A 144,179-nucleotide genomic window follows, 5' to 3' on the forward strand; every position below is an offset into this window, starting at 1 on the left:
TGGTTTGTATTACAGTGAGATTAAGAGGCTTTCTACACCTCCTCTAACAGTTATTGAAAATGGTACATTAACATTCTCTTGTATGCTATTCATTTTGCTGCCATGAGTGCATTCTAGTATTTTATTCAAGCTAAATCTAAACCATCTTATTCAGCTGAAGGAATTTCTGGCAGTTCAAAGGTTAAGCATGTTAGTTTTCAACTCTTTGATTACTAGGAACTTCCATTAGCTAAAAATCATGTGGCAGCCTATGTAAAATACTAACTTGTTCACAGATGGTGAAAGGGTTACTTCCCCCCCCACCACCACCAAATTAAGACTGCTTAAATAACATACAAAAAATATTAACCTGTGACATCCAAAAATAACTGATGAGATGCTAAGGGAGCCTTCTAACCCACAAGAATACTGCCCTTTATCTGGCATCAGCAGTCATGATATGTGGATAGTATTCAACTAAATTATACCACAACTATGAAGGCAATGTATATGTGATTGCCAATAATTTTTCATACCCATAACATGAACACACAATTATGGCCATGGAAGGTACTGGCAATTACAATGTTTTATGTATGCTAACTACTAAACTGAAATTCGTATTAATTCTCTCCTTTTGGAAGTTAAAGTATTCATTATCTATGTAGTGAATTTGTTCCAGGGCTGTTGAAGTGTATTTGTATTAAGATTTTATATGAACTTGCTCATTTCACTGATCATTTGTACATAATTGCATAACTGCACAAGGAAATTAATATTGCTTTAATGCTCATCCCATTAAGCATGCACTTTAATACTGTAATGTATCTTAATAATGCACCTGATTCAAATACTCCATTACACTCATTGTATTGTCATATAGGTTTAACTCTCTCAGGGTCAGAATAACTAGTATTCTATTTCAGCTAAAAGCAGACTACTTTAATCATCTGAGAGTGAGCCAGAAGCCTGAGAGTGTTAACAGCCATTAATACATTTTACACAATTATTACTTTTTGCCCTCACCCTTGTCACCATCATCCTTCTCTTTGCCATTTTCCTTTTCCTTTTCACTGCCATCCTTGTCTTTACTTTCCTTTTCTTTCCCTTCTTCCTTGGATTCTTTGTCTTCCTTTTTGTTCCTGGCTGGGGTGGTAGGACGAGGTCTGGGCTCCATAGACAAGTCAAGCAGCAGTTTACCAACATTCTTCCTTTCGTGCATCTTTGTCATGGCATCAGTCACCTGCAGGTAGAAGCTAGTTTATAAGCTCTATACAATAGTGTTCTAATTGCATTCACCTTAAAAATAAATGGACAATAACTAATCCCGAGAAAGTACACTTACGATATACAGACATAACCAGAGAGTCATTCAACTTCTGTATTGATAGATCAAGAAAAGGGAGTTTACCATTAACTTCGCATTCCATGGTAAATTTTATGTTCTGATGTTGTTTATTAAGGTAGGTTAAAAAAAGTGGAGCATGGCTTTCATCTTGAAATAAAAGGAAGGTGTCATCCACATATCTACGCTAAAGGATGGGTTTAAAGTATGCAGGACAATTATCCAGCCATTTCTTCTCCCAAAAGCAAAGAAAAACATTAGCCATAGTCAGACCCAGAGGCGAGCCCATAGCCACACCGTCTATCTGTTAATACATGATACAGATGAATATGTCGAAACGTCTGGACATAATAAATATGCTGCTCGTTGCAGCACTGGTAATGTTTTTCCTCTATAAACTTTCTTTTACTCTTTCCTTCTGTGACAACCAAACTATTTTACACTGCTGTCTCATACTGTAGGGAATCAAAATTAATAAACCATGTAAGCAATGAGCAGAAGCTTGTGTAGTACTCACATCCTCTAATGCATAGGTCGAGTCGATATGAGGTTTGGCCACACCATTCTGCCACAGTCGGTATACTTCTTCCACCACGCTCCGTACCTTCTCATCTCCACCAGGCTGCCATAAGCACAATGTATACCCGGTAATACATTCAGTCATCATTATTCCATTATAAGCTGTATATTCAAACATCTCTTTGTTACTAAGTACACAGTAAATTACAGAATACTGCCTCTTAACCCATACAATACGACAACTTTTCCATATCCTTTATACCTCCAGATAATTCCTGCCTGACTAGCAAGGCGAAAATGTAATATCCTGCCTGGCGAGGCGATAATGTAATCGCCTGCATTTGTATGTGTCTGTTCCCAAAATCTCTCATAACCAGGTGGGCAAGTTGTATCCAAACTTGTAGGCGGTATCCCGGGATATGTGGCTGATTGGTTAATAATTTTGGTGAAGCTGAAATGATATGCCTTCAACTGCCACAGGACTCATTCAAGAAAAAAAGTACCCTCTAACTTTTTTTTAGTTGCCATTAGTCACTATTTTCTATCATACCCTCAAAAAAGTGAATAGCTAAATAGTAACTAATAAAAATTTTTCAAAGGTCTGCTATACTCAATGACCTTCACCAACACAATACCCTTGATTTAGGGCTTCTAAATATTACTGTGATACTAAAATTAGCAGGAGTAAACAGCAAAATCCGAAGACTTTTTTTTAACCCCTATGTGCCAGGCAACGTGATATGCTGATGCAATTTAGGCTGACGGAGGCTGCACATCCAATCCCTACCGTGCACCTCCTTTACCACCCCATCCATGTATATACTAAACAGCCATGGAGACATCACACATCCCCATTTCAGTCCCACATTTAGATCAATGAACTCACTCAGGTCACCATCCACTCACACAATAGCTCTAGCTCCCTCGTACATAATCTTCACAGCATTCAACAATTTCCCACCCACTCCATATATTCTAAACACCTTCCACATAACTTGCCTATCTACTCTGTCATATGATTTCTCCAAGTTAGTTTGCTGATATTAAGGTAGCTGTTGCATTGACAATACCAGCGTATTAATCTTCATTTTGTGAAAGACACATTCATGAAAACTTCTTGAATTCCAATGACCAAACATACTACTGTACTAATGTTGGCCTTAAGATATCACATAGTACACCTCTGAATGAGAAGTACCAAATCTGTTATGATTTCTTTCTAATAAAATTCTATTTCTAGTAAACCTAGAAATCATTTAAATGCCGGGTGGTAACCTTACACCAACCAACCCATGTTCCCTACGTGACAACAAGTGGGTTGGCAAAGGGTTGGTGCCCCTCCCTGGAAAACAACCAATTGAAAATACAAACAAGTAGCTTCAGACCAGGGATGACCATCAAATGAAAACTAAGGAACAAACAAAGGACATGCTATGGATTGCAACATGGAATTTAAGGGGCACAAATGATGAAGTGAAAGAGAGAGATTGTCCAGGTGCTTGAAGGTGCAAAAGTGGATATAATTATGTAGAATAACAGACTAAATGGGGAGGCGAGAGTGTAAGAGAATGCGAGTATGGATGGGGTATATGCACAGGAATAGGTGAAAACGAGAGGGCAAATGAAGGAGTATGTATTGTTGTGTGCAAGAGATGGAATGAGAATATAAGCGACTATGGATCAGTTGGTTCAAAGATGGTGTGGATAAGACTGAAAGTAGGACTACAAATGTGGGCAACAGTGTGAGTGTGTGTGCGTATGCACCAATGCAAGATCTTGCAAGCATAGTGAAAGAAGAATTTTGGACAAATGTGGATGCGTGCATGGAAAAGTCTGAAAGGAATGAGACTGTTTTTGACTGGAGATATGAACGGAAAACTAGGGAATGCGAAGGTGGATGGAGTAGTTGGTGAGCAGGGTGTGCCTGCAGAAGTGGGTGAGAATGGCAGTGCTCTAGAGGACATTTTTTTTTTTTTTTTTTTTTTTTTTTTTAATGCTAGGAAGAAGGAACCAAAGGACATGAGCCTGCAAAAACTGTTCCTTTCAAAAGAAGAACAAAATACATGCGAGAGCCAATACCCTCTTTAGACACGAAGTGATCCGCAGGTAAACATGGTGAGTGATGAGAAGGGTAAGTGGTAAACTGAACAAACAGAGGGCAATGACATAATGTGTGTGTGGATGAAAGAATGAGGTGTGTAATGGCTGCAAGAGCATATACAGGTTGTGAGAGTCGATCTTCTGACCACTAAGTGGTGGTGGTGCAAGTCAGGGTTCAACTGCAATGGAGGAATAAAAGAAGATATGGACAGGAAGTAGTAGTCCATACGAAAAAGTTTGCAAGAGGAAGGCAACGAGATCATCCAGTCTAAAAACTTAAGCAAGTTTAAAGGTAAATTTGACTTACTGAGAAACAGAGATGGGACGCCAAGAGCGTAGCTCATTTCCTGTATATCACAATTAGGCAAATACAATTAGGTAAATACAAAGCGCTCCAGTCATGATCATGCTCTGTTAGGTAGTTGATACATCCCCCCCCCCCCCAGACTTCATATGCACATCAGCCTGTCAAATAATAAGTGAAAAGTTCAATCTAACACACTTCAAATTTCTGGACTGACCTGGTGGTGAAGAAGACGACGTAGACTAAATCCAATGATCCCTTTGTTGTCCTCATATAGGCGCAATGGTGATACCTTGTCCACTTGCCACCACTGCAATAATTCAAATGTATAGTAAACTACCAACAGACTGATGCTATATTCTATCCACTAACACTCATCATCATCCACACACACAGGATATATTTATCAAATTAGTACTGAAGTTGCTGATTTTTCTTGCAAATATATAAATTTCCATTACTTAGATGTTCAATGGAAGTAACCTCATCATAGAAATACAGTACTTATATTACATCCTCAGTAACTTCTTCAGCAATGACTACTTGTCTTCTGAAAAACTGGACTGGATTTACTACACTTCCACAGCAAAGATGCGAACAGAATCTTTTCGTATTTCACCCACATACAGAAGTTTTTGCTGTAGTGGGATTTATCAAACACCAGGGCCTAGCCAAGGTTGAGAAAAGCTTCCACTAGCACAGATTTGAATCCAGGTCCTCTGAATTAGTACAGCAACCTTAGCCACCACCTTGCTATTCTCCTATGTTATGTCTGAAATACTGACAGACTGCATAGTTAACATATAGGAGTACATTAATTTCCCACACACGAACTGGTAGAGAGATGGTATCAGATCCTCTTAAATCAACAAGAATACAGGCCTCTGACAGGACCTTTCAGTGGAGTAAAATAATCTGGTATTAGCCTACATAAAATTCTGAAATGCAATAAGGTTAAGAGATCATGTTTAATCATCCAACTTCAAGGATTTTCTGTGATGAACAAAGCTGTGATATTAACTTGAATAAAATACACAGTATATCACCTGCAACAAAAGGAAGATTTATCATACACATTGCACCCCACTGTCAGAACAATGCAAGAAAGGCACAATAGATCACAAGTGACTAACAGCAGAGACATGGAAAAGATGACAAAAAAATACAAATTTCCAGCAATAGCAAAATGAAATGAATGCTGAAGTGTACTCCACAATGAAGACAACCGCAAGGAAAGGTCATGGAAAATCAACAGACTATGGTGCAGCCCTAAATACTCACTTTGTCATGAGAAGAAAATGGCTAACTAATTATAAAAGAAAAAGGTAAAGAAAGAAAATGTTATATTCATACCACCCAGCCCAGTAGCTACATTATATAATTTGTAGCTTACAAGAAGTAATTTTGTTTGTCACTCAGTGTAGTCACCTGAAGTTAATATATAAATGGCCTACCATGTACTCCCTGAGCTACCAATGAAGGCATACTGCATCTACTTAGTATTAAAAAAATAATAATAATAATTCTCTGCTTCTTACTTGTCATAAGAAGAAGAAAAGCTCTGTATACTGTAGTAATGTACAGATATATTTTACTTACAGACTTCACTACATTCAAGATGCTCTTTGTCTCTCCAGTCACAATACTTGATGACCCTGTAAAAAAATAAAAAAAAAAAAGTTATGATAATTTTCAAATCATATATTTCCACTTGAAATATTTATCCTAAGAGCAGTTTATAACTCGCCTGAACCCAAAAATAAAATTCAAAAATCGTCATACGTAAGTCTGGAAAAAATCAGAGTTAGAAAACTGTACTCCAAAATGACAACGTTCACCCAATCATTGACTAAAATACATTAACAGTCTAAAAACAGTTTATAAATCAACATAAACACAAAATTTTAGTCTAAAATATCATCCACATCAGTAGAAAAAAATCTAAACCTTTCATTAAACTGGGGTTTGGCCATCATTAGGTGGGGTATGGTAGTATTTCTACCCCCACTGCTAAGCTGGGGTATCACATCTACGGGTATCGTATCTTGGCATATACCAGTACTGCCTGAGGGCCTCCCAATCAGCAGCCAAAGTGCCACAACCAACGTTTCTTCGGAGGGTCCACAGGCCATACCGGAGCAGTAAGACAGGTTAAGGTGACAAGGTTGTGATCAGAGAAGCCCAAAAGAGAGGGAAGATCTACAGTGCAAGCAGAATGACTAGTTGTAAGGAAGAGGTCGAGTATGTCAGAGCTCTCTCTAAGGTGGTCAGGGTTACGGGTAGGGTGCTATGCAAGCTGCTCTAGGTCATTATGGATAGAAAACATGTAAGTTTGTTCACCAGGTGGATCTGTAGAAGGAGAGGATTGCCAAAGATGATGGTGAACACTGAAATCTCCTGGAATGGAGATTACAGAAATAGTGCTCTTTTAATTTACAATGATAACTATAAAATAGATCAGACAGTTTCTCTAAATTTAAAATACCACCTGTGTGGAAAAAGCAGACAGTATTAGGAAAGTTGTCTACGGGTTTTGCCTCAGCTATGACAATAGGGCCACTTTCACTTGACATATAAAAAAAAAAAAGCCCCAAATGGTCAACTTCACTGGGAAGATACAGAGCTTGCTAAGAATTTCATGGTAACCATTCTAATAATATTCAAGCTAATGATTCATGTACTCGCAATCACCACCATAAAAGGTGACTGACGTGGGAATTAGAGTGAAGGTTTCATCAAACGTATCCAAGAAAAAAAGCAATATCTATGGAAGTGGCATTAACCTCTACAATCTGATGATTTTTTCCATTTTATTTGTGCTACTTCTAGAATATATGATTCTGCTTAAGAGATACATTTCAAAATGAAGAGATGAGATACAGAGTTTATCAAATCCTTACTACCAAGAGGCTCTCCCAAGTTAATAAAATCACCCTGAGGAAGCATGGCTAAACTAAATTAACATGTTATTTTGGTGAAGGGGTTGAAACAGACTGCTAAAATGAAGGGTGCAACATACCAAAGAGGATGTAGCGTCCTAGAGGCTTGAGGAGGGAGTACCCACGATTACATTCCTCGCCTCCCTGACAATCAAAAACCACATCCACTCCATCCGGACATGCCCTGATAATGAAATCACCTTTTAGAACAAGCTAACTGTTGTATATCATTACTACCATGAGCAATCACATCTCGAGTTATGGAGAGACAAAGTTAGTAATGAATGGTAGAGTGCTGGATATCTCAAGTATTATGTATGCAGATGTTGTGTTACTTGCTAATTCAGTAGTGAACAACAGTGTTTTGCTGATGGCTGAAAGCATCATGCTCTGAAAGAATATTTAGACAGGAGTAAGCTCATGGTTGCTAAGAGAGGTAAGTCTCAATACTGTATGATGTGCTGGTACATGGAAAAACTTCAAACTAGTGAGGGACATTAAGCATCTGTGTGTAGTTATACATAAGAGGTAAATATGCCATGTGGAAAACAGTATAGCAAAGGGAAGAAAGCTGGCACTATGAAGCCCTTAACAAGAAACAGAGATCTGAGTATGGCAACTGCATGAGGACTGCATGAAGGAGGTTTAGTGCCCACTTCAACATATGGGTACGAGACCTTGGTATGGCACAAAAAAGTAAACAGTGGTGATGATGATGTTAATGAAGAAAGAGTGTGATATACAAAGAGTGGATACAGTAAGAAATGTATTTTGTGAAAGATGAGTATGAAGTCTGTAGACAAAACCAGATGAAGAGTGTGTGTATACAATATGGTCATACAGCAATATGAGGTATAAATGGAGTGCTGCAGAGGGTACCTGTGCGAGTCTGAAGGTGGGAGGAGGCATGGTAGGCCAAGGTCATCATAGATGGTAAATTAAATAAATGAGCAAATGAATGAATGAACAGTGAGAAAATACTAGCACCAAGCCTAGAAAGACTATGTGGCACTATGGCAGCAAAGAATATCCATCCATCCATCATCCAACCCTACACTGCCCCACGAGAAGCGCAGGAGCCCAGGGCCAGGCAGCTGGTCCCGACATTTAAGATGAGAGTGAGCAAAGAATACAGGACAATTAAATTAGATGCAGAAAATGCTGAGCAGAAAGAAAGGCAACAATATTCAAGACAGAAAAAGCACGAAAATCACCAAGGAAATCAGCAAGCACTGTGGGACAGGGTGAGAAGGAGAGGAAGGGGAAAGCAGAGAGATGGGCATGAAGAGTCAATGGGCAGTTGAGAAAAAGGTGGTGGATGGTCAAGGGGCAGTTACAGCATGAACAAAGTGACGGAGGTCACCACTCATTAACTGACCAGGAGTGATGCAGGTATAACCCAGGCGAATATGAGCAAGAACAGTCTTCCACTGACAATTGGGGTGTGGAAACAGACCAAGGAAGAACAGATGGTCTAATGATACGAAGCTTGTTGGTGACCTGGGAATCCCAGAAAGTTTGCCAGAGATCACAGAAGAGGCAAGTTAGAATAGGAAAACAATCAAGAGCATGAATGGACCAAGGAGTAGACGTGAGAAAAATAGTAGCTGAACAAGCCAGTGAGTCTGCACGTTCATTACCGGTGACCCCAACATAACTAGGGATCCAGCAAATTTAATCGACTTCTAATGCACAGAAAAACAGAGAAGCCACTCTTGAATTTGGGTGACAAGGGGATGAGAGGTTTGTAGAGAAGAAAGTGCACTGTGAGAGTCAGAGAAGATAACAAAAGAGGAGGAAGAGGAACGAAACAGACTTCAGAACAAAAGGAACAGCATAAAGTTCTGACATGAGAACAACCTCAACTGAAGGAAGGGGACCAGAAAAAGAAGACTCAGGGGAGATGACAGCAAACCCAACACCACAAAGAGATTTGGAACCATCGGTAAAGGTGGAAGTAGCAGCAGTGTGAGAAGACATATGACCAAGAGAGAGGGAGCAGAGAGCGACAGGAGAAAGAAGAGAGTGAGAAGAGAGAAAGGAAGGGCAGACCACTGGGGAAGGAAGATGCCGAGGAGGGAAAGAAAGGGAATAAATGGGAAGAATGGATGGAAAGGTGAAACTGATAGACTAAGGAAGGTCGGGTGTGTGGAGGAAGAATGGAAGGAGAAGATGAAAGGAAGGAGAAGATGAGAGGCAAACTGAAAAGGGCAGCAGAGAGAGGGAGGAGGGTGGAGCAATTTATTACAAGGAAACTGAAGCGGGCGTGAATAAGACTTAACTGTAAGGAAAGAACAGCAAGAGGGAAAAGGGGGGGGAAGCGATACAACGCAAAGGCTTGTGGTTGGGGTTAACCGGAAGGCATCTAACTTTATACATTAAGATTTGAGAAGGTTGACTGTACTGTTTGTTGTCCATACTACCATCATAAAAATACTTTCCATTACCACAGCCATCAAGGACAGACTAATTTATTAAAATATATAATCATGGTAGTGTAACATCAAAGGTTATTGTAACATTCAGCAGGGAGTTATCAAACTTTTGATCGTGACAATACAGTACAGGTCTAGAACCATACTTACTTTCTGACCTCGCCATGGACATCACTGGTCCTGTCAATAAGGTGGGTGACAGAAGACTTAATTGCTTCATGTTTATTTTTGGATGCTACCCCTACAATAGTCACTCCTCCAATTTGCTGCAGCAATGCACATATCGCCTGGCCCTGTGGCAAAGTGGAAAGACAGATGAACAGGTTTGACTGCTGTAATACAAGGAAAAGTTTAACTCCTTCAGCATGAGGATATACTTTCTATTCTATTCTTGCTTTCACCAAACTACTTTATTCAAGTTACCTTATTCAGTGAAATTTAGTAACCTCTCACTCAAAAACAAGTCTAACTGAATGACAGTACATAGTTAGCAAGAATAATACAAAGAAGATCAACTAAAGAGGATAATAAAATAAAATTAAATGCCATGCTATTGCCTTTAAACAAATGCTCAGCTACAGATAACATTTACAGAGTTTCTTTAAAAGTAATCAATCCACAGAATCTTACAGTCATTTTATTAACTTATACAGGGAACAGGTATGGAAGGCTGGCAAATAAAAAGTGGATGACTCACAAACGACTAAGGTCTATATTGTCACCGAGCTTAGCAGCCATTCTACCACTTCTTTCTTAGCTGTACATTTGCATATTACACTATGTGGTAGGTGGGGGCACCCATCATCCATGCACTTGATTAAGTGCTGCCTACATCTTCCTTCATGTCTTTCATTCTCTTTCTGCATCTGTACTCCTCTCTCCCTATTTCTCCCATCCTTCCTGTCACTGTTTACTACTATTCTTTCAACTTTAGGTGGCTCTACACTTACTGGCATGCCAAATGGTTTCTTATAACTCAGGAAACCTTTTACAATGCTGGGTGGTAACCATATGAGGTGAAATGGAGCCTAATATAGTGCCCTGTGTTAACTGGGTGGAGATGAAAATGTGGCATCCACCCAGGGACCAAACCTCCACACTCATCAACAAGCCCTGCTGTGGCACTTTCAGCCACATGGGGGCATCAGTTCACTGCATGGAGTGGCCCTGTCGAGGCAGCTGCTTCCCTGCAATTGATGGGTCTGCTCAATCAGACAGACTGGGGTAGTACAACACCTAAATATATAGAACCATGCTCATGACTGCAAGAGTAGTGTATTGTTTTGACTTCAGTAGTAGGATCTCGCCAATAACATCTAACTGGTGCCAGAAAAATGCCATTATTAGTGAAATTGTCATTTGCGTGACATTAAGATACATGTATAAAGGGCCTATTGGTGTCGCCACCCCAGGACTTTTACCCATTTTTCCCATCTGAAGCCCTCGTATCACTACTTATATTAGCTGAAATAATAAGATTAGTTATTAAATCATTACTAATATAAAACTCACATTAAAGGAGTTAATGAGGTGTTTGATGAGATGATTGTTCCAAGAAAAGCAATACGAAGTGACATGAAATATGGGAGAAATAGGAAGAGAGGAGGGCAGACAGAGAAAAGAATGATAAAGGCTAAGGAAGAAGCAGGCAGGTACATCAAGTGTGTGAGTGGATGATGGTCGCCATCACCTACCACACTAAGTGAATCCAAACGTTATTATAGACACCAGGCATTTATTTTAACTTACTGTTATTGCCAAAAATGTTACTGTCAAAGTTGTTATTGGAGAGATCCTACTGAGTGTTGCTCTGTTAACAAAACACAATTTTGATCCAATTTCAACTAAACCTGATGGCTGGGTCAAGGGTCAGCAAACTGGTTAATCTATTACTTTTTAGAATAGGCCAAAGGCAAGTTAAATAGTTTTACTCTAATTCAGGTGAAACTTAGGAAGGGCTGAAGGTAAAGTAAATGTGAAAGATTTAATTCTGAAAATCAAAGGTCAAGGCCACAGCAAGGTCAAATTTGGACTTCAGTATATCTGCATGATTTAAGATTAAATAGGATTTGGACCAAACTTAGAAGAGTTGAGGATCAAAATGGGATGGATTATTATTATTATTATTATAATAATTTTGTAACAGTAGACCAGCTCATGGGCATAGCAAGGTCAACTTTAGGTCAAACTGCAAAAAGTGTTAAGGATAAGGAAAGGATAAAGGTATTCAAATTTAATAAATAAAGACCAAAGTCACTGGGATAGGTCATATGTACTGTACAAGCCACATGGAATGGCCAGCTTAAACAATTCAGATCCAGTTTATACCTTTGCAAAAGGATTCAGGGTAAAGCAATAATGAAGGGATTTGATTTTACAATTATTCATTAAGGAAAGTTTTTAAACAATATGAATGAAACTTTGAAAGCATACGGGTCAGTCACGCATGTAGTGATCCGATTCTGAGAACAACAGGTTAAAAGTAAAGGTCTCAGGGCAAGGTCAACCATGTTTTTATCCGATATAAACTAAACTTAGTGGAAGAGCTGAAGGTCAGTCAATAATTAAGTCATTCAATTTCGAGAATCCATCGAAGATCAAGGATATGGAGCAAACTCAAATATCTGGCTCTCACATTTGTAGGGAGCAGGTGTTGCAGTAAATGCTCTCTGTCTCCTGTGTATTTATATGTTCTAATACATAAACACTGTCATGTTTATTTAAATATTCTATTATGCAGTCTGAACAGGTAACAAACAACAATAATGAGCCATACGCATACACAGAACTGGTAAGGATGAAGCACTACAGAGCCTCCTTAACCCCTAAACCACGGGGTTGTTTTGGCGCTCCTTGTGTGTCCCGCTAGGATATTTGCGCTCCGACAGACTTTGTAAAAATATTTGCCAAAAATCAGTTATTAGTCCTAAAATATCATAATTAAATATGCATATGGCACATACCTTCAGCTTTCTCCTGGGATGTTTGTTTAGCCTTCATCAAGTACTGTAGGACTTGTGAGGACTTCTGAAGTTGGGTAACGAAGTCTCCACTTTACACTTCCCAACACCTCGTAATATGATTACCACAGCCTGATATTATCACTAGAAACACTATTCCATGATTTTCAAATAGTTTGGAATCCATACTCCCCCCCCAAAAAAAAAAACACACAGAGCAATGAAAATTACGAGCGCGTAACGGCTTCCCACTTGCGCTCGTTCCCTGCTGGTATTCTGTCATTTATTATTCATAGAAACACTCACACTTTATATTCCTATTACTATTTAACACATATATATCTGCAGTCTTTATCCGTAAGTTTCCTTCAGTAATAGTAGTTTATTGTCAGTGTAGGCATTCAATTTCTCTTTCAGTAAATTACATAGCATTCACTTTCTCATCCTGTATACTAGCATGGAGAACAAATCTGTCACTTTCACTTTCATAACTCCCAGTAATCATACATGCTAGAGTGAAACTTTCACTTTCAATACTCCTAGTATATATACTTGTATTCTTATATTACTACTTATTTACATTTGTTTACATTCTCTATTTTATTTACATTATTTATATTTCAATTTTATTTACACTATGTTATGCACTGTCACTTGCAGTAACTTATAAAACTATTTTCCACTGTTCACCTACATTTACATTCATTGCTTTCACTTGCTGTTTACACATTATTTACACATTATTTACATTTCCACGTGCACTGTTTTAGAGTCACCAGAAAGATCGTAGTCACTGTCCATCATTACCACTGATAAATTAGTCAGTTCACATTCCACAGCAGTTACTTAGCCATTTACCCCTTTCCACACGAGGTTTAGTAGAGGCAGAGGTCACAGGGCCCTTTGCATGGGACTAAAAAGCGGTGGAATTGGACAGGCGAGAATCCGATGTGGTTTCACCTTGAAAGACGACAGTAAACAGAATGGTGTTGCCTAGGGGCAGTGAAGGGCTGCCAATGTCGCATGGTGACAGCTGCTAATATATACGCTATGAAATGATTGGCAGGAAATCTAGACAATACATCATAAATTAGGTAGCTGCAGGTGAATGTAAATATCACTTAGGCTTCTCCCTTGCTTTCTTATATATATTTTGATTATGAGAACAGGTCATACGGCATATTTCAAGGAGAAATAAACGGGGAAAATTAGCGAACGAGTGCACGTGAGGTGTTGCCAGGTGATAATTAGCCCATTCCAAATGTATGGCAGTATCAATTACCTTTTCTCTTTCTTTTATATATTATTTTGTATAAGAATAGGGCAAAGGGCACATTTCAATGGATAAAACGAGTGGAAAAATCCATCCAGCATTTGTATAGCGCAGTGCAGCTGGTCAGGCGGGAGGAGAGGGTAATGGACGTGAGGTAGGGAGGGGGGGAGTCAAGGACAGGAGAAAATTGGCTAAATTGTCAACAGTGATGGGAGTACAGGTGACATTAGCAGAACTCAGTATAGCTGGACACTGGTAGTACTGATAGATGATACAAGCCACCACTTGAAAGCCCGGGCGAATTCAAAATAACACATAATCACAAATGTGACGCCCCGCAGTATGATCCCTTGCTCCTGAGCGTCACGAAAGTGACGCCCCGCGGTTAAGGGGTTAATCAACTAAAATACAGCTTTATGAAATACTGACCACAGCACCACCAGCTGAATAGATAAGGACAGTGTGGCCAGGTGCAGCATTGGCCAGCTGATGAACCAGCAGATATGCCACAGTGTAGCTCATTGTTACTGCAGCAGCTTCCTGTAATTTAAGAAAAATATATCTAAAACACATCATCAGGAGCAATGAGGAGGACTTAAAAATATGTGAGTGTGTTTAAAAAAGGTGTGTATAGAGAAGTGTGTGCATGTGAGGCTCAAGGAAATTGACTACTTGGCATCTTTTACTCAGGCCAGCCCTGGCCATACCACTTTACCACAGCCTATTCGTGCATGTACACCCGGACATAAAAAGACAAAAGTTTCCTGGGGAAAAAACTTGGCATAAAACTGATACAGCACTTATATTAGCCAGAGAACCACTCAGCTGAGTAACATGCAGTCACCTGGTAAGCTTCGAAACAAAACCAAAGGAAACTAAGGAAGGAAAAAACATCCCTCACTCCGTCATGCCTTACTGTAATTACAAAGCGTAATCTGAAAGACTATCTTGTCAAACTTTGCGATAGGTAAGGCACAGCCCGAGGCATTACTGATAAGAATCTTGATTACATAAGAATTTAAACAACAGAACTAAATGGTGTTAATTACACAGTTGCAAATCCGTACCTATACAGGGTGTCCCGTGAGTTTTGTCATTAACTTCTGGTGATGATTATTCAAGACATTCTATAAAAAAGTGAGAGAGAGAGACCTTAACAAAACATTCTTCCCACTCGATCCATGCACCATGTCACAACTGCCTGATGTGTACGAGCATGCATCAAACTTTATCTGCAACATAATAAACAGACGCTTCTTGGCAAATACTTAAAACATGCCTTGCTTAAGCCCTACTCAAGAAACCCGGCCTAGATTTCAAGAGCATGACAAATTATCATCCTGTCTCTAACCTGTCCTTCTTATCTAAGATTACTGAGCAGGCCATACACGATCAACTCTTACCACTACTGGAACAGAACAGAGTTGCTCTTGTTGTTCAATCGGCATACACAAAATATCATTCAACTGAAACTCCATTAACAAGGATTCATAAGGATTTGGTGACAAACACCTGTAGTGGGATGTCGTCTCTCTGTTCTGTTGTAACTGTCTGCAGCTTCTGACACAGTAGATCATAAACCCGATTTTTAAGGCATTCGTGACAGTGCTATTTTGCTCCTTCAGTTGCATCTGTCAGACAGATCTCGGAGAGTACTTGCTGATTACTCAAGCTCAAATTCTGCTCTCCTTCTGTTCGAAATCCCCCAAGGATCAGTTTTGGGTCCAATTCTATTTACAATCTACACGAGTAGTTTATCGTCTTTAGTTGACGACACTCAACTCTATGTTAAGATGTCAGATGTCCTTCCCCAAAATAACAGTGTGAATCCTATAACATACCTGGAGTGGCATGGTTTCTGGCACCTGATAGACATACTTGGATGGTACTGGAACAAGTTCTGCCCAAGCTCGATGGTCAGGCAATGCAACCACTCTGTCCCCAACCTGTAGTAATTTACATATATACAGAAGTTTGAAAGATAAAGGCAGCACCATAGGTTCACTTACAGAAATATTACAGTAACTAATTTGATGAATCATTAACCCAACCGGCAGCAGTTGCTAATTTAAACTTACAAAACATTATGCCATCAATACAGCATAAACCAACGAATGAGAGGAGGATTAGGACCCATCAGCTTCCCTATCCCTCCTCCTCACATTTACCAGGAAGGCGAGAGTCTGATTACCACTTCATTAGCATTTATCTCATTCAGTGGTTTCAACTGTGGTTGCATGCTGAATGAACACCTGAGCATACACATGGAATGAACAAGGGTACTGATTACTCAACATCTGGGGTTGCTTTGTACTCTAATGAGTGTATTTTCTATTACTGTACCTCTTCCTTGACAATTTATCTTACATACTACCCCTCAACATTCTTGTGTCATTTTCTTAACATTTAATATAGCTAAAATGTGCATAAATAACATACAATATTGTACTGTACATGACAACATGACATATACAGAAATAAAACTGTTCTATACCCACAAGACTATGGACCCAGCACAATAATTATTAAGTATTCTATCTATCTATCTATTGTCAGACGCCTTAATCCTGCAAGGGGAGGCTACAGACAAATTGCCTCCATGTTGCCGTGTCCCCCACCATTTCACTGCCCTGCTCCCAGCTCACCCCCCCACCCTCCTTTCTCATATATCTCTCCACTTCATTCCTCCATCTCATCCTTGTTCTCCCTCTCCCTCTCCTCCCTTCCACTTCACTCACACACATTCTCCTCATCAGTCTCTCTCTCTCCGTCCTCTCCACATGGCCAAACCACCTCAGTGTGTTTCTCCTAACACTTTCTATCACATCCACATCCCCACCACAAAGCTCCTTCACTTCCTCATTTGTCAGTCTGTCTCTCCATGTGACTCCACAGGCTCCTTTCAAATACCTCATTTCCACTGTTCTCACTCTTGACTTGTGTCCTTCCAACATGGTCCAAGCTTCACTTCCATACTTTAGAGTTCGTATCACAATACTGTCATGCAGTAACTATTTCACTTCCTCGATTCATATCACTGCTTTCAAAGAACCAGCAACTTTTCTTATTAAAAGGTTCCATTTCCCAAACAGAAGCATAAGTATTTGGAATTACTTAGACGAAGAAGTGGTGCAGGCAAAAAACATTCATGTGTTTAAAACTAGACTAGATAAATGCAGATATGGAGACAGGACAACGTGAGCTTAGCTCAATTCCTGTATACTACAAACAGGTAAATACACACACACAGTGTATATACATATACATATACATATATATATATACACAATGGGTAAAACATACAAATAAATGTGCACATACACAATGTACAATGTAAACACATACATACACGTGCATACACAATGTACACACACACACACACACACACACACAATGGGCACACATACAAACAAATGTGCACAAACCATGTGAATACACACAATGTACAAGTCTACATACACATGTATACACAATACACACACACACACACACACACACACACACACACACATGCACACACAAACACACACATACAATGTACATATACATACACAATGTACAAACAAGCATGATGCACACACACAAGAACAATGCACACAAACACACACTCATTCAAGTTATGACAGAGGGACCCACCTTAAATCCCTCAACATCTTCGCTCACCGCCTCCACAATGCCAGCACACTCAAAGCCCAAGATAAAGGGAGTCTTGGGTGGTGCTTCAGTGACACCCTGTCGAACCATCACATCTTGGAAGCTCACCCCGCTGTTTCAATGATATGAGAGTCAAGTGAAATGTGCAGGTGGAAAAAGTATTGATCAGGAGGTAAGCTGAAAATGAAATACTGAAAGCTAAGTTAAAAAAAAACAAAAATAAAAAAATAATGCTGTCAGCTTCCCAAAATTGCCCCTGTCAATACTGAAATGCAAAACCTAAACCCATTCCTATTTTGTCAACAAGTGGGTTGGTGGAAGGTTAGCATCCCTCCTCATAAAACCACTAACTCAAAGACAAACAGCCACCCCTTATGGGATTATGGCATCTGGCTATAGACTGACAGATAGACAGTATGGTGCTGACTGTTACTATGTCTGTACAGTGACCAAGACAAACCAACCATATGGTACATTTATAAGGTCTGTCACACTTCTGGCCACTGTGAAAGTATTTATCACAATAAATGCATATTACTCAAATACATAATACAGTTAATAGTATTCTACTCACCAGAGCTGTACACGAATCAACACCTCACCATCTGCCAGACTAGGTACAGGCCGCTTCACAATCTTCACAGACTTTAAGCCGCCAAAACCATTCAGAATAACAGCTCTCATCTCCTTGCCTGCTTCTCCAGTCTTGTTATCCTTGGTAATCCCTTCTGCCTCAGCTTTGACATCGCCCTTGGCGTCAGTCTTGGCTTCAGCGTTGGACTTTTGTTGGACGTCCGTCATCACGGTGGCTTGTGGTGAAGTGGGTGGTAGCAGACCAACAGGTGGGAAGTTGACAGGCGCGCCCCGCTGTCCCAACTACACCTCGCCCTGGCTTTAACCCATCCTATATTATACAGCACAGGCATCTCACGAAAAATTATTGACTAACAATTTATGAATTATCCGCGAAATGTGACTATTTATTGCACCATGTATTGTTTACATGTAGTTTCTGCAAGACGTTAAGTAGAGAATGATGCATAGAAAGTTAAAGGCAAGTTTTCGACCTGACAAACCAGTGCGAGTTGTGAGCGCTTGCGTTTAATTATCGCCGCGCACACACTGTTTAACTCTGCTTAGATATGCTTCTATTCCTTGTAGCTCATTGTATGCTACAAGACAGTGATTGTTCTTTTGTAAGGTTGAATTCCAAGAGCTAATAAACTATAAAGAGTTAAGGAAATTAACATACGAGCTTGTCAATGGTACCGCAAACCCTTTTTTTGTTCATTGGACTCCATGGGCGGTGCGACGAAATAGCGAAACGGCAGCCATTTACCGAATCGGCACTTTTAATCGGAAAATATTATCATTTTATGACTGTTATGCTGTGTTCTTTGGTCGACTTCTCGTCCTTAGAACACTAGCTACTGAGCTGGGGTTCTTTTTCGAGACCGGATCTAGAATACACAACAAGAGAAACAGCACAGAAAAATTCGGGTCGACCAACCTTACACGTACAGTATATTACCTTAATTACACACAGAACAGATACAATATAAGTGATACACAGCTTAGGTTAAAGGGACATAGTTGGACTAGTTGACTCTGGCCCAGGCTGCTGTGGACTTGGGCTGCTAACAGGTGTCGCCTGGGGGTGGGAGGTATAGTCAGGTGCAAGGTAGTCAGGTGCGCCTTCCCGCAGGAGGCACGAGACTAGCCTACTGCCGGGGGCTGGGTCGTCCGGAGTGGGCTGCTGGTCGGCGTGGAGGAAGGCCCTTCCCTAGTGGGGCCTCGGTGGAGAAGCCGGCCCTCTGGACTTGGGCCGAACAGGGCGAGCAGGAATGCTTGCCTCTGCTTGCTCCTGGAGGACGACTGCCTGCTGGTGGGGCCGGGGAGGTCGCGCCCCGGAGTCCTAGGGGTGCCCCTTGGCGTCTGGGGCTGCGGTCTCGGCTGGGTCGAGTCGCCGTCATGATCTGCCTGCGGCGTCCCTTCCCCGTAGAGTCCGACAGCAGGGGGCGTCACCCGGGTGCTGGCTGCAGGGCACTGACTACTATAGACTCGTGATGGGCCCTCGCCAGAGCTCCTCCAGCTGCAACTCCTCTGGGGAAGTACACCTGAGGGGAAAGGGAGAAAAGCGTCCCGCTCTGCCTATGGGTGGGTGGTGTGCCGAGTAAGGGACTTCCTCCGGAGGGGTAGTCACAAGGACAGTGGACGAGGGGCGTATGGTGGCTGTCCCCTCCTTCCCGGTGTGGACGGTGGCCATCACCATGGTCCTGCTCCCTGAGGAGGTGGCAGACGAAGGGCATACGGTGGCCGTCCCTTCCTTCCCGGTGCGGAGGGTGGCTGTCACCGCGGTTCTGCTTTTCTCTGGGGTGTCAGCCAAAGGGCGTATGGTGGCAGTCCCTTCCTTCCCAGTGTGGACGGTGGCCATCACCGCGGTGCTGCTTCCAGGAGTGGCTGCAGGCGAAGGGTGGAGGGTGGCCGTCCCTTCCTTCCTGGTGCAGATAGTGGCCGTCACCGCGGTCCTGCAGGAGGTAGCAGCAGAAGAGTGTATGGTGGCCATTTCTTTCTTCCAGGTGCAGACGATGGCCATCACCGCGGTGCTGCCTGTGACTGTACTAGGCCAAGGCCCACCCTAATCCTGGCGAGGGCTGGCCCGGCTGCAGAGTAGTCTGCCGGGGCGGCGTTCCTGCTCTTGTTGAGGGGAAGAGGGACGCAAGGTCGTGGGGGACATAGGCCCGTCTCTCCTAGGCCTTACGCGCGCCCTATGCACCTCCCCGTCGTCTCCCCCCCCTGGGGTGGGTGTTGGGCCATCGGTCCTCCATGGGGTGGGTGTTCTGACACCCCTACCGGGGTTTCCCTTAGGGGTGGGCACTGCAATGACCATATACTGTAGTTTCATACACCTAATTATTGGAAATCCTGTCAAAATATTGTTTCCCTTAACTATTAATAAGCAAAACTCAGGATTCAGAGCGAAATCGTGCTAAGGTTATAGCGGAAGTGGCCGCCACCTGCACCTGTCTGATATCTAGCCTGCTGTAAATCTATATGTGGCAATATGTGATTCGTACTGCGCCATATGTATTGTGTAAAGCACTGTGTTTTCTCTTTGTCTGGTAATATACGTGTATGGCTGATTAGCCTGTGTTTGAGCCCTGTTCCTTTGTTGCATGCTCTTGCCCGGACCTGAACAAAAGAACCCGTTATGCAGCGTATTATGCGCCCAACTTCTTGGGTTCAGGTACGGCACGGGCCTTGGGTTCTTTATTCTTGACCGGGCCAGAGTATACAGACAAGGGGATAGGGCTCAAACACAGGCTAACCACATTTACACATTATCAAACACACAGTATAACAATTCACATACAAGTGCATGGGCAATCCTATATAAAATACAAGTACACTAGATGACAGTACAATGTGAAATACTGGCCGTGGCAACTCAGGGCACCACTACGCCCCCAAGAGGGGATTATGGAGGGGTGTATGTCACGCACGCCACGTCCATGCAATACGGTCATAAGTCCCACTGGGCCTTGTGCCCCTATTCCTCAGAGTGTGCCTGGCATGACCACCTCAGTCCGAGTGCACTGCTTTTCGGCCGAGCTAACCCTCGCCAGGATCAGGATGGAGCTGAAAATACAGCTCCAAGCGGCACCCCAGTGACGGCCGCTAGCCGCACAAACCAAGAGATGGCCTGTAGCCGCTCTAATAACAAGGAGATGGCCTGTAGCCACTCCAGTAATAAGGCAACGGCCTGTAGCCGCTGTAATAACGAGGAGACGGCCTGTAGCCACTCCAATAATAAGGTGACGGCCTGTAACCACGTCCCTGTGATGGCCGGTAGCCACACACAAAAAAGGCAATGGCCTGTAGCCATGCCCCCCAAAAAGAGAAGGCCTGTAGCCGCTCCGACAGGTACTGCTCAAACCTTCTGCAGAACCCGTGACAGCCTGAAGCCGCATGTGGGGAGAGAACGGTACACCCCCTCTCCTTCTGCAGTTGCCTTGGAGGGCACGACACAGTCGACGGCCTGTAGCTGTGCCAGTAGGCAGGAGACAACCTGCAGCTGCTCCTCACCTACATGCCACTCTCCACACAGGACTTTGACAACAGCCTGTAGCCGCGCTTTGTCTGCGGTTCTGTCAAGGAGTCGGGCCCCGGTGACGGCCAGTAGCCACATCAACAGTAAAGGGACAGCCTGTAGCCGCCCTCCATCTGTTGCCCAAGGGACCTTGGCGCCAGGGAGGGACGCCACCAAAGTCCCTCACCCCCTGTGACTCCACAATGTGGGGGCAACCTGCAATCAGCACTGCCTACCGGAGGGGGCACAGGTCGCATCTCTGTCCATCCGGACCAAGGCAACCTACAGGAGGAGGACTTCCACCCTGAGGACTGGTGGAGAGGCCCGGTGTTATCCCTGGGGTTGTTTTCCATCCAGTCGGCCCCTGAGGATAACCCCCACCTGACGGACTCCTGCTGGGAGCAACGCCACAGCCCCATCCTGATGGCGGTGCAGCAGGAAGGAGATCACAGCCAACAGACCCTTGAGGGTGCCTCCAGGACCCCGGGGTGAGACATCTCCCCTCCCCGACGAAGGCGATGCCTTTACCCCACCAGGCACCTGTGGGAGCGCCTCCAGAACCTGTTTGGCCCTAGCCCTGAGGGCAGCCCTCGACGACAGATGACGCCCCTGCAAGTTGTCCCGTGACCGTGGAACAAAGGGACTCCTGAAGGGACTCCACCTCCACATACACCAGGCCGGCAACTATGAGTCCCCAGGCCTTCCCCCTTCCTCCTTCCCCGACCAGTGATTGTGATACATAGTTCCCACAGACAGAGAGTGAGAGGCAAAGACTGTGCAGTGCAGATGAGCAGTGAATTCCAGTGCCAGTGACAAAGACTCTTGTGACAGTGCATACCCACCTTGTGCAGAACGAGAGGCATAACTTGGTGTCATAATAATAACTCTTGTGACAGTGCATATCCACCTTGTTTAACCCGAGAGGTAAAATCCAGTGACAATATATGTATACGAGTATATCCTACAGCCAAGAAACAGTGTCCGTGTCAGAATAAGGACTCTTGAACTATCCTGTGCACAGTTAAACCTATATTTTACCCTCTCACTGTGAAATGAGCCTCACATACAAGCACTGTGAAACTGTATTACCTCTTTACCCAGACTGAGCCCATTGTCTATCTTGTATCCTGCGCGATACACGAAACCCATCTCCCAGCCTGTGTATTAACTTTGTTTAGCATATCGTGTGAATTGTCTTGCCGTTCTGTAGCAGAGAATTTTTTAATATACGTGTAAAGTTGTTGTCCTGTTTTTATGCCCTGTTCCTCTCATACTGTGTCTAAGCTCCGGTCTGGAAAGGGAACCCAGATGCACCCTAGGGATTCTTAGGGCGGGAAGCCGGCCTAAAAACGCCTAGCATAACACAATGTAAAGCAGACTTACACTAAATATATCACTATACAATACAGAAAGGGGAGCCTATAGCATAACAGTGGTGGCCAGCGGTGGTTCTTGACCCGGGCATACACAGAAAGGAGCAAACAGGGAAATCGGCAAAATGGCAACGAAACCGCACGTACAATTACCCAAATTCGACCTAGAACAGTATGACATCCACACATATCTATTAATAGTTAAGCTGTTGCTGGAGATTGGGTTCGAAGACGATAGGCAGAAAATAGCTGTCACGCTACCACTCCTGGGCAAAGCAGCGGTCAATGTTGCACCTGAAGTAGTACCCAAGCTAACATGGGCGAACTTCACAAAGCTAGTAATTCAAGCCATCACACCCTTGCTAGGAAGAGTAGTGGCATTGTCACAAGTGGATAGTTTAACGTACGACGGCAACCTGGACGATACTCTGATCCAGGCCAGGTGACTCGTCACCGCCACTTACCCGGAGACAGACGATGAAACCCGGGAACAACACACATTCATCACCCTCCTCAGAGTCCTCCCCAGTAAGGTCAAGGAGCTTTTCACCATACACGACCCGATGGGGGACCTAGACAGGGACATCCAGCTGATTCGGCGACTCTTAACCTCGTGCTCTACCCCCCAGCAAATCAACGTGGTTAGCAAATTCCCCACGAATAAGCCCACACCACACAACAAGCCACGACCTCCTCAACCCCACACCAGCCCTGTGCCAACACCCAACTTACCTAGGGTACACCCCACAAACAAACACCCCAGCCACGAGGAGAACCAGAACCTCATTTCAATCAACCCTTGGGAGTTCTCCGCGTTCAGCCACCGATGTCCACTTCACGACATCCGTGAACAACTCAAAGTTGTCAAGCGCAAGCTAACCATCCCAAGCCGACACAAAGTGTCCTCTTTAGAAAACGAGGGCCCCAAGGATGACCCCGCACCCGCCGGAGATGCCGACCCCGGGGAAACGGAGCCAGAGGAAGAGGAGATCCAACAACATTTTTAGGACTCCCCCTGCACCTCCCCACGGTGGCAGGGGCCACCTCTCACAAATATCGCCCCCCAGTCTATGGCAAGAAGAGGCTCAACGGGGTAAAAGCGAGGCTTCTGGTCGGTACGGGAGCAGCCAGGTCGTGTCTTTTCAGCCATTTCTACTCCCATCATAAGTTGGCTTTTGGCCCGCTTTTCCCTACATCGACTCATCTCGTAGACGCAGGGGACGGCCCCCTACCCATCTGTGAGGAAACCCGGTCCCTACGCACCAACACCCACCAGCAAGTGTCCACACAACACAAGTTCATTGTTTTCGACTCCACGTGTCGCAATTACGATGGATACCTGGGACTGGACCTGCTGCAGAAACTACAATCAAACATCGACTGCGACAAGTAGCAGCTCCAGTTCCGCAAACCACCAACCCCCCCTCCTGAACCTCCCACGACAGTCTGCACTTGCACACCCCATCTCACACAAACCCCTAGCATCACCCCTCCCTGCACCCCTCCCTTTCCTCACCTCCCGCCTCGCCCCGCCCCGCCACCACCATCTCCACCCCTAAGCACGAAGCATGAATCCCATTGAACAGGCCCACAGGAACATCCGTCCTATTCTCCCCTGACTTGCCGCCTGGAACCCTCTCGGCCTGTCTCCTGTCCCCCACCTTCCTCCCCCCACATGTTGCCTCAGTGCGAATCGCAAAAATCACCACGTCCCCTCTCACACTACCCAAGGGCTCGTGGTGGAAGAAATGGAAGAAGCAGAACCATGCACCATCATCACTCTTTCCTCCCCTGCCCCACTGACCCCCATCCCCGACCATCTCTACCCCCACTAATCGGACACCCTTTTCCATCTTCTGGACTTCCAGGACCTCTTTGCATCAGGCCCCTTGGATATTGGCCACACCACCTGCCTGACGCATGAAATACACACCACAGGACCACCGATCCGCCAACCATCCCGGCGAAATAACCCGAAACAACGAGCAGAGGAAGCCCGGCAGGTCCAGGAAAAGCTTGATGCCGACATTGTTTCACCTTCCACCAATCCTTGGTCCTCCCCAGTCGTCCTTGTCAAGAAAAAGGACGGTACCAGGCAATTCTGCGTGGATTACCGCTGCCTCTACGATGTAACTATCAAGGATGCCACCCCCCTCCCCAGGATCGACGACTCCCTTGACTCCCCATACGGTGCCTCTTGGTTCTCTATTCTAGATCTCCAGTCATGGTATTGGCAGGTCCCCGTGCACCCAGAGGACAGAGGAAAAAACACAGTTTCCACCAGTAACGGGAAACATGAATTCAACGTCCTGCCATTCGGCCTCTGCAACACCCTCACCACCTTCTCTTGGCTGATGGAGTCTGTCCTTAGGGGCCTCACCTGGGAAGTCTGTTTGGCATACCTGGACGACGTCATTGCTTTCAGCAAAACATGGGGCGATCACCTCTAACACCTCAGGAAAGCTTTCCAACGTATCCGCCAGGCAGGCCTCAAGCTTCAGCCTTCCAAGTGTGTCCTGGCTGCACGAACTGTCTTTTTCTTGGGGCACGTCATTTCTAAGGACGGAATAGCCCCCGACCCAGACAAACTGCGTGCCATCACAGATATTCCCCTACCACGAGACGCCCATGAGGTCCGGGCCTTCCTGGGCCTTACCTCGAACTATCAACGCTTTGTAAAGGGGTTTGCTAACATAGCCAAACCCCTCCATGACCTGACTCGGAAGGGTGAACCCTTTACCTGGACCGATGAACGGCGAGCTGCTTTCCAAGAACTCAAGAACAAGCTTATCACTGCCCCAATTGTCGCCTTTCCTGATTACACCCTGCCCATCCAATTGTACACTGACGTTTCCCTTGCAGCAGCTGGCGCTGTCCTCACCCACGTCCAGGAGGGATGAGAACACATCATCGCCTGCGCCAGCCGCACCCTTAACCAGGCTGAGTGGAACTATGCTGCTACCAAGCGGGAGTTCCTAGGCATCATCTGGGCCCTTGAACACTTCTGGGCTTACCTATCCGGTACAAACATAACAATCATCACGGTCCGCCAATCACTCCAATGGCTCCGGGAATCAGACACCCACAATGCCCAACTGATTAGATGGCGAGAGATCTTGGAAGAGTTTAATTATGAAATATCTAACCACCCCAGCAAGCTCCACATTAACACCGACACACTCTCCTGGCTCCCCGTCCACGCAGTTCAACATGAAACGGAGCTTCTCCAACGGTGGCACAGGACCGAACCCCCTGGATCCCGCGACCTATTCACCAAACTCCACCGTCAGGGCGACCACCTGTTCACCCCGTCGGGACACATCATCCTCGACCCCAACACTGCCCTGGACACCATGAGGCACCTCCACTCCAATAATGGGATCCACCTGGGCATGAAGAAACTCCTCCAGGTATTCAGCGATACATATTGCACCACCAGCCCCTCCAACCTGGCCAAACAATTCACCCAGTCCTGCCGAGCCTGTGCACTAGGCAAAGCCATCACCCGCACTGCTGGCCCTTTGGGATGCATTACTGCCCACAAACCTTGGCAGTTACTTTCCGTAGATGTTGTGGGGTCCCTGCCACCCAAGTCAGGCTACCGATACATCATCACCTATGTAGATACATATTCCAAATTTATCATCGCATGCCCGGCCAAAGAACATCACGCTGTTGCTGTAGCCGACGACCTGATCTGTCACGTTTTTCCCTACCTTGGGATTTCCAAGCCCGACACTCAGACAACGCCCCAGAATTCTATCTATCTATCTATCTATCTATTGCCAGACGCCTCAATCCCGTTTGGGGTGGCCACAAACAAATCGCCTCCAAGTCGCCCTGTCCCCCGCCATTTCACTGCCCCGCTCCCAACTCACACACCCCTCTCTCATATGCCTCTCCACCCCATCCCTCCATCTCATCCTCGGCCTCCCCCTCCCTCTTCCCCCCTCCACCTCACTCACATACACTCTCTTCGTCAGTCTTTCACCCTCCATCCTCTCCACATGGCCAAACAACCTCAGTGTGTTCCTCATAACGCTTCCTATCACGCTTCCTATCACATCCACATCATCATGGAAAGAAGTGACTAGTGGAGTACCACAGGGCTCAGTGCTGGCATCAATCATGCTTTTAGTGTATATAAATGATATAGACAGTAACACTGGAAATGAAAGCTATCTAACTATGTTTGCAGATGATGCAAAAATACAAAGGAGAATTACTAACACAGACTCTTGTAAAGAGCTACAATGAGAATTAAATAAACTTCATGAATGGAGTAATACATGGCAAATGGAATTCAATGTGGACAAGTGTCATGTAATCAAGTTTGGTAAAAGTGGAAAAAGACCTGATTGGGATTATAAGTTAGGAAATAAAACCCTATACACATCAGAAAGAGAGAAAGACCTAGGTGTGATTATCAATAACAGACTATCTCCGGCTGACCACATCAGAGAGAAGGTACGGAACGTGCATACACTGCTTGCAAATATGAGAATAGCATTCATATACATAAATGAAGACATGCTAAGAAGGATAATAACATCATTCATTAGACCAACCCTGGAATATGCATCAGTAGTCTGGAGTCCTCATCTCAAAAAGCATATAGACAAGATTGAAAAAGTTCAAAGGGCCGCTACAAGATGGATACCAAGCTTAAGGGACCTAAGCTATGAAGAAAGACTAAATAAATTGAATCTACCAACACTACAGGAGAGAAGGAAAAGAGGTGACATGATAATGCTATATAAGTGCATATCAGGATAGGAGAAAATAGACATAAATGATTACTTAACATATGGAGAAGCATCAGCAAGAGGACACTGCAAAAAACTGCATAAGAAGAGAGGTGATAAAGACGTAAGGAAATTCAGTTTCCCAAACAGAGCAATTGATCAATGGAATGCACTACCGAATGAAATAGTGTGTGCCAAAACAATTCACAAATTTAAGGATATGTACGATAAATATGGTTTAAGACACGGGACAGTATGAGCTTGACTCACTCCTGTAAAGATACAATTAGGTAAGGTAAGAACCACAACGCTCCTTTATATCCTCATTCGTCAGCCTGTCTCTCCACGTGACTCCACAGGCTCCTCTTAAATAACTCATTTCCACTGCTCTCACTCTTGACTTGTGTCCTTCCAACAATGTCCAAGTTTCACTTCCGTACGTTAGAGTTGGTATCACAATACTGTCATGTAGTAACTTTTTCATTTCCATGCTCACTTCCCTGTTTCTTATCACTGCTTTCAAAGAACCAGCAACCTTTCTTCCCTGCTGAACCCTTTCAAGCACTTCACCCTCCAAACCTCCATCCTTACTCATCACACTACCCAAATACTTAAACGTACTCACATTTTCCAATTCCTCACCATCCAACCTCGCTTTACATTCACTAACTTCACCTCTCTCAAAGACCATCACTTTACTCTTTCCTGCAGTCACCTTTAGATTCCGTTTCTTACACACTCTCCCAAACTAATCCACCAAGCCTTGCAGCTCCCCTTCGTCTTCACTCAACAAGATGATACAACACAGTATCATCTGCAAACAACAATACAGGGAGTTTCCAAACATTATCCTCTCTCACCAGGGCCACTCCAACATCCACTACCCTACCTTGTACCTCTTTTATTACCCCATCCATGTACAGATTGAACAACCATGGAGACATGACACATCCCTGTTTCAAACCAACTTTCAAAGAGAAAAATTCACTCAGTTCACCATCCACACGCACTGCAGCCTTCGCACCATCGTACATACTCTTCACAGCATTCAACAACTTCCCATGTACTTCATGTATTCTTAACACTTTCCACAATCCTTGTCTATCCACCCTGTCATATGCTTTCTCCAAATCCATGAAAGCCGCATACAACTTCTTTCCCTTCTCTAGAAACTTTTCCACTAAAGATCTAAGAATGAATATCTGATCTACACAACCTCTTCCCTTCCTAAAGCCTCCCTGTTCTTCTCCAACTAATTTCTCTGTTCTTTCTCTAACTCTGTCTATAAGTATCCTACCATACACTTTTCCTGTTATACTAAGAAGACATGTGCCCCTATGATTACCACACACTTCTTTTTCCCCTTTTCCTTTGTACAAGGGAATAATTATACCTGACTTCTAATCCTCCGGGACTCTACCTTCCTCCCAGGCCAATCTGCACATCTTCCACATCCATTCTACTACTATCTCTCCCCCATGCTTCAGCATTTCACCACACACTCCATCAATTCCTGGGGCTTTCCCCGATTTAACTTTCTTCATTGCTTCCACAACTTCTATCCTACTGATTTCTTCCTGTCTTCTCACCTCCCTCCTCCTCCCAGCCATTACCCAGCCACTTATACTCGCATTACTTCCATCCTCTACGTTCAACAATTCCTTAAAGTGTTTTCTCCATCCGCCCACTTTTTCTCCCTTCTCCACTAGTAATCTACCATTTTTATCTTTCACTCCCCTGCTAACTTCACTTCCACCCTGTCTTACTCTTTTCACCACTCTCCAGAACATTTTCTTACAGTCCCTCCACTTTACACTCAAATTCCTTCCAAATTCCTCATCCATTCTCTTCTTACTCTCTCTTACTAATCTTTTCACCTCTCTCTTTCTTTCTACATATAACTCTCTCTTCCGCCTCTCAACTTCTTCCACGCCTCTATTTCTCATCCATTCATTGTATGCTTTCTTCTTTTGTGCCACAGCCTGTCTTACCTCTTCATTCCACCTCGCTGTTCCTTACACACCCCTCCATCTTCTCTTCATCCCACACACCACATCACATGCTGCACATATCTCTTTTGTAAATATCCTGCACACACCTTTCACGTCCCCCATCTGCTCCAATTCATGTTTGCCCAATCGTTCCTCCACTTCTCTCTTATATTCTGCCTTCTTCTCATCCTCTTGTAACCTTTCCACTCTCCTTACAAATACTTCTTCTTCCCGTCCCTCTCTTCTTCTATTTCTCCATCCTAATTGGACCTTGATTCTGGCCACCACCAAGTAGTGGTCAGAAATTCCATTCCCCCACTGTCAGTAAAAATGTTGTTCCCTGCTTGGAGAGTAATGGATATTATGTTTTTTCGACTAGGCATTGAAGTAGTCACAAGATTCGTACTGAGCTCTTTTACGTTACTGTAACGTTATATGTGATCCTAGTTTATCTTATCACCCGTTTCCTCACGCCTGGGGAAATCCAAAACTGGCGCCTCAACTTTCATTTGTACTGCCAAACAGCCCATAAATAGAGATGATAAAGTATTATTTCAGTATTCGAAACTGGGCGATTGAGGAGGGAATAGTCACGTAACTTACAAAGCTTTTTAATGTCCTACGCCTGGCAAAATATAATTTATATAACTTTTCTTGGATATGAAAGCTGTTTTTTTTTTTCCTAATATATATAAGCTAGCATGTGAGAAGAGTGACAATTACCTGCCAATGTTATTCAGATATAGTGGTTTGGATGATCTTAATTCATTTATAGACAAAGATCTGTAAAGTAGTATAAAGATAGTTTTGTAAATATTTCTATAATTTTACTGAAAGTGGATTTGTGTTCGGTAGTAATTGGAATTAGATACCACTTTTTCGATAAATTCATTCCTGTAAACTCCCTCATATAGGGTACCTTTGCCAATATGGTGGTGGGAAGTAATTAAGCAATATCTCTTGCATATGATTTTCGGCATATGATATTGCTTACTTATCTTTAGACGTCAGGAAATATATGGTGATAATGAAGGTGTGGCATCTTGTTGTGATACTTGGCATGTGACGTCAGCAGCAGACAGCTTGTGTTTTGACAGTTCCTGCAACTGGTCTAATATATGAACCATAGTCTTAGGTATGTGTCATATTGTTAACCACATTGAAAACATGAAGTCCTCATATCCGTTATGAGTAAGGTTGAAGTATTGCTAGTAGGCCTATTCGTGTGTATCAGGGAAAGGTCTAACGTTGCAGCTTACCATTTGGGAAGTTGTATTCGTCACGACAATGAACAGTTTATTGTAATGTGTGTGTGCAATATTTTCTCAAACGTGCCTTGCCGTTCTTGAGGTCTGTTAGAACCCAAGGAAAAATTTCAGAGGTGGTAGTGCAGTGAAAGTAAGTAAACTCGGGTATTATTATTGTCTCTAAGATACGTAGGCTAAGCCGAAATGTTGGGCTGTGAGGGTAGCCTAAGTTACTGCCCCAGTATTTGATCAAACTGATACACAGTTAATGAAATATATATGTTTATATGTTCTTGAATGTTTTTTTGTATGTTTATTTTGGACAAAGAGCAAGAGAGCTCCTACTAACATGAAAATTTTATGTGGATTCTCTTTTATTCGATAATTTGTTTATAGCTCTCAAATTCTTTGGAAATAACATTTTCGTTACTAAAGAGCATCAAGTTGACTTTGGCATTGGCATCCTATGGAGGGTATAAGTTGGTTGGTAGCTGAATGTGTGTTTTACTTCAAGCAGCAGAATGACCATGCCAAATCATCAGTTGCTGTGACTCCAGTTGTTTTTGTATTTTTCTGTTTTCATGGTGGTAAACAATTATTTTCTGTTGTCATTTCTTCCCCCCTCATTGTTATCGTTGTGCTTCTTATGCCTTACTGGTGTTTGTAATGGCAGACTTGCTAAAACCTAGTTACTTGAATCCTGATTAGGTTAGGTAAGACTAAATTGCTAGATTAGGTTAAAATGTAAGGTTAGGAAGAGGTACTAAATGGCAATCAGGAATTATGTTGGCAGTATTTGCCATTACACTCAAGCAGCAATTGGCACAGCAGAAGGAGCATGGCTAAAAACAATTGGGAAGGAAACTTAATATGAAACATTAATTTTCCACTCCAAAAATAACCCTCCCCCCCAGATATGAAAGACTATCAGAAGGAAGAGGAACTGATTTAGTATGGTGCTTCTGTTGCCTGAAGTGAAGTGTATACGTACAAGTCAGTATGCGCTAGAAGTTCATTTTTCTCCTACTTGTTCCAGTTTGCTGGGTTGGGTTAAATTAAGGTTAATCCATAAAAACACATTCATTTTCATTTTTGAAGGCTCCAACATGCTTGCATGCGTCGGCCTTGGTCACCTAAAGGCTGCTCTTCATGCTGCACGATCTGTTGCAGCCTCCCTGTTCAGTCCCTTAACCCTGTCACACTTAATGACCTCGTCCCATGTCTTCCTTGGTCTACCCCTCACAACCCCACCCCCATTATTAACACTTCGCACCTTCTGCACACAATTATCATCCCCCATCCTCTCCACATGCCCAAACCATCCCAATCTACCTCTCCTCATTACAACACCAATACACCCCAATCCCATCCTACCTCTCAACTCTTCCATTGTAAACCCAGCCCCCCCAGGCCTTGCACACAGGGACACACTGCACATCCACCTAATCATTGTCATTTCTATATGCCTGAGCCTGCGAATATCCTCCTCCATTACTGCCCAGGTTTCACTACCATACAGCATTACACTCCTAACATGTGCTGCAACAGCTCCCTGAACTTCTTCCAACCACTTCTCGCCCTAGCCACAGAGCTAGCTAAAGTCCCACCACCAGCACACATGTCTCCCAAATAACAAAACTCTTCCACACACTCAAGAGACTCACCTGCCAGTTCAGTCCCTTCATGCCTGACAATCTTCCCCTGCTCTCCCCGACACGCCACACACATAAAATCAGCATTATCTCGCAGTCTACCTCTGATACCACTACATCTCTTGTGCACCCATTTATAACAAACACAACACAGGATGGAATTACTTCCCATGCCCTTGTGGCAAACTGCACATGGGCACTCTCCTTCGTCTTTAACAGTATCATCACCAACCCTAGATATCATCACTGAGTATATCAACAGTGGATCTTTCATGGCAAAAACTTTACTGTCTGTCACTAAGTTGCTGGATTCAAGATGTTTAACAGTGTGCGTATTACTGGCAATCTCACATACTCTACTTTACCAAGAGAAGATGTGATAGCTGTCGGTCAGTAATCAGAGGAACTTCTCATTCATTCATTCATTCATCATCCAATCCTACATTGCCCCATGAAGAGCGTAGAGCCTGTGGCTAGGCAAGATGGTCCTGACATTTAAGATGAGAGAGACCAGCCTCACTCATACCTGAGTGACATTACGTGAGCAGTAAACCCCAACCATCCCTTGGATGTAAACCTTCACCAGCTCAATCCGATTAGAGTGCCGTAATGACCTACTAAACCACCAGCCGTGAAAATTTGGTTATATGGTTACCACCCAGCATAGTCCTAAATGGTATCTTGGTGTACAGGAAACCATTTGGCTTGTCTCTCAGTGTAGAGTCACCCAAAGGCAGATGGAAGAAGAAAGAATGAAGGAAAGAAGGCAGAAGAGGGAGTGTAAGGTCACCTGTAGGCAGAAGGATGAGGAAAGAATGAAGGAAAGAAGGAAAGAAGGATGGAGGAGAAGAAAGGGCAGACACCCGAGAGCAGCACTACATCGAGTGAGTGGATGGTGAGCGCCTCCACCTATCAGAAACTTTTCTTCTTTGGAATTGGGTGGGTGTTGGCTTCTTTCCTAGTATTAGGGAATGTAAAAATATCATATGCATAGTCTGAATATATACATTCATTTAGCTAGAACAGGAGCAAGTACTGGGGAATATGTAGTCAAAACTATTGGAAAAATTTCATAAGGAATTGGATCTTTGTTGGATGGCAAATTGTCTAGAACAGATTTTATGCATCTAATCTGTATCTTTAATGCACAGTTACCATTTGAGAATTTATCACAGCATCTTATCTTATAACCCAGTATGAAATGATAAGGATCAGTAAGTACTTATGGTAGTGTCTCTCGCCTTATCAGCCAGGCTCATGTTTTCCAGCATTAGGAAGATCTACTCTTATGGTAAATATGGCATTTAGAGTATTAAAGAGAACTGGGTGTGCAGCATATTATATTGCAGCATACAGAAATTTAGTTGCTTTAAATATATGTCTGGCTTAATAGGCTTGGCAGGCAGATTTGTGAATGTGTGAGAAACCTGTGTGGAGGTTGAAAAACCTTTAGAAATAAACTGATGTAACAGTGGGGAGTAGTCTGTGTTAGGAAATGCATTTGGTGAGGGTTGTCCCTCTCTTATAACCATTCATTTAAAAAAGCTTGTGCAGTGAAGGGATAAGTGACTCATTTCAAAGGGTACTCAGATGATACATGTAATTTCTGCTTGACTATTGACAGTTCCTTGTCCTTAATCACTCTGCTTTAATATACATAGGCCTGTGGAAAGTTAGGTTGGGGTTTTAATGGTTTAGAAAAAGCTAAACTGAATTTTGTTTATTATACTGGTAGTAGTAGTAGTAGTTGTTCCCTAGGCAGTCTGGCCGAACAGCCCCAAGTCCCTGAGGAAGGCCACGGCTGAGACCGGGCCTTCCCACAGAGCTCTCAAGGAGTGTATGTATTGTTGTTGGTGCAGGTGATTATGTGCAATGCAGTCTTCCATAATGTGCTTAATAGTATAGGGTGCTGTGCTGCATCCTGGACAGGCATCAGTGATGGAGTCATCCAGCCTAGATAACTCAAGAGGGCTGGATGATGCCCACATCTCAGCCTGGCCAGGTGGACCCTGTCTGCATAAGGGAGTTAGGATTCAAAAGGATGGATGTCAGGAGGCCATGCATGCAGCTGTGTGTTGTCTTTAAGTGACTGAATGGAGCGGCAAGTGATTTGAGCATGGATATGCTTCTGGAAGCTGGTCTGAGGGGGGAGAGATGACAGTATTTGTGTATGATATTGTGTGCTTGGTGTTGTTTTGATGTTCCCTGGTGTGTGTGGATGTGTTGCCATGTAGTGTAGTGGATGTTGTGAGTTTGTGGAGGCTGCAGCAAGAATTAGGGTGCCTCTCATACTGGTCATATACCATATAGCGTTGTAATGTAGTACTGTATCATTTTCTTCTGCCACTGAGGTATGGGAAAGATTCCGTATTTTAGGATATAAAAACCCCCACTGGCAGACGAAAAAAGATGTATTCCAAACAGTTTTTGTTGAAAATGTTTGCCAAGTTAAGGTGGATAAACTTTACATGTAAGTGACTATTGAAACAGGAAGGTTTTTATCCTACACTTTCTTTTTAATTGTTCATTAACATTTGCTTTATATAACTAATGACTTTACAGAGGAAGTATCAGACATGGATGGGGACCTCAGTGAGGGAAGTATGCAGACAGTAGCCTTGAATGAGATGGTGGCTGGTGCAGCGGTGGCAGCTGGTGGCGGGAGTGACAGCCACCACCAGCCTCATGGAGGCCCACCACATGTGCCAAACTCACTACCTGGTTCCATCCCAAATGCTGGGACCCAGCCTGCCAGTGCCACTGCCCCCATCCCTACACCACGCCCTACTTCTCTCCCACAGTACCCACACACAGCAGGCTCAGCATACACTTCTCCAAACAGTGCAAACAGTCCAGGTGCGTGCTACACTTATTGCTACTCATTATATATATATATGCCATTTTATATGGCTTGGTATGATAGCTATTTTATGTTGGAATTGGTGTTAGCCATTATTATTGATTTCTTGTGCGTGTGTGCAATGACATTAAGACATCAGTACTGGACCTACCTGCTTCTATGAGGTTACTGCCTTAACCAGAACCACAACATACAAAAAGAGGAAAACCATTATGGTATAAAAGCATACCTGCTTCTGACAGTTTATCCAAAGTCTTTTATATCTCAACCAAAAAGTATCCAAAATGCCTTTGCCAGCACACACACAATAATACAGTAATGTACACACACACACACACACACACACACACACACACACACACACACACACACACACACACACACACACACACACACACACACACACACACACACACACACATGAGAGAGAGAGAGAGAGAGAGAGAGAGAGAGAGAGAGACTGCATTTGACTGGAGTGACGTCATGCCTTGCTGGAGTCACACCATACTGCATGTCAGGGAGAAGAGTCACATTTTTACTGACAGGACTCTTAAATGCCTTGTGATGCATTTTCACATTACAGTACTAAAGGCTTCAGTGTTAATTTTTAAAATTTGTTGGTGTTTGTGTTTTTATTCACTACAATAATCCCAAGATTATCTGATGTAATAGAGCCAGAGGGATGTCAGGAAAGTGAATCCATCCGAATGATGGACTTATCCTTTGGCTTCCCTTTGTACATAACCTAACTTTGAAAGACATTTTAAAAGACCACTAAAGTATATCGTATAACACTTGTTCCTGTTGTTTAACACTGCTCTGTCTGGTCAAGCAGACCTATAAATCATGGCCAAGCAATTACCATGGTCAAGTAGACCCATCAGCCACAGACAAGCAGTCGCCACTGCAGGGCCATACCCTGCAGTGACAAAAAAAAACATGAAAAAACAGCTCTGTAGGGCAAAAATGTTCACATGGCTATATTTTCCACCCGGACACAAGCGTTTTGTCAGGATAAAATGGAAAAATGTGTGAGTAATGGTTTCAAACAAACAGATCGCAGCATCTGGGCAATGGTTGTTTGGATAATGGACGTTTGGATAATCGAGGGATTGCTGTACAGTACTGTATTTAGTCTTTTCATACCGTCATGTGAATGAAAAAATTTTCTGTTATTGAGAGTTATTACATGTAATGTTGATTAATTTTTAATTATTTCTGTTGTCCTTTTTTTTCTTTAAGCCTTCTTGATGTAGTTATTTGTAATGCTGTTTAATCTTTAAATATTTTCCAGTGAATTTTGTTCATTTATAGCAATCACAGTAGTATCTTGGTGGTAGTTGTACAACTATTTTCCTTTTTTATTAAGCAGTTTTGTCACATGTAAAATGTATTTCATCACCTAATCAGAATTTTAGAAAAGTTAAAGAGAAAAATTATGTGGAGTTAGTGTTGTGTCCCTTCTAATAAAGAATACTTTGAGCTTTAGACCCCCATGAAAGGAATATTTCAGAAATCGGCAATAAGTGGGACTGTTATATCTCGCCGTTTCCAGCCATGTCACCAATACCACTAGCAACCCCCACCACTCCGGGCACAGAAAATGGAGCAGCCATTGTACGGTCCAACTCAAGCAAAATGGAAAGTATAAAATCTTGGTCCATCTCCACCTACAAGTGCACTAAGCAACTTTTATCAGAGAAACTTGGAAAGTCATCACGCACTGTTGATACTGGTAAGTTATTTATGTTTTAACCATGGTATCTAGATTTGCCTGAAATTGTTATGAATTGTTGATGTATTCAGTAATCCTTTATTTTAACAAAACCTCTCCTGAGAAATTCAGCATTATCAAACTCTTTGGAACCAGTTGAATCATCTTCTTATGAACCGAATAACGTTTGATATACGGAGTGGTCTGTATATTGTGCTTTCCAGTGTTTTGTGTTGTGGAGACAGCTTGCTCTGCTTTTGTGACGAGGCATTTTGGTTGCCTGTGGAAAATACTAATCAACCATACAGGCAGTAAAAAAATAAAAAACTATTATACATAAAAAGTTGTACAGGAAGTTGAAGTTGATGCAGGGTAGGCACTGGTTATATTGACTGAGTTGTCCCTAAAGCACATGAGAAGTAGGTTGCGTTATGTTGAGTCCCCCTGTGTACATTGAATGTGGTCTACCAACCAGCGGACCACATGACGAGATAAGTACGCTAAATTTAAGATATAAATTGTGTTCTCTATCTGTACTGTAATGTAAGTTTGATTTTAAAAATTTTAAATTAATAACATGGTAAAGTACTTGTACACTTATGGTGTTGTCATGTAACTGACGGATTAGGTAGGTATGTGACAATCAAGGGTTTATAAATGTAGGTGACTATCAGATACCAAATTTAATAACTTTCAGACTTAATGACCCACTGATCTGTCAGTTTCCATAGTTTGTTGTATAGAGGGGTTTCCTGCATCTTTAAAACTGTCCGCACCCCTGGAGTGAATCTTGAAATCATTCACACAAATGAACTCGTATTCATTTTGTAGTTTTGGTAATTCAGAAAGGGAAAGGGAAAGGTAAAGGTGAGTCTAAGTTTGGAAGTGTGAATGGAAGGATGTCAGGTGTTGATAGAGGAAGAGTGAGCCCAGAAGTGCAGAACTGTGTGATTGAATGGAAGGAGGTGTCTTTGAGACTGATGTGGGTGAAAGTGAAATCTGGATGTGAGTTGTGGGTATATGTGAGTGCATATGGACGTGGTAGTTAAAGGGATGAAGAAGAGAGGGAGTCTTTCTGGAATGATGTTGATGAGTGTCTGCAGAGCTTTGAAGCAAATGTGAATGTGGAAATGATGGGAGATCTGAATGTTGGCATGGGAACTGTAGCAGTTGAAGGTGTAGTTGGTGTGCATGGTGTGCCTGGAAGAAATGAAAATGGGGAACGAATGATTAGGATGTGTGTTGAGCGAGAGATGGTGATTGGAAATACCTTGTTTGAGAAGAAAGATATTTACAAGTATACATGGGTGAGACAGGAGGGTGGAAGGGTTGTTGAGAGAACAGTGATGGACTATGTGGTTGTGTCCATGAATGTAAGAGAAAGATTGTTGGATGTGAGAGTTCTGAGAGGGGAGGGTAGAGTTATGTCTGACCACTACCTGGTGGAGGGAAGGTTGAGAGTAGGTAAGAGATGGGTGAGAGCTAGGAGAGTTAGGTGTGGCAGGGAGGTTTTGAAAGTGAATGAGTTGGATAAAAGAGAGAAAATGATAGCGTATCAAAAGTTGAAAGATGAGTGGAATGCAGTGAAAGATCAGGAAAATGGCAGTGTGGAGGAGGAATGGCAGTTGTTTAAGAATGCTGTGCTGGGGCATGCGGAAGAGATGTGTGGTGTGAGACAAGTGGGTGGTAGTGTAAGAAAGGAAAGTGAATGGTGGTGTGAGGAAGTGGGTATGGCTGTGGCTGAGAATAGATGTGCATATGATGTGTAGCTGCAAAGGAAGGGTGAGGTGTCATATGAGAGGTATAAGGAAAAGAGGAATAGGGCAAGAAGGGCCGTACGCAGGGTTGGAAAAAATCACCGTTTTTTTTTTTTTTTTTCTTCTTCTTCAGCGCTGCATTTAGTGTACAGTAGTTATTGTATTGTAAACAGTTACCTGTACTGTGCAAGTTATTCTATAAAAAGCTCTGTTCTTTGGCTATGTCTTAAGAAAATCCAGAAATATTCCTGAAGTTCCCATTTGGCCATCATGAAAAATAAACCCCCCACCATACACATGTATAAAAACAAACTGGTTATTATTAGGTATAAGAAATAGTGAGTGAAAAAAAATTAAATGTAATAAAGTAGCCAACAAGTGGAATTTTAACTGATCACAAAATAAAGTTTTAACTTGCCTCCAACTCTACAACTGAGGCTATTCCTCAAAGCCTTCTGTCATTTCTCGGATTCGTCAGAGGTGGGTATATTTAATACTGGTCAGCTGTTTTGCCATCCAAAGCTTGTTGGCCACCATGCAAAACGGTTTGGGGTAGAGGTTGATAGTGCCACGTAAAATGTATTTCGTTCAAATGAATTCTTGCAAAACGAGAACCTACTGAATGAAGACTCTCTGTTTGGAGAGCGTGAATGTGAAAGGGCATCTCATTATAAAAGAACATCTCATTTTCAGAGCTGGAAGGGCAGATTGAAGCTCTGCGAGACACACAGCGGAAATATTCACAAATCCTTCGACTGGCAAGAGCCTTATCCTCTCACTTTTACCATGTTGTGCAAACACAGCAACAGCTTGGTGATGCCTTTGCTGATCTGGCTCAGGTGGGACTGTATCATCTTTTTGTATCATAGTTTGACAAAACCATACTCTAGATTGATGGAAGCATTGTTTATAATTATAAATCATTATTGTGGCTAATTTTTAATCAAAATTTACCAAATTGCCTAGCCCCGGGCTTCTACGCTTCCCATGGGGCAAGATAGAATTGGATGATGGATGGATGGATGAATAAAAGAACTATATATTTATTTTTACAGAAGTCACCAGAACTCCAGGAAGAATTTATATACAATGCAGAGACACAGAGGACCCTCACTAAGAATGGTGAAACTCTTCTAGGTGCTTTAAACTTCTTTGTTTCATCTGTCAACACATTATGTAACAAAACAATGGAAGACACATTGCTAACCATCAAGATGTATGAATCGGCAAGGTATGTTTGTCTTCCACGTTTATGGTATGTGCATATTGTTGTAGCTCTGAGGTTTTCAGTAATTATCATCATTCTTTTTAATGACTGATTTTGATTTACAGACAATCCTTGTCATAAGTTGGGATGTGTTATGAAGCATCACAGTTTTTTCCATAAAATTGGTGCTGTACTTTTGGGGGAGTGGCAGTAAGACTTCATGTGTTATATCATTGAGATCGAAGAAAAAAAGTGCAGTGGAGAAAAATTCTAATTCTGACAAAAACAAACTTTGCTATTTACATGGTGAAGCTTAGATATCAGTACCATGAACTATTTGTGATACAGTATTACTAATGTGAAAGGTAGATTATGTAAGCATATTTATGTAATTTATTTCATCCAGGATATATTATTTGCTTATTACAGGTGCGAAAAATTGCAAATTTTACAAATGTCATCACAATTGTTGCTATAGAGGCCTGGTGCAAGTGATCCATATCCAGAATTATTCTGTATGGGTGAATAGTAAACTATGGAAAGTTTGATACTTTTAACTAATAGAGTGAGCAAAGATCATAAAATCCATGGTGGAAGAAATACCATAAATCTATGATGTGATATTAGGACTTGTACTGCACTGGTAATATTGTTAGACTCACAGGAGAGACTGACTGTATGTACAGTACAACCTCACTATAACGGACTAATTGGGGCCGAAGCCAGTCTGAAAAAAACGAAAGTCTGATAAAAGCAACATCTGGACATCCCTCTGCTAGGCCAGACTTTTTCCAATATGTCAGACATTAGTCCGGATCACACTAACAGTTTTTCACTGTTGCATCACCAACTGTTTTCACTACCACTGCAGTACTGTACTGTATTATACATTCATTACAAAAATCAAATTATATATATAATAATACTGTACTGTACACTGGTAAACATGCCTTTTATTTACCATCTTGTGGTGAACATAACTGAGGTAGTCAGGAGGTCCAGACCGCTTCTGGCTTTATCGGACTTTTTCTGATATATGAGAATTTAGTCTGGTCGGCTTCTCGATTCTGATGTAAACAATTCTGGTATATTGCAGTCCATTATATCGAAGTTTTACTGTATGTATGCATGACTAAGTTCTCTGCTTAAGCCTTGCATAAGGTGATGATTATGTGATTACTTACCATATTAATCTTGTGTTAGTAGCCCCCAGGCCGCTGGTAGCCAATCACTCGGTATTTATCAGCTGTCTTGCATTTATTGAATTATGTAGGTAGACTGCAGTAATGTTTTTGCAATTAATTTTGACTAATCACTTAGAGGGCAAGGCCTAACTATTTGGGAACACACAATTGATGATATTCAGGCGAAGGAAACCCCAGACCCGGCTAAATCTTTTGATCCAAGGGCTGTCTCGTAATTGCAGTAAAATTGTCTGGAAGCTATCAATATATCTAGCTAGTTATTGTACTGAAGGGTTAGCCCCTTCATTTCAATGACATAGTTTTCCATTTATTCCTACTGCCTCCATACAGTTTTATTTAGCTTTGGAAGGATGTCTACTAGAGAAGGGTATAAGGAAAACTAAATCAGACTCTTCCAGTTTGAAATATCTCAAGCTGAATAAACTCATTTGATGGCAGGAAGAATAAAATGAGGTGACCAAAGTTGACACATGGAAGCATGTTGAATCCTTTATATATAAAGTGAAATGAATGAAGTTATTACTGGAGTGAAGAAATTAAAGCTTAATTTAAACCCCTTCAATCCATTGGTGTATTTTTCATTTTATTTTTACTGTCATCAGATAATTTGTACAGCACTGAAAAGACTTATAAAAGTAGAAAGGAAAATTGTAGCTTTCATTTACCTCCTCACTGCAGGAAGCCACCCGAAAGCTGAATAAAATTGTGTTGAGGTGAACAGTAAAAGACATCCATCCATTGAAGGTATTCATGACTGCTTCAACTTACCAGGATTGAGTATGATGCATATCGGAGTGACCTGGAGATGTTGTCTCAGCAGCCTCGGTCGGAGATCAGCAGCATCAAGCTTGAAGAAGCTCAACGCAACTTCAATGGACACAAAGCTCATTATGACAGACTGAGAGCTGATGTGGCTATTAAACTCAAGTTTTTGGAAGAGAACAAGGTACGATTTATGTACAGTAGGTACCCATAGACCATGAATTCAGAGTACGTGATCCTCATTGTACGCGAGGACCTATTTTTTATCGAATTTTAGTGTATTTCTTAAGTGATGCAAATTGAACCTGTAATAGGGGAGATGGCAGTGAAGAGTGGCCCAAATCCGGGGTTTACTCCGAGCACGCGACATTGCCATCCCAAGAAGCACCAACCACCAGTGAAGGAGAATGGAGACTTGTTGATGAGCCTTTTCCTGGGGAGGATCAAGAAGATGATGCGATGTCTGAGGTGTCAGAAATAGACTTTGAAGGGTTTATGAAAGAAGTGAATGCATTAGCTAGAGAAAGTGTCAAAGAGTGCTGGTGACTAGAGTGGTAAGGAAGGTGGTGTGTCGAGTGGTGCAGGAGTTGCACGTTAGGATTCCGAGACAATTTGCCGTCAAGTCAATTCGCTGTCAGACAATTCCCCACCAAATCATGGACGATTCCCCATCAGTATACTTATTATTAATTAATCAATACTTTAATAACTATATTTCAGGGGGATCCATGAAAGTCACTGTTCAGTAGCGTAGGCGTTGGATATTATTTATTAGTTGCACCTTTAGTCAATATTGACTAAAGGTGCAACTAATACATAATATCCAAAGCCCACGCTGTTGAACATAGATTTGGATGGCTATTAATGTATTGATTAATTAATAATAAGTATACTGTATTTATAGAATGATGGGGAATTGTCCAGGGTACGAATTGTCCTGACTGGGAATCGTCTGTGTTTTAATGGGGAATTGTCTGACGGCAAATTGACTTGACGGCAAATTGACTTGACGGCTAATTCTTTCCTGCACCACTCAACACACCACCTTCCTCACCACTCTCGTCACTTTCACTAGCTAATGCACTCGCTTTATTCATAAACCCTTCAAAGTCTATTTCTGACACCTCAGACATCGCATCATCCTCTTGATCCCCCCCAGGAAAAGGCTCATCAACAAGTCTCCATTCTCCATCACTGGTGGTTGGTGCTTCTTGGGATGGCAATGTATACAGTACCCTCGCGTCCAACACGCGTTTGTCCAGCATGATTCGTGTCCAGCACGGAGAGCAAAAAATTAGTATGATTTAATACAATTTAATTACTGTAACATGGGTGCATTAGCATAACACGCACGGAGCTCCGAGAAGTGGGCGAAATCCGCAGAGTTCACCTCTAGCACGATCACCCCCGGTCCACAACGGTCATACTGGACGTTCCTGTGATGCTGACAGCCAATCAAAACTTCTGATCAAGTTGTCTCCCCCACCCTCTATCGTGAGGTGATCGTGATGTCGCCCAATTAAAAATGCTTCTGCTCTCATGTGATGATTTGTTTAAATTTCTCCCACCATAGTGCCACTCAGTCACATAATTCGCATTGGAAGGTGCTTTTTTCTCGCTGCATTTTCTGTCCTTGCTACTGCATTTTACCCTGCTCACGATGCCTAGGAAGCCTTCTGAGAACCCCAAGAAGCGGCGGCACCTCCCTCAGGCCACCAAGCTAGAAAGCATCGAGAGGAAGAAGAAAAGGGACAGGAAAGTGGACATCGCAAGGCCTACGACGTGAATGAAGCCAGCGTGAGGACCATATTAAAAAATCAAGACAAGATCCTGGCAGCAGTGAAGGCTTACGGAATGCTAGGACAGGCAGAAGCAGGATCCATGGATGTGGATGAGGATAGTGTTTCTGAGTGTGATTTCGCAGGATTTATGAGGGAGGTTGAGGAGGAGCAGCAGCCATTACCCGCTAGTGACACCAGCAGCCATCCTCCGGGGACCCAGTAGGACTACCTACAGCCTTGGATACCACCTTCCATTCCCAGCAAGCCCATCAACACTATCCTAAAAGGTTAGTTATCATTCATAGTACAGCACCATTTATTATAATTACAGTAGTACCAATATATGTAAAGGTATATGGTAGGTATTTAGAGTGACTTTTCCTAGGGTTGCTGACATAATTCGTTTTTCCCCATAAGCTCTGTTGTTCGTCCAACATGTTTCTGGTCCAACATGGGACCTGTGCATGACAATACTACCGTGTTGGACGCGAGGGTACTGTATATGTACCTGTATATATATATATATATATATATATATATATATATATATATAAAACCTTAGTAGGTACAGGTAAAACAGAAAAAAAAAAAATTCAGCTCTGAAGGCAGTACCATTATACTGTACTTGAAATCTGAAATGCACAGCACTGAGGGTCCAAATGTTAGCTGACTTCAGTATCAGTGAGGTTAATATTGTGTATTATACAGTACTGTAAATTAGAATGCATTAGTTATAAATATGTATTTCATTTACATATGTCCATTTGTAGGTGAAGGTGATGCACAAGCAGCTTCTCCTGTTCCACAACGCAGTCTCAGCATATTTCAGTGGCAACCAGACTGCCCTCGAGGCTACCCTCAAACAGTTCAATATCAAATTACGCAGCCCAAACACCTCACCTCCTTCTTGGCTTGAGCAGTGAGTTATGTCATTTTTATTTTTATTTTGTTCACTGGCCTTTTCTCATAGTACTGTAGCAGGGTCATGGTATGAAACAGTAATTTGGAATACTCTGCCATACGCATGACTGTACGTTGACTTTGCTGTTTGCTCAAGGAAGATTTTGATGGCTTCATTTTCTTCCTCAGCAAGCCTGTTTTACATTGTGCACTTTTTGTGAACTTCACAGGTTATGGAAAGGCTGAGGGCTTTGAATCTTCTTTTCTAGTATTCATTTTCTCAACTTGCACTGTTTGCTTTATAATATTGTGTGTGAACTATCATAGAAATGTCATAGAAATCTCATGTCACTTTACTTTGCTTTATTCTGCTTTCTAAACAGGTGCTACTTATTTATACTGGACATGATAATATATTTTTACCTGGGAGGTGTTTGAGTACTGTATATTGAATATTGTATTCTCCATTATCAGAATAGTAATTGGTGTGAGAGGATTCATTGATTTGTACAGTTCTGAATTTGTGGCATGAATACCAGCCACTGTTGGATAAGTATAATGCTTCCATTTTTAACCCATTTGGCAATGCAGTTATGCAAGAAATGGCCATCAATTATTATGTCTTACTGATAAGATTTTTTTTTACATTATGTAAATCAGTGACAGCTATACTGATCATTTAATCATCATCATCATCATGACAGTTTCCTAGTACTGTAGTCTACTGCAAATAGGGTGGACAGGATACGGAAACAGGAAAATGAAAGCATAAAATTGGAAGCATTGAGGAGTGCTGTTTGAAATGGGCAAGATATCCATTCTCATGTCAAAGAAGCTTTCAAAATTATGGACACCATCCTACAGGAAAATACATCTGTGCTTCATCGTATTAAGTTGGTCTTAACTATGTTTTTTCAGCATAGTATCATGCTATTCTTTTACACTTTTCCCCAGTCCACTGGACATCATCCAAAAGTTTTTTTTCCAAGCTGAGTAGGCTTACTGTACAGTCATTAGCTCATAACTTAAAATAATATATACTAGTATTGAAGAGAACAGTGGAGATTGTTTCCTACCCATTCCTTGTTAGGGTCTTTCTTAAGCTGAATAAAAATCACCTTGCACAGTCTTTAAAAAAAAAGAAAAAAAAAGTAATTGCATTGAATAGATAATGCAGTACTAGTGCTGTGCATTAGTTTCTTTTCTATCACATATAGTTGCAGCTGAAACTTATTATCAGTGCCTCCAAGCACATTAGTACTAACCATTATATCATTCACAGGACCCATACCAACATCTGAATTTGGATAATTATCATAAGCATTAATACTCCAGAGATATATATCCATGCAGCAGAGCATTTCATGATTCTTTATAAATGATGCATTTATTTTCACAGTCTGCATAAGATTATCTTCACAATCTTTCCTTCAGATTTAGAATAAATACTGTTTCATCAGCTGCTCATCATTCATCTGGAAAGCTGTTTCTTCCTTACAGTACTCCTCCTCTTTTCTACTTAACATCATATACTGTATCATCATTATTCGCTGTTTGTTGCCTTTCATCGTAGCTTCACTTGTTGCAAAAATCTTTTGTTATTTTTAGTTCCTTTTCTTGTTTTACACGGCTGTGTGCACCTGTTTAGTCATGCAGGCCTTGGACAGGTGTAGGGATAACCCCTTGCAGCTGATGATGTCTTTTTTAATATAGTGTTGTTGGCTCTAGACAGTTTTATTCAATTTGAGAAAGATCTCTAATTATGAAGGAGTTAATCAAGGTCTATTATAACCTCTTCAGTTCAAAAAGTTTCCCCTAAGCTGAATAAAATCATTTGGAGGGAGGAAGAGCTAAATAAAAAGTATGTCGTCAGACTGAAGGAGTTGTGCAAAACAAGTCCTTATTATTGTATATGTTACTGTTTTCAGCATGCTTTTTTGCTGTTCAATTCACAGTAAATTCAGAGAAATTATCAAATGTCCCATGCTGCCTATAAATATTATTTGCCAGTTTTCCCCAATTTTCAGTATACAGTACTTGTTTGGAAGCAGTTGTTAAGGCTTGGAACAGATCCCTGACTTATAATAAGGATTTCTGTTTTGCATAGTTTGGGGGAAATAATATATGAGAAAATGGAAAGTCCAGGCCCACCATATTGCAGAGTGACTGTAATACAGTATATGGAAAACCAGTTACAGTATGCTGTTGTTCTATCTTGTCATGTGTGACATGATACATTAACCCACCCATTTGCATGGATTCCGTATGCATTAAAAACCATTTGAGTGGATAGGTAAACCCTACTCATAATCAGGAAATGTGATGAAAAAATTTTTTTTGCGTGAGAAAATTCCTGAAATTGGTCCCCAAAACATGAGCTGCCAAGCTGCAACAGTCAGAAGTCCCGTGTGGTGACATACAGGTATGTCAACATGGCTGTCCAGTATTCTGATGGCCACTTTTATATGGATTCATTATATACTTCCTACGCAACCACTTACATATTAGAGTGACATTAATGATTTAAAATGTATTTTCTTTACACCTATTCCATTATAGACCTGTCTTATTTGCATTGACACTAAGAATATTGTTATTTATTAAAACTGAGAATGAGGTGCATAGATGGATGTGAACAGACCTGAAAGCAGGTGACTGGCTACCTACATAACAAATGAGACAGACTAGGGCCACTTGCAGTCATATTTGCATAAACATTTTATTTTTTTCCACAGGAGGCATGAAGAATATTGTTCTTACTTAAAAGTGAGAGCGAGATGAATAGATGAAAGTGGGTAGAGCTGAAAACAGGCAGCTAGCTACCTGTGTATTAGAGGTGACAAACTGGCCTCATCTGCATGCATATTTTCATAACCATTTTGTTTTTTTTCCACAGAATGAGCTACAGACACAAAGAATATTGTTATTTATTAAAAGTGAGAGTGAGATGCTTAGGTAGAAATGCGTAGAGTCGATAGCAGGTGACTAGCGACATACTGTATGTAACATAGGAGACAGGCTGGTGCTGCCTGCGTTCATAGTTACGTAAACATTTTATTTTCCACAGAATGAGCCCAAGGCACTAAGAATACTTAAGTGATCACCACCTATTTATCATTTTGTATAATGTAATTAACCCTTTTTTTTAATGCCCAATGATCTTCCTAGAGGTTGTATGTTTACTACATTGGATGATATGCTCAGGGGGTTAAAAATTTTGAAGAGGGCAAAAAGGGACTTTGATTTTTGGATTTCACCATACCAGTTAGCCATACAACATGGGTTTCAGTAGTACCATATGTGCGATTTGATACGCACCGTGAAATTCAGTGATACATTAGCCATGCAAATGGAGCAGTTATTGTACTGTGTCTAAATTAAACCTTGTTTATGAATTACTCATTGGGCTTAGATTTAATAATGTAAATTTGATTAAGATATAACTGCTAAATAAAAAAATTTATAAGTGTTTCTTGAGGCAGTTTGGATAGATGGTACAAAGATCTAAACCTGAGGATAGATTTTCAAATTAGTTTTGCAAACCAGAGATTAGAAATATGAAGTAACTTTACTTTTGTAATTTGAAAGTACAGCTCTTGAATGACAGGCTTAATAAGCATTTCTGTGCTGTCGAATGGGTTGAGCAAAGAGAAGAATCATGACCTTTATACGTGGTGTCTGTGTTTTCCAGGACCGAAGCCCATCCATATTCATTGGCATGCTTTCCTTTAGTTAGCAAAATTCCAAACTGAAGTTTGAAAGTTCAGTTTGATGTTGTCTCAGCATCCACAGAATGTAAATATTGTATAAAGTTACATCAAGTAAAACTCCCAGAAGTAATTAATGTCCATAGTAGTAATAGTATTGTTATTAATTTTCGTTCCATGTTTACAGCAAAATTATATATAGACGGTATAAGACTTGCATAAAGATTAGCAGGTACTTTGAAAATGTAATGAAAGACTTGCATCAAGATTGGCAGTTACTTTGAAAATGTAATGAAAGTGTACTGTATAACACTATCTCAAGTGCTTTTCACTTCTGAGACCATGCTGGCACCTGAAAAAGAATGGGTCCTATAGATGTAGGTCATATAAATTAAAAGCACTGGAGAGCTATGGGAATTAAGCTTATGGCTGGCAACATGGATGCACTGGCTGTAACACTGCAGATGGTCACAATAATGCTCTAATATTTTGACTATCCCTCTTGTCTCATTACTAATTTAAGTATGGAACTGGAAAGATTGTCCCTAAGAATGTGATGGAGGGTATGGTATGGGTCAGTATCGACTTACTTCACCACTTATTCTCCACCCTGCCAATGCTGTCCTCATTTATCTTGTGCTTTGGGCCATGTTTGTGCTGCTTTTATTCCTAGACAGTGTGGGAACCTGTCTGGCTAGCTAACACTTTTCCACACATAACCCTCTTGAATGTAAGTGGTCATTTTAGTTTTGATCTTGCTGCTACCAGATGAGTTTATTCAGCTAAGAAATTTCTTTTATATAGTGGTTTATTAAGGCTAAATTACCGTCTGGATTGAAGACATTATCGTAAGCACAATAAAATTGTCAGGAGAAGCAAGAACAATATGAAAAAGATGTTCTTGGGTTTAGTGAGTATAGAGTGGTCATCTGCATGATTCTCTTCAGAAGGGACTGCTCAGGTTGGGTCTTACATATTTTTATAATGATTTAACCCCATTAGAAGTCTGCCTGCATCCCAGGAATCACTTCTGGACGTAGAGTTGTCCCTTCACAGGGTTTCATATTCAGAGTGATACAGCACACTCTCAATTTATGATGATGGTATGTTTGAGAAAAATCTGTCACATAATGATTTATTGCATTTCGAGTCACTTATAACCTGGGTTCAGTGAGGATACATTTTTGGCCAAAGGTCATCCTCCCAGCAGTCTCAAAACAAGCTTTTATCTCACCTAAACTGATACTTATTTCTCTTCATTGCACTTCACTTGATGCTTACCACCAAAAACAAGTTTAAAAATTAGTTTCCAACTCACTTAAGTTGGTTGTTAGAGTATGGTATCTATTTAGTGGTGCATTACCACCCCCATTATGTATTGTGGTAATATTAATTACCAATGTTTCTCTGTGGAAGCCTGAGAAAAGGATAATTTTATTGGGAGGACATCAGTACTTTTCACTTAGTTGACCATCATAATTTTGAAACATTTGTTTACCTCATGACTTCTCACTTTAGCCAGTCCTGCTACACAGCGTGCATAGAACATCATACTCTCCCTCATCATTTCCAGATGTCAATGTGTACAAGTGCATCATTATTCTCAAAGACCAAGAATGCTCTCCATACCGTGTATTTATAAAAAAAAAGAAAGAAAGAAAAAAAAAAAGTCCCTAAAAAATTGATATGACTGGAGTGCCCATAAGCACTATTATTTTCTACAGAAGGAAGTAAAGGCATTAAGAATATTTTGTTACTTGTTAAAAGTGATGATGGGATGTGTAGGTGGAAATGAGTAGAGCCGACAGCAAGTGATTAGCTACTTAAGTAAACAAAAGGAGACAGGCTGGCTCCATCTGCCTACAGATTTGTTTAAACAGGCATCACATAAAGGGCCACTATATAAAGCATTGTAATATATTTTGTGTTAATTAATTTATTTATTTATTGAGACTTGTCCCATTTCCATTTTTTCCATAATCAAAGACAGTGTAAAGAACTATATAATGCTTTTATACAGGTACACCACCAATTTTCCAGTGCCCTTGGTTCCACAGCCATGCCAGATGAACAGTTTTGCTGGATTAATGAAGGTTACATATGTCACGTGCTGCTGAGTGATTCAGCTGGAACGAATGGAGTTCTTATATAATTCAACATTACACCTCTGGCTCACTATCCTTCAGCGTAATCACACTCATGTTAAAGTTTAAAGTTCTTTATGGAACAGTTGAGTCTGGTCTATTAACATGCAACCCAACAAATCCACTTCATCACTCCGATGCCTTTGAAACCATTCCATCACTTGATCATGCTTAGTACTCTTACCCTCTTCCATAGGTTTTCTAATGTTCATTTTCTTTTTCGAATCACTGGCTGCATAAAATTTCATTATTTTTCCCTTTGCTCCTTTATATTATAAACAGTTCATGAACCAGCACCATATGTGACATGCAACTTCCACATGGGGCCCCATGTTACAGTTTTTTTTTTTTCAAGAGTCCTACCTTATCCTGCTTGATTGGTTTTGTTTTTAACATAATAAAAATGTCTTACTGCATTAATCCCTCCAAACTGCTGTTAATACATCATTCTGACCAACCAAATGGGTGAATGAAAATATGTGAAATCACAGGCAGCCAGCGCGGTAGGTCACTGGATAGCTATGTATTGGTGACTGTGGTAAGAGCGTGCCTTGTAGCAACTGGCGTCCACAGGCGAACAACACCAAATTGTAATGATCCACACTCACTTTTAAAGTGTATGAATAGATACCACTGATAGAAATAAGCTTTTGGTTTGACTGTGGTAGTCATCAAGAATAAAATGAATGATGATGCAATCTTTGAGAGTAAGCTTAACTAAAAGAACGAGAAATGTTATGAGAAGTGTCGTATTCACAAGAACAGAAATTGATGGTTATGAATGGTTAATTGGGAGAATTTTGTGTTAAAAGACAAGATGAATTGATAGCAATGCTGGCTTACATAGTTTCTTAGGAGAAATATGTGAGAAAAAGGTCATCTGGTTCACAGCCAAGACAAGCAGAATCGTTGTAAACAGCTGATCCAGTCCTTCCAGTATTTATAGGGGTTATTATTTGAATATTAGGCAAAAAAGCTAGTGTAAACTCGCAGGCCCTGAACCAGTTAAAATTTCTTCTTGTTGCTTTATTTTGTTATTGAGATGGTTCATTATTGCAGTAGTTTGAGTTAACCATGATCAAGGAGGTTTGACTATTGAAATAGACTGGTATGTATGCTTGACACCACCACTGACATGTGCATTTTTCATAGAAGCCATAGTAAGATTAAATGTAAGTAAAATAAGCTAAGAATCAGACAGAAAACAGGAGTCACCTCCAAGACATGCAGCATGAGCAATCTAGGTGTGCACTTGCTATGTTCAGCCCAATCTGTGGCTGCCTGGTAAAGTAATCTGCCGGGAACAGAAATTTCAAATGCCCTCTCGTAATTTTCTCTGGATTAAATTTTAAGAGGTACCGGACCATACGATACTGGAAAATTATTGGTGTACCGTACCAGTATTTGCATATTACAGTATTTCTGTGTCTCCCGATTCAAGAAAGGGAATAGACAGAATCCACTCAACTACTGACCAGTGTTGTGAGTAAGACACTAGAAAAGCTGATAAGAAAAGTTTGGGTAAACCATGTAGAAGAAAACAGTATGATAACAGAAAAGCTGTTCAGTTTTAGAAAGGGAAAATCATGTGTTACTAATCTTTTAAGCTACTATGATAGAGTTACAGAAACATTACAGAAAAGAGAAGGATGGTTGCACAGTATTTAGATTTCAGGAAAGCATTTGACAGAGTACTGCACCAAAGACTTTTATGGAAACTGCACCATCAAGGAGGTATCCAAGGCAACCTGTACTGTTGGATGCAGGATTTTCTCAGAACAAGGAAAATGAGAATTGTACTTAGGGGAAATTACTCATCATGAAGGGAAGTGTCTGGTGGAGTTCCACAGGGCTCAGTGTTGGTGCCAGTTATGTTATTAGTATATGTAAATGACATAGACAGTAACATTGAAAATGGAAGCTAATTACGTTTGTGGATGATGCAAAAATACAAAGGAAAATTACTAACACAGATTCTTGCAGGGAGCTACAAGAAGAATGAAATAAACTTCATGAATGGAGCAATAAATGGCAAATGGAGTTTAATGTGGACAGGTGTCATGTAATTAAGTTTGGTAAAAGTGAAAAAAGACCAGATTGGGATTATAAGTTAGGAAGAGCAACCCTGCATGTATCAGAAATGGAGAAGGACTTAGGAGTGATTATCAGTAACAGACTATCTCTGTTTGACCACATCAGTGAGAAGGTACCTAACATGTATAAACTGCTTGCTAATATGAGAATAGCATTCACATATATAAATGAAGACATGCAGAGAAAGATAATAACATCATTCATCAGACCAACCCTGGCGTATGCATCAGTAGTCTGGAATCCTCATCTCAGAAAACCCATAGATAAGATTGAAAAAGTACAAAGGGCAACTACAAGATGGGTACCATGCTTTTGGGATCAAAGCTACAAAGAACGACTAGAAAAATTGAATCTACCAACACTACAGGAGAGAAGAAAGAGAGGAGACATGGTTATGCTGTATAAATGCATCTCAGGGAATGAGAAAATAGATATAAATGACTATACAGTATAACCTATGGGGAAGCATCAGCAAGAAGGCACTGCAAAAAACTGCATAAAAAGAAAGGCAATAAAGATGTAAGGAAATTCAGTTTCCCAAGTAGGGCAGTTGATCAGTGGAATGCCTTATTGAATTAAATAGTGTGCCAAAACTATTCATAAATTTAAGGATATGTATGATAAAAATGGTTTAATACATGGGACAGTACAAGCTTGACTCATTCCTGTAAAGGTAGAATTAGGTAAGAACAAATGCTGTCATCTCCCCCCCCCCCATCACCTGCCTCAAACCAGCTTCTAGAAGCATATCCAGGCTCAAATCCCACACTACTCCATTCTGTCACTCTGAGACAACACACAGCTGCATGCACGGCCTCCTGATATCCACCCTTCTCGATCCTACCTCTCCTGTGAGGACTGGGTCCATCTGGCCAGGCTGAGATGTGGGCATCATCCAGCCCTCTTGACTTATTAGAAGAGGCTGGATGACTCAGTTGCTGATGCCTGTCCAGGATGCAACACAGCACCACATACTATTAAGCACATTATGGAAGACTGGATTGCACACAGTCGCCTGTGCTAACCACACAACATTCACTCTTTGAGAGCTCTTTGGGAAAACCCGGTCTTGGCCATGGCCTTCCTTAGAGACCTGGGGCTGTTCGACCAGACTGCTTAGGGAACAACTACTACAGCTACTACCACATAACTATCTGGCACCACCTTAATTACTAAAAGGATCATGAAACTTCTCCTCATTCATACATGCAGTACTACTCTCATAGAAGGAATTTGTTACCTTCAACAAAATACCATTACATCATATATTCATCTGTATATCTATTGCCAGACACCTTAATCTCATAAGGGGTGGCCACAAACAAATCACCTCCATGTTGCCCTGTCCCCTGCCATTTCATTGCCCTGCTCCCAGCTCACACACCCCCTCTCTCATATACCTCTCCACTACATCCCTCCATCTCATCCTTGGCCTCCCCCTCCCTCTCCACCTCACTCACATACACTCTCCTCATCAGTCTCTCGTTCTCCATCCTCTCCACATGTCCAAACCACCTCAGTGTGTTTCTCCTAACACTTCCTGTCACATCCACATCCACAACATTCCTTCACTTCCTGATTTTCCTCGTTTGTCAGTCCGTCTCTCCATGTGACTCCACATGCCCCTATCAAATAACACTCCATAATCCTGTCCAGTTTATCCTGTCATAAGCCTCCTCCAAGTCAGATGGGACACAGTTATTTTTATGACTTAGGATACTCTATTGCAGACCAGGTTCTTTCTGTAAGATTCTGGTGGCTGGCCATGTGAAGTTGGTCTTTAGCAGTCTGTAGCCTTTAGACCATCTAGCTGCAAAGGCAAGGATTATAAAGTTTCAGCCATAGACAAACTGTACAGTCCCTTTTGAATTTGAGTTGTGAAATAAGTTTCTTGGAATGAAGAAGAAGCCTGATATAAGAAAACATAACTACAGCTTGCTCTATATGCATTATATAAATCTTCAAAAGTGTCATGGTTATCCTTTCAAAGACCACAGATAGTCTTCATCTTCCTGCCAGTGACCACCATAATACTGTTTGAAATGCTGATCTCCCGAAGCACTTTCTCATCATGATTAACACTGTATGACATATCACTGAATATCGGTTTTGAGCAAGAGGACAGGGTGGGAGAAATGCCTATGGCTGTGGTTGGTGTATTGCCACTGATGTGTACTACTGGTTGTCTGAGATGCCAGTTAGGGTACTGTGCACTTCATTTTGAATCTCCAGAGGTTGGTGGAGGTTTTCAGTAATATCATCAAGGGCATAGATTTTTTTTTCTTTTTTAAAGATCAGTCTCTAAAATGTCAGCTGCAGGACAGGACCTTTTTGTCCAAGGGAGAGTTGAAAGAATTTAGCCTTCCTCTTGCCAGTTGAATAAGGAAGAGTGATCTGTCTTATGAGCAGGGCTCATGAATGTTGAAGTAGGCTATTGTATTGAATCTGTTTGTGTTTGTCTTTATCAGTCATATATGTAATCAGTACAAACCCACAGGGTGCAGATATAAGCAGGCATGTAAAAGAACTTTAAATATATGTTGTGACCCAAACTCTGTGGCATTCACCTACCCTTAAGTGTTCAGGATTGTGGTAACCTAACCTTTGATTTTGCAAGGGGCAGGATGAGGCATCCCCTGCAAGAAAGGCAACTGTGCAAATGCCAGGTTTGATAAAAATCCTATCTATTCATCACCCAGTCCCTTATTATCCCATCAGGAGTTCAGGATCTCTGGGCTAGGCTACTCAGTCCAAACATTGAAGGACAGACAGACAAATCGCATGTCCCTGAGTGCCGTTATGTGGACAATAAACCCCGACAACCTTTCAGACTTAAACTCACATAGGCCACATCCAGGTGAAGTGTATTAGTCGACTAGATCACCGGGCAGTTCTTTATTGGCTAACCATATTTGAGTTTTTATTCATGTAAAGCACACGTGAGCTATTTCTCCCATAAAAGTGGAAACGTATTCTGAATACCAATGAATTCATTTGAAAGAGCAGGCATTTCTGAGAAAAATACCAACATTTTTATTATTACTGTACTGTATTATTATTATTACTATAGGTTTAATGAGTCTGCCATTATATAAATTTTAAAAAATTAAAGTACAAAGTGCATTCGTACTCACTATGCCCCCTTACACCTGGCAGTGTAGCACACTTATGGATGGTGTGGTGAATGGTCGGTAGGATCATGTAAAGAGGGTTGAGGGGATGGAGGAGGCAAAGCCATGAGGTACCTTGAGAACTGTTTTGCCCTCAAACCCTGCTCCATACCGGGATTTCAGGCTAAGATGAAAAGAATGAAGATTTCAATTAATTTGTTTGGTATGGACCAGACTACAGTGCATCCCCACACAATGCGAATTCCCACGGTGCGAATCACCTACAGTGCGAAGTCAACCCAGAAAATGCTTGAATTTCCCGTCATGCGAATCAGCTGTATGATTCCAAGGCAAAAATGGACTTCCCGCCATTACTACGAGTGTTGGGCTGGACAATGCGAGTCAGTCACACGAAGGCAGGTGGCTGGCAATGAGCCATATTCAAAATGGTGGGTGCTGGCCAGCTTCTGCATGCCATCTACTGACTTTCCTGGGTAAACAGACACTTCTCCTCCACATTGCTGTGAGAGCACATGTTGTAACTCACATCCTGTCGTCCGTTTTAGCATTGTAGCAGTACCCACCTGTTCATCATGGCTTCAACTGTCGACTTTGAAGGCTTTCTGGCACCTCCAGGAGACCTTAGCAGTGACAGTGAGAGTGACAACGGAGCGCCTTGCCTAGCGAGGTAAAAGTAGACTCCGCGAGTCTCAGATACGCACCCCCCTCCCTTCTTAACAAGCCAAGAAGTCACTTAGATAAAGGTACATGGTGTTCTGTTTGTTGTTTTATTTGTTGGTCCAACTATAAGTACTATTAGACAAAGTGTTAGCAGGGTAGAGTAGGCTGGAAGGGGACCTGAAGACCAAGTCCTGGGTGTGCTGTCCACCATATACCATTTTTCGCATAAGTTCTTTGGTTCACACAGTGTGAAATCGTAGGATGTGAGGGTTTCTGCTGCCCTAAACTCGCATTGTGTGAGGGTGCACTGTACCAGAAATATAAATTCAGTAAAAAAAAAAAAAAAAATCTGATTTTGTGTTTATTCACATTTCAGTGAGTGCCATACATGGTACTAGATGTTGTTATTAATATTACTTTGCTCTCATCTGGTGCCCACTGGAAAAAGGTGTGCTTTTTTAAGTTTGACTCCCTGGAAATGATGAAGCCTCTGTATGTGCAAGGTCCCACCCCCAGTTCTCAAGAGATTTGGAAGCACCCTACTTTACAATTGCAAACACACGTTATAAGTTGAGAGTGATGCTGTACACATCCATTACAACTTGATTGCATCTCAAAATAACACAGATAGTTAACCAATTTCTTGTCAAACAAGCAGTAGTCATTGTAGTTTATAGAGATAACAGATTTATCACTACTCAGTGAGCCTTACTGCAAAATGATGATGCATTTGACCTTTCAAATTACAGTGTTTCCAACAAGATTCACAGGCCAGTACAACACCTGACCCAACCTCTTCATTGGTTGAGGTCATTGTTGATATTACTGTAACCCAACCCCAGCATGCCCGGGCTAGTAGACCTGTTGACCGCAGGTAAACCGCTGTCTCACTGGGGTTTTCCCAGAGGTTCCCTACACCATTGATATTGTGTCAGCATCTTGTGTTGCATGTGTTGTGTGGTGCTCCATAGTGTGTTATATTGTTTGGGCTCATTTTACAAGTGGGGCACATGCTATATGTGATTCCCCCCTAATCCAGATGTGAGCTGAATACTGAGGAGGGCTGGATGATGCTTGCTCTACTTGTAAGCCCATCTGAGTGAACTTGATTGTTCCATTTAAGGATACCTCTGATGGGTGTATTTCGGGTGGGGGGCTTGTAGTAAAGTGTTCTGATCTAAATGTTGTATTGCCTTTTACATGAAAAGGATATGTAGCTTCCTCACCCTGCCCTAGGATGGGAAAGGAAGTCCGGGTGATGATGATGTGTTTCTGTGTTGGGAATGTCTGGAGGTGGGATGTTGTTGAAGAGGGTTTGGTAATGTTTCTACAGTGAGTGTTCTGTGTGTCTAGTTGTGTTGTAAGGCTTTGTCATATAATGACAGGGGTGTTGTGTGTTACCACAAGCTAGCATGTAGAATTGTGTGCCTCTCATATCAAGATATTCCCTAACAGAGAGGACTTTGATTCCAGAATGTAAGTGAACTGTGAGAGTGACATTGTTGCAGCCAATGATGATGTGCAGAGTGTTGGTCTGTATGATCTGCGGGGTATTGTATTGGGTGTTAGATAGGATGAGGGCCTTTGTCAGGGAGGCATAGGACATCACTGGTCTAATGCATTGTTTGTGGAGTAGGGAGTGTTTCTTTTTGTTGCCCAGAGTCTGTCCCAGTAATTGCCCTAAGTGTGTTGAGCCCAGGGGTGCACTGCCTCCTGATATTGTGTGTGTGTGTAGTCCTTGAAGGTGAATTCAGAGTTACAGAGTGATCCAGAAAAAATTTACACTTTTTAAAAACTTGTATTTCTCAGATATATTAACAGTTTCATTCCTTTTTCAGGTGGAGCATAGAGTGATGCTACAAGTTTAACCTGACAGCAAGATGGATGCTGAGAAACTGTTTTCATTTCAGCAGCAGACCAAAATCGAAGAACTGTACTTTACAACAAAATTAGTAGTCTTCAAAAATGTATGGGCCAAAGATGCCTACCCGTCCTGTTGCACATCACGCAGTTGTTTTTGGTACACTCACGGGTGCTTGAATATGCTCATGAGGCTGTGCTGCAGTCCAGAACCTCATGTTTTACTTATTCACATGTCCACTCAAGTGGAAATGTGCCTCATCATTGAAGAGTAGCATGTCTAAGAGACTGGGATTGTTCTGAATCCATTCGCTAATTATTCATTCATTCATTATCTAATGTAGTGTTGTCCCATGAGAAGTGTAGGAGCCCGGGACAAGGCAAATTGGTCCTGACATTTAAGTTGAGAGTGACGAGCCTCACTTATCCCTAAGTGGCCCTATGTGAGCAATAAACTCCAACCAACCCTTGGATATAAACCTGCACCGGCTCAATCCGATTGGAGCACCATAATTAAACTCTAGCAGAAGTCATAGTGTTCGTTCTTGTTGGCCTAGCTTTGAGCCTGAAGAATCTGAACTTTGTATGGAAACAGTTTCAAGTCACTTTGAATGATTTTCTTGATATCAAAGAACTCCTGGAAGTTCCCATTTCCTGTGACAGCCGTCTGGTGGACTTCCAGTGTGACCGTTCCAGATGAGTCCTAACATCCTGAACATGTGCTGGTGTTCTGGCAGTCAGATGTGCACCACTGTAGGTCTTTCGTTGTTAGCCACACTACCAGTGTCTCTGAACTTCTGTATCAGGCTTTGGTAGTGTTGCGATGTGGGATTTTCCTCCCTGGAAATTCACAACGAAATTGCCTCTGGGTGAGAACAACTTTTTTTTTTTTTTTTTTTTTTTTTTTAAGTACAGTTCAACGATTTTGGTCTGCTGCTGAACTGAAAACTGTTTCACAGCATCCATCTTGGTGTCAATTAAACTTGCAGCATCACTCTATGCTCCACCTGAAAAAGAAAAGAAATGGTTAATTTTTGAGGGAAATAAAAGTTTTTAATAAGTGTCATTATTTTCTGGACCATCCTGTATACTGTATGTCTCTCCAAGGAACTTAGTGGAGGGTGCGTGTAGCAAAGGTACATTCTGAAGTATGATGTTAGGGGTTTACCTGTGCTCATGATTGCTTCTGCTGCTGATGAGTGTGATGGTGGATTTGGCTGGAGCAGCCTGTAGTGGCTGAGGTACCAGTTGCTGTTATTGTTTTGTCCCAAGGCCCATCTGAAATGTGAACCCAGAGGACTGTCAGTTGAAGTTGTTCTTCAGCCGCAGTCTATCATACTCCTTATAGGGAATAGTGAGGAAGCCGAGGGATTTTTATATAACCAAGCTGCAGAGCCACATAGCTGTTATTGGTGCCACAATTGGAAGGCATCCCTTCCGAGCACCTGGGGTTATGTGCTGGAGGTGGGGCTGGAGCTAGCTCTGTGGGTAGGGTGAGGAGTGGTTGGAAGAAGTTCAGGGAGCTGTTGCCTCTCCTGACATTGAGAGGGCTCTCCCTCCGTGCTAAGGGATCTCTGTATGCGGCATGTGTTAGGAGTGTAATGCTGTATGGTCGTGAAGCCTGAGCAGTAATGGAAGGGGATATTTGCAGGCTCAAACGTACAGAAATGGCAATGATTAAGTGGACATTCAGTGCGTCCCGGAGTGTGAGGCCCGGGGAGGGGGGACTAGGTTTACAATGGAAGAGTTAAGAGGTAAGATGTGACTGGAGTGTATTGGTGTTGTGATGAGGAGAGGTAGATTAAGGTGGTGTGGGCATGTGGAGAGGGTAGGGGATGATAATTGGGTGCAGAGTGAGAAGTGTTAGGGGTAGGGTTGTGAGAGGTAGACCGAAAAAGGCCTGGGACGAGATCATTGAGTGTGACCTCTGGGATGAGGAACTGAATAGATCAAGCAGCATGGAGAGCCGTCATCAGTTGACCAAGGCTGACGCATGCAAGCATGTCGGAGCTTTCAAAAATGAAATGAAACGAACTCCATCACACTTTCTTCTTTTAGGCAAAGTGTAAAAGATTGATTGATAGGTAATGAAGCTTCCTCCTCCACTCACATGACCAGCAAATATTGTGAGAGTGTAGGGCCAGCAACATACATGACAGAGCTTGTATATACTACTGTTCTGTACACTGATTTTTAGAGTTGGGTCAGTCCTTAAGAACTCTTGTAATTTACTTTGCACTAGGCAACACATCTACTTCATGCATCAGCCACCAGGTTTGCCTCAGGAGGTAACCCCTTTCTCATCCACAGAAATCAAAGTGGCCTCTGATGGGACTTTCAGTACCAAAGGGTATTGCTCTGCTTCTTGCGATTTACAGGTTCTTATTCCTTCTTACAACATACATACATATTGGTTACTGGATGTTAGTACATGTTTAACCAAGAAAATAGTTGAAATACACATTATTTCAAAGGATTCTTTCCTCTTGCTTTTTGGAATTCATATTGTAACATGAGTAGGTTTCAATATTCGAGCATTATGGAGGTTGCATATATTTCCATGTTGTTGCCAGCCATTGAAACTGGCGTTCGTGTCCTCCAGTGTTTTTATTAAACCCAACAGTGGCTTGAGAATCATTTCCATTTCTCAAGTTGTCCTAAGGCCTCTGCAGAGAAAAAATGGGTTTCTGGTGAAACAAAAACATGTTTTATCTCTGTCAAATGGTAATGAAGCTTCAGGTTGATGCAGACACCAAGGAAATCTTGACTGGAAAAGTCTTCATTATTTATTTATATTGCATATAAACGCAGATACTGTCGATTATACTATATAATTGTAACCTTGAGCCACTGTACAGTATGTGAACATGAAATACAACTCTGATCATTCCATGACCCCCAAAATATACATGGTAATAAAGTATGAGGTGCCTAAAACAAGACAGTTTTTGTGCAGTACTGTACATTATAAGAAATAGTTTACACACTTGAAAACTTAGACTCTTAAGAAGCTGTATGGGGCACCTCCTGTGTCTTAATAGGCCCTAAGGTATCAATATTTCTGTTTAGATATCGATTACAAACATATATGAATTAATATCGGTTGACATTTGTAATTTAGCTAAGTTAAATATCTTTGGTAAGATGGAATTGGAGTTATCAATCTGAGTACCAGCAATTTTCAAAATGTAGTATTTTATGCTGTATTTAACCTTTTGATGAGTACTGTTTTCTACAACCAATGCTAATGTTAAAATGCTCATGGGTCTTGTTGGTAAATGATTGACGCTCTTATGACGCACTCAGAAGAATAAGATAAACTGGCATTAGCTAGAACAGAATATTAAAATTGTCCTAGTTATGAGAGAGTAAATGGGAAGAATATTAACTCTCTCATACATCTACATTAACTCATGGCTGATTATAGTCATAAGACATTAGCTGGAATATATTATGTGAGTTGTCCTGACCATGAGAGTGTTAATGTAACGTAACAGCACCTACAACTCCCCAGAGCTATTGCTGTCTGTGATATCTGTCCAAACTTGCCATAAGATGAGGCCATATTACATTGGGCTACTGCATAGCATTGGTGTCCTCAGTACATGACTGTTAAAGAGAGGGAGAAGCTTGATTCAACCTTTAGCTGCAACTTGCCTGTCACAGAGGATGTCTTTGATGTTGGAGATTTGTGAAAAACTTAGTACTCGATTTTCACTTCAAGAATTTCACAGAAATGCCATGAATTAATAGAAATCCATACGCAAGTAGAACAATCTTCAAGTACTTGAAAATGAAACAAACTGAAGACTGTAGGTGCTCCTGATCACACATAGTGTTGAGTTAAAAACACCTTGTTTTTGGCTGTTGAATTATCTTTTGGCTGGCTAGCAGCCAGGCAGTTGAGAAGCAGTCAGTGTTGACTACTGCACAAGATAAATGCGCATCACTCCATGTCTGGCAACTCATCAAACATAATATGCAATGTCTTGTCATAAGGAAATGGAGGCAGTTTTATAAATTGGGCAAGTTTCAGTAAGGCATATTGCTGGCCAACAGATATGCCTTCTGAAAGGCATGTTGTAGCTGTGAGGTTATTTTTATTATTATTTTTTTTTTTTACAGTATCTACTGTACTGTAATTTCTTATTTGCAAGGTGTTATAGAAGAACAAGTAGTGTTATGTGTTAAGCTTTTATATTTTTAAAGCTTGTTTGTGTCAAGAAAGTACGGTTCACTATATAGGACTCATCAGAGGGTTAAAGAATATTGTCAGTAAACTGGGTTACCATCTGCTGAGCTGGTAATGCCCTGGCCCATGAGGATACTAAAAGTTAAGCACCTTAGAATCTAGTCATTAGTTAGTTAGGTGACTGTCTAATATGCCTCTGGCTTGGAAACCATGAAATGTTATAGGTCACCTCTCTCCATCACATGAAGTTTGTGTGTAAAGGAGGAACAGGTAAGTAAATGCAACATATTGTCTCTGGTATTAAAAAATTGAATTATTGAGCATTACTTGCTTGTAGTGATTATGAACATGGTAATGTTACTCCTTGTTACAGGGTTTGTCATCAACTAAACACCAGACTGGTTATATTAATATATTTTGTTATTGTTTAGTAAAATAGTAATTTAAAGTCATTATTTTCCTGTAATACTAAGTAAATGTCATTTTATTGAGACTTGTTAACCTTCAATATACACATATTGTTCCCATATTTGTTAAATACAGTGAGGTCTCCCAATATGCAGGATCTCAATATGCAAAACATCTTATATGCAAAATTGACTCATGAAAAAAGATATTTTTAAAATGCAAAATGTGATTCTTGAATGCAAATCCATTATCTGAAAGCAAGGGGAAAATGGTGTTCCCCCTCAAAATGGTAGTGTCTGAAGCCACCACCAAATGGCAGATTGGTTTCCCGCCCTTTCCTTCCCTCACAGCATCTCTTAAGTCTCAAGACTCTCTGTCTGTGTCTGTCAGCGCCACACTCGCATGTTGTGTTTTTTTAGGGTTGTACAAGACCCATTCTTGCTCTCCTGTTACATCGTGGCCCTACCACTTCATTCCAAGAATAAGAGGAATAATTTGGAGCTGAATAAAAGGTTATAGAGCTGAATAAGGAAGGTAAAAGGAAATCAGACATTGAATGCGAACTTGGCTTAGGTGAATCAACAGTGAGGAGCATTTTCAACAACAAGGAGAAGATTTTGTGAACTGTCAAGAGTTATGGAGGCCAGCAAGTGGTCAGGCACAGTAAGGTTGCTAATCCTCCAATTTTACAAATGGAGCACTACCTAGCACACTACATTCACAATTCCGTTATCTTTCTTTGAGCAAAAGTCTTTCTTAAAATGATAGTTAGTAATGGGGAAGTACTGCAAAAAGATAGGGTGAGATGTGTACCATATACATTTATTACCATTGATTCAGTGGTTTCTATATGCAAAATTTCCAATATGCAGTGCATTTTGTTGACCATTTCCTCACATATTGCGAGACCCCACAGTACATTGGTCATATTTACTGTATTCATGCAGTTTTTGTTCTTCCATAATTAGGAAGGGAGATTCAGGAGTACCCAATAGAAAATTTAACTAGTCAGTGATGGATATACTTTTATTTCTACTTGCAGTTAAAGTAATCCATACATTAGTTCATAAATATGAATTAACTGGTGATCATTGTGAGGTTCATATTCCAAGATAAAACTGTAATAGTTTGCATCAGACTGATATTGCCATGCATACTGTTAAATCTCAGCTTAAAAGGTGTTGTTGTAACACACAACATTACTGGCCTAGATGTTGTTGAGATATTTAATTTGAGGAATATCTCGTACTGATATTTTTGGTAACCTAACCTTAAATTTTGCAGGTAATTCAGGCATTATGTTTTGATATTCTTAACCTGTTTGCTGTTTACATACCATGGTTTAAGAGTAGCGATTGGTAATATTCCCAGTGTCCATATTTGTATGATACAGTCCCACAATAAACTGTACCATGTTAAATATTTCTATAATTTATAAGGTCTCTTTTGAAACCAGAAGATATACAACAGTATAAATGACTTGTCACCTAAATGTAGTGTGTCTGAAAGATTCTGTGTATAAAGAGAGCATGGTAAATACTACTCTGTTTTAATGCAAGGTAAAAAAGAATTCAGTGGTAGGTGGCGCACTCAGTATCCACTCACTCGATGTAGTGCTGCTCTCGGGCGACTGCATTTTATGTATATATACAGTAAAGTCTCAAATTTCATTGGACATATGTACCAAAAAACCACATCTAAATTCAAAACATTGAAATTTAAACTGAACTTCTTATGGGAAAAATCAATTTGGGTCCAGGGCCTGCCAACTTCACTAAGTAAAATCATGATTTTTTTTTGTGCCCACACTCCCTGTAAACTTTATGAACTATTAATGTGGTTAAGTAACTGTAGTTCTGCACTGTATTGCCATACTGTACTGTAGTGTAGAATACAGCAAAATTTGTTACAGTTTTTCAGTATCCTGTAACAGTTGTTATTACAGTAGTTACAGCACACTGTACAGTACAGTACTAACCTTAGGTTATGGAATATTATCACTCGGGCGGCTGGTGTTGGTGGTGTGTGGCAGGGGTGGACCACTTAGTTGAAGTAGCCTCCTCTATGGAGGTATCCAACCCAAATTCCTCAAAATGAAAATCATCCTTGAGTATTTGGACATCTGCAGTGTCAACATCTTCCTCCTCACCCTCTTGGATGGTTATATCTTGCAACACCCTAGTAATTGGCCTGAAGAAGGTGATGATCTTTGACTGTTTCTGCTTATGAAGCCCGTGACAGCATCGAAATTTGCGATTTTGCATCGAAAAGTGAGGTAGGCAGACCACTCCAAAATACATCTAAATTCGAATCATCGAATTCTAAACTGTCGAAATTTGAGGTTTTAATGTGTATATATATATATATATATATATACTCACTCAATCCTCGTAAATCGCGTGTTTATAAATCACGGATTCGTAAATCACGGCTAAGTGGCAGTCAGACTGCCGGCACCCTTAATTCGCTGTTAAGTCACGAAAATCGCGGACCTAGGCACCGAAGTTGGCCTTTTCCAAGGAGAATCGTAAACCACGGCATTCAATTTGAAAATCGCGACCCAACAACCAATCACCACCTGTCCCTGGTGGCAGGTGTGCATACTAATGCGACCACGTTGTTGTTGTTCTTCCCTCTAGTCCGCACACTACAGACCATCGCCATGGAGTACGAGAGCTACCTGCCTTTTTTTGTGCACCTTCCCCCCTCCTCCTACCTTCCATGGCCCCTCCCAAACCCGCGATGAAGCGCTTTAAGCAGTATGGCATCAAGAAGCAGCCGCCGTCGTCGTACAGTCAACGTTTGGAGCTCATTTGTCGTGTTGAGAAGGGAGCACCCCCACCTCATGCTGAGAGGTTCTAAGTTCTTCCCAACAGCACCCCACTCCATTCACTTAAGCAAAATCGTTATAGGATTAAGGTGAGATCCCTTAACATTGCTTATTTCTATTAAATACATGCACTGAATACTGTATCCCTAAATTTGTATGTTTGTGTTTGATGATGCCTAGATAGGTGTAGGTAGGGTACTGTGGGGGGTGGTTGGCCAGTCCAGACCCAAATTAATTTTTCACATAAGAGTTATTATTTATAAACCATGGAATCTGTAAATCGCGGCAGTGGTCCAGACCCAAATCGCTGCGATTTACGAGGATTGAGTGTCTATGGTATGTAATCCGAATGGCAGGGGACTGAGGGTCATTCGGACTATTGTTTTTTTCGGACTGTTTGGAGGTACCTATGAAAACATTAGACATTTGTACACTTATGATCACTAATATCTGCCTGGGGGTGCTCCCTCCCTACCCCTGTATACCCAGGGAAAAGGGGAGGGGGGGACGAAACAAGCTCCACCCGCCTCTACCCCAGCTCCCAACCCTCCTTCATACCCCCTACCTAACCCCCTACCCCACCCGTCATTCTTAACTGGCAGTTACATCTTAAGCTGATTTCATGTGTAACACTCTTGGTTCCACTGCTAATATAGACACAGAACACTAGGATATGTTAAAAGTACTGTATACACTATACTGAAATATGACTATCAAAATACAGTAAAAGCGTGATATAACAAATGCAGGATAAAACGGACGCTTGAGAAAACAGAACAACTTTTATCCGTAAGGTACTCGCAACATACCGGAAGTTTTCCATTCTTTCGCGGAGCGTCGGGTTTCTGTAATGGAAACAAGCTGGTTTGTCCATGGCTGTGGAAAAATTGCAATGCACAAGTCATATCCCCCCATTTGGAGGTGAGTTTTCTACTGTGTTATTTATTATTATTACTGTATTATTATTAGTATTGTGGGTTCTGACTGGTCTGTGTGTATCATTGTGACTAGCATAGGCAGCATATCTGTGTGTGGCAAAAGAAGCTATTTAGTAGCAACTGTGTATAGGTTTCAGGGCACGAGCTGGGGAAGAAATATAAAAAAAATTGCAAATTTCCAGAAAATTCAGTTCTATCTATGGCTTTGAAACGGAAGCTTGAAAAAGCGGAATATTTGATAAAACGGGATAGGGGTTGGCTGAATTATTCCGTTATATCAAGCTTTTATAGTATAACTAACAACACGCTGCAGCAAGAAATTAATGCATTATGATGTTGACAGTAAAACAAAAACATCAACAATGGTCACGTCAGGCCTCATGTGTCGGGTGCATTGTTTTGCAAACACACACACACACACACACACACACACACACACACACACACACACACACAGGTTGCCAACAGAGATGGAGCTCTTCCTGGATCGTGGAGAAATAATCACTGAATCGGCAACGAAAAGGAGACCAGCCTATTTGTGATTATGTAAATGAGTGCGTGAGTGGTGGTCCCGTCGGACAGTAGTTAAGGAAAACCGCGGTTTCGATCGTAAAAAGAACAAGACAGTGGAAATAGAAAGTCTCCATATGGTTGAATCATGGCAGAAAAGGATGGTGCTTTGTTTACAACTGGCGAGAGAGGATTTGAGGGCTTCACTTACCCCCCAAATACCCCCCAAAATACTGGAGTGGCCATGACAGAGAAATTATCTTTCAATTCTTTAAATATATTTTTCTCCAAACCTTGTTTATGGTTGGTTGGCCCTTCTTCCATGAAACACCTCGTATGTCCTCTGCTGTTTTGCTGCTCTCTTTCCAACTCCCCTCCCCCCCTCCCTCATATATCTCCTCACTCCAGCCTTTCATCTCATCCTTGATTCCCCTTCCTCCACTCCCCCTTACTTCTCACTTGCATAAACTCTTCTAATCAGTCTATCATTTTCCATCCTATCCATGTAAGCAAGCCATCTCAGAGTGTTTCTTTTAACACTTTCAGTCACATCCACATCAGCTCCACAATGATTCTTTACTATCTCATTTGTCAGTCTATCTCTCCATGTAACTCCACATGCTCCTTTCAAACCACTGCTCTCACTCTTGACTTGTGTTTTTTCAAAGAGTTCAGTTATTTGCAGAGTTTGAGGGTAAGCCAGACACTGAAGAGAGGTGTTAGCAAGCTCTTCCAGCTGGTTATGTGTACCCCCTCCCTTGTTCTCTTTTGTGCTGTGTTTGTGACAAGTGGATGCATAATAGAAGAAGTGATATTAGAGGTAAGCAATGCTGATTTTGTGTGTGCAGTGTTTAGGGGAGACAGACAGGTGGGAAAAGATTGACCTTGCTGGAGTGTCTCTTGAGTGTGTGGATGAGTTTTGGTATTTGTGGAACATTATAATGTTGGAGGTGAGTGGTGAGAGCAAGGAGTGGTTGGAAAAAGTTCAGAGAGCTGTTGCCTCTCCTGACATTGAGAGGGTTCTCACTCAATACTAAGGGATCCTTGTATGCAGCAAGTGTTATGAGTTTAATGCTATATGGAACTGAAACTTGGGCAGCGAAGGAAGAGGATACATGTAGGTTCAGGCATACAAAGATGATAATAATTACACAGATATGTAAAGTTTCCTTGAATGGCAGACATGGGGGGTTATGATTGTGAATGAAGAGCTGAGATGAAGAAAGAGACTTGAATGTATTAGTGTTGTGATAAGCAAGGGTAGATTGACATGGTTTTCTACCATTCTATGTAGTAGGGCTCTTAAACTCTGGATTGTACTTTTTGCCAGGTCTTCATATTCGCCTCTCTCCCAGGTGTTTGTTTTGGGTGGCATGTATAAGTTTGCCACCATTATTTTCCATTCAGATGTTTTAATCTCTAATGCAATCAGTTCTACTTGTGAGGGTGTATCTACTTCTGTCTCTTTGACCTATAGATTTTTCTTTGGTAATACCAGAACTCCTTCTCTAATTTTAGATTTCTATCTCTTCTTCATATACAGTACTTCCCCCTAGTACGTGGATGATATGGTGGATGATAATTGGGTGCAGAAAGTGAGACGAGTTAATATTGGGGGTGGAGTTGTGAGGGGTAGACTGAAAAAGTCGAGGGACAAGGTCATTGAGTGTGACCTCGGGGTTAAGAGACAGAACATTTAGGCTGCCATAGATCAAGCAGCAAGGAGAGCCGCCATTAGGTGACCAAGGCTGACGCATGCAAGCATGTTGGAGCCTTCAAAAACAAAATAAAACAAAACTGTCCATCCCACTGCTTGCTTGCCTAATTGTCTCTGTATTATTTTTGAACTCCTCCATAAATCTCTCATGGTTGACAGCTGTACTTGCCATTTCACTTCTTCTTTCTCAGTGAAACCACCTCAAATGACAGCTTATCTCTATTGTTGTGTCATTTTTGTTTATTTCCTTTACTAATTTTTCATATTCTTCCTTCTGCATATGTAGTTCCTTTTTAATTTCATCTATTTCCGTTTGAGATGTTTTCTCCAGTTTATTCACTTTCTCTGCTAATTTATTATAAGTTTCCATTTCAGTTAGTTCTGGGTAGAAATCATCATCCTGTTTTCTACCTTTATCTCTTAACTCCTTCCATAGCCACTTTTCCAGAGATAGTACTCATCTTGCAGAAAGATAATTCTTACATAGAAAGATAACTTTTACTTACAAATTTGCATCTCCCTGCTACCTGCCTGGTGATAGTGATGACACCCAGCTGATGTTTGTGTTGTATCAGCGGATTCCTTTGATGCACTGACTTGTATGTACTGTATTCTTTTATTTGGACAACACTTTTTTGCTTATACTTGCTTTACAGTATTAGAACATTACATTATTGAGCCTTGTAGAGAGCTTGAGTTATATAAAGATACTACTGTATTAGGAATGGCCAGTTTTGCCCAACAGTGGCCAGAAGAAAACAAAGCTCTGCTCTCGTGTGTGTGTGTGTGTGTGTGTGTGTGTGTGTGTGTGTGTGTGTGTGCGCACGCGCGCACACGCGCATGCACTCGTGCACTTGCATGCATGCATGGATGTGCAGGTGTATGCGCATTCATTCATGCTTGCGTGTTTATTTTTTTACATAATCAAAATTAAATTATACTTTGGTTATCTGCAAAAGAATAACATATGGAACAAAATACAATGCAGTGGAGATAACAGGTATGGATATCAGTTGTGCAAGCAAACAAGTACAGTAAGACCTCACTGTAACGGACTAATTGGGGCCCAAACCATTCCATAAAATAAGAAATTCCGATAAAAGCAACATCCGGACTTCCTCCTGCTAATCTGGACTTTTTCTAACATATCAGACATTAGTCTAGATCGCATGTATTGTTTTTAAACCGTTTTGACTACCGTTGTGGTATTATACTCTGTTATAACTTCACTATATTAATCAAATAGTATAATATATATAATAATACTGGACTGTACACTGATAAACATGTCTTTTATTTACCTTATTGTAGTGAATATAGCTGAAGTGGTCAGGCAGTCCGGACTGCTTCTGGCTTCATCGAACTTTTTTCAATACATAGGAATTTAGTCCAGTAGTTCCTCAAGTCCGATAAAAGCGAATTCTGATCTATTGAAGTCTGTTATATCAAGGTTTTACTGTATGCAAAACCATGGTTAGTTATTGCAGTGCTTTCGACTCCAGTCTCAAAGACACTTATTTCTCAGATTTGGTGTGATTATGTAGTGGTGTTTTTTCCAACATTCTGAAGACTGCCAGTTTGTGTTTCTCCTTAAATGTGAGGAGAAAAAGATCTTCACTGTGCTGATGGACATTATAACTGTGGGCACAATCACATGCTGCTGTAACAGATATTGTAAGCATTGTATCAGAGTGGAAATTGGTGTACTCAAAACCTGCCTTATGGTTGTGTTCAGTGGAAAAGATCCAAGGATTGCGAGCTACTGCTGTGAAGTATGTGGTGATATGATTCCATGTTTAAATGAAATACAGTACTGTAGTGGCCTAGTCATCCATTATGATTATGATTAATTGTGATGATTCAAGGTTCATAATAAGTAACTGAAGGTGAAAATCATCCAGTTCTGTGAATATTCCGTGAAAATGTACTCTTCTCTTTTTCATAATATCTTGATGGCTTGTAAGTATGAATGGATTGTGGTAAACCCATTCAGTCCAGTAACATTAGCAGATTGTAGGAGTTAAGAGGTGCTGCTTACTACTAAGTTATTAACCTCTTCAGCTCAAGTATCTTTTAAAGCATTCTAATCTAGCTAATTAATGTTATTAATCTTGGCAGACACACCTTTGACTGCGGATGGTAAAAAAAAAAAAAAAAAAAATCCATTTAGTCTAGAGATGTCTTTTTCATTTTATTGTAGTAATGCAGTTTTATTTAGTAGAGGTGTCCTCAGGCAGAAGCTAAAAACCCATCTCAATCACCCAGGGTTGGTAATGACTGCAAAATATTGATATTATCTTAGTCTAGCCTCACACCCCAATACCTCAAAGGGGGTAAAATGGGACTGACTGGTTTTTATCTTAATGCCGAGAGGACAGAGCTATGGAAGATTTTTACCCATGTCATAAAGGCCATGAAAATGTTAAGAGGAATTGTGTAGTGTCGTCTTTGTTGTCTCAGTGTTGTCAGCTGTTGAAAGCATTACTGTACTTATGTCAACTCTTTGTGCCTTTTTTTTTTTCCCCTTACTAATACCAGACAACTTTATTCAGTTTAGCCATAGTAGACAAAGTGGCTTATTTTTGCTTGCTGCCAGTTCACTTTATTCAGATTAGGAGAGCACCATAGTAATGAAGGAGTTAAGGAAGCCTACATCTAATCTCCCAGTTCAGAAAGTATCTCTTAAGCTCAATAAAATCATTTGGGAATATCAAGAACAAAACAAGGGAAATAACAATAATGAAAGAATTTAGTACATGGAACTACAACCTGAGTATCAAGTTCCTTCATTACCTTCCTAGTTTATCTTCAGTGGGAACAAGTGCTTTTGTAGATGCATTTTTCTTACAGCATTTGAGTACAGCAGTACATTCTCCCTGTTTTGTAATTTCAATGCCATAATTTGTGCTTACTAGTACAGTATATATGTTTGTGTAGTTGTACAAAAAGCTGTTTTTACTTTTATCACATCAGAGAATATCGTAGTGCACTCTCTTTGTTTTGTAACTTAGTGCTTTTCATTGCAGTATAGTAGGCCTATGTATATGTCAGTGTAGGCCTATATATACTGTATGTCAGTGTATTGGTACAGTGCTTTCTTTCCCATTTTATGTCACAAGTAATGGCCAGTGTTAAAGGGTTGAAATGATACTTCTTCAATCATGTGGATAGAAATTGCTTCAATCTGTTGTAATTTTGTTTTAATCCCAATTAGTTTTCATTAAGTATTAGCAGTAACATTTCTGTTGCATTTTTATTCTTGAAGAATCTCCTCAGTGCCTGATATGCTGTTATTCCCTGGCCTGGAATGGATGGTTTAGTTTTACTAGGTATCTGTAAAATGTTGTTTGAAAGGTACAGGATTTTACAGATAACTAAAAAATAACCTGCATGTCTTGAGTTCCACTTGCACAGAGTATCCACTGCCTCTGTATGGTAATCATTAGTTGCTTCTATATTATAAAGAGAGGATAACTGTTGTTTGTATTAAAAGAATTTCAGATTATTTTTTCTCAAGCATTTTTCAGAGACTTCTTTTCCACATCATATTCGCCTAGACTTTGCTGTGCCACAACTGTCATACAGTAAATATGAGTTTTAGCACAGTAGTTGATAGGTTCTGCCCCGTTGCCTATACCTTTGATTGTGTATTCTTAGAATGCTAATTTTATTTTTGCTTCCTTTTTGGTTTTCCTTTTTTTATAGTTCAGTGTTTTTGTTTCCTTTTCAGATCTGTGCCAGAGACGTTTCAAACTATATTTGGTTCCCTAAACTCCCCAACCAAGTAACATAAAGCCTACAATCAGCTCAGTAGCAGACCAGCAGTGTCCTGTGTCTAGGCTTGTAGAGAAGTTTTATTGCATTATTCTTCACTATATGTAGATACTAGTTTCAGGTGTCTATTGAAAGTACTCTTTTATTAATCAGAAGCATATTGTAATCACTTTCTCTTGTTGATGCATTTCTAAAGAGGAAACAACGTGCTATTTTAACCTTTTCAGTATGATGACATCTTGTATGTTTTTGTTGCTACCACCAGACAGTTCAATTCGGCCTAGAGGGATCATTATAAACTATAGCCAACCACACCAGTTTGGAATGTTTTCTAAGCTGAACAAAACATTCTGGTAGTAGCAGAAATAAAATGAAAGGCCTCATAATACTGAAGGTGTTTAAAGCTTATACTGAGCTTTTGTCAAGGCCAAGTCTTCCCTATTAGCCCATGAAGCACAACACTGGTGGTTAATTTGCCTCTCAGGTGCCAGTAAACTTTTGTCTTTTTTTTTAACGGTGTTTACTCCCTTAGTACGAAGAGGATTTTTCCATTTTCTTGCTACCTTCAGATGATGCTGTTGTTTTTATTATTATTATTATTATTATTATTACTGTAGTTATTTTTATTATTATTACAGTATTATTTTTGTATGCCACCTCTGGGGACAGAGGCCACTAGAACAGAGGGCATCAAACACCGTCACAGTGAGGGGGTTAAGAACATTCTCAATTAACCTCTTCACTCAGAGAATATATATATTTTTTTCTTTTTACCATCAGACAATTTTATTCAGCATAGGGAAACTGTTGTCAGAGCCAGATTAAGATATGTGAGGAACCTCGAGGCACTGCATTTTGTAGAAGTCCCCTGATAGGCTGAACACTGAAGAGGTGAGGCAACATGCTAGAGGTCTTGGGGTACGCAGAAACTTCCTGCAGTTTGGTCCATGACTCTGCTTCATCCACAAATGAATATCATATTTCAGAGATGAATCTGGAATCTTTTGGGACAGGTTAAGTAAAGAAATTTCCTAAATCTGTACACCCTTTTCTCCATAGACATGCATTACATTTTTAAGCTATACCTAGCCTGTACAGTATAGTACACGTAGCAGTTTCCGCTGTTCTTTCTTTTTTAGGGCATTACATTTCTAAGATTGGTATTCATTCTGTCATGTGAAGGTCCCATTTGTGTTAAGGCCCCTGGTCTATAGCCCCAGTAGCCTCCTCTTGATCTTGCCGTGGATGTTATACAGTAATGGGGATAAGGAAGGTTATATCTTATCCTTCCTATTCAAAAAGCCTATCCTAAGGTGAATAAAATTGTCAAAGTAGAAAAACTGCAATACCAGATTCAAGCAATTAACCTCTTTGGTGCAGTGGTGACAGGCACAGAACTTTATTTTATTCTTGCTACTGTCAGACAGTTTTATTCTGGTTAGGAGAGACATTTGCAGTGAAATTGTAAACTTACCTTGTTGATGTCTGCAAGTTTTTAATATGTGGATATGTTATGTAATGCAGGCCATGACAGTATTAATAGAACACTTTTTCAATGATAGGTCTCTCCTAAGTAAGCTTTTGATGACAGCAAAGAGCTTTATATTAAAAAAAAAAAAAAAAAAAAAGCTGAAGAGGATAATGGGTGCAGTTTTTGACCTTTTCACTGCAAAATAGCCCTCCCAGGTCAAATGAAATTGTCTAGTGATAGTAAGAATATGACAGTACTTAAAGTCCTCTTCATACTAGAAGGGTGAAGTGTAATCAACAAAGTGGTATAATGCTGATGTTTTTAAGTACACTTGCATATAGGTAATTTTCATGAGACCACACTCGTGGTTAGTAACTGTAAATGAAGGCTTTAAAGCATAAGTATTAATTTTCTGGTCAGTCAGCTCTGCGTAGCTTTCAGAGCTATCATGTCAGAATGATAATGTTGAACAAGAGTAGTAGGTAAGCTGGTACCGTACCTCAGTTGATAAGTTTACATATATAATAAACCCTTTGTTTCATAAACTAACTGAGGATAAGAGTGAGTTGTTAAATCCAGTGGTTAGTCATCTTAATTTACGAATCCCGATTTGTTATACACCTACTGTAGCCCTTAAGATACACTGCAGCATTAGAAGTGTTAAAGTTTTGTATTTCAATTTTCTTTGGGTTTAAACTACTGTAAATTCAGTATCAAACACATATTTGTATACAATGTTGTTAATCACTAAAAATTTAAAATTAGTAATACTTTATAGCAAAAATATATTTCATTTACCTTTCCGTGAGTTGCGGCTTCACTCACTCTCCACTCGATACATCCATGGTCATATATGTACTGTACTTTTGTATACAGTACACTACATTACAGTATTTCAAAACACTATTAGATTCTTGTGTGCTGTACAGTGAGCTCTTATAGTCGTGTCGTGGTTTTGTCTAAAGATTAAATGTAACTTGTGAAACATTATGAATACCCTACCTTAGTTACATACTCCTGATTGGCAGGCCTGAATTCTTTAAGCTTTGTACCTGCATCTGCTTGGATAAGGGTTCATTTGAATCCAGGAGATTTATTCATGAATGGATAAGAACCATAATTGGTAAGGCTGTAGTGATAAACATGGTGTTGGTGTGATGGTGCCTGTGATATGTGTTGTGTGGTAGCCAGATTAGTGTGGTGGTGGTTATACAGTATGGTAAACCATATAACCATAAAGGAATGGCTTAAGTTTCGTTTATCCCATTTACATTTACGTTAGAATGACTGGTTCTTTTGTTCGCAAATGCTCACTTAGATGGTTAAGCATTCAGAACATTTGGCCAGATATTCACTGTGTTTAGGTGACCTCGAATTTCCCCACTGATGTGTATTAACTGTATATCTTATATGTGGTTTTGTTGTAATGGATAGCAGCGGACAACACTTGCCCTGTAGATAAAAATTAATAATATTAATAATGATGATGATAATAATAATAATAATAATAATAAATATAAAAGTCTACAGTGCCACTTTAAAGAAGGGTATACTTAAACACAAGCCAAATAATATTAACGATTCCCAATCTGTCAGAGATGTCTTTTGAAAGCACTTACACAAAACACAAAAATCAGGCACAGTCCGTAACGTTTAACATATGAATGGATGATAAGCTAATTTAAAGAGTAGGTAAATAATATACGACATAGAGAAGAATAGATATAGAAACATTCATCTGTCTGAAAACCAGTTAAGCAAACATGAGAGCAAATGAGAGGACTGTGATGGGGAGTCATTTCATGATGCTGTACTAGCATAAACATAGCTGTCCAAAAGACTTAATGGATTGGTCTATTCCCCTGAATTAACAAGGATATCCACTGACCCATCACCTGGACCAGAAGGGTAACGCATGTCAGTGCTACCAACCGTCCATCTGACTGATGGCAGAATATACCAGACGTTTAGTCTGTTGGCTTATGTCTTCACCAGATTTCACGACACGACTATTGGCGCTCACTGTACATTGCTGACACTGTCCACTTGGTTGGCTACATCCACCATGTACAGTCAGGGAAAGTTCTGCATTACCCACTGTTCGGAGCATTGGTGGTTGATGAATAGTCACAAAGCAGCAGCCAGACCCCACATGTCTGGCAGCTGTGAGTGGGAGGGAGGGTGGCCGGGGGTGGGAGGGTTTGGAGAGTTGCTCACGTCATGTATCAATAGCCAATGATAATGCGTATGACGTATTTTCAGAGTGCAAAAGTGGTATGTTGTTTGTATGTTATCACACTGTTCTGTAAGTCTGTCTACATTACTGCATATACTGTATAATACATGTTTACTGTCAAAGGTATGCTTCTTTGCCTTTGTTTCGTAATGTTCGATAGAAGTGATAGTTACAGAGACTGCTCTTATAATTAGAACTTACCATGTCATTCTTCTAAAGGAAAACAATAAGTCTGTTAATTGCTCATATAGATTTTTTTTATATTATTATTGTACACTACCCTAGACTCTAGTTCAAGATTAATAATTACCAGAATAACACTAGGAATGTTTGCAGGCCGATGTTTATATTGGATGACAGAGGATAAATAAACAAATTTACAAGAATTCACAGAGAGAGAGAGAGAGGCTTTGGTTTCGAGTCAACACAGATATCTGTTACATCGTTACGAATATCTCCTGGGGAAACGTCTCAGGTTAAAGTCGAGAGGGAATGAAAGTATTCAGACCTCTGTCTGAACCCAGTAAACTTCCATATCTTTCCTGACAATACTAACTTTACAGACATCGATGTAGTTCTTTATATAAAATGCCAGCATCATAGAGTCATTTATCCCAACTAAATTAACTCGAACACACCGTCCAAATCATACACTGCAGACTTACACGTGATTCCCAACCTATTACCAAACTCTCCGGTGTCCCCAGTCCCCTGCCTCCCCCTCCTTCACACTCACGGTTACCAGACACATAAGGTCTTGCTGCGGTTTCACATTCACCTGTCTCACACCAGTGCTTTGAGGGTTGGGTAATGCGGAACTTTCCCTGACTGTACATTAATCCTTTTTCAATGTATGAGGAGATTGTTCAAGTTAAAAAAATTGTTTAGGCTAAAATTCTTTAAGCCAAGGTTCATTTTCAAGAGGGTTTATTGTACTATAATTTATGTCCAACTGCATTTTGGCAATTATGAACTATTTACATCTTAACAAAAATGTAGTTATCATAAGGTAAACAACTCAGTAAATAAATAAATAAAAAAGAATGGAAGGGCAAAGAACCTGGTGGTATAGAGTATGGTTCAGCTATTTAGATGAGATCTCTAATATACCTGTTTACTAGTCAGCTTTGGTGTCTAACTTGCCAAGGGTTGCTATAAATTTCAGTCTCAGCCAGTCAGTGAAGTTTGTGATGAATTTTGTAGCAGTGATATTCTGTATTATCCCTTAATGGATGGAAGCAGTTCCTGAAGTGAAGATAACTGTCCACTGTTAGCAGAGTAAATTATGATAGTTAAGATTTCACAAGCAGGATAAGTCATCACTGTATGTTCCAAAATATTATAACTGTTTTCATGAGCTGGTACTCTACATGCAGAAAACTAGTACATCAGCTTTATAGGAAACAATTTAAACTTTAGTATGCAATCATTTTATAATTTAGTGTGATACTAATTACCAAAAAAAAAATATATATAAAAAGGTAACACATGATCAAGACTCATTATTGTATACAGAAAAAGCTTGATAACTAGATTTATTTATTTATTTATTTTTTTTTTTTACCCATAGAGGATGCAAGTCACTCCTCAGAGAAATGAGATTATTTGACATAAGGAAGAATAAATTGAGTATGACTTTATGTCCTGTAAGAGTTAAATTTTACCCAGAATCTATAGATGTGCAGTACAATGTGTTCTTTCATTTCTCATCACACATCCCTGGCAGTAACTTTTTAAACCCTTCAGCCAGATGACATTTTTTTTTTTTTCTAAAACAGTACAGCATTCAGAGGACTTTATTCAATGTAGAAAAGATCTCTTGCACTGAAGGAGTTGATAAAGGCTAAATGTAAGTCTTTTGGTTTCAACAAGGTTTCCTAAGACGAATAATCATCTGGGGGTAGTAAGAATAATAAGTGTGTGTGTGTGTGTGTGTGTGTGTGTGTGTGTGTGTGTGTGTGTGTGTGTGTGTGTGTGTGTGTGTGTGTGTGTGTGTGTGTGTGTGTGTGTGTGTGTGTGTGTGTGTGTGTGTGAGAGAGAGAGAGAGAGAGAGAGAGAGAATGATTGTGGGGGTTAAAGCATCTATCTGAGAGCAATTTAGTTACAAATCACTATGACCATTATGTAGATAGCACAAAACTGCCATAAAAGTTTTGGAACAAACATGCATTAGAGGTTAGAATATTATGGACAAATATTCATGTACTGCACATTATAGTATTAAAGAAGCATTAACTGCAGCTTGTTACAGTAAAACTTTGAAATTCAAGGATGAGGTTTCACCAACTTTATTTCTGATGCAGTATATTTTTTTTTTTTTACACACTTTGATAAAGAAGCCAGTGCTGGCAAAAACCAAATTAAAGTTTGTCATGCTTGCAGTATTGTAATCAGTCATGTTCCTTTCTTAAAAAAGAAAAAAAAAATGCTTGTATTGTCTTACCAGCTGAACCAGGAATGGGGGAAAAAGAAATAAAGTACTAACAGTAACTAACATTAGTTTTCAATCAAAGACTTGCACCAAAGTGTAGAATTAATGACTGCTAAGAAAGGTACAAAAAGAATTTTACATAATGACTGAAGAAAACATTCTTTCCTTCATCACAGTATAGTTATGAACCAAAGCATTACCCTTAAGGAAGCTGTACAGTATCAACTATTGATTTATCTTGGTTTATTAGGGGTTACTGTTACCAACAGCATTAACAGATAAGTTTTTAAATAGAATCACTTATTACTAAATGTCTTTTCAGTTTATGGATTGAGGATACAGTATTAGAGAATAAGATGACAAGGTAGCAAGACCAACACACAGAACAAAGAGCAGTGACATGACTGTATGGATTATTGATTATCCATATTACCCACAGTAAGATAAGCTTATGACTTTTATACATTATGCCATACACAAGTGTTGTGAAAATAACAGTGTTATGATGTTGTTTTATTTTGCAGTTTTTCCTTACTTAACATTGAGCTGGCACTGCCCCAAAACATTAAGTTATAAGAGTTAACATTAAGCAAAGTTGCTAAAACATGATTTAGTGAGGATCTGTTTCTGGGAGTTCCAGCGTTGACCCCCTTCAGGATACCTTTACCCAAGCCCCCCAAAAACGAGTAAAATTCACAGTCACCCAGAACACCACATAATGCCACTATAAACCACTGTATATCAGTCATAATTACAATAAAGTGAAAGAAGATAATTTAGGCAATATGACGGTAAAAACTTAACAGACCATGGTATACTCAGATTTACTCATTATTTTACACAACATATCATGCACTTATTTTCATTTTACAGTTCAAAAAATATCAAATCACATTTTTGCCTAACCGAGGTAGTTGAAACAAAAACTGGGTATTGTTGGCTGAAAAAGAGTGTGATTAAACTAAAAACATTGTCAAAATAACATTAACCAAAGCAACATTGAGTTAATGATACCTGTACTGTACTATACAGTATTGAATCTGTTTAAATATTTACATAGTGTATAAGCCTATATCAATAACCTGTAGTTATGACTGACTGACGGGAGGAATTACGGTATACTGTACCTTTACAGAATAGGTATGATGGAGATCCCTGAGATGTTATTTAAGTGCAATAATGTAGATCACTGCTTTAAATGAAATCAACACTGCATGAATTGAGCCATGTAGTCTATTTAGTAACAGTGTCCAACTGTGCATAGGTATACTGTATTTACTGTAGTGTTCTGCTCTGAAGTGTATGTTTCCACTTTTGTACTGTAGTTTGCATTACCTGCTACTGTTTAAATGAAAACTGTTTTGTATGACTTCAGTGTGAACTTGAAATGAATTTTTATTTGTTATGTGAGTGCATGTGCATGCCCTTTATTGTATAGATTGCTATGAACAATACAATATATGTAATTGAAGTTTACTAAGAATACATGTACTGTACAAAGGAAAAACTCTAATACAGGACTTCTGTATAGCTGTAGGCTGGTGTCATCATAAATTAATGTTCTCTTACCATAAATTATTGACTGTACTTAAAGGAAAGCTCAGAAGAGCCTTTCACAAACTCTTAATTTGTCAACACTTTGTGTAGCTATACCTACTACCTGCCTTTGCTAACTGAAGTGTTCTGCATTAGGGCTACTGAAAGCAGCATGAACTGTACACTGCTACAAAATGCTCCTGTTTAAAGGTGCATAGTTATATGCTGGATGTTTATATGAATATTAGGTTGTCAGTGTTTTATAACACGATGCTGATTAGCTATGTATCTATGCAGAAGTGGTAATCTGTGTTGTATTTTGATACAAGATGTATGCTTGTGAAACTGAATTTTATCTTGCATATACATATATACTGGACAAGTATACCATGTAAAAGTGTACACTCTAGCTATTATAAATCCATAGTGCTCTGTATTAATGTCTGAAAATACAGTGCTTCAGTCACAGTTAACACTGAATACTCTTTACACTGGAGATCTGATCAGTATTGTACACGAGCTCCCCAAGATACTAACAACTAAGTTATGCCTGTTCTGCGGATGTGAATGAGGCCCGATAAGCACCATTATTTTTTCTATCCAAGTTACCTATGACAGTTTGTTGGTACCAACAGAAGGAACTAGACCAACGCAGATGCAGGGGAGTAACAGTGTGCTGCGGCTCCCTCCCTCAGCTCCTACCCAGTGTTGCCAGGTGTTGGGAGATGTTGCCTGATATAAGGATATTCTAAAAGAAGCTTCCAGTAGTAAACAGATATCTTTTAAAAGGACAAGAACTGTTAACAGTGGACAACAGGTATACCTCAATATACAGTACTCCTAGATGTGATACCCCGACTTAACGATCGAGGTAGAAACGTTGTGGGGTGGATGTGGATGTGGTTGAGAAGATTAGGAGAAATACACTGAGGTGGTTTGGACATGTGGAGAGAATGGAGAATGAAAGACTGACTAAAAGGGTGTATGTAGGTGAGGTGGAGGGAGGGAGAGGGAGGGGTAGACCGAGGATGAAGTGGAGGGATGGAGTTGAGAGGTATATGAGGGAGGGGGGGTTGAGTTGGGGGGAGGGTAGTCAAATGGTGGGTGACAGAGCGAATTGGAGGTGTTTTGTCTGTGGCCACCCTCTGCGAGATTAGGGCGTCAGGCTATAGATAGATAGATAGACTGGGAAACTTTCTCACATGGATTTGGCAATACTACGTCCCTCCACCAGTTTTGTGAGTCACTACGAACGGTGCTCACATGTGTCTCGTTGCCCTCCCTACTGTTGTGCATTTCTGTAGCCATTTCCGTTACTCTCACTGTGGCACCTAAACACTAGGCTGATGGAAGTGATGGTGATGGAAGTAAGATAAGGAAAAGCATCACCATGGAGGAGAAAATGAACATAATAAGAAGTGAATAGGGTGAGACACCATCGACCACTGGCAGGGCACTTGGCTACAGTACAGTAAAAGGGTCTTCCAGTGGAGTCTATACAAGGGTGTTTTTCTGACATACCACTTCCCAAGTTACATAAACTCTCAGGAACATAACTCGTTCGTATTTGGGGTTCGTCCTGTTATCACAGTAGCAGAGACATTACTGTCCTGTACTTCTTTTCTAGAGATGTAAGTACAGTACAAAATCTCAAATCTAAAATACTGTACTAGGTTCTAAAGACTTAATGGAAAATGGAGTTTTTGGAAAGTGGACTCACAGTACTATGAGAAAATCATGTAATATAAGGTCTAAGAGACCTATGAACAGTAAACAAAATGAAGTACCTTGCATTAGTAATTTATCATCTGTTCTTACACATATCAACAAAATAGCTTTGCCTTTAAATATGCAGTGAATTTATAAGGACATGTGATATCAACATCCTTCTGTAGCATGAAAGTGGAGGCTTTTGGAAATTATATTTTAAGATATGGGGTGGTTTGTACTGTATATTAATAAAGAACACACCAAAGAGAAATAATCAAGTAAGATCATGATAGTTCACTTCACCACAGACTTGTTACTAGAACCTATAAGTAATGTGATCCATGGTGCATTAGATCAGATACTGTGTATACATTAAAGTACATATGATTATCACGGGGTATAATACTCCAGTTGGAATGATGGCCCTACCTTGCACAGAAGCTTTAAAATTTCCCAGAAGTAATTTTTTTTACCCTTGAATGTTGTGAACTAAATGCAGCCTTGGGCTGGTACTTCCTGAAAGAATTACAAGGCTTGGCAGATGCCATTAGAGTACCAGTATACTGTATTTTCATACTGTATTGGAAGTTGAAGGTGGGCTGACATCTGTGAGACTACAGGCATACCTAGGACTGAATTTTAGTATTTCAAACTTATTCACACTTGTGATTTTAAAAGCTCAGCAAAGTGAATTGGAACTGAACTGACATTAGAAATCAAAACTGATAAACACAACAAAAAGTAAATAAAACAGCATTTGAAAATTATAAACAGGGGTATCTCTGTCAATCCTACAGACTAAAGCTACCACTTCTTTAGTGAATACCTCTACTTATTAATTAAGCTCCTTTTTTGTTAGAGCACAATCATTTCATCATTATCAAGAATGTTTTACTCTGTTTACCATGCATCTGCCGTTGTTTACCATAAGAAAGCTTTTCAAACGCCATGATGTATCACTGTCCCTCTAGCAAAGCCTTTAGTTCTAAGACCCTCTCATGTCCCATGTTCTCTGAGGATAACTACTCATCCTTACATCCACATTCATACTTATACACTATTTAATTATCTTCCTCAAGTCTTTCCATATGTCTGAACCATGTAAGCATATCTCTGTACAAGACTTATTTAATTCTCCTTCTTAACTCCATAGAGAACAACAGACTCTCACATTTTACATCTGCATCTAATAATTTTCATTTATTATGACCCATAAAAATGACTTGAACATCTATAACAGACTTGTTTGCCCATGTCAAACATGTGTAATCCAACCACTACACTGTGTGTGTGTGTGTGTGTGTGTGTGTGTGTGTGTGTGTGTGTGTGTGTGTGTGTGTTTACCTAGTTTTATTTACCTACTTGTGATATACAGGAAATGAGCTATGCTTATGGGGTTCCATCGCTGTGTATCAACAAGTCAAACTTAGCTTTAAACTCATTTAAGTTTTTGGAATGGATGATCCCTTTGTCCAAGATATTCCACAGGTCACTGCATCTACAGGCAGACCCCAAGATGTGATATAACAATGGTGGTGGAAATACCACCTTACCCCTGCTGAACGATGGCCAAACCCTGGTATAATGAAGTATTTTTTTTAACCAACACTGATGCTATTTTAGACTTAAATTTTGTGTTTAGGTTGATTTATAAACTGTTTTTAGACATAGATTAATGTGTTTTAGCCATTGGTGGGGTGAACATAGTCATTTTGGGGTACAATTTACTAAGTCTGATTTTTTCCAGACATTTTTTTATTTTCAGATTTTATTTTTGGGTTTTGGTGAGTTATAAACTGCCTTTAGGCTTAGTGCAGCTTGTTTTAAAGCTGTTGGGGGTTTAGGTTAGCTAGAAACTTAATTTTGGATTCATTTGGGTGGGTTTAGGACTTGGTTGGGGGAGAGGGAACCCAAGGCTCAAAAATGCATCCCTATACTTCACATGCTAATTCTACCCCGAGATACGATACCCCGCCTGGTTGGGTTTTTACTTAACCCCTGGGGGTAGGGGGGGTTTTAAGAATACTTCCCCAGTATCCCTGCTTGTCGTAAAAGGCGACTAAAAGGGCTGGCGGAGGGTTAGTGCCCCTCCCCGGAAAACAACTAACTAAAAAACAAACAATAAGCCTCGGACAAGGACTGACCAAACGATGACGACCAAGGACCGGACAAAGGACATGGTAATTGGAACTTGGAATGTAAGGGGAGCGAATGATGAGGTGAAAGAGAGAGAGATTGTCCAGGTGCGTGAGGGTGCGAAAGTGGATGTATGTGGAATAACTGAAACAAAATGGAGAGGAGAAAGTGTGAGAGAATGGATGTGCTTATATAAACATAACATTTGCTATATGTTTGCAAAAGGATATTGCTAGTTGGCGATATATGATACCTCCTGACATCAGGGCTACCAAAATGTGGTAGGTTGGACACTAATATTTCAGTGACTTTCGTTCTGTGGTGCCAAATGCTTCACGCATATTGTGCACCGATACTTTTGTGACCCATAGTACTGCAGTAGTGTATCTCTCTATCTATAGCCAGATGCCATAATCCTGCAAGGGGCAGCCATTTGTCTCTCAGTTAGTTATTTTATGGGGAGAGACATTAACCATCCACCAACCCACATGACGACACATAGGGAACACGTATCAGTTGGTTATATGGTTCCCACTCAGCACCATAAATGGTTTCCTGGGTTACAGGAAACATATTAGGCTTGGCACTCAATGTACAGCCACTTGAAATGGAAAGAACGGTAATAAAAAGTGGCAAAAAAGATGGGAGAAATAGGACGAGAGGAAAGCAGACACAGAAAGAGAATACTGTAATAAAGGTGAAGGAAGAAGTAGGTAGTACTACATCAAGTGAGTGGATAATGGTCGCCACTACCTACCACCTATGTTATGTTAATAAGTGGAAAATAAGTGGGATTTTTCTCTTACCTTGACAGATAACAGAAATGCTGTTTGGTTGTTTTAGGAGGGGGTATCCAAGGATAATGGGTTATGAGAGGGGGAATGAACAGTGCATCTATCACCTTGAGAGCTGAGGTAAGTCCTCAAATGTAATTTTTATCTCCATCATCACACAAACTGTGTTGGTTATCATGTGAAAGAGGGCAGGGTATAGATCAATATTACCATGCAAATCATGGCTCATGCGAACAAAGTCTGCACAAAGTAAGACCCACTGTAACTGGACTAAATTCTAATACCATACAACTGTCAAGAGGTGTATTGTATTACTCATATGCACACATGGGATATAAATGAAAATATACAAATCATGTTTGCATATTATTGTCTCATATGAATATTAATAATCACAACAATCTGTAATGTAAAGGGAATGATAACTGAACACCTGTTTCCTGTACAAATAAATTTATAAACATAAAATTCAAAAGTACATCAATTTGCTCACTTTAAGATTAAGTATTACCGTACTGTACTACAGAATATAGGATAGGTTCAAACAATATAAATGTCAGACATTACCAGATAGTACCTCAAATATGAAGACCACTCCACTCCAGATTAAGGGCTCTTAAAGAGTAAGATATCACTGACGGTGATCTTGTGAATATGATATCACCATAAACACAATAAATAACAAGAGAATGGTAACTACTTGCGAACAAAGTTTGTGTCCATGTGACCACCTCTTTGATGTGAACTGACTCTGGACTTCACTCTATCTTCAATGGAGGATCCAGAGGCACTCATAACATTTCTCCTGAAATGTAATGTCAATTTAGTTTTCATGGTAAGGTCATCTGCACAAAGCAGGACAAAAACAAAATAAAATCCAGAATTCCAACAAGGAAAGATACAACTTAATGGGCAAATAAGATACAAAAACCCACACTGGCAGATGAAAAAAGATGTATTCCAAACAGTTTCGCCGACAGCTGTTGCTGAAACTATTTGGAATACATCTTTTTTTCATTTGCCAGTGTGGGTTTTTGTATCTTATTTCATGGTCACGATAGTGTGACTCTTCAGCCGTTAATGGCCAAAGATAGGGCTGTTTCCCTAAATTGGGCATCAGCACCGAAACCCCATCCTTAAGTAGAAAAGGAGGGATCCAATACAGGCAATGTGCCTAGAAATTAATTTTCTTGTCGAGATTGTCCGGCATGAAAGGAGTGATGTTGCTCATGAGTTCCTTCTGTGTGTGGAAGAGTTTTGTTATTTGGGGATCATGTTATGTGCTGGAGGTTGGGCTGTGGCCATCAAATTACATGCTCATTACACACCACACTTCCTAGAGAAAAGAAAAAAATCCCTCTCCTGGTGACGGCCAAGAGAGAGACTAGGGACCACTGTCTGTCTCACTTCTTCATTTCTGCAACATTCATGGCCTTTCCTCTAATTTTTCCTCTGCTGAACACCACCTCTCTTCCATTAAACCTCATCTTCTCTTCCTTACTGAGACTCAGCTGTCTGAGGTGACTGACAGCAAACCCTTTTCTGTATCCTCCAACTTTCTCTATACTCACTTCAAGGCCAAAGAAGGCTGTTATGTATGTGTATGCAAAAACATATCTTGCTCTTGTGTTCCTGAACTTGAATCTTCTGAAATCTCTACTCTCTGGCTTTGGCTATCATGTCATTCTCTGACTAAATATATCTATGATGATTACGTATCCCCTAATTCTACTGACAATGAAAAATTCTTTGACTACCTTATTTCTAAAATGGAACATATCCTATCAATTTCTCCTTTCTCTGAACTCTCTATTCTAGATGATTTAAATGCTCACCACCACTTCTGGCTCTCCTTTCCTTTCACTGATCCACCTGATGAACAAACCTACATCTTTTCCATCCTTAAAGACCTACAGCATCTTGTACAGCACCCTACCTGTATCCCTGACTGCCTTGGAGAGTTCCAATATACCTGACCTTTTCCATACAACTAATCCATTGGCTTAAGCTGTTAATCTTTTCTCTCCGTTATGCTTCTCCAATCACAAAATTACATACAACTAATCCATTGGCTTAAGCTGTTAATCTTTTCTCTCCGTTAAGCTTCTCCAATCACAAACTTATCACCTTCACCTGTCCTATCACTCCAGTAAGACCTGTGGACCCTCCCAAGAAGCGATGGTTTTGGCCCTTTGGAGCTGCTGATTGGAAGGCCCTCATACAGTACTTCTTTGATGTTCCCTGGAATGATCATTGCTTCCATGGCCAAGAACCACTTAAGTGTGCACTGCACATTACAGAAATTATTCTCTTGGGCACTGAAGCATACATTCCTCTCTCTTATCCTGTGACTAATGGGGGAGGTGGGGTAATCATGCTTTTTCTAATGCTGTCCACAACAAGGAGAGGGCCATCAAAAGGTATCAGAAACAACCCACCCCTGAATCTCATCTTTCTGTTTCTGCCCAGAGTCGCGCTAAGTCTATTCTTCGCTCTGCAAAAAATAACTTCATTAGTACTAAATGCTCTGAACTCTTCCAACTCAGATTTTTCCTGCTCCTTCTTGCATCTTGCCAAAAATATTTCTAACAACTTTACTTCATCATCCTTCCCTCATTTTTTCTGCTCTGATGACTCTCTCGGTTTCTTCTACTGATAAGCAGAACTCATCGCTCAGACTTTCTCCTCCAATTCCATCTTAGATGATTCCAGTGCTCTTCCTCCATCAGTTTCCCCCTTCTGACTTCCTCATGGCTGACATTAAAATTTCTTCAACTAATGTGTTTTCTGCCATCACAGACCTTAATACTAACAAGGCATATAGGCCTGATGGGGTCCCTCCTGTTGTCAAGAACTGTGCTTCTGTGCTTACAACCTGCCTAGGTAAATTCTTTTGCCTGTCTCTCTCATCCTGTACCTTTCCTTCTTGTTGGAAGTTTACTCTCATTCAGCCTGTCCCAGAGAACGGTGACCATTCCCAGTCCTCTAATTATTGCCCAATGGCTTTTACATCCTGTATTTCTGATGTTTTTTAATCTATTGTTAACCAAAAAAATTTAAAGCAGCTTTCCTATCAAAACCTTCTTTCTGATCGTCAGCATGGCTTCTGCCAGAGACGCTCCACTGGTGATCTTTTCACTTCCTTTCACACTCCTGGTCATCATCCACTTAGGACTTTGGCAAAAGTTTTCCCATTGCACTTGACATCTCAAAGGCTTTCAATCAAGTCTGGCATAAATCTGTAATTTCCAAACTGTCCTCCTATGGTTTCTATCCTTCTATCTGCACCTTCATCTCTTGCTTCTTTTCTGCTTGATCTACAGCTGCTGTTGTAGACAACCACCATTCTTCTCCTAGGGCTGTCTTATAGTGGTGTTCCTCAGGGCTCTGTCCTATCACCAACTCTCTTCCATCTATTCATCAATGACTTAAGCTGTACACCTAACCTGTACATCTAACCTTATTCACTCATACACTGATGACTCCACCCTTCACCTTTCCATCCGCCTCCCGCAGCATCCATCTTAGCAGCTGCTTCAGCAAATGAGGGATGAGGCTACGGCATCCTTAATGTCTGACGTGGTTCATATCGGACTGAGGCAAAAGTAATCTTGTTTTTAATACATCAAAAACACAGTTCTTACATCTTTTGGCCCATCAAAATCTATCACAGGAATATCTTCTAATTTCTCACAACACCCAACTCAATCTTGCATCATCTTTGAACATAAGAGAGGTTTCATTCTCTCGGGATTTATCTTGGAAAGATCGTATTACCTCTCTTGTAAAATCTGCTTCCAAGAGATTAGGTGTGCTAAACCAACTCCGTGACTTCTCTACTCCTGCACGGTTGTTGGCTTTATACAAGGGTTTAAGTTGCCTACACTACTGAAACAGTGTGGGATGGCGATATGACGCTCAGTATAATGGTAAGGCCAGTCAGTATGTGCTAAGTCTTATATAAAGTTGAAACGGGTGTAATGTTTGCAGGAAAGTAATGTATAAGTTGAGAAATAGTCTAAGTTGAAAGAAGTGATATCAAAACTACACCCACTGTGTAAATCTGCGAAAATATGACGCTCAGTATAACACTTCGGTCAGCAAATATGTGATAGCAAGAATATAAAGTGGAAACGGGTGTAATGTTAGCAGGAAAGTAACGTACAGTATAAGTTGAAAAATAGTGTGAGTTGTAACAATTGATGTCACGAGTACACCCACTGTGTAAATCTGCGAAAATATTACGCTCAGTAGAACATTCTGGTCTGTAAGTATGTGATAGGAATGATATAAAGTGGAAAAGGGTGTAATGTCAGTAGGAAAGTAATTTATAAGTTGAATACTAGTGTAAGATGAAACAAATGATATCGCGATAACGCTCACTGAGTAAATATGCGATAATATGACGCTCAGTAGAATAGTAAGGTCTCCAATTATGTGATAGCAATGATATAAAGTGGAAACATGTGTAATGTTAGTGGAGAAGTATTATATAAGTACAAAAATAGGTTGTAAGTTGAAATAATAGTCATAGCGACTTCACCCTCTGTGTTATTATGCGCTATTATTACGCTAAATATTATCGTAAGGCCTGAAACTATCTCAAAACATTTCTCTAAAGTGGAAAAGTGTATAATGTTATTAGGAAAGTATTATGTGAGTTGAAGAAACACAATACGAGTTGAAACAACAGTCACAGCGAGTTCACTCACTTCGTAAATAAGCGCTAACATTACGCTAAATGTTATCGAAAGGCCTGTGAATACGTAAAAACAGTTCAGTAAAATGCAAAATGGTATAATGTTATTGGAGATGTATTATGTAAGTAGAAAAAATGATATGTATCATGATTCAGCAATGTTAGCGATTCATCGTGAACAGTTTGGCCGATTTCGCTCGGTTCGCCCGATGGTACACTGCTTATTTCACCTCTATTTTTGTATAAAATCCAATTTACTGTTGTATCACATGTTTTTATGTTTGTAATAAATACATATCTATTTACTTTCATTGGTTTACCGGACTTATACCATAGAAAACGTGAGAGGCTCAGACCACCTACAGAGAACACGGTACCAGGTTTAACTTTCTTGGTGATTGACCATTGTTTCTGACCAAAACCGAAAGTTTTAGCAAAAAAAAATTTGGGTCCAAAAATGGTCGGGATTGAGGGGTATCAGTGGTGAAAAAGTGGTCGGAACGGGGCGGGTTAAAGTGCAGAGTTCAACACTTATTAAGTTACAATGGGCCATAAGTAAGACACGAGTGCGCACTGTGAAGAGAGTGGACTTCTGAGTGCTAATGACAAAGTTCAGTGCAAGATTTCATGAACAGTGTACTGCAAGTGCTTCAGGAAATCCTTCTTACTGTCAGAGGCTGAGAGGAGGCGGTTATTCATCGAGATGGCCATGGACTTGCTGTAAGTAGGCAGAATGTTTCATACTGTACTCGACTGTATTTTCCATACTATACTTACCTCATTTCACTCTTTTATGTCCCTTACTGGTGTGAATATGCTGTCTTAGGTGCTATGCATGTGCAGTAGGGAGGTGTTTTTCTGAGTTAGGCTAGGTTAGGGTCTATAACTACCAGTACTGGAGCCAGGGACTTGCAACTACCCAGAATGTTTAATATTGTATAAACCTACCTCAAAAACCTCATTTTATGGTTCTTTTGCATTTATGTCAAGTCATTTATGTCCCTTATTGGTGTGATTTGGGTCTTAAATAGGTGCTGTGCATATCCAGAGGGAGTTGTCAAGGTGTTTTTTTGAGTTAGGGTCCATAAGTACAAGTCCAGGAGGCTGGTGCCTACTGTCCAGACAGGACCACTTTCCGGACATGCCTTTGGCTCTATTACGTTGGATAGTGGAGGGATTACTGTATATATATATATATATATATATATATATATATATATATATATATATATATATATATATACATATTACACTCCCTCTTCTGTCTTTCTTTCCTTCATTCTTTTCACTTCCTTCAGCCTGTGGGTGACTCTACACTGAGTGACAAGTCAAATAGTTCCCTGTGCACCAGGAAACCATTTACTACGCTGGGTGGTAACCATATAACCAAATTTTGGCGCCTGGTGGTTTAGTGGGTAATTACTGCACTCCAATCGGATTGAGCTGGTGAAGGTTTATATCCAAGGGGTAGTTGGGGTTGATTGCTCATGTAATGCCACTCAGGGATGAGTGAGGCTGGTCACTCTCATCTTAAATGTCGGGACCACCTGCCTAGCCCCGGCCTCCTACGCTCCTCATGGGGCAATGTAGGATTGGATGATGGATGGTTGGATGGATGGATGGATATATAAATATATATATATATTATATCTATCTATCTATCTATCTATATACATATAGTATATATGTATATACAGTATCCTCGCGTCCAACACGCGTTTGTCCAGCACGATTCGTGTCCAGGACGGAGAGCAATAATTAGTAAGATTTAATTCAGTTTAATTACTGTAACACGGGTGCATTAGCATAACACGGACGGAGCTCTGAGAAGTGGGTGAAATCCGCAGAGTTCGCCTCTAGCACGATCACCCCTGGTCCAACATGGTCATATTGGACGTTCCCATGATGCTGACAGCCAATTAAAACTTCCAATCAAGTAGCCTCCCCCGCCTACTATCGTGAGGTGATCGTGATGTCGCCCAATTAAAAATGCTTCTGCTCTCACGTGATGTTTTGTTTAAATTTCTCCCGTCACAGTGTCACTCAGTCGCATAATTCGCATTGGAAGGTGCTTTTTTCTTGCTGCATTTTCTGCCCTTGTTACTGCATTTTACCCTGCTCACGATGTCTAGGAAGCCTTCTGAGAACCCCAAGAAGCGTCGGCACCTCCCTCAGGCCACCAAGCTAGAAAGCATCGAGAGGAAGAAGAAAGGGGAGAGGAAAGTTGACATTGCCAAGGCCTACGACGTGAATGAAGCCAACGTGGGGACCATAATAAAAAACCAAGACAAGATCCTGGCAGCAGTGAAGGCTTACAGAGTGCTAGGACAGGCAGAAGTAGGACCCTCACGTCAACGGGTCTGCTCGATCAGACGGATTCAGCAACAATAACAACACAAAATCATCCTCCCACACCCTATACAGTACACCAATGGCATTAACTGAAGGGCCCTGAAGCTCCCACATCTAATACTTCAGAACTTTCTACAACAGTCAGATGCCCACTCAGGTGGGTTTGATAGTCACAATTTCACATTTATACCAGTTCATAACATTCATACACACACACAAAAACTTACATGAATCCATACAGTCAAATATGGAAGTATATCAACAGAAACAAAAGACTTCTCTTAAATGTGACCTAAACTTGTTAACAAAAAAAAAAAAAAAAAAATTACCTTATAAACTTGTCCAGAGACTCCTCCATTTCATCTTCCTTCTTCTGTTCTTCAGCATACCTCTTTATATTTTCTCTTCTTTCCTCATCTCGTTTTTTAGCTTCATCCATCATCTCCTGCCTTTTCTTCTCCATTTCTTTTTCAGAGAGTTTTGGCTTCTCTCTCTCATGATGAGTTGAAGTTCTTTGTCTTTCATAGTCTCTCTCTCTTCCATGACTTCTGTCTCTCCTGTATTTCTTTTCTCTGCTTCCACTCCGACTTCTTCTGTCTTTGTTTTTACTCCTGTTTTTTCTGTCTCTTCTGCTCCAACTTCTGTCGCTGCTTCTCATACTCGCATGTGTTTTTTCTTGTTGGTTGTCTCTGACATTACTCCTGTTTTTGATAAATCCTTCCTGATCTCTCTCACTGACTCTGTGTTTCCTGTGCTTCTCCATCTCCTTCCTGTGACTATTTCTATCTGGACTTTTTTCCTTCTCTATATTCTTAGTTCCATCCCTGGAAAAATGCTTACTTTTCCTGTCTTTTTTTGGCATTTTAAAATTCTCTGTTTCATCTTCAGAGCTATTACTGTCAGAGTCACTTGGTTTCTGTTTCTTCTTGGATTTCTTCTCTTCACCTACATCATGCTTCTGAAAAAGTAATGGAAAAAACTTTATTTCAATATATGAAAAACTTTCAAAGAATGCATAGTCCTCCATCTTTACATGAGGAATATAAGTTTATGCTGGCTGGAGAGGTGGCAAGGACAATGATGATGATGTTTTAGATTCCCCTACCCTACAAGAGAATGGGAAACAAAATTATACCATAAAAAAAAGAAAAGAAAAGAAAACTTACTTTTCTTTTTAACTTCTTCTTCTTGCTCTTCTTCCTTTTCCTCCTTTTTTCTGATGTGCTGGAGCTGGAGTCAGAGTCACTACTTGATTCACTGCTGCTACTTTCATTCTTTCTTTTATTCTTTTTGGCCTTCTTTTTCTTACTCTTTTTCCTTTTCTTCTTTCCTGAGTCACTGTCAGAATCGCTGTTGATGGATTCAGTGCTGCTGCTTCGTGAGCGCTTCTTTTTCTTTTTTGACTTTATTGCAGCAATCTGAAAGTTGGGCAGACATTGGTTAGGTCCTCCTCTTTTTTTTTCCTGGTTCTTCAGACCCTATCTCATTCCATCCTAGGGTGGAAATAGAGGTATGGATGATGATGATGATGATGTTGATAATGGAATAAGAACCTGATACCTACAAAGTCCAAATATGTTGCCCTTTTTTGCTACTGAGTGTACAGTAAGTTATAGAAAAAATGCCTATGAATGTTCCACTGCTACTTACGCACTGATCTGCCAGTTTCTCTAAATTTACAACAGCAATATTATGAAAAAGGCTGTGATACTGTGGGACATATCACTGATACAATGTAACAAACAATCACTGTACATTTCTCCTATCATCATCATCATCATCATCATCATCATATCCAATCCAGTGTTGCCCCATGAAGAGTGTTGGAGCCTGGGGCTAAGCAAGTTTGTCCTAACATTTAAGATAAGTGACCAACCTAACTCATCCCTGAGTGGCACTGCGTGAGCAATAAACTCCAACCATCCCTTGGATATAAACCTACACAGGCTCAACTGGCTGGAGCACCTTAATTACCCACTAAACCTCCAGGTGCCATAATTTAGTTCTATGGTTACCACCCAGCATAGTAAATGGTATTCGGTTTGTCACTCAGTATGGAGTTGCCCATGGACAGAAAGAAGAGGAAAGAATGAAGGAAAGGGAAGACAGAAGAGGAAGAAAGCAAAGAAAGACAGAGGAGGAAGGAAGGAAAGAAGGCAGGAAGAGAGGAAAGGGCAGTCACCCGAGAGCAGCACTACATCAAGTGAGAGGATGGAAGAAACAATATCCATTAAATGAGGCACAATACATTTGTTTCCTACCTACTTTACTCCAACCTAGCCTGAAATTGCCCCCTTCCTTTCGTGATTGCTGAGTTTTAATAACAGACTATAATAATACTGTACTAGTCGTGAAAAAGTGCTATGACAAGGCTTTGAAAAAAAGCTGTAAAAGGATGAAACTGTGGGCCTAGTTGGTGTAAAATGGGTATACTGTAATTTTCATTTTTAGTACTAGAATATGCTATTGTATACTCCTGAGGAAGTCATTACAAACATCAAGCTTCCCTGATTGAGTTCCATAAGACTGTTCTTTCATAGGTGGTATACATGCATATTCTCACACCCCAATTACCTACAAACACTGCCTCATATGCAGATGACATTATCAAACATCTACACACCACATCACAGATACAACCTGTACAATGCAACTTGACTACCATAATACACTTTGGGCATGGGTAGAGGACAAAAGGCTGAAGATCGCTCCAGCCAAAGCCACCACTGTACTTATCACCAGCAGCAAACATGAGCATAGGTACATCTCAAACAACATGCTTAACAATATACCTGTGCCATGCAACCTTTCCATCATGATCCATGGAGTAACATACGACACTGGACTCACCTTCGAGGACGACATGCAAGACATCAAGAAGCAGTGCACTCCTACACTCAGTGCACTCACAGTATTAACAGGTACAAACTTTGGGCAACAAAATGAAACATTCTCCCTACTCTACAAACAATACATTAAATCAGTGATGTACTATGCCACTGGCATGGGCTACCATCCAGTCTAACATCCATTACAACACCCTGCAGACCATACAGAAAATGCTCTATGTATCATCAATGGCTCCACCAATATCACTCCCACCATTCACACACATGATGATGATCATTTGTTCATGAACAATACTCTTCTTAGCATAAACTTACCAGCTGTTGAAGCTGTTGCATTTTAACAGGATTGCTGGTTATTTCTTTCTTTGTTTCTTCTTCTGTCTTCCGTATAAGCAAAAGAGGATCCTCCATGAGCTTCCTTCGCATATCCACTTGAAGATTTGTTGGATCTCTTCGAATGACTGATTCAGGGTTGATTTCTGCCAAAATTTTGTCTTTATTATTCACAAGTTAATCACTCTTAACCTATTCATTCTGGTGACGAATTTTCAAATTATTCTTGCTACCTATTGGTAATATTATTCAACTTCAGGGGAACTTTTCAGAGAGCCTTAACCACTGCCAGGCTGATTCTCTGTAAGGATGTTTATCTCCACTAAGTCACTGTTTTGTAACCAATGCAAATTGTACTTATCAAAATTGTACCTCATATAGAGCTTCCAGCTTGGCTAATGCAGACGTTTATTGTGCCTCATATGAGGTCTACAGCTCAGCAAGCTTAATAAGCCTCTCAGAATATGAAAGTCACTTCTATTGCTGAATTAAATAATCAGGTAGCAGCTTCAATAAACTAAGGAGGCTATTACCTAGAATCAAGTGGTTGATAATCTCAAAGCAGAAAGTTTTTGTTTACCATTAATTTGTCATGTATATTATTATTGTTATTATTATTATTATTATTTTTATTATTATTATTATCATCATCATCATCAACATCATCATAACCATCATCATCCGGACCTCCTTTCCCACCCTTGGGTAGGGTGAGGAGTTGCAATGTCCAGACAGCCCAAATATGCCCAATCCAATGGGCCACGCTTCCATTCACTCATCATTCAAGCCCCAGGAATCCTGGCTCCATCTGATACATCAAAAACATTCACCACATTCTGTAGCTTCCCATAAACATGCCCGATAGTGTCAATCCAGATGCTGTCATGTTAAAAAGGGGTGCTAAATCCCTGATCGTGCACTTCTCACAATATTCATCCAGCCAGCTTGATCTCGTCCGTCCCCTAGCCTCACCAACTTCCAAACCTCGCTTTCTCACACACTCATCCACCATATCCCTCCACCTTCTCCTTGGCCTACCTCGTCTCCTCCCTTCTTCAAATTCGCTCAGCTATACCTTTTTTCACCACTCTATTCTTATCCAGTCTCTCCACATGCCCATACCATCTCAGTACACTCTCTTCGATTCTGGTGTCCACAGATTTCCTCACTTATCATCTTTCACAAATCACATTACTTCGTAACCTATTTCTATCCACTCTCTGTACTCCACATACATTCCTCAGCAGTTCCATATCCACTGCTCTTGCTCTTGACTTTTCATTTTCATGCCACACCATAGTCTTACATCCATATGTTAAAGTTGGCATTAACACTCCTTCATGTAAGCTTCGTGCAGCTGCAACACTCAAGGCTCTGTCTTTTATCAAGGCCTTCATTGCACCAGCTACTTTTCTTCCTTATGTCACTCTACTACAATTCTACAGACCAAAGCTGTTAGAATTATTAATAACCCTAATATTACAAATGTTCTACCTCCCCTACAAGTATGAAGGAATGTTGCCTCCATTGCATTATTCTACAGATACTTTTATGGCAAATGCTCAAATGAAGTTGTATCCATTGTGCCACCTCTCCATGCCTTTCCCCCCACTACACGGGCATCTGGTGGCACTTGTGACGGGACTGTCACACTGCCACATTGCAGAACTTTTGTTTATCTGAATTCTTTTATTCACCCGAGCTGCATCTCTGAACTTTATTCCCCAGAGATGTTTCCCCCCAAACTTCAACCTACAGCTGTTCAAGTCCAACTGGTAGTGTTTTTTTATGAATAGAGGACACTTGTAATCTGGTGTATGGATTATTTTATTCATTTGTTTTTCCTTCCTCTGTTGTGTTATTTAACAAGGAAAAAAAAAATGTTTTCTCTTTCCTTTATTTCTGAGCCCTACCTCATCTCATCCTTGGGTGGAAAAAAGATGCTGCAATGATGATGACAATGATGATGATGATAATGGTGATGATGACGATAATGATCTCAAGCACCCCCACTCAGGATCTTCCAATCCCGTGTTTGTACAGAAAACTGAAGTATGATGACAGAATACAGTACTGCATGTGTTACCTTTTGTACACTGGTCAGCTAAACTTAAATTCTGAGAACTATGGTAACCTACTGTCATGGCCCTAAATGGTAACAGCAATAATGTGTGATTGCCTGCACCTTTTTTTCACAGATACCATAATTCAACGTGACTGGTTGATGAAATATGCATTGAAACTTCCCAAGTGCAGTTTAATATACAAACACATTAGTGCAAAATGCAGTTTAGATGATGTGATCTGGCAAAGTCCATGACTCCTGGAATTAAAAGACTTTATTATGTGATAAACTCCTCATTACCATATTACTGTAATAAACACTGTGCTGTTTGTCAACTTACCATGCTCAATAGTGTATGCTGGTTTAGTCTGTTGAGGAGGCAGCTGTTCTCCCTCTGGCATGCTCTCAGTCATTTCTGACTGTCGTAGTTGTTCAAATGCTTTGTCAATCTTACGGCCGAGTAAGTATTCCTCACGACTCACATGACCACCAGGCCCCTGGAGGAGTAAATAAAAAATAAAGAGAAGTAAGTTATGCCTACAGATGACTCTACACTCCCTCTTCTGTCTTTGTTTCCTTCAATCTACACTGAGTGACAAGCCAAATGGTTTCCTGCACACCAGGAAACCATTTACTATGCTGAGTGGTGTCATGAATTCATGTGACTGCATGTTTATAGCTCCAGTCCCACTTCCACCCCCAAATAACAGAATTCTTCCACACACTCAAGAGACTCACCTGCAAGATCAATCCTTTCATGCTTGACAATTTCTACATGCTTTCCCTGACACACTGCACAAACAAAATCAGCATTACCTTGCAGTCTACCTCTAATATCATTACATCTTTTATGGAAGGGAGTAGGCTGCAGAACCAGCTGATCAGGGTGGTACAGTCATCTCATGTAAAGTGCATGAATATGGGCGACACAGCCTGTTGCACTTTATAAATTTGCACTTTGCAAAGCATAGGATCCCATGTTAAAATGGCTACATCATCTAATTCTGTGTTGTCCCGAGGAGTGTAGGAGCCTGGGGTTAGCCAATTTGGTCCTGACATTTAAGATGAGAGTGAATAGCCTCACTCATCCCTGACTGGTATTATGTGGGCAATAACCCCAACCACCCCTTGGATATAACCCTACACAGGCTCAATCTGGTTGAAGCACCTTAATTACTCACTAAACCACAAGGCGTCATAGTTTGGTTATATGGTTACCACCCAGCGTAGTAAATGGTTTCCTGGTGTATAGAAAACCATTTGGATTGTCATTCAGTGTAGAGTCACCCATAGTCAGAAAGAAGAGGAAAGATGGAAGGAAAGAAGGACATAAGAGGGGAATGGGCAACCACCTGAGGGAAGCACTACATCGAGTGAGTGGATGGTGAGCGCCCCCACCTACCACCCTGTTACTGTATGGTCAATAATTTTTAAATTCACAAACAGCTCACAAAATGCATATCACAACAGACTATAAATGATTCCCTAAAATCTTTTTGATGGAAGCTACTTCATGCTGTACCTCTGGTTTGATCCTACCCATTGAATTTAACATACCTTGTACATCCAATCAAGCTTCTCTCCTTCACTCTTTTGGATCACCCCTGAATTTTCTGCTGTTCTCCGCAGTAGCTCTCGCTCCCTCTCCTCCTTTAATTCCCTCTGAAGCTCTGCCATTTTGCGATCTTCTTCCGCTTTCTGTTGTTCGGCTTTCCACACCCGCTCCTGGTTCTTCATGGTGTGAGGATGCCATGATTTTTTCAGATTCTGTGGAAACACATAACAGAATAGAAAGTTGTATAAATACACCTGCCAATTTACAGTAGGAGGACTGGATTTCAGCTTGGCCAGGTACAAAAAAAATGTAGGGTATATGCCTGGATGCTGCAAAAGGTTATCATTCTATCCTCTGCCATTAAACATGCCCTTGCTGGAACTCATACACCCCCCCAACTCATATACCTCTCCATCCCATCCCCATGTTCCCTCCGCTGTATTAACTGTTTTTCGAATGTAATGGCAGACACTTACACAAACACGTTCCGGTCACTTTTAGTACCTCTTCCCAACTTTACATTTTAAACTAACCTTGCAATTAAACCTAACCAATCCTAGCAATAAAACCTAACCCAACCTTCCTTAACTAAGATTTGAAACATTTCAGTTAGTCCACTGTTACATACGTCAGTGAGGCATGAGGAACATGACAATAACAAGGAGGGATAAAAGTTAGCATAAACAACTGTTTACCACCATTCTAAGCCCTTGGCCAACCTGTTTGGGATACATGGCGTCTGGCAATGAATGAATGAATGAAAAAAGTCAGAAAAATACAGAAAACAGACTGGAGAAACATCTGAACTGGTAAGGTCCTTCTGCTGCTTAAAATAAATGTACCTTCGTCAAAATATGATACAGGTAGCAAAACAAACCGGTTAAATTACACACTTCGCATTCCACAAAACCTAAGATATACACAGCATGAAGTACCATAGTGGAACCCCCCATTTATGAACATTTTCAAAAATAGCAATTTGAAAATGCCCACTATCTGCTAATCTTTTTTAAAAAATAAAGAACAAAGGATCCTGTCCATACTTCATTCCAATAAGAAATCTGGAAATATCATGTGCCATTATACTTTTATGAAAATGATTATGTCCTATTATTACTGTACAAAATTATAAACACCAAAAATATAAACGTACCAAGTCACCTCCACCCATTTTGATTGAGTTTTTTAGTTCACTGACAATGAACTTCTGTTTAGTCTATGAATCTTGGTACCGCTTTCTATTGAAGAGGCAGTTTAAATTACACTGAAACCACACTCCAGTTTAATTCACATTACTTCATGAGTACCATGGAATCAAGTATTCTGACTCTGCAATTGCACTTTGTTTTTTTATGCTGGGAGAACCACTGTGGTAATGAGAGAATCTCGCATCATCCCTTCTTGTGAAAAAAACTGTCGTGCCAATACATAGGCCAGGTGGCAGGCCTAGAGAAACTGAACTGAGCTCTACTGAGATGAGGAAAAAGAAAAGGGAGTCTTCAACTAAACGCAATCAGGTTCCTCCAACTATGGCAGCCTGTTTGTTTTGAGCTTCACAGGAAGCCATTAGCCACCACTGCCAGGACGTTGTAAACAAATGTGGGATACGAGCCTAATCGTTTGATCCTCGTGCTTACAAGCTGTTGGAGACTAGAATTTAGCTGGCTTCATAAGTATAGTTTGTGGGTTAAAATACAGTACAAATAATTTACCAATAAAATAATACCCCCCCTGGGGGTAGTTTTTTTTTTTTTTCTCAAGAATACTCCCCCAGAGTGCCCCTCCCCGGAAAACAACTAACTAAAAAGATGAACAACAAGCTTCGGACAAGGACTGACCAAAAGATGACGACCAAGGACCGGACAAAGGACATGGTATTTGCAACATGGAATGTAAGTGGTGCAAATGATGAGGTGCTTGAGGGTGCGAAAGTCGATGTATGTGGAGTACCTGAAACTAAATGGCCAGGAGAGAGTGTGAGAGAATGGGAATACGGAAGGGGTATATGTGCAAGAGTAGGTGAGAATGAGACTGCAAAAGTAGGAGTGTGTATAGTTGTGAGTAAAAGATGGAAGAAGAACATAAGAGAGTATGGATCAGTTGGGTCAAGGATTGTGTGGGTAAGATTGAAAGTTGGAATACAAATGTGGGCGATTGTGTGCGTGTATGCGCCAACGCAAGATCGTGCAAGCAGAGTGAGAGAAGAGTTCTGAACAAATGTGGAAGTGTGCATGGAAAAGTTTGGAAGGAATGAGAGAGTGTGTTTGATCGGTGATATGAATGGTAAAGTAGGGAATGTGAAGGTGGCTGGAATAGTTGGTGAGTGGGATGTGCCTGCTGAGATAGATGATAATGGCAGTGCGTTAGTGGACATTTGTGCTGGGAGGGGGTTGGTGATAGCAAATACCCTTTTCAGGCACAAAATGATCCACAGGTATACATGGCGAGTGATGAGAAGGGTGGGTGGTGAACTGAATGAAAGGAAGGCAATGATTGATTATGTGTGTGTGAATGAAAGGATGCGAAGATGTGTAATGGATGCAAGAGCTTATAGAGGTAGGGGGAATGGACTTTCTGACCACTCTTTGGTGGTGGCCAGAATCAAGATCCAAGTAAGATGGAGAAATAGAAGAAGGGAAGGACGGGAAGAAGGAGTATTTGCAAGGAGAGTGGAAAGGTTACACGAGGATGAGAAAAAGGCAGAATATAAGAGAAGTGGAGGAACGATTGGGCAAATATGAATTGGAGCAGATGGGGGACGTGGAAGGTGTGTGAAGGATATTCACAGAAGAATTATTTGCAGCATGTTATTTGGTGTGTGGGATGAAGAGAAGACGGAGGGGGGTGCAAGGAACAGCGTGGTGGAATGAAGAGGTGAGACAGGCTGTGGCACAAAAGAAGAAAGCATACAATGAATGGATGAGAAATAGGGGAGTGGAAGAAGTTGAGAGGCGGAAGAGAGAGTTATATGTAGAAAGGAAGAGAGAGGTGAAAAGATTAGTAAGAGAGAGTAAGAAGAGAGTGGATGAGGAATTTGGAAGGAATTTGAGTGTACAGTGGAGGGACTGTAAGAAAATGATCTGGAAAGAGATGAAGAGAGTAAGACAGAGCAGAAGTGAAGTTAGCAGGGGAGTGAAAGATAAAAATGGTAGATTACTAGTGGAGAATGGAGAAAAAGTGAGCAGATGGAGAGAACACTAAAGAATTGTTGAACATTGAGGATGGAAGTAATGCGAGTATAAGTGGCTGGGGAATGGCTGGGAGAAGGAGGGAGGTGAGAAGACAGGAAGAAATCAGTAGGGTAGATGTCGTGGAAGCAATGAAGAAAGTTAAACTGGGGAAAGCCCCAGGAATTGATGGAGTGTGTGGTGAAATGCTGAAGCATGGGGGAGAGATAGTAGTAGAATGGATGTGGAAGATGTGCAGATTGGCCTGGGAGGAAGGTAGAGTCCCGGAGGAATGGAAGCCAGGTATAATTATTCCCTTGTACAAAGGAAAGGGGAAAAAAGAAGTGTTTGGTAGTCATAGGGGAATTTGTCTTCTTGGTATAATAGGAAAAGTGTATGGTAGGATACTTATTGACAGAGTTAGAGAAAGAACAGAGGAATTAGTTGGAGAAGAACAGGGAGGCTTTAGGAAGGGAAGAGGTTGTGTAAATCAGGTATTCATTCTTAGATCTTTAGTGGAAAAATGTCTAGAGAAGGGAAAGAAGTTGTATGCGGCTTTCATGGATTTGGAGAAAGCATATGACAGGGTGGATAGACAAGGATTGTAGAAAGTATTAAGAATATATGGAGTAGATGGGAAGTTGTTGAATGCTGTGAAGAGTATGTATGATGGTGCTAAGGCTGCAGTGCGTGTGGATGGTGAACTGAGTGAATTTTTCTCTTTGGAGGTTGGGTTGAAACAGGCATGTGTCATGTCTCCATGGTTGTTCAATCTGTACATGGATGGGGTAATAAAAGAGGTACAAGGTAGGGTAGTGGATGTTGGAGTGGCCATGGTGAGAGAGGGCAGTGTTTGGAAACTCCCTGTACTGTTGTTTGCAGATGATACTGTGTTGTTGGATGAAGACGAAGGGGAGCTGCAGGGCTTGGTGGATGAGTTTGGGAGAGTGTGTAAGAAACGGAATCTAAAGGTGAATGTAGGGAAGTGTAAAGTGATGGTCTTTGAGAGAGGTGAAGTCAGTGAATGTACAGCGAGGTTGGATAGTGAGGAATTGGAAAATGTGAGTACGTTTAAGTACTTGGGTAGTGTGATGAGTAAGGATGGAGGCTTGGAGGGTGAAGTGCTTGAAAGGGTTCGGTACAGCAGTGAAGAAAGGTTGCTGGTTCCTTGAAAGCAGTGATAAGAAACAGGGAAGTGAGCATGGAAGTGAAAAAGTTACTACATGACAGTATTGTGATACCAACTCTAACGTCTGGAAGTGAAGCTTGGACGTTGTTGGAAGGGCACAAGTCAAGAGTGAGAGCAGTGGAAATGAGTTATTTAAAAGGAGCCTGTGGAGTCACATGGAGAGACAGGTTGACAAATGAGGATATAAAGGAGCGTTGTGGTGTGGATGTGGATGTGATAGGAAGCGTTAGGAGGAATACACTGAGGAAGCGTTACGAGGAATACACTGAGGTTGTTTGGCCATGTGGAAAGGATGGAGGGTGAAAGACTGACGAAGAGAGTGTATGTGAGTGAGGTGCAGGGGGGAGGAGTGAGGGGGAGGCCGAGGATGAGATGGAGGGATGGGGTGGAGAGGTATATGAGAGAGGGCCGGGTATAGGTTGGGAGCAGGGCAGTGAAATGGCGAGGGACAGGACGACGTGGAGGCGATTTGTTTGTGGCCACCCCGAACGGGATTGAGGCGCCTGGCAATAGATAGATAATGTTGCCACACTTTTGTCCCGAAGACTCATCGCAGCCTGTGATCCCTTGCGTGTACAGCGGATAATGATAGCTGATATGCCCTGCTCTTTTCAAACGTTTTTAGACTACTATACCCTTTTCACCTTAAACCTGGCCCAGATTTTCGGTCTTGTGCATCTTATTTCATGTAAATGAGTGGCAGAAAAAGACAATGTTACGGCTCTATACGTCCTTCCCATAATAGGTGATTAGCGACATATTCCAATGTTAAGCTACTGTTACGTCCCTGTACCACACTGCCACAGGTTCCAACAGCAGTAGTTCAGTTCAGCAAAGGGCGTTGCCCTGTGAGTTATTCTTCTTATAGTCAGTCTTTCGGTGTGCAACAACGAGATCAGCTCAGGCGTTGTAAATAAACACTGGGTTAAGTTCGCTCTTTTTTTTTTTCTTTTTTTCCATACAGTTACACTTAGCTCCATTTGCACTAGAATGATCTACATTCTCTGCCCTCGAGAAGGCAACAGTTGCCAACTCGGAGACATCCAATTAAAATATCCAGAGTTGTCTTACATTATATAACAGTATAAATGCTTTAGCACACAAACTGAGATAAAATTACATAATGTTATGCAGCGTATATTCTGGTTCCCGACTTCTTGGTTCCAGACACGGTGCGGTTCTGGGTTCTTTATTCCCGACCGGGTCAGTATCAGCAAGGAAGGAAAACACAAACACCACGGGTCAAAGGCACACTTATATATTATCAAGAAACAAATACACACACCGTCCTATGATCAAAACAGGGGAGTTACAGTGAAGGAAAATAGTGTTTTACAACAAAAGGCTTTCTACCTAGCTCAGCAAGTCTGACCTTTCCACGGAGGTACACCTTTCCGATATGAGGTTATAACCACACAGTGTCACAGGTAATGTTCCACGGCTATGTCAGGCAAGTGAAGTGCAATATACACAGACAACACAGTTCAGTATATTCAGTGGGCCACGTAGGACAGTATACATCCAGTTCCTTAATTTTAAGTGAAATGCGCACTCCCGCAGCCAGACCCCCCACCCCGCTACGGAGCCGCTGCCCCACCCCTACCCCAGGAGGACACCACGGTGGGCCGGATGACAGTTGCCCGGCTCGAGAGCGAAACAGGCCCAGGTACACCCCGGCCATATGTCCCACTTCCCCTCAACCTGCTCAACCACAACATCACAGGGAAACGAGACTACTCCTCAGCCAGAGCAGCCCTCGCCAGGATCGGGGTGGGACTGCTCCAGATACAGTCCCAGGCAGCACCGCGGTAATGGCCACTGTATGTATCGGGCAGGGAACGGCCACTATACGTCCCTCAGCTGTTTCCCTCTGCAGCCCCGCGATGACGGCCACTGTACGCGTCGGGGAAGGAACAGCCACTGTATGTCCTTCTGCTGCAGCCACATCTGGAGCCTGCCTAGGTGTGGCAGCTATTGAGCGCACACCGACAGGCAAAGGCAGGAGTAGAACTGCGACGACGGCCACTGTACGCGTTGGGGAGGGAAAGGCCACTGTACATCCCTCCTCCACCTCCTTCTCCTCCTCCTCCTCTTCCTACAGTAGTAGCCCCGCAGTAATGGCCACTGTATGTACCAGGGAGGGAATGGCCACTGTACATCCCTCAGCTACTTCCCGTTGGGCAGGCAGAGCCATGGCGACAGCCACTGTATGTGCCGGGGAGGGAACGGCCACTGTATGTCCCTCATCTGCCTCTTCCTCCTTTGGGAGCAGCCCCACGGAGACGGCAAATGTACATGCTGGGGAAGGAACGGCCACTGTACATCCTTTTGCTGATACCCCAAGGGGCTGTGGAACCGCGACAACGGTCACTGTACGCCCTTCATCCACAGTCCCGAGGGTTCTCCTGGAGGGGAAGGTCCCTTGCGTGGCCCACTCCCCACCCCTCGGCTGCGTGGGACGCCCTTCTCTCTCTCCCTCCAGGTGTGATTCCCCGGAGGTGCTGCTGTTCCAGGAGTGGTGGCGAGGTCCTGTCGCCGAAGGCAGGGATTGCACCCTACAGCCTGCCCCTGGATGATGCCAGATCCTGATGGATGCCCCGCAGCGAGGTGCTGCAGCCAACCCCTGACGGTGACCCAAACTAGAGGCGACCACAGTCCTAGGCCGCCCAGGGCCAGCCTGTGGACCCCATGGCGGGACCGCTCTTACCCCACTTGCCGTCAGCCCTCCGCCAGGAGCAAGAAGTGGCAGGCCAGACTCCTGACACTGTTCGACCCCAGTCCCGAGGGCCCCTTACCAAGTCGAGGCCTGAGCAGGAAAGGGCCTCCCTGCACCCCAGACCAGACACGCGCCCGGGCCGCAACGCCCCCAAGAGCTGTCCCATGCATCCTGTAGGAGGTCTTCCCAGAAGGGCTCCCTCCCACTCCCAGGCTTCACCTCAGTTACACGCAGGCCTCAGCAGCACAGTGACGACGCTCCCAGATCCCAGTGTCGTGCTAAAGACTTTTAACAGTGAAAGTGACTGCTAGTGATTATAAAACAATGAGACAGAAACACTACCCATAAAGGTCTCTACTCCAGTTTATCCAGAGTACTGTGTATATGTCTAAGCACCCCAGAACCAGAGTAATATCCTAGTGTGTGGCCAAAGAGACCATCCTACCACATACAGTTCAGAGAGACCAAGTGTTTGAATAGTGTCACCACGGCTATGTGATATTCTCTCGTGTATTGATTCGGGTGTAAACACCGTTCCCATGTGATATGTTATGCTACAGTAGTATTAATTAACCTGTCGCTTTACCCCATCCATATTCAGTGTATCTTTGTATGTATAATGAAAGGGAATTGAACTGAGACAATAGATGTGTCAAGGTGTACTGCTTAGTTTTTATGCCCTGTTCCTTTGTAAGTGTTCTATTTCCAGTCATATTCTTGTCGGTTTCAGAGGCTCCATATCAGCTCTTCCTTAGAGCTGTGTGTGTGTGTGTGTGTGTGTGTGTGTGTGTGTGTGTGTGTGTGTGTGCAAATGACAATATTCTCGTCTATGCTACTTATGCAAAATAGATCACGTCAATATCTATTAGATATAAGCAGTACTTTTAAGTAATACCGAGGTGTAATATGCAAAAGAAACTGGTAAGAGGTGCTAGAATCCCTCCTGAACCGTTGAGAAAACGGTCCAGAGTTTAGTAAATGTCCTTGTCCCGTAGTCTTGTTAGTTTAGGGAACATTATAGCATTTTTTCCTTACTAACTTAATTCTCCATATGGCACATTAATAATGGTTTATATGTTTCTATTTAGGCAACCTGTGTTGGTATCAAAAGGATATGAACATCATAAAAGAGCATACTGAGGTGTAACCTTCAGGATAAATAAATAAAACGGAGCAAGAAAGCCTCCTAAGTTAACGAGAATGCTGGCCATGGTGCTGATGGTGACCAACGCTAGCACAGTGTCCACTCCTGTGCTGGTGATGGTGATTGATGCTGCACAGTGTCCGATCCTGGTGTTACTGATGGTGATTGATGCTGGCATAGTGTCCAGGTCTTGTGCTGGTGATGGTGATTGATGCTAGCACAGTGTCCAGTCCTGGTGTCGGTGGGGGCGGCATTGTGGGGGACAGACGATGATGCCTGTCAACTCGTGGTCCCTCAGCGGCCCCCACCCCACAAAGTAGCGGCCCTGGCGACGGGTGGGGAAAGGCGCAGCGCGGTGGTGTGACTGGAAGTGAGGGTTGGCGCAGAAATAACTATCGTGCGCCAGCTGTAGCAACAGACAAATAAAATATTACTTGTAAAGTACTTGCGGGAAAACTAATATTTGGATCACTGCATAGCAATGCAGAAATTTTAAAAGGCCTTCATATACAGGGCACAAGTTGATTTATACATCATCACCATCATTATAATCATCCTAACCTCTTCACCCCACCCTTTAAGGATGGATAAAATAAAATTCAGGCACAAGGAAAGAGAAAATAGTAAAAGTAGGGGAACTATCAACAGCATGCCATTGAAATGGGCCAGACACTCATTCTTATATCATTCAAGCCCCCGGAATTCTGGCTCCACTACACAGGACTAACTGTCTGCACACATTTCAGTATTTCTCTCTATGCATACATTTCAGAGACACCCACCAGATAGGCGTCAGTCCTTCAACTGTTTAACCAAATGGGGTGCAAGACGGCTGCTACACTACATTCACTTGCAGACACTGCAGCATTACACTTCTTACTCGAACAATTAAGAAACTCTTACATGACATTCAGAAAAGTTAGTTGAATCTCGAAGATCACATCACTGGGTTTCGAAAGTCATGACTCAGCGTCTCAGTATTTATCGTAAATCGTAACGAAGTGAAACAAGATTTGCCGTATGTCTACATTTGTATTATCACAAGCAAAAGCTCGCCGACGGTCTCCTTCGTATTCCCCCTTCAACGTCAGACAGTAATATTAGTGCTCATATTCGTTTGCTGTATGTTCCACGTTGCTATCACATAAATTATTTTATGTAATGCCTTCCATCCCCACAACCGGCTCGGAGGCGTCAGCAAAAATTTAACTGTTATAGTATAGTTGCGGAAAATGATATCACTCCTCTTTTTTTTTTGTGTGTGTGTGTGGAACAATTGTGAACCTTACAAAATATTAAAAGAAAAAAGTTGGACTTTGAGGATCGCATCACTCTGCTCAATGTCATTGCTCAATGTTTTGTTACGTACCGTTGTGAAGTGAAACAATTATGATGTCTGTAAATGTACACTCGAGAACCACGGTTTCTATTCATCCTCTAATCCTACACCCCAACAGAAAAAAAAAAACTGCAGTCAGGGTCTCATACCGAACAAAGATCAGGTGTGTAGTGTTCAGGTGGTAGTTGGAGGCTTATACTGGTCGAGGAACATCTGGTGATGACACTGTTATTAACACAAGCTAAGAAATTTTGATTTACTAGCAACAGATCTTTGCTGGGTATAAATCCCTGGATACAATGTCACTAAAAACACACGGGTGTATTGCAGTATATACATATAGGATGTGTAATATACAGCACCCACCACAGAGTCGAGGACCTCCGGCCACACCTCCCGCTGCAACAACATCTGATCATAGTCCCACAGGTTACGGGGCGGCCACCTGGCCATAGCCGCCAGAAGCGAGGTTAACTTGGCGCCATTGCGAGTTCGAGACCCGCCCCACATACCTGTGTATATGCATAACAAGTTTACTCATATACTCGTATACTGTAACTACGTTCTCGGGTGTATAGGTACATTACAACGAAATATTGAAAATACTGTTAAGGTCTGGCTGAAGCTGGCCAACCATCCATTCACTTGATGCAAAGACCACACCGAGTGGCAAGCCAAATGGTTTTCTGTATTCAGGGAAATTTAGTGTGCTAGGAGGTAATTATATAGCAAAAAAAAAAAAAAAAAATGCCTAGTGGTTCAGTCAGTGGCGTAGCTAGAGAGGAACGGAAGGGACACGGTTCATCTAGTCAAACAATTGACCCCCCCACTGGTTCCCCTGTTTTAAGTACCGGATTATTTAATGTGTGCACATTGTACTGCAGTGAGCTTCCCGGAACTTCTTCATTTGTGGACATCTGGCAGTACCACGGCGTCTATTAATTTAAGGTACTTCACCTGCATGTGGCCTATGCGGGATTAAATCCACGAGGAGGGTGGGAAAAAAAGGGGCAAAAAATAATGTGGCTTAGCACACTGCATTCTCTAATCTTCTACTAATATTTATAACAATCTGTCAAAAGACAGATATTATTAGCTACATGCTATGTCAACTGAAGGGTGAAGGATGTTGAAACACTCGTGCCAACTTCCGACTGTTGTGGCTGGAATTGCTGTGCGTGATATCAAGGAGGGCGGTGGAGCTGCCATATTACGTACAGTACAGTAAGGATTATCTGGGGTAGTTATGAAGCAATTATTTGAATACATCCCCTGCTAATGTGGCCCCTTTATGGTCATATAGTGATTACTCATGCTGGGCATGACAGAATTTTTGGAATTCATAAAGCCCTACCTGCAAAAATGAGTTTGTTGTGGCCATTAAAAGATTATTCAGATAGGAAGTGGGCCAAGAGGCAAACCAAGGAGGATATGGGCTGAGGTTCTTTTAATGGATATCCCCGGGCTAGAGTACTGAACAGGGAAACGGCTCGAAATGGCGATGTATGGACAGTTGTCATCAGGTGACAGAACCTACTCGTACGCATGGTAAGACAGTGTATGATTACAAAAGGTAAATATAAACGGAATCCATGTTGAAGTCACCTGCCAGTATGCGTCCATTGTGGCTGGGGTGGTCACGCATGATGTGTAGCAGCGCTGTGGAGTTGTGTAGCCACTGGTTTACAGCGGCAACCTCCCGCGGCAAGATGGCGGAGTCAACATCACGCACCAGGAACTCCGTCACCAGAGGGTCACCCATGGGAAGAAACCGCCACATCTTACCCACCAACGCTGTCCCATAGCTTCTTCGTCCCCCACCACCACTCTTGCCATCTGTCGATAGTTTGGAGGCAGCATCATAAGATAGACGATATAACCACTGCACCCTAAAAGCATCAGCGCAAGTGGACAGGTCATGTCCTTCGTAGAAGGGATAACAGATGGACAGCCAGGGTAACTGAGTCGGAACACAGAGATTAAGTGAGAGGTTGAGGCAGAGAGAAATGATACTTGGTGATTTGCTGGGATTAGGTGGAACATCATAACTGCAGTGGATTCATCATAGACGGTGATGATGATGACAGTAGAATAAGTTTTTGCATAGAACTCTGATGTCTTGTCCCCTGATGGTGAGGTTTTGGATACAGTATAATGGGTTTTAAATTCATTTTAATAAAGAACTTCAGCATCACGAGAAGGAGCCGCTAAAGCCGTGGTCACACGGATACATTTTCGTGTAATAGCAAGAGCAATGAAATTCTTTCAAAGTTGTCACGCGAGTCGTTTTGTCCAGCCAAGAAAAAATTAAGTGAACATCGCCGGGCGAGTTGAGAGACGAATGATGCAGGCAGGAGTATAGAAATAAAACAGTGTATGAGATAAACGCTAACTAACGAAGATGCAGCTATTCTTGCTATGTTGATGATTATAAAAAAGAAAAGGAATATTACTGAAACTTTCGTGGACTCGCAAGTAGCTCACTAGATGAAGGAGAAAGAGCACTTACTATAAACTGATTACAGAGCATAATTTAGAAGACCCAGAATCCATGAGGCAGTGGATATGTCTCAGCAAACTTCAATATCGTCATCTACGGTACAGAGTCGTGTCACGAAAGCTTGGTCAAGCGAATTACAGCCAAGACGGCCTCTGTACCAACATCCAGTGTATCCTACCACAGTGATTTTACATTATGTTCATATATTACCCTTACAATATTTTACATGTATATTATCTAAGGCTTACAACAAAAGTGTATCCCAGCGTTACTGTAATCTTCGCCCAAGTCCACAAATACTCTGGTATACATTCATGGTTTATATGAAGTCTGCACATCTTTAAATCAAACCAAACCAAGGGCTAACCACTGTCTACTCGTTAGCTAATGGTTTGTTGTTAGGTGCGCGAAGTGGAAAAAATAAGCATGCGGAAGGTGCCATGTTGAATGTGGACAGAAGATGAAGATATTTACAAGATGAGGCTTTGGGTCACAGACAGGAAGGTGGTAAATGTAATGCAGTTAACTTTAATTTAGTATCATGAATGTGTAATTGTTGGTGTAGTGCCTTAATTACCTGATATTCGCTGTGACGGCCGTGATTTTCTTAGCATAGCTCCTATAAAATTTTCATAATTCTTTTCGGTCCCTTTGAACTCTGTATCCATACGGTCGTCATCTCTACCACCTTGCGTTGCGTTCTTGTCCACATATTCGTCATCCCTTCTGTTATGTGATATGTTCTTATATTCAGCATCCCTCTTGTCTTCTGCTGGTGAGTTGAGGTGGGGGTGCCAAGGGGTGGGTGTGGTGGAGGTGTGGGTGATGTGGTGGGTGGTGGGGGTGAAGAAGATGTGGCTGATCTGGCAAGGGTCGAAGTGAGGGTAGCGGCAATACAGCTGACAGAGGAAAGCACGGCCATCGCTGTTTAACAGAGACGTGTTGTGGTACAGGCGTACTATCCAACCTGCAAATAATAATAATAATAATAATAATGACCAAAATGATAAAAATATGATGCTGATTATACGATGATGATGATGATGATAAATACCCATTTTGCTCATCAATACCAACACTGGCTACAGCGCCATCAGGTAGTGTACACAACCTCTGCCTGTTGGCTTATGTGCAGAGAAGGATCACTCACACACTGCAACACCCGCACCCTACAGTAACTGATCTGAAGGCCGAACATATGACTGTCATGTTCGGTCAGTATTTTTAAAATCTAATTTTACTTCGTCTTTGCCTTACCCTTAACACTTCCACCAAGTCTGGTAAAAATCGAATAACATCTGAGCTACAGAGTCGAATCATAGACCCTGCCCTCTGACTGGTTATTTTCAAAATCGAAATCGCCCCAACCTTGGCTTACTTCTAATCCTTCCTCCCAATTTGGTCTAAAATGGAAGGAAACTGTTTCAAAACATCATACCATATGACTCTGCCTTTTAACCAAAGCTCATAAAGACAACACAACAACCCTTTGGCTGACCTTTAGCACTTCTACCAAGTTTGGTTAAAATCGAATGAAAGTTATCTCAGTTTTATCAGCCAGTGACAGACAGGCACAGAGACACGGACACACACATGCACACAGGCGCCTGGGCGCCAGGTCAATTAAACCCCGTTGTTCTACCGTGTGAGTGGGTGTAATAATACTATAACCACAGCAGATGCTTAATAATTACGTTGTGCTACTAAACCTGTACATATGAACACAGATAATGTTAATAACTAGGAGCCATTCTGCATATAAATACAAGCTTTAACATTCTTAGGCTCAAATGAACCACCCTCAGAGGAATACAATAACTGCCCAACATTATCTGAAATTAACAAAATACTATATTTCTTCCAACCACGACAGTCAGTGATGAATATCATCACTCTCAGGGTCTTGTGACTTATTCTTAGCAGAATAGAATCGTCTGGTGTTAGACAGAATAACAGTTGTCCAAACCATGAAAAAGGGAACTACACTAGAAACGATGTATGAATCAACAGAAGCACGGAAAAAGCGCACGTTAATATAATTAACTTAGTAAGACCACTATTGGATCTGACACGGTTAAGAGAAGGTGTAAAATAACTGTTGACTGTAAATGTCTATCTATCTATCTATATACCTAGGCTGCTTCCCCCAAGGAAAGGGAGGTAGCCGAGACAGGACGACACACTCCCCATTTACTCATCCATTCTCGCATCTTAGCCCCACAGGGGAGAACGGACAGATCCTCACCGCACCACACCGCACAAGGGTCAACTGCGCAATGCAATCAGTGACATCCGCAGCAGGGCCTGACAGCAGAACTGGTTTACCCCTGCCACATCATAACAGACCCATCTCCTTACCCGCACCTGACCTGACAAGCTGATCAGACCAAATGCGGGAGAATATCCCCTCAGGGCTGCGTCATCACTTATTCATTCACAATTTCTCTCCATTTATTTCTGTCACGCACAGCCACTCTTCCTTGCTCAACAGACATCCCTCTCGCATCCAGCGCTCTCTTCACACTGTCCATCCAACCTATTCGTGGTCTTCCTCTCAACCTTACACCTCTCACATCAGATCTAGTTATCTTTTTCACCAATCGCTCATTATCCATTCTCTCCATATGCCCAAACCATCGCAACACCCTCTGCTCAACTCTACCAACCATCTCCCGAACAACTCCGGTTCTCCTTCGCACTTCATCATTCCGCACTCGATCCATACGCGTCACTCCACACATACTCCTCAAACACCTCACCTCCATTACATTCAAACTTTTCCTCTCTGCTACACCTATATTCCATGTTTCAGCCCCATATAACGCAGTCGGTACCACAACACCCTCATACAGCCTTCTCTTTACATCCATTCTAAGCGAACGACATCTATACACTTTTTTCATTCCTCCCAGCACCTTTCCTACTTCATTTATTCTAAACTTCACTTCTGCATCTATTCTTCCATCCACAGCAACATGTGACCCTAGATATTTAAAACACTCTACCTCCTCAACCAACTCGCCATTCAAAACTATATTCATCCCCCTACCATCTACCAACCTCGTACACTTCATCACTTTACTCTTATTCTCATTTACTTTCAATTTCCTCCTTTCACACACCCTTCCAAACTCCTCTACTGTAAATGTACTGTGAGAGGATAAAGCGTCCGCCAAAGATCTGGTAATCCATAGCATAAAAGTGGAATACGGTAATTCGAGAAAGGCATGACTCCATTTGGCCCCTTCGTTCTGATCAAGCCATTTCTTTGTATTACTGTTCTATTTCCAGACGATTTTACTCAGCTCTGGACAGACTTTTCTAACTGGACAGATTAGATAGTTTTACTAACCATTTCTGCTTTATGGTTGGTTAGTAAAAATGATCATAATGCGATATGACATGGTTTGATTTCTGAGCCCAAGATATGTATTACTGATTCCTCATCTGACTTACTGTCATTCATAATGACGCTTCTCTATTCAGAGAATATCGTCATGCTGAAGGGGTTAAAAGGCATTTATTGAAAAGGCCACACCAGCAGCCTCCCATCCCCACACCGTTTGACACCCGCCCCATAATGACGGGAACACTCCACCACCTGACACCCCGCCATGACTCGGCTTTTTACTTTGGCGCCGAAAACACCGCGAGATGCACTGCCCTGTCACCCATCCTGTTTACTGTTCTTCTCGTAGACTCACAGACAGATAATTTTCTTATAATCTACCTTTTAATAAAGGATCGATAATTGTTCCGCTGCTGTTTACTTTGCTTTGTTGCCTACTACCTTTGTATTTACCTACAGACGATATATTTAAAAGGGTAATCAATCCTTCAAACACAATGACTTATTAGATAAGTTTATTCTTGCAACCGCCAGTTAGTATTATTAAACTAAGAGAATGACCTCTTCTGCAGAAACTGTTAATGAAGGCTGTATCAAACCCTTCAATCAGTGTCTCCCAGGGTGAATAATATCGTCCAGTGACTGCAAGGATCAGTTAAACAATATATACGCTCTCTGGCTGAGGCAATTAACCTTATACCTGCAATGTAATATTTTCCAATTTTATTTCAGCTAACGTCAGAACATGCTTCTTTTTATCTTTATTTATTTATTTATCTTTTATTTATTCTGTGACTATCGACCACCCATATGTTGTTCGACTTTGGGCAGCATTGTAGGCGTGACAGGAGGCGTGGAAGCACCTCATGGTGAATTATTAATCATATAAAACCTTGACATTCTTTTATATGCCGTTTGTCACTTCGGTATTGATAAAGTTTGCGTCAATAACAATGAGAGGGTACGGAGGGTGTAATATACAAAATTAACCACCTATGTAGAGGTGTTCCGAAATTTCAGGGTACCTTAAAATACGACGGTTTCATTGCTTGAAAATTTATACTTCATTTAAGCGAACGTCCAACATTTTGACTCAGATCAAAGAAACCAACCACAAAGGTGGTTTATATATACGGTATATATATATATATATATATATATATATATATATATATATATATATATATATATATATATATCATACATACAGAGAGAGAGAGAGAGAGAAATGAGTGGGTCTCAGGAGAGTGACGCACTTCATGGTATTGTTGTGTTAAGTGATAAATGCTGTATCAACATGGGTCCAGTTCTTAACCGTTACCAAGCTACGATTACTGACGACCTTATGCTGGAAAATTACCTATAAGTTCACAAGGTAGTCCCGTAGATGCTGAGAACTGCACCCATGTTGATACCACTTTTATTACCCAGATTTGGCCCAAGAATAATCCCTTGAAGTTTGGCACAATTTATTCCGAAACACACACACACACGCATACACACACACACACACACACACACACACACACACACACACACACACACACACACACACACACATATATATATAGAGAGAGAGAGATTATTCTTGGGATACAACTTTTGCTTTTGAAATTCATTTTACTGTCTTAACTCCTCCTACACATTGACATCCTTATCCTCATCCTTTCAGCGCACATGGTAGCCTCCCACTCCATCCCAATCGACCGTCAGCGATCAGTCGAGGGGACCATGGATATTTACTTGTAGCAGCGCTGAAGTCTCCTATTAAGAAGGTAAAACGAGATTTTTTTTTTTTCTTTGCCTCAAGCATACTCCAAAGGTTCCTTTACAATATTTGCTTTGGAGATAGTTGATATCTCTTACCGATACTGTTCTTGCGTGATGCTCTGCACAAAGTTCGCACAACAGAGAGACAGACATACAGGCAAACTTACGATTATAGAACGATAAAGAGTATGTGTACACACACACACACACACACACACACACACACACACACACACACACACACACACACTCATACAGATCCATCTGTGAGTAGTACGAGATGTCTTTTCTATGTCGTGTGTTGATAAAATATAGTCCCTGAACTTCCATCTGCCAATCTGCCATTCCTGCAGATAAAGTTCCATTTGTACTGAGTACGAGTGGTCAATTTCTTCTCACTGTATGGTTGCATGTGTTTCTCGTGCTAGTTAATGATTTTGGGAAGAAGTGGAGCTCTCGAGAAACAAAAGACTAGCGTTTGCTGTTGTTGTAACTGTTTTTGGGCTGTATTCTCGTAGCTTCTGAGGCTTTCTAGCACTTAGTGCTTACGGATTTATTTCGCATATCATACTTTATTCTCGTTTATTTATTTATTTATTCTGCACTATAAACTGTATAATTACCATTACGTACAAAAATAAGCTGGCTAGGTAAAGGTGCTACGAAGCCTTATTATCCGACAAGAATACAAGCCTAAGACAGTCACATGGTACAGAAATGAGGAATACGTTAATTTTACTGACCTTTATACAGTTTTTGAACATCCTTGATTCTGTCTTCTATGGTTGCGAAATACTGCTTGAATATCTGAGGATGGTTCATGTCGCCGTAAACACTGTATGACACCACCCTCTGACCTGGGCCTCTGCTGCTGGACCAATCACTGCACAAAGACTCATTCTGTGAGGCTGGGATTGGTCCACCTAACCTTGGGCAACCACAGTCGTATTCGTCGTATTTAATCATTTGCCAAGGATACGCCATGTCCCCCAGGCTGATGAGTTTAAGATTTTTCGAACTTGAGGTGAGGAAACCGAATATCAAGAGTGACAAAAACGCAAATAAATAAAAGAGAGCACCACGCCGACGTCGCAGCGCGGTAACCATCCTGCACACCCCCAACGCATGCTGTTCCCTACTGCACTGAGGATTCTTCCCACTCGCTCCGGAGTTGCCAGTATCTCCCAGTTCACAAACATCGCTAAACTTGCTCACGAAAATCGCTGGGATGCAGCCAAGGGCCTTATTTGAATGCTAAGATTTCTCTCGACTGGACAATATCCTCCAGTGTTAGCCTTCATAAAATTTCAGGAGTAACAATAGCAGCTAAAGGGTTACTAACGATAGGCTTTGAAGCTTTTGATTGCTAGACTTACTCTGGATTGGACAAAATCGTCTGGTATTAGTGTACATAAAAATTTCAGGTGGAGCAATAGCAGTGAACGTACTAGAGATACTTTTTAAAGCCTTTCATTGTTAGAATTTCTCTCCACCAAACAATACTGCTTGGTGTTAGCCTAAATAAAAATCCCAAATGGACCAACCACAGCCAGTGTGTTAAAACTATGAGCCCGAAAATGCAGACAAATCTCTCTTATTGTAGTATCTAAAGTATGTGATGATAACAGAACACACCCAATTTCCTGTTTTGTTGCTGATTAATATGGGATGCGAACTATTCACATCTAATATTCGAAAGTGTTCTAAAAATTATAAAAGAATAGAGACTTGTTAACACCTTCGAGCAAAATAATAAAACCTAGAAATTCGTTTTAAAATATATTGAATATCGCTAAAACTGTACAGAAAAACTTTCTTCATAGCTGGAACTCAAGTCGTTTGTCGTTAAATTGACGCTAAGTGGAAGGGATATCTGGATCTGTCAGGGAAAAAAATGAATACCGCAAGAAAAGGTTAAGATCTGGACGTTATCTCTAAATGCAGAGATCTCGAGAAAACTGTTGAAATTCTCATGACAAATACCGCCTCTCAGTGGAAGTGACTACCTCGATCTAGCAAGAATCTACAAAATAGCTTCCATCCTTCGAATATCACTAGAACTGTGTGCAAAATCTTAAGAATAACGCAGGATTTCTTGTTGCTCACCGTTAAAATCTGTCGCTATAAGGAAGTAAATATATGTATATTTAGCAAAGAAAAGTGCTATCTTGGCAACGTGCGGCTGCTTTCCCTCCCGGTGCACCTGACGACGTTCACCGTTATACAGTAGCACAGTTCCGGCGCTGTTGTTGCCTCTCACACACACCGCTTGGCCTCGTTACTCATCTCCAGGAACATTAGCGCATGAAATACTGCTCGGTCACGGTGCAAGGGTGCTGTGACCCCTACAGAGTGTTACACCCTTAAAGCACACGACACACAAAGACGTCGCCCAGTACCGTTAGTCTGAATCCGTATGGCAGGGAGAAAGTCAGTTGTGCTGATGAGGAACGCCTTCAAGCGGTGGCATTGCTATGACCAGGCAACTCCACTGCATGGTTATACAAACGTCCCTCAACTCCCTCCTGTCCCCCGAAATGAGGATGGTGAACTGCAGAAAGAGAGCAGCATCAGTCTTCAGTCCAACGGGTTCAACGTCCAGATGAGCTGGGGATGCAACTCCTACACTTACATCCTTTTACTATCATATCTTCCTGTTTTCCGAAATGTTATGAAGAACTGAGAATATACGTGTGTTATTGTATTAAAATAATATATGTTTTATGACACGTGCAGAAAACAGAATAAGTTGCTACGGAAGTGCACCCCCCCCCCCACACCCATCCCTGTTTGGTGTATAGCTAGTAGATCACAAGGATAAGAAACCTCCCCACCCCCCCCTCTCTCTCTCTCTCTCTCTTCTATTGCTATCCCAGTGGTCACTGCTGTCATGAACTGCTTACTAGCACTTCCACATTATGCCAGATGCACCTACAGCACCTTCTAACAATGCATTCTCAGCCCTGACCTGTTCAGCCGTCTAATGGAAGAACTGATTGATTCTTAGATCTTAATACAAGCAACAGGTCATCTCTGGAACACTCATCCTCAGCCTGTATTTCTCTCTGCCCCTAACCTCCATTCTTTTCAAGGTGATGTGGCAGCCGTCTCTAAATGAATGTATCTTGACTTTGGCTAATGTATGATCAATTTTCTATGGAAAGGACAACTTTTTGCAGGCTTCGAGTCTTTCTGATTTTTAAAACGAAAACACATGCATTGTACCCCAAACTAACATTTTACTTGCCTAGCTCTGGGCTCCTACGCTCCTCATGGGGCAATGTAGGATTGGATGATGGATGGATGGATAAACACTGATATTTTCTCTTGAATGCACAGGCAAGGGATATATTTTAATGGGAAGAAAGAATACAACCTGGGAACTCTGCGTGAGGTAAATGGTAAATAAAAGTGGCAGGAGTTGGGATCATTAATCCTCTGAGTAGGGTTTCTGCTGAATAAAATCGTCCGTAAAATCACAGGTTGTGAAAAACTACCTTTTAACATGCCCCACGTTTGCCTAGAGCAGACATGGGCAGCCTCTCCGAGTTGGCGGGACGAATTATGATTCTGGTATTGATCCGATTGTCATATTTTCCTTTGGAGTGATTCTAAAATTATTTTTACTGTCAACTTAATGCATAGTAATATGAATTTACTGTTGTGTAATGAGGTAACTATGATAAAATAATGGTTAGCATGCTTAGAAAGCTACAATGAAACCTGATGGTCAACAATATACATTGTGCTATTGAATGTTTTCAGTCTAGGTTTTCAGTTACACTGTGCTGCATTGCGAACGAAATATCCTTGCACTAAGAAACGAATATCCTCACTACCTGATCAAGCATTTTGGAAAAGCATACGATTAATTCGCTTTTTTTTCCTCTTGATTCTAGCGTATAAAAGAATCATCCTTTGCATCTGGAACAGTATATCTTATATCTGTTTCCTTTTTTTTTTTTTTTTTTTTTTTTTTTTTAAATGAAATAATTGAGTTTGGTGGTCTCGCCAAGCTTGGAAGAATACTAACTGTCGCAGCACTGAGATTATTTTCTGAATGCTCATATGTGAGCTAAGATCAGTGACTGGATAAACTTCATCTGCAAGGAGCCATTCAAATAAATACGTGCTGCCAAACAAGACATTCTTCTTCCTTGCCGTGAGTTTTTGGTATTTATCATTTCGAGGAGTGTATGGTAGGCTATACAATTACTTGATCGGAAAGTATTTGGATACAGGTTTGCTCTTGAAGTAAAACATAGCAGCGTGACTGTCATTCATTTTATATTCAATGATTACCACTATATTTCTTAACTAAAAAAAAAAAAAGAAAAAAAAAAGAAACATATATACTGAGAATAATTAGGGTACCAAGACACTTCAGAATATAAGTACCGATTTAGTGCCAAATTTAGTGAACGTGGTACCAAATGTACTCACCTCAAATTACTGCATATACCAAACCTAGTACAGCACGTCCGTGCCAAAAAAGTTCCGTTGCTCACGTATTACCGCGTTGCGAGCGAAAATGTTATACACCGTTATTAACACGATTCGGCAAGCCGCAGAGGGCGCACCTGGGCCCCAGGTTAAACATGTCCGTCCTTGATAGTGATGCCACCTCTACAGATTTATCTGTACTGTAGACATACAGATTTTGTGGGCATTTTCAGCCATATATATATATATATATATATATATATATATATATATATATATATATATATATATATATATATTAAGAGGTGTAATCTACAGATTTTTGTTTTAGCTGACTACCTTTTCATAATAAAATACGGACTTCACTTCCTTCGTGTTGTAATAACTGAAATGGAATTTAACAAATTATTCACTAGACTGGCCGAGATTCCTTCTCAGGTCTTCGCGCTTTACATGCGTGCACGTTACCACTGAACCAAACGGAGGACCCCGCTTTGCCTACAGGCAACGCGGGCCTTTATAGACCACATTACACGCCACGTTTTTTCCTGTTGGTGATTAATTTGGTGAGTTTTGAAAACACATGGTAGCGTAGCACTGACGACCACCACCGGGGACTCTGCAGACCACACCGAACAGCTCATCCCCAGGACGTAAGGACAAGGGAGCTGTCATCTAACCAAAGAACTACATCAAATTACCAGCCAAGCCTCGCCTCACATCCCACCGCTGCCACGAATGTAATAACAGAAATGAAACTTGACAGTAATCACTAGCCTGGCTGAGATTTGTTTTCAGACCCATGTGCTCCACATGCGTGCAAGTTACCACTGAGCCAAACAGGGGACCCCCACTTTGCTCATGGGCATCGCGGGTGTTTATAGACCCCATTACAGTGCATAAGAAAAAACTCAACAAAAAAACTCTCGGGGTTTCTGAAATCAGTGGGCATAAATTCACTAACAGAAAATCACGGTCAATATCCTGTCGTGATTGAGATAAATTTTGTAGGAAAGAGGAGATGAAAGTACAAAATTTTCCCTTGTCTCTTGCTCTTCTTGGGGAAAAAAATCTTAGCTGAGTGTGGACAATTATCGGAGGTTGCTTTAGTTTCATTTATGTGTTTATTTTTTGCAGGAAGGACACGGAAAGGAGGGTACAGAATCTTGCCGTGCCTCTTGTTCTTCCTGACAATAGTAGAGCTAAGTTACGCCAGGGAATCGCTTGTGTGTCTATGTGTGAATCTGGCGTCACCCATAGCGTAATATAGGGCAAGATAGTCACAGGCTCAGAAGGTGTGTGTGTGTGTGGAGGGGAGTTCACTTGCACGAGTCGCTGCAGAATAAGGCTCAGGTACCGTATTCTCACTTCCTCACCCCACCTTTCCTTGTTCTTGCCCTGCCTCTACGTCTTTCTTCATACTCACACTCACACACTCTATAATCAGCACAATACCTATCTTCGCGCAGCCTTACCTAGGTCCCGATACCACAGTCTTGGTTCTTTGGTTCCTTCCTCCACCTTCCCTTACTATTGGTATGTCTCTTTCTCTTTTCTCACGCCCGTTTTAGACTCCGTACACCAGCGTTTTCAGGATATTTCTTTCTTGGTTTACCTCTTCCTCCTCGTCTAAGCGCTTTCAACTCACGCACAAGTCAGCAAACTAAGTCTCTGGTGCCGTATGCTTGCTTTTTACTTCCACGTTTAACTTCCTGTTTGGCACCGTGCTATAGTATATTCTTACAAGACAGCAAACCAAGTCTTTGGTGCCGTATGCTGGCTTTGTACTTCCACGATTTCCTGTTTGGCACTGTGCTATAGTATAATCTTACAAGACAGCAAACTAAGTCTCTGGTGCCGTATGCTGGCTTTGTACTTCCACGATTTCCTGTTTGGCACCGTGCTATAATATAATTTTGCATGTTATTTATACAGTCTGTTTCGACATAAATATGTAGAACATGCAAGAGATTCTGAATTTGGAACGGGAAAACAAAATCGTAAAATGAGAGGTGCCAGAAAGCCTCCTAAAACCCCACGAAAATACAGTCCCTTCATCTTTTTTCAAACATTGTTGCTGGCTGGGGTCTAAAGATTTGTCTGCACTCTACAGGTCACAATTTTCCGCCAATCGTTCTGAAAAAAAAATCAGAAGGTAGATATCCATACATCCTGGAAGACTATTGTTTTTTTCATCAAAATCGGTCAAAGGCCCTGGTCGGGTTGGGGGTTGAATCCCCTCAATGGCAGTGTGTCCGGAAATCGTCTGGACCCAATGGCCGGTTCAGGCACTTTTTTTTTTTTTTTCTTCAGATTTTGAAAATAGATTTTTTGTAACCAAATTGAAGAGAAGCGTCTGGCGCACCTAACAAAGCAAGTTTGTTTTCTAGCTTCCTAAACCCATCCTATGCTTTGCAATGAAGAGAGAAAAATTTGCCAAATGACTGCCTACACGCAGGTGAAAACTAAGCAGGCAATCGGATCCATCTGGCAAGCGCTCTGCCTATGTACAGTTTCATCTTGGTCTGTCTGTCTGTCTGTCTCTCTCTCTCCCCATATCTGCCTCTTGTTATTTGTCTGACTTTGTCTTTTTCTGCCAGTCTGTTTCTCTACCTGTCAGTCTGTCTATCAGTCTGTCTGTGTCTATTTTTCTGACTTGTCTATCTATATGTTCATCTTTGTCTATCCCTGTCCGTCTGTCTGTCTGCCAGTTTGTTTATCTGTCTCTATGTTTCTGTGTAACTATCCGTCTGTCTGCCTGTCTGTCCAGCTCTCTGTCTGTCCTGCTATCTTTCTGCCTATCCAGCTGTTTGTCTGTCTGTCCATCTGTTTGTCTATATGCAGATTAATCTATTGATCTCTCTTAGAAAAAGTTGTAAATATTTTGACGCTTTTTAAGAATATGAAAGTGGGAGTGTAGAGAAAAAACGAAACAAAGAAACAGCCTTGTTTGGAAGAGAAAAATAAAATATGTGAAGATATAATGTATCAGATTTTCAGAGAGAGAGTTAACGTTAATTTTAAGGTTTCGCGGAAGCCGCTGTGCTGTAGGGCGTCTCTTTTAAGCTGCGAAAAATCGTCTGACTGAATTAATGGGAATAGGTATCACAGTGCTATATGAATGAAAATTTAGCCACAGAATTGTAGTTTGGATGTTGGGAAAAAAAAAATCGAATTATGATAAATATACGTATTGTTAAGTAAATTAAACCAATTATCCCAAGGAACATGCTATTTAATTATCTGAATTGACGACGTCTTCTGCTTGAGGAAGAACTTTTATTTATTTTAACATAAGGGAGATTTTCTAAATGGAGGGATTAGATGCAGGTTTCATTAATTCCCTGTTTACTGGAGCGCTTCCTAAATCGAGTAAATTCGCCAGGTCCCAATAAGAACATTTTTACGTCGTCAGGCTGATGATAACCCCCTCACTGTGGTGACGTAATCATATTCTTGGTGGGACCAGGCAATTTTATTATTGCGGCGTTCAGGCGATTTTATTCAGCTAAAGAAATGCTTCCAGTCGTGAAGGTGTAAGTGAAATGCAAACTAAACTTCTGTAAACTAAGAAGTCTGGAGGTAGCAAGGATAAACCAGAAGTGACGTCACCAGAATAAAACTATTAATACCGGATGAAAATCTACTTAGTGAAATAAAAAATTAACTGGTTAGTTAGGGGGAATAAAGAGGTAAAAAAGAAAAAAAATACGTGTTAGAATAAAACAGAATGGAAGAAGTGCTGAATAATAAAAACTGAAATAAATTGTCTAGTGTGTGTAGTATTCAATAAAGGTACAGGAAAAAAGCTGTTTAGAACAAGCATCAGTGGACGTCCAGTTTTGCTGCCACGGGAGTTGTTGGAGACAGCCACATTCGTTCCGCCACCAAACCCATTCGTGACCGCCCACATTCACCGCCGCTGCCCTTTGTAAATTCCTTCATGTTTACCGAGTTTTGTTGAAACCGTCTAGCGTGCGTCGTCTGTTGTTTTAAATTGGTATTTTTGTTGTTGTTGTTGTTGTTTTCTTTGAGAAATGTTTTAAATATTTGATACTTTTGTTTACAAGAGAGGCCAACAGACGGAGGGCAGGGATTTCTTCGTCTTTATGAAGGATGAGTGCTGTAATACCCATTGCAAAAATACTGATTTGGTTCACGTTCATGATAGTTAACGCTGTCCCGTCGGTAGTTTTTTGTGAACTCGTGGTCTCCCTTGTATTTTCGTGGATGCCCAGCGTGCGTCGTCAACGGTGGACAAGTTCACTGACCTTGTTTGTGGCTGGCCCAGAAAAATCAGCCTGAGTTCGATAAAAGAAGAAGGTGGCTAGGTGCTGTACGTGGAACACCGTGTGATAGGCAACACATTCTGGCCTGCTATTCTGTGCTGCCTCTGGCCTGTGTTCTACGCATGGATTTCCTTTTAGGCTTTCCCGTTTCTATTTCTGGATACCTTCCATCCCTTGACTTGGTGAGAAGTAGGTATATAATGAAGATAATGAACTGTCTTGAGAGTCTGTTTACGGTTTACATTAAGAATTGACTTACGTTTATTTATTTTTTTAATTTTTTTCGCGCTCGGTATTAAAATAAAATAAAACGAAATCGTCTGCAGAGGGGAAATTTGCTCAGTGGGCAGTGTTTATGGAAGATACAGTATAAACAGTGAAAATATTGTAATGCCATGCTTACCGTACTCCCAATCAGTATAAACCGATACGAGGAGATGTATTGAGTGAAAATAATTCATATAAACTCTGATACGAGCAGTCATATTCCATCTAGATTATTCTTGGAGCCACTGCACAACCCACACGAGCGCGGCAGCGGAGTGCTATGTGGTCAGTGTCATAGCTATATATAGATAAGTTTCCCAGTGCATGTCAAAGAAAATAGTTGCGTATGATTCTTAGAAAATGAGTATTTTTCATGGTGACAATGGAACTTATTTCTTGCACTGTGCGTCTGAGAATTTCAATATCCTACTTAAAGTTATCTAACTTAAATACACTATAGAAAACAGGTGATTACGAGAGAACAAGCAAGAGTCCAATTGGTTTTTCCAGATAAACAAAAATTTCCTGATTCTAACGTTTACTTAAAAAGTTACATTTCTGTAAGAATTTCTACGTAACTGGGAAAACTAACAAAATAACCCTTTCATTGCAGTGACGTCATTTGTACCTCTCCAGTTTGTTTTTAGGGAAGATTTTTTTTTTTATTGGAAACCAAATTAACAACAATGTTTTGCCTAGAATATAGCCTACCTAATGACATTTGTAAGAAGCAATGTGGTGATAATACAATAAAAAGTACCGATTCGGTAACTGACTATCGATTCGGTAACCTAATTCATGGCACCGCCTCCAGACGACCTTATTCACTTAAGGATATCCTTCTTCTAGCGGAGAGATTGGTGAAGATTATAGCTGATCCGCCAGATCGAAAAATCTCTTCTCATCAAAGTCAAATCGCTTGAAGGTAGCAAGATTAAACGAAAAAAAGTCATGGAAGTGAAGTGGTTAGGCTTAATACAATCGTGTGATGTTGACTAAGAAATACATACAGTATACGACGTCCTCGAGCTGAAGTGGTAAAGGACTGTAAATCACTTCAGTACGACTGTACGATATGACGCCTTACTCGTTTCTACGTTGCAACCCCCTACGAGTTTAATCAGTTTGGCATTTCGTAGTGATTGAAGCGATTGACGAGATGGTTTCTATAAATCCTTCAACCATATATATATATATATTTTTTTTTACAGTATGCCATATTGTTGTTGTTGCTGTGAACCCAAGTTAATATGAAACGAGAACCAATGGACTACAGGCTGAAGATTCGCTTCTGCAGCCTACCATCCTCCTTCTGGGGGACAGGTAAGGAAGTACGGGATGTTTGCGGAGATTGGTGCGGAGTTTGGTTCCTGAGTGGACGCCGCATTTGCGCCTCTCCATCCAGTTAACAGGGTCACCGTAGTAGGCTCCACATCACTCCGTTATTTGACCATATGGTTACCACCCAGCGTTGTAAATGGTTTCCTGAGTTACAGGAAACCACTTGACTTGTCACTCACTGTAAAGTCACCTGAAGTGGAAAGAAGAGTAATAAACAGTGACAGAAAGGATGAGAGAAATAGGTAGAGAGGAGAACAAACACAGAAGACAGCACTGCTTCAAGTGAATGGATGATGGGCGTCCCCACCTACCATCCTAAGCTAAGTATAATTGTATAATGGTAGGAAATAACACTAAATAAACGCATAAAAAGATGTATCACTGTACTGAAGGGGCAAATTTTTCGCTGCTGTTGATCTGCTCTTGAATTTAGTGCAGACTAATACCCAACGATTTTGTTGAACTGAGAGAGATGGTAAAAGTCAGAGGGTTGACTCCTTCAGTACGACAGGTCCTTCTAACATATGTATATAAAAGTATGATATTACCAGAACAAATGTGTATGTGGATTTTTTGTACTGTAAAGATTATAATTATTATTATTATTTTTGCCACTTCACAACGACAGGTCATTTCTATGTTGAAGTACAGAGTGTCCACCAAATCCTGTTGGGTTTACAAATATAGCGCGTATAAGAAGGAGAGAGAGAGAGAGAGAGAGAGAGAGAGAGAGAGCGAGAGAGAGAGAGAGAGAGAGAGAGAGAGAGAGAACTGCAATGAATGATGAAGGGTGAAGTATTTCTGCTGCGGCTGGCTAATAGCAAGCATGAGTTTTGCTAGTTGGTACAGAGACTTGTTGATGTCTGTGAGCGTCAGGCTTTGAAAGTATATGAAGATAAGAGTAAAATATGACGGTAGCTGAGAGACAAGGTGACTCTCAGTGTGACTGTGACTGGAGAAAGACTTGAATCGGTGAGAGTGTTTAAGTACCTGCGGGCAGCAGTAAGAAAAATAGAGGTAGGCTAAATATGCAAAGGATGGGGCACAAGGAAGGAAAGTGGCTAGTGCTATGGGGGCCTTGATACGAAACGGCCTAAGTGTCCCAGATGCAAGAGAATGGAATGTAGAAGTTTTAATGCCTACACAAACATTTGAGTGTGAGACTCTGTCGTGGCATGCAAACGAAAATCAGGAGGTCAGGCAGTGGAGATGGGTTTATTGAGAAGGTGTGGAGTGCGGAGAGTGGATGGGATAAGAAATAATGTTATTTGTTGAATTAAGGAAGCCCTTGGACAATACAAGTAAAGAGAGTGTGCTTAGATGGGATGGTCATATGAAGAGAATGGTCATGAAGAGGGTGCTGAGAACTGTATATATGAGTGAGGTTGGAGATGGAAAGGAGGGACGGTAGCCAAACAAAATAAAAGTCATCGCACTGATTTTGTCTTACAGGTACTGTATTTATGAAGCGCATATGTGTGGAAAGGTGTGTTTGTAAGGTAAAGTCAGGTTTTCTAGGGCTTGAAAGGTGAGTGAATGAGTGTTTGGTCCATTGCATTGGGCATACTGTTGATTGTTTTCCGATTATTATCTTTTTTTTCTCTCTGATCCCATGCTTTCTGGCCCTACCTCAACCCACCTGTAGATGGGAAAAAGAAGCAGGGTGATGTGAACTCTTTTACCACAAGGATGTCTATTATATTTTTTCTAGCAATTTCCAGGTTAAATTATTTCATTCAGGACACTTCTTGAGTTAGGTAAGTCAAATGCAGCCTTCATTAACTCCTTCACTACTACGGTGATCGCCTAAGGAGAATAAAACCATGTAGCACAGCTCGATTAAAAAAAAATGTGTGAAAAATACATCCTCGTGGTGATAAGGCTAATCCCTTCAGTCTGATGACGTACTTATCCTTCCTTGCTATTTTCACACGATTACATTCAGGCTGGGAGAGACTCTTTAAAATGGTGGGATTAGACACAATCATCATTATCCCGTTCAGGATGAAAGCTCTTTCCCAAGCTGCATTAAATCGTCCTCACGCAACACGACTCAACTAAAATACTTCACCATATTGAACGGGTGTAATGGTTGCTGCGTTAGTCAGCTTGGTAACCTTTACTGGGGAGGCATGGAGTTCAGTATGGATTCTGTGGTAGACGTACTGATAATGCTCATACTCAAGGACTCTGTGGTGCACGTATTAATAATGCTCATACTCAAGGATTCTGTGGCAGACATATTATTAATGCTCATACTCATTTTCATTGGTTCGTGCATCGTCAACCTCATTTTCAAAGGTGACTGTGTAAGTGGGAACGGGATTGAAGATTTCCTTGGTTAGTATCATAACAAAAAGCAGCGACTGAAGATGTGGGGTCACGGAGGCATTAGAAGTGCGACGAACTCTCCTGTCAACAAGATTACGGCGTTATCAGTTATCAGTTGAACAATTCAGGGTGTTGGAAAGTGTGAGTATACGACCCTGAGTGCTTAATATCTGCGCTGATAGTGATTACGAGTATATCAGTGGGGTTAGATAGTGGTGACAGTATGAGGTTAGACGGGTTGCTACTTTTTTTCACTGTATTTAGAAAGTGTGTGTGTGTGTGTGTGTGTGTGTGAGAGAGAGAGAGAGAGAGAGAGAGAGAGAGAGAGAGAGAGAGAGAGAGAGAGAGCGTCCTTGGGCTGAACGGTTTAATCAGAATACAGTATACACATACCTTAAGAGAATATTAATATGCTCTTTTCTGATACTGAAGCCTACTATGTCGATGTTAGAAAGATACATATGATATACTGGAGGCTATTAAGTTGAAATAAACAAACCTAATTCGCTAAGGAAGAGGTGTTACGACAATGCAGCGCCAACGTCAGTATTCTCGTCAGCCTAAGGCCCGATTCACACGAGCCGTTTTGGTTCCGACGGGCAGTTTGCCGCTTGACGCCGTCAGAATGTTGTGTATTCACATGACGTGTTCCCGGTCCGTCCAACATCGTCATTCAGTGTGCGCTCATTGTTGCGTGAGGATATGACCTTTCGGTCTCTAAAGAATTTGGCGGCAATTGCTCTACTATTAGAAGAGGAGGACGAGAAAGTTCGTGAAAGAGGAATAGGTTATGGATACACCTGTCACTGAAAGAGAAAGTTCGAGGGAGAATTCTGGACCCTGTATAAAGAACTGGCAGATGAGGTAAAAATTTTCAGTAGTCCTGCTGGAGCACTACCTTGGGAGTGATATAGCATATCCTGTATTCAGGCTAGAAAAAATAGTAAATTTTTACCTGCAATGATTATGAGTTATAATTTCATGTATAATAAACTAATGACACACACATCTGGTTTGTTTACTTCCTCGCCAATCACTTTCCATATCGTATCTTATGCAGATTATCACTGTACCTCTTGTTAGTCATAACAAATAACTCTTCATAAGAATGCACAAGGTCGATCAGCCTTTCGTCCATGATGCCGAACAATGAACTGTATGTGTTATCTACATGGACAAGCCGGTAACTGCGAGGAGTGGAATGGACGGGTACGCTACGTATCCTCGTTCACATGAGCCATCACCAACCCGTCAGGCCGGCGTCAAGTCGCCAGCTATCCGGCCAGGATTTCTCGAGAAGATATCCGTGACGTATCGGTCGGCTGACGGACGGCCGCCGCCGTCAGCTTGACGGGTCATGTGAACAGTTACATTAGAATGCATGTAAGAAATGTCGACGGCGTCTAGCCGCCGGACTGCCTGTCTGAACCAAAACGGGTCGCGTGAATCGGGCCTAAAGCGCTCACGGGCTCCTCTTCCACACCAGAATTGTTTTTGAAAAGGACACGTTAAAGATTTCGTTTATGATATTAAGAGAAACTATGTCCTTATCGAGGAAGTTAATATTATGCAAGAAATAAATCGTTAACTGAGAGCTAATACGAATTCCCCTAGTTCGTCAAGTGTATGGTGGCTCAATCAGTAGAGAGGTGGCCTGCAGTCCTAACGTACCCAGGTTCAAATCCCCGCTGGGGCAGGGAACAGTTTAAAGATTTGAATTTCATTAAATCAGACTTTACCGATCTACCAGAAGACCCGCCGACATGTCGTAAAAATACCCCCGCTAATACCAATACACCAGTCCTGTGTGAGACAGCCCCAGCATGTATTCAATATGTACGGTGGGTGTTAGCGCCGAAGTGGTGACATGTACTGTAGAGGTGTATGGTATGTAGGAGGACTGCTGGGCCCTGATAGCAGGCTGTGAAGCCTATGCCCAGAGTCGGACACATAAAAAAAAAAAAAAAAAAAAAAAAAACTCGCTGGCTTAGGAGCTTTCGTAACAACTCTTCCTCAGCGATTCATTTTCCCGATTACCTTTTAGCACTCTTGTTTATGTTACTAATGCCGAATTATGTCGAAATTAAAAAGATATAAATAAAATTAAAAAGAATATTAATACCAAGATTCCTATGAATCACTAACTTAATTCAAAATATCTGTCTGGCTAGACCTGCATTCTCGTCAGTAAGAGGCTCCCTACCACTTCTTCCTTAGCGATTTATTTTGGTACATATCTGGTCAATATCCTTTAGCTTGTTATTGACGCAGAGTCTGCCTATATTAAATGGATTTATATAACATAGGGGAGGGCAATAAGGTGTGATGAAAAGGTGTTAGGGAGCTTCCAAATGCGACAAGAGAACGAGCCCTAGAATTGAACAGACAGTATATTACGTTCCTATACTCATTTTAAGGAAAGAAAAAAAAAAGAAAAGAAAAACAAGAAGAAAGAAAGAGAGAAAGAAATTATGAACACTGGAAGACTAAATCGCTCAGAAGCAGGTACTACAAAGCGTAAGATGCTATAGTTATGCACTTTACCTAGACCCAAAATTTCGTCCTTTCGCAACGTATTTCCCGCAGCTCAGTGTTAGAAAAAGGCAATACTACAGCTCTACATCCTTCACATAACACTTCTTCGTGACTAGCACCGTATCCTAGTGTTAATCTCTTGTTACAGCTGACGATTCAAGGAGAGATGAAAGTTTTAGGCAAGGTTACAGAGAACAGAGTATAGCAAAAATACGACTACCAAGACGGCGCTTTTACTGATGCCTTTGCGAAGTCATTTTCTCTCTCTCTCTCTCTCTCTCTCTCTCTCTCTCTCTCTCTCTCTCTCTCTCTCTCTCTGTGATAACGATAAATAGATTTGGAGGGTATTATTCCTATCTGATATCCTAATGGCTTTGTTTACATTGTGGGGGACATGTGGTCGATGAATTTTCCTAAGTCTGTTTTCAAGCCTCTTCAGGACGAGTGGGGCCTCTCAAACACTTGATAAAATCGTCTGGTTGTGGTAGGAATGAAAATAAACACCGAGGGTCAATTTAATGATCGTTTATTGAATGCCTTTTATTATGATGCACTTATTTTTATTTTATTCTCATTGACAACAAGCGCTTTTATTGAACTGAGGCCAAATCTCCATTAGTAAACGGGTTACTGAAGACTGCATTTCACTCCTCCAGTTCGACGTCTCTCCAAAACTGAATGAAATCGTCTTGTGGTAACAACAATTTATATAATACCTCATCGGAGTGAAGTGGTTAAACCTGAGATAGAAGAAGACACGACCACAGTATCTGACGGACATTTGTGCAACGGGTTTTTAATATCGTTGCTACTCAAGCTGGTCCTAAAACTGCCACCTATACGTCTGGAGTACTGAGTTCTGGCAATATATCAACACTGAAATATGATGCCAAACTCTTTTTACTTTTTAATTAACCCGTAAGTTCCGTGTTTTTGTCCTGAGTGCTGAGTTGTAACAAAAGATTAACACAAATATGATGTTGTACTCGTTTTAATCTTAGTATAATATTCCCGTCTGTCTATCTTGATTGCTGATCTGTAGAAATGGATTAATACTACGAGACTAGTCACAAGAATTGCTATGGAAAAGGGTGTAGTGCCTCGGCCGCGTATTTTTTTTTTTTTTTTTTTTTTTTTTAACACCAACGTTGCTAGACAATAGCTTGGAATCTATTGAATCAAATTAACCTCGATAGACGGCGCCCTGTTTTTTTTTATACTTACTATGTCCAGACGATTTTATTCAGCTCATGGGAGGCCCTTCCAACTGGAGGGGTTAGAGGTGGACGCCATCAGACCTTTCAGTGCTTGAGGGTCTTAGTTAGATAAAAGACTCTGGGCAAGAATGGAATTTAAAAAAAAAAAAAAAAATCCATCGCACTGGAAATCTTTCTAAATATTACTGAACTGTATATTTGATTATTTTTTCAGAAATATTTAACGCACCCAGCACAGTGACGTCAATCTTAATAGCTTGTTACTACCGCCATAGTTTTGTATTCATCTTAAAAACTGCGCCTTTCGTAAGGAAGGGAGCAAGAATAATTTCCGTTAACACCTTCAGTACTAAATTTAATGTATCCCCAGAGCTGAATATGGTCGTGTGGTGGTGGCAAGAGTAAATAAATGAAAAAACTAGAATGGCACTCAGTAGAGCGCATACCTCCGCCAACGCCCTACCTGGCAATGTTAATTTAAAGAACATGAAAACAAATTCGTGGATCCTCACTTTTATCCGGGTCTGCACCAAAATTTAATGGAGTGTATTCTGGGCCAAGGCCCATTCTTCTACTAAGTTTTGTGGAAATTCGTCCTGTAGTTTTTGTGTAATCTTGCTCACAAACCAACCAGCCAACAAACAAACAAACGGACAGGGGTGAAAGCATAACCTCCTTGGCGGAGGTAATAATAATAAATAAGGTATCATTGGAATGCAGAGTTAAATGCCGTGATAGTGAGCACGAATGGACCCCACGCTCCATGAGTCATAATCTCTCTCTCTCTCTCTCTCTCTCTCTCTGATTTTAGGGCAGGGCGTCACACGGGTACCGTGCTGACTACTGCCAGAAGATTTTATTAACCTGAGTAAAGTTTCTACCCTTCTGAACACATACAAACTCGTGCAGGTCATTACGGTGGCAGTCGTCTACTGACTCCGGCAGTAAGATTTTTTCTTCTGTTTGACTGCCGACAGACAATTCTATTTGTTCAGGAGAGCTTTTGCCCTTAGGAACTGGAATTATATTATATTGCGACGAAATTTCAAAACAATAATTCCTTAATCCCTCTAGACCTCGGATCCCTTATTTGTTCTGGTACCGTCAAACAGTTTTATTCGGCCGAGAAAAATCTTTGTCCAAATATAGTATTTATAAGCAAGCAGCAAAATGGCGTGTGAGGGAAAAGTCTACTTATTCTTCAGACTCGAGTTTCTTTTTAAATTTTGTACTAATACTGTCCACCGATTTTCTTTTGCTTTGGGAAGCTGCGATTCTCTTCAGCAAGACACATCTGCAGCCATAGTGTAATCAACAGTAATCTGTAGCTGCTTCAATCCGACAATATTCTTTCCCTCACCTCCTTGTGAAACATTCAGACGATTTAAATGCCTTAGAGATGCTTTTGTCCTAATTAATTATATATATATTAACGGACCATAGAATAAGATGCAAGGCAATAATTAAATAAACCTTGCAGCTCGACGACTTCTCTATTTATTCTGGTAGCGTCAGACGATTTTTTTTCTCTTCAGCTCAGTTTTTGTCACTAACTCACACAATTATTAACCCTTCTTACTCGAAGCCTCCCTCTCCGCCCCGTTTTTTATCTGTTGTGTATTCTGCTGACACTATATAATCAGCTCATATCGCTGGGTTCAAGAGGGTAAGATGTGATTGTATAAAAAGGTGAGTTGTAATCTAAACTTATCATACTCCCATGACTCACTCACATTTGAATAACATCATCTAGTTTTAGTTGACATTTAATATTAGATTTACTCTGTCGATGAGAAGGTCAAGTAATATAAAAGTCAAAATATATCCTAAATATCTTCACTCCTGCAATACGACAAAAACTTTTCTATTTTACTCTTGCTATCTCCGGCTGATTTTAATTAGTCTAGGAGAGACTTTTCTCTGTGGAGGGGTTAGATACAGCCTTCGTGTACCCCTTCGTTAAAAGCAGTAATACGCCTTGGTCGACGAGGTACGAGCGAGGCCATTTAAATCCGAAAGCACTGAAATATCGCCTTAAACCCCGAGGGTGCCGAGAGTAGCCTATATTGATGGCTAGCTACCTACCAAGTTTCATGCCTTTACGACAAACTGTCTGGCCTGTGGCCCTCTTTTGAAGATTTTCGACATGCTGCACTTGGCGCTTGTCACGTGCTACGTGCAACGCCTGGGCATGATGAGACCTGTCAAAAACAAATCTTAAAGAATTGGGCTATCATATGGTTCAAACCAAGCAGTGATCGGCCTTGTGGTTGCTGAGACATAGGATTCTCAAAAGAGTTACGGTCGGGCCGGGCAGGGTTGGGCCGCTCATATGTGAGAAAACGCCACTACTTGACGAGAGACTCGCGAGGGCATCGCCCTCGCTCGTAAATAGTCGCCTATACACTGTGTTAACTTATCTGATGGGGAGCCATAATGAAATATATAAAAGAAAAGGGAGTCGTCGGGTTGTGTCAGCCACTCCTCTGTGTGTTTGTGATTGTCCCCTGCCCACAGAATATTGCCTGTTCATCTTAGGTCCGTATTCTCCCTAAAACCTCTTTCAAAGTGATTCATCTTGTTTACCATACGTTACTGTACTCCTCTGTGTTTCTTTAATCATTATAATATCGCCATAATCTGCATAGGAAAGGTACAAAAGGATATTAGCCAGTCGTATTCAAAAATAAATAGCTAAGGAAACGGTGTTAGGGAACTTCCTTAACCAACAAGAATACCGGTCTTGTTCTTGAAATTCACTTCCTCACCAGCTACTTCTTCCCCTGTCCCCCTCCTTCCTTCCGCCTTGGCAGTAAGCCCCTGACATTTTGAGTGCTTTCCTGGTCAGTCTGTCACTTGGGTTGGGAGGGTGAAAAAAAAAGTTGTGTAATCAGATTTACCTCCAAATTTCTTAACCTCTACTGTCTGATGGCTTCTCCATGATCTTATTCTATTTATTTCCCGACGATTTTACTCAGAGTAGGAGTGGCTTCAAACCGGAAAAAATATTATTATCATCATCATCATTATTATTATTATTATTATTATCATTATTATTATTATTATCATTATCATTATTATTATTATTATAATTTAGTCTTCGTTAACTCTTTCAGTCCGGTGACGAATTTCATGGTATCGATACCGTGTGTTCTTTGTTACATCCAGACATTTTTTTTTCACCTGGCTGCACTGAACTTACTGAGACAACTTTCCTTAGCACATTCTCTGTTGCATATTATTCCAAAATCTAAATAGAAAGCGCTCAGAGAGAGCATACTTCCTCCGGTGCCATTGTCATTAAAAAGGATCTGAATCCGGATCCGTGGATATAGGATCCGGATCCGCCCCCAAATTTAATAAATTCTTTCTTGGTCCACAGCCCACCTTTCCTCAAAATTCCTTTGAAATTCATTGAGAACTTTTGGAGATACTGTGCAGGATACTCTGAATCCGGATCCTGCCCAAAATTTAATAATTTCTTCCTTTGCCCTTGGACTATCCATCCACAAAATTTCATCAAAATCTTTTCATAACTTTTTGAGTAATCTTGCTAACAGACAGACAAACAAACAGACAAACCAACCAACGCGGGATAAAACATAACCTTCTTGGCGGAGGTAATAATATCGTCCGGAAGTATACCCTTTTGATTCTAACCTGGCCAAAACCTGCCATTTCTTCATCTTGAATGCTGAGTTGTAACCATAGATTTACAGTAGATTGTGGTGCTAGTCACGAAGAAGTGATAAGGAAAGGATGTATAGCCGTAGCATTATCTTTTCGTCATTGAGCTACGTGAAATAAACTGGAAAAGAACGAAAATGTTGGCAGTGTTAAGGTGGAAAGGGTATAGGAAAAGAAAGTAATAAAATGACCTGGACTGAAAGGGTTAACACTTATATCTTCGTACAGTTGAATGAAAATCGTCTGAAGGCAGAAATAAAAATGTCCTCGTACTGAAGGGGTAAAATCTGCATAGAGGTAACGCGCTCCCAACTTATATTGGAACTAACGTACAAATTGGCGCCAGGTGGTTTAGTGGGTTGAGCGCCCTCGTAGGAGTGATAGCCTTGTATAAGTTCAATTTCAAAGAGGTGACTGGAGATTGGTCAGTGGTTATCTATCCTTAAATGTACTGGAATACGGTAGCCTAGCCTCGGGTCCCTACACCTCCAAAGGGTAAAATGGGATTGGCTGTTCCAAGTACAAAATGACAACGTACTGCAATTCCTTTCGTGTGGTGAGGCATCTGTATTTACTGTTTCATTCTTGTTACCGGTAGACGACTGTGTTTAGCTTAGGAATGGTTTGTGGTGCTCAGAGAGTTAAACACAACCTCCTGTAACTTGCAAGATGTGATTTATCTTTGCTGTTTTATTATTGCTTCTGCCAGACAATTTCATTTAGAATCAGAGTTACCTCCCATAGTCAGAAGGTTAAAAGATGAAGAAGGTTTAGGATACACGCTTGTTGATTGTACTAGAGTCTTAAGGCAGATAGTTTTGTACTTGTTCAATCTTCCTCTGACACACGACATTCAACAACTAAATTTGTGTCTAGGTTCTTTACTGCTGAGTGCTATAAAAACATCCTTTTAGTACGGGACTTAACACTATTTGTAAGATGCGTTTTTCTGAGTTGAATAAAATTGTCTGTGGTCAGCAAAAACGAAGTACAAGATTTGTGATTGACAGTCGATGAATTATGCTAGGTAGTACATCTTTTGACCACCTGGTAGGTACTTATGAAGGCCATATGTGTGGAAAAGTGTGCCAATTAAGCAGTCAGGATTCCCGGGGCTTGTTTAGTGAGTGAATGAGTATATGGTTCATTTCACTGGGCTTGTTCTTGATTAGCTATCACAGTCATTTTTCCCCCTGGTTTTATGGACCCTATACCTAACCCTACCCGTGGGTGGGAAAAAGGTGATGATGATGGTGATGATGATGATTTTACCGTTGCGGATATTCAGGAAGTTAAAAGAAAAAAAAAAAAAAACAGGGTTTTGGGACTAAAACACACTTCGTAAGTCGCAGCGAAAGGGTTAAAAGTCAGAACATCAGTAAGGCAAACTATCGATAGGAAGACATGGTGTGGGAAAAGTCACAAGACCATACTCAATAAATCTTACAATGAACAATACGTTATGGTATAAGAAACAGCCAGAAAATACTGAACAAAACTTGCAATCATCAGATGGCGGTGTGAGGACAGGAGAATTACACCTACATTTATGTTCTATCTATCTATATACCTAGGCTGCTTCCCCCAAGGAAAGGGAGGTAGCCGAGACAGGACGACTCACTCTCCATTTACTCATCCATTCAAACACATTCATTCGCATCTTAGTCCCAAAGGGGCTAAGATGCGAATGGATTCTTCACTCTAGCCAAAACACATTTATAGTCGTAGTAGACAACATTTACATACGGGGGTGTAATTCTTCCATCTGAGGAACGACACCAGGAAGTTATGACCGAAACATAGTCTGGGGACAGTCAGTGCATACAATTCAGCTTACTGCCAACACTAGTTTACAATGTAGGAAGTCGTCACAGAACACTATTTAGTAACACTTACTATTAGTACAAGGCGATGGTGTAAGAATTAATATATTTGTTACACGGGTTTTCCAGTTCCTGGCTGAAGAATAGTACTTGCCACTACCTGTTTGTGTTGTGCCGTACTGAGTAGTGCAAAATGATGCCTTACGTACAGACTGTGTGACCGTCGGAAACGAAAACAGAAATGGAAAAATTGGGTAACAGATACATGATTAGTTAGGATATCTGTGTGTCTGTCTAGCAGTATGTATTGATGTGTCCATACATATGTACACACACACACACACACACACATATATATATATAGAGAGAGAGAGAGAGAGAGAGAGAGAGAGAGAGAGAGAGAGAGACAGACAGACAGACAGACAGACAGACAAAGAGAGACTCGTAGTTTCATGGTGTGAAGGTGAAAGTGAGTGTTTCCTATACGGTAATATGGTCAGTCCAAGGCCAGGGTTGCCACTCCCTTCACCAAACTCCTGCACCATCACCCCTTCATTCACTCAGCACCTCCCCCCTCCCCCATCAACTCACCGCTTGTTTAACTCAGCATTATGACCTGGAAGTTTCTTAGTGGCGAGTAAATTAGCCTGGGGTTAAGAGCTGAAAATCATCTCCATTAACACCCTAGCATGATGACTCTTTTTTAGGTCATGCTTCCTTCGGGCGATTTGCTTCAGCTTCAGAAACTTCTCTGTTATTGAAGGTAGACAAGGCATCCTCAGGTTCATTTAATAATCCTGTAATCCCGGGCAAGGACAGAGAGACACGAATTTTGTATAGAGGCACACAGGCTTACTTTATATTACTTCATTATCTCCCTAAGTCATTCACCCTCATCACTCCCTACACCACAGTTAACTTAGCCTTCCTCCTAACTCTGTTTCCCCAGTTTAGTCATCCTCCCCTTGTCCTGCTAACTTAGGCTATACGTGTATATTCCCCTCACATTTATCAGGAAACATACTCTTATACAAACACATAGCTACTGTATACTTCGCTGTCGTATGCATGCACTTCAGTTTTCCTCTTCCAACACGCGGCTACAGAAATAGGTGTGGTGCTGTGGAATATGTAAAAAATCAAAGGTAACTCTCTCTCTCTCTCTCCCTCCCTCTCTGTACCTACCTAAATGAAGACACATGAAGGAAGCGGAGAAGGAAGCACGGAGGAAACAGAGGACAGGGGGAGTGCTGAATAAAGGCAGGAAGAGAAGATAATACCAAGGAAACGGATGTTGATAGGGGCAAACACAAGGGGTGGAGGTGAAGTAAAAACAACGTGCAGTGCTGCAATAGAGGAAGTTCCAACCAGCACGGCACGAGGGCAGAATGTGGCACCAACTGATGCGTTACAGTTCAGCCTCTTCACTACAGTTCTGTTTCTCTTTCTTTGTACTACCCTTAGTATGTTTTGCGCAGTTAAAAGTAGATATTTCGCTGCAAAAGGCAGATGAATTTTGTCTTTCTGCGACACTACCGAACGTCCCTTCTAAACCGAAAAAGTAGACACAGATGAGGGAGCTTCAAACCGTAATGTGGGGCTTTGTTATACGTAGTCGCGGACGTCTACTCGAGTGAAATATCCGATAAACATTAGTGAACGACACACGGACAGAGTTGCTGCTAGAGATGTTCCTGCTTCTAAAAATTGTTTGGTGATGGCAACAACTGAATCCGTATCACGTCATGAGGATCAAGTGGAGGCTTTCTGAACACCATGATTTCGCACAGCTGAACAACATCGCCTCATAGTAAAACATCCTACACTGATTTTTCTCTAATTTGGTCTAAAATTCCCATCTCCCCATCCTTGATGCGGAGTTGTATAAATAGATTAACACTAGGGTATGCTAGTCACGAAGATGTGCCATGGACAGGACATATAGCCATAGCTTTATCTTTTTCTGCCATTGAGGCATGTGATATACAGTAATCTACAGAAAGACGAAAATCCGGGTCAAGTTAAGGTGAAAGAGCTATGGTAATGTACGTCAGTTAGCTTATACATCAGGCTAAAATTCTCTGTACTAACCAACAAACTTACGAACTATGCCCTATCGTAATCTCTCTCTCTCTCTCTCTCTCTCTCTCTATCTATCTATCTATCTATCTATCTATCTCTATCTCTCCAGGTACAGCAAGAAACATGTGAAGACTGTATTCTCTTCTCTATCCGTCCAACGGAAAAAAATCTAGGTTGCAACATGAATTTGATCCTAAGCAAGTGTTTATTTTTTAACAAAAGTCCTACCCATTTTTGGTCCGTTAGTGATGCTTTCATTGTCCTTCTGGATTTTGGCTCTTATATATATGTATGTATCTACCTATCTATCTGTCTATCTATCTATAATTTCTTGAAGGAACAGTCTAGTGTGTTTCTAGCCGTTGGTTCCTTCAGCCTTGTATTACAGAAAAAAAGTTAGGAAAAGACCTGACTCCTGTATTTGTCTGCGAATCTCAGCCATGGTCCTAATCAGTGTAAACATGGGTACTCGGTACTTGCAAAGTTTGTCTAAACAAGAGGGTGTAGGAAAATAATATCATACCATCCATGAATGGTGCCGGGATTATCAAACGTACAAGTATTTACGATCGTTTTCTTGTTGTAACTTTGATTTCTTTTGGTAGGAAGAACTAGAGACAGTGGGGGTTTCTGCACTCTCCTTACTCTGGCTTCCCATCTTAATACACACACACACACACACACACACACAATATATATATATATATATATATATATATATATATATATATATATATATATATATATATATATATATATATATATATACCGGTATTATATATGTATGTTTATATAATTTTCCTCTTCTAACTTTTTTTTTTATATGAGGAACAAGAGGCCTGGGATAACTTTGCAATTCCCTTTCCTTGTCCTTCCTGAGAAGACATATCACGGTTACAACAGGGAATTGATCATAAATGTATTTATTTTTGTGAGTCTGGCTCGTTCCTACTCGTTCCTATAGCATCTCTATATCACATCAGGCAAACCAATTCCGTAAGCTGTACTGCAAAGGTCAAAGGCAATGTGAACGTGCTTATAGTTCACTCACTGACATTCCTCAGGCGAATGAAGTGTATGAGAATTGAATCTCACCTTCCATGTCTTTTGATTACGTAACTATAGCAGTATTTTGACACTGAATAACAATATTTCGTGCAGCTAAAGGCATGATGGCTCTAGGTAGTGAAAGACCGCGTACAGTTAGCTGGTTGAGACTGTCCATGGAAACGATTATTGAAAAAATTATATCGACTTTCATGTTTCTAATTTACAGTCTGAGGAAGTGTTCAGGGTCAGGAAAGGATGAAGTTGTCCAGTTTTGGGAGCGGAGGCCAAAGGTAAAATTCACAGGGCAAGGCCTTAGTTTCGGTCCTTTATTTCAAAAAGCTCTGATTCGATTTTGACCAAATTTGGGGGAAGAGTAAGTGATTCTGCTTTGAGAACAACAGGTCAAAGATCAAGGTCATTTCTAATCCAGTTTGGACAAAAGCTGACGGGGGAGTTGAGGGACAGGCGAGTAAGTCATTGTGGTGTAACAAATTATAATAATTAATACACTCAGAAAAAAAAAGTGCTATTTTTTTGCTATAACAGTTCCTCCAACATGCAGTGCATAAAATTGTACCGTTAAATAAAACACGGAAGACAAGAATGTAGGGACAGGGTTGCATGTGCCGATACTGCCTTGACCTTCTTCCTATGACTTCTGACTTCTTGCCACTCTTACAGCCTCATTCATTTCATAAATATGTTTTTACACTAGTTTTATTGTTATGCGCACAAGCTAGCCGATGATCCCTCGCCAGCGCTGTGTCCTGCGTTCCCTATTTTTCATTTCTCTTCAAACAACGGAGAGGAACATCCTTTTTCATACCCTTGTGTTGTGCACTGAATTGCCATCATATACAGATGTTTCATCTAACATTCTGTCCCCACAGCCGGCAGGAAAGTATTGGCCAGCTTTTGATTATGATACGATCTTCATGTATCGCCTTCATATGCCTTTGTATGTTATTTTCAATTTATGTTGTTAGAAAAAAAGAAAAAGACAAGCAGCACAAGAGAGTGATAAGCTTAAATACAACTATCAAAAGACAATATGGTTCTAATACCACTTACTGCTGACGAGAATACGGCACGAGGACCCACACTACTGAACCCCATATCTTATCTGACAAACCTTTACATTTCTGAGATCAAGGACGAACCCTGGCTTGTATGCTCAGTTTTTGTCGGTTACACACAGAGACAAGCAGGTTAATAATACATAAGTCTATTTTAGCCTTTCAGTACGATGACGTCTTTTTTAATTCCTTACTATTTCCTGACGATTTTGTTCAGTGTAGGGGAGACTTTTTTCATACCTGGGGGGGGGGGTCTGTTAGATTATTAGATACATCCTTCATCAACCCCTTCACCACCAGGGAGTTCTCATATGCTGAATAAAATCGTCTAAAAGTAACGAGCAAAGCCTAAAGCGGCGCCGTGGTGGTGCAAGAGTTAGTAGAACCGTCTGAGGATAGCACGTATATAACCGTGGCCCGCTTAGTCCGGTGACATAATTATATACCTCCACACCATATATTGAGCCTTGAAGAGACCTCGACTCGTAGAGGTTAGATAATATCCTTCAACAAAGCTGAATAAAATAGTTAATAAGATCGTCAAGAGGTAGCAAATATAGGATAAAAGCTACGTCACGGGGCTGAAGAAATTAGCGTGTCTTGGTAGTCAAGGGGTTACAATGACAAAGATGGCACCTGAGATCCAAGTTATCTAACATCTAGTGACTCAGTCTTACATCACTTACGGCCGTACTTCTAGACGGAATAAAATGGTTCAAGAGCGGTAAGAATGTTATATAAAAGGACCTTATCGTAGTGGAGGGGTCACATTGGCAGAGAGGAAACTAAGACTGAGTTTGTCTTATCTCAAGTAACTCAGTACCACGTAACTTGTGACCATAACCTTCAGCGTTTACGTAATTATACTTTCCTGGGGGTGTTGCAGTGCTTACTTTGCAACGCTCCTGCAACCTCACACCCTACGCTCCAGCTCAACAAGTCCTTACACCCTCTTAAAATTGTTAACACTTAATGCAGTTTTGATGTACTTAAGAATAATAATTACTGTGCCCTGGCTTCGAATCTCGCATCAGTCAATCTAACAATCATAGTCTACTGAAATTTTGTAAAAAAAAACTCATAGGAGGGTCACTGCAGGACTGGACATTCCTCAGTGGGAGAGTGATATCCACGATTAACCTTTCCTCATGCTGGTAAAGTCCGAATGGAGAAAGTGTGTCTGTAGTGAGTGATGCAATCTATGTGTCGGAGTTTATCTATTGTCGCGTTTTCGTGAGGCTTTTAGATCGGTATTGACCGGTTTAGACCGGTCTTATTGCTGTTCAGGCGACAGTTAGACTGGTACAGACTGGTCGAAAGCAGTCCTGCCCCAGAAGCTAGCCTAGGCCAGACAAGTCTTCACACAAACGTATGCCCGTCAGCAACAGCCAAGAAGGAGGCCAGGAGTATCCGTGCTGGGGTGTAAACATCGATGGGCAACAATGGCGGACTTGGGAGTCAGGTTTGTTTTAAATTATATATTTAATGCTAGTAGAAGCCCGTGATCATCCAAGAAGGGAACCAAATAAATCTCACCATGAAGGAGAGGCTTTATATTACTTTAGATCGCACGAAATAAGATTATCAAAGCATTAATGACCGAAATAAAATTCGAGGGGAAGCAGCATAGCTCAAAATTCGTCGAAAGAATACAGACTCCCATCAAACTACTGCCTGTAACTACTGTCTATTGTTTCACCATCTTTGTCCCCACTATACCAGTGTTTACTACCACTGTCTTCTGTTTTACTAGCTGTGTTTCTTACGTCTCCCGCTTCCCTTCACCTAACCAATGTTTACCATTGCTATCATCTGTTTCACTGTTTGTACACTTTGTATCTATCCCACCTTCCGTCACTGTACCACTCTTTACTATAACCGCCTTGTCTTCCACCGCCTCTACTTTGTATCCGTCCTATTCTCCTAACACCCCTGTGACT

At 41.1% G+C, this 144,179-nt stretch overlaps 5 protein-coding genes across 5 annotated transcripts in view; 2 read left to right on the plus strand and 3 right to left on the minus strand.

The window, feature by feature from the left end:
- Positions 1 to 303: 303 nt before the first annotated feature.
- Positions 304 to 18,327, minus strand: LOC145405047 (putative NADPH-dependent quinone oxidoreductase VAT1L). The gene is made up of 10 exons (XM_080276550.1): positions 18,083 to 18,327; positions 17,491 to 17,620; positions 15,696 to 15,800; positions 14,284 to 14,394; positions 9,772 to 9,914; positions 7,267 to 7,370; positions 5,847 to 5,902; positions 4,465 to 4,557; positions 1,842 to 1,946; positions 304 to 1,222 (listed from the first exon to the last, which is right to left on the minus strand). The coding sequence occupies exons 1-10, from the start codon at positions 18,307 to 18,309 to the stop codon at positions 989 to 991; spliced, it is 1,308 nt and encodes a 435-aa protein (XP_080132676.1). The 5' UTR covers positions 18,310 to 18,327; the 3' UTR covers positions 304 to 988.
- A 12,441-nt stretch (positions 18,328 to 30,768) lies between these two features.
- Positions 30,769 to 72,800, plus strand: Arfip (ADP ribosylation factor interacting protein arfaptin). The gene is made up of 8 exons (XM_080276561.1): positions 30,769 to 30,842; positions 35,169 to 35,462; positions 37,022 to 37,201; positions 39,631 to 39,776; positions 39,993 to 40,168; positions 42,121 to 42,295; positions 44,663 to 44,811; positions 72,714 to 72,800. Exons 2-8 carry the CDS (start codon positions 35,183 to 35,185, stop codon positions 72,769 to 72,771), a joined length of 1,164 nt encoding a protein of 387 aa, XP_080132687.1. The 5' UTR covers positions 30,769 to 30,842; positions 35,169 to 35,182; the 3' UTR covers positions 72,772 to 72,800.
- Positions 72,801 to 84,796: 11,996 nt separating this feature from the next.
- Positions 84,797 to 100,105, minus strand: Cwc25 (CWC25 spliceosome associated protein homolog). The gene is made up of 7 exons (XM_080276573.1): positions 100,078 to 100,105; positions 98,927 to 99,136; positions 97,710 to 97,866; positions 95,287 to 95,450; positions 93,289 to 93,540; positions 92,452 to 93,080; positions 84,797 to 85,876 (listed from the first exon to the last, which is right to left on the minus strand). The coding sequence occupies exons 1-7, from the start codon at positions 100,093 to 100,095 to the stop codon at positions 85,768 to 85,770; spliced, it is 1,539 nt and encodes a 512-aa protein (XP_080132699.1). The 5' UTR covers positions 100,096 to 100,105; the 3' UTR covers positions 84,797 to 85,767.
- Positions 100,106 to 107,354: 7,249 nt separating this feature from the next.
- On the minus strand, positions 107,355 to 117,205 carry LOC145404666 (uncharacterized). Its single transcript, XM_080276211.1, has 5 exons — positions 116,842 to 117,205; positions 111,839 to 111,946; positions 110,085 to 110,315; positions 108,846 to 108,991; positions 107,355 to 107,546 (listed from the first exon to the last, which is right to left on the minus strand). Exons 1-5 carry the CDS (start codon positions 117,203 to 117,205, stop codon positions 107,355 to 107,357), a joined length of 1,041 nt encoding a protein of 346 aa, XP_080132337.1.
- A 12,735-nt stretch (positions 117,206 to 129,940) lies between these two features.
- LOC145404677 (alkaline phosphatase-like) overlaps positions 129,941 to 144,179 on the plus strand; it is a 51,204-nt gene continuing 36,965 nt past the window's right edge. Inside the window, exon 1 of the mRNA XM_080276222.1 lies at positions 129,941 to 130,075. Coding sequence (XP_080132348.1) covers positions 129,941 to 130,075 — 135 coding nt within the window. The remainder of the gene's footprint in view (positions 130,076 to 144,179) is intronic.

Source organism: Coenobita brevimanus, chromosome 7 (assembly GCF_032717465.1).
Source record: "Coenobita brevimanus isolate Jiangsu-jjx chromosome 7, ASM3271746v2, whole genome shotgun sequence".
Lineage (NCBI taxonomy): Eukaryota > Metazoa > Arthropoda > Malacostraca > Decapoda > Coenobitidae > Coenobita > Coenobita brevimanus.

Coding starts and splice junctions, on each gene's coding strand:
- LOC145405047 (XM_080276550.1), bottom strand. CDS start 18,309: ATGACGGACGTCCAACAAAAGTCCAACGCTGAAGCCAAGACTGACGCC. Junction 7,371..9,771: donor GTCCATGGCGAGGTCAGAAA/GTAAGTATGGTT, acceptor TTTCATTATCAG/GGCATGTCCGGATGGAGTGG. Junction 5,903..7,266: donor AGGACGCTACATCCTCTTTG/GTATGTTGCACC, acceptor ATTTTTTTACAG/GGTCATCAAGTATTGTGACT.
- Arfip (XM_080276561.1), top strand. CDS start 35,183: ATGGATGGGGACCTCAGTGAGGGAAGTATGCAGACAGTAGCCTTGAAT. Junction 35,463..37,021: donor AAACAGTGCAAACAGTCCAG/GTGCGTGCTACA, acceptor CGCCGTTTCCAG/CCATGTCACCAATACCACTA. Junction 39,777..39,992: donor CCTTTGCTGATCTGGCTCAG/GTGGGACTGTAT, acceptor TTATTTTTACAG/AAGTCACCAGAACTCCAGGA.
- Cwc25 (XM_080276573.1), bottom strand. Junction 95,451..97,709: donor AGCATACACTATTGAGCATG/GTAAGTTGACAA, acceptor AAATTTTGGCAG/AAATCAACCCTGAATCAGTC. Junction 93,541..95,286: donor TGCAACAGCTTCAACAGCTG/GTAAGTTTATGC, acceptor CCCAACTTTCAG/ATTGCTGCAATAAAGTCAAA.
- LOC145404666 (XM_080276211.1), bottom strand. CDS start 117,205: ATGGTTACCGCGCTGCGACGTCGGCGTGGTGCTCTCTTTTATTTATTT. Junction 111,947..116,841: donor TGTTCAAAAACTGTATAAAG/GTCAGTAAAATT, acceptor TATTATTTGCAG/GTTGGATAGTACGCCTGTAC. Junction 108,992..110,084: donor CAATGGACGCATACTGGCAG/GTGACTTCAACA, acceptor GCATATACACAG/GTATGTGGGGCGGGTCTCGA.